The sequence below is a fragment of the Callospermophilus lateralis genome, unplaced genomic scaffold, assembly GCF_048772815.1.
Source record: "Callospermophilus lateralis isolate mCalLat2 unplaced genomic scaffold, mCalLat2.hap1 Scaffold_112, whole genome shotgun sequence".
In the NCBI taxonomy this organism is placed as follows: domain Eukaryota; kingdom Metazoa; phylum Chordata; class Mammalia; order Rodentia; family Sciuridae; genus Callospermophilus; species Callospermophilus lateralis.
In genome coordinates, this window is record NW_027511460.1 from 106597 (window position 1) to 250775 (window position 144179).

The following is a 144179-nucleotide window of genomic DNA, read 5'->3' on the forward strand; positions in this document are numbered from 1 at the left end:
TCACTATATTAGCTTCTGTTCTGTGGAAAGCATAAAGCATTTCAACCAAGGGTTTTAATGTAGACTTTTTTGTGTGTGTGGGCCCATGCTGTTGAATGCTAACTGTAAGAGTCTGATTATGATGCTGAATAAACGTGTCCTTTAAAAAAATACACACCACCAGGAGACTGAGGCAGGAGGATTGCAAGTTCAAGGTCAACCTTAGTTCCTTAGTGAGACACTACCTCAAAATAAAAAATAAAAAGGGCTGGGGATGTAGTTCAGTAGTAAAGCACCCATGGGTTCAATCCCCAGTACCAAAAAAAAAAAATCTACAAAATTGATTTGGTGAATCATCATTATGATTTTACTATTTCAATATGTAAGCCTACTACATCAAGGCCACAATTTTAAAATATTGGCTTCAGGGGGCTTGGACTTATGTCCAGTTTAATTCTAAGTCTTATAACTAAAGAAAATTGAGGTTACTAAAATGCAGTAGGCTGGAAGGGTGTGGTTGGGTGTTGTCGGGAATGCAGAGCCAGCAGAGGGAAGATTCCTTCATTACTCAAAGGTCCTGCTCCATTCACTCCTCTCTGATGTTGCCCTCATTTACAACTTAAAAGGCACCTTAACTGTAGGTTGCTACACCTTCTCAGAGCATACATTAGAAGTTTAAAATAATGGTGATGATGATGAAGGTAATGTAGTATAAGAAAAGAAGTTCAGAGTAAGGGCCTTCTGAAATCAAGATAAGGACAAAACCTAATCACAGAGTAAGCAATGTTTCTCAAGGTAAGTCAGAATCAATTGGCAGGAGACCCAGAAATCTGTATTTTAACAGCCCTGTAGGTGATTCATATTCATATTCATTCATTCTCTCCCTCCCCATTTTTTATTTTTTTGCAGGTGATTCATGTGCACCTTGAAGGACTGTACCTAAAAGAAATGTACATAAAAGAGATGAAATTAATCCTGAATGTTCTATTTTGGAATTCAGACAGAGTTGGCTAATGACATTTAGAGGACTCCCTAACTCTAAAATGAAACTTGTAAATAATAGAGGGTGTTCAGTTAGATAAACCCAAATTTCTTTATGACAAATTTCACAGAATGCTTGTTTTTATGGTCAACAACCTTGTGAGGGCAGTCTAGAGTTTAAGTGACTACACATAGGTTCCACAGTGGGTCCAGGATTTCTGATTACCACGCTAGTTAGTGTTCCTTTCCATTATGGTATCCAAAAAAATAAAAAAAAAAAAAGAAAGAAAGAAAAGGAAGGAAGGAAGGAAGGAAGAAATTTGTGTTTAAGATGGAATTTTGATGAACAAAAGAAGAAAATCAAAACATAAATATCTGAAACACTGAGATACTCTCTGTGACCCATCATTGGCAAAAGTTAGAAAGTCTGACTATGAATTCTCACTGAAGATGTGTAGCTTTGGGAAGTGTCATAAGCCTGCTGGAGAGTATATAAATTGGAGGCATCATTTGAGAGCAATTTGGCAGTACCCAATAACATTGAAGATGCATAGACTCTATGCTTTGATCCAGGGAAAGCTTTGAAATGTATCCAACATGCTTATTGCCATGTTCTGTGATCAAAGGGAAATCCATTTCCATGGAATGTGAGCTTTCTTAAATTTGAAAGATTCTAAGAAAAAATATACGACTTTATAAATGTTAAAGTAAAAATTTATTTAGAAACAAAAGAACAAATTACAGTAAATTTATCAAGTAAGTTAAAATGAAACCTATCGTGCATAAGCTGATTAAAACATTCCCAGAGCTGATGAATAACACTGATACTATTTGTTGCATACCCCCCAAAGTATCAAAGAATAACATGGAAAAATAACAATAAGGACATTTCACTTCTATTCCTCACCCAGGACCCTTCACAGAGCTCCACGGATCAGAGAGATACATGGGGAGAGGCTGGTAGGGCTTCTATAGATGGCAAGTTTTCTTCATGTTACAGGGGGAGCAATTCAAGGGTTGTTTAATCACTGAACAAAATGGACCAGTGTATTGACTCTGTAACCAGACTGCTAGTGTAACTTGCTGCAAGCTATGAAATCTCCCTGAACTTTATTTTCTCCTACCCCTGGGAGTGGTGCTTCTAACCCTACTTGAGAGAGCTATTGTGATGATTAAATATGATAATTCATAAAGAGTTCCTGCCACATAGTAGGCATTCTATTTTTTAATATTTATTTTTAGTTATACCTTTTTAAAATATTTTATTAATTATTGCTGGACCTTTATTTATTTATTTGTTTATATGTGGTGCTGAGGATCAAACCCAGGACCTCACACGTGCTAAGCGAGCACTCTACCGCTGAGCCACAACCCCAGCCCTGTAATAGGTATTCTTTAGCACACTAGTCGTCATTATTGCTAATAGGGCAAGATATTCATTTTAGAAACGTCATTCTGGCTACTGTCTAGAGTGTGATAAATCTAAACACAAAGATGCAAATCTAATATTGAAAACTAAACAAGAAGATACAATTTGATATAGTACAAGATAGTAGTTTGAACTCAGCACCAGAAGCATGAATGCTATAGTCAACTTTCTATATGCATATGTATTTTTTTAATTAACATTGCTGATTTTCAGATTCACCCACTGATTTCCCTTTTCTTTACCATATTACTAGGCTGTAGTTCCTGCTTACAAAATAACCCTTTGGCTTAAACAAGTGGGGAAAAAGAAGTCAGGATTCCCACTGAGACTTAAACCCCAGTTCTTTAAATGCACATCATCCTGTGGGGTGGGAGAGAGAGGGGAGAATGAAGGCAAGACAGAAAAATGTCCCGAGAAAAAAGTGAACCAATTCTTTGCTATGTTTGAACATTTGGAAAGGGTAGGTGTAGTTAAAAACGAGGTTTGCAATGGGATGCACATCAATGTGGGGAACATGCCTTGTTTTCCAGGTTTTTAAATCAACCCACCAAAGGCATACTTATTTTGTTAAAGCCCATCACTCCAAAGGCAGTAAGTTTCCAACCTTTTCTTTTTTCAAGGTTCAAGAAGTGTTCAAGATATTTTCTAGTCTGTCTTGAGAACAGTTGTACAATACTTTATTTATTTTTATTTATTTTGTGGGACTGGAGATTAAACCCCGGGGAACTCTATCACTGAGCTATATACCATCCTTCCTATTTTTATTTTGAGACAGGATTTCTCTAAGTTGCCAATGCTGGCCTTGAAGTTAAGATCCTCCTACCTCAGCCTCCTGGGTTGCTGGGATTATAGATATGTACCATCACAACCTGCTGTACAATCCTTTTAAGCTATTTGTCCCCTTGACAACTTTAAATTTTTTTTTTTAGTTGTAGATGGACACAATACCTTTGTTTTATTTATTATTTTTATGTGGTGCAGAGAGTTGAACCCAGTGCCTCACATGTGCTAGGCAAGCCCCATCTCTTCATAGCTTTTCCAGTTTATCTTTGGGCAAGAAATTTTCTTACTATCCATCTGGTAAAATTCTGATCCTTCTCAAAAATTCAGCTCAATTACCTCCTTCCATAGACTACCACTTCCACTCATTGCATTCATCTACATGTACTGGTTTATTTTGCAGTGATCTTTTTCTGACCAGTCTTCCTTTCTAGACCATAAGCTTTTAATGGGAGGGATCATTGTTTAATTTCCACCTTGAAATGACTTGTAGCATGATAGTTTAGTGCATAGAGTCAGGACTTTTGAGTTTAAATCTTGTATCACTGAACAGGTCATTTATTCTTTCTCTAAATTCTCTTATCTGTAAAATGAATATAACAGTGGCAACTTTGAGTAATTAGCTCTCACTTCTACCTTTTATTGTTTAACAAGATAGAAACATTTTTCACGAGCTTCACTGAGTTATGGGGAAAATTATTATTTTGGTATAAATTTAGAATATAGCAGAATATATTAAAGGGTCATTGTTTTCCGATGAAACAGATGCAGATAACTGTGTTGGAAAAAGGAGAGACTCAAGATTCTGGCAGGCAACGCTTGTTATTTCTCCATTCTCTCTCCATCATCGTTACCCCCTCATGTCTCCTCTGACTCCTGTATTCAAGGTCTCTTTAGTTCCTCTTAGTTACTTCCTTTCATAGGACTACCTTCTTCAGAAAGCCATTTCTGATATCCAGCTTGGGTTCTGTTGGCACCTGATCACCCTTTTTCGTAATTATCTATTTGGATGTCTGATACCACCCAGCTGTGATTTGATCAGGGACAGTGTCTGATTTTCTTCTGAGTTCACAACTCAGGAACGACTGACACTCTTGGGTCACTACTCTCATCAATTAAGTCTTCTGGATGCTTTCCCTCTGCATCAGTCACTCCTTGCCTTTCAAGTGCTCTCAGTTTTCCCTGAAAGCTTTAGGAAAGAGACTCTGAGACTTCACCCCAGCTGCACTCCCTTGCCCAGTCTGTGAAAACGCCTACACCAGGTTCTGCCTTAGCTACGCCCCATCTTGGCTCCTGACCCCGCCCTCACCTCCGCCCCGCCTCCTTAGTCGAGCACACAAGTACGCATGCTCCGTTTTAGTCTTCTTAAAGTGATGACACAGGCGACGTTGACGTGGTAACGTAGGGCCAGTGGAAGCGTAGATTGCAGCGGAGGGGCGTACTTTTGCTAGTAGTGCGCGGCAGTGGGTCGTGTGGTCCGCCCAGGCGCGCGGTTTGGTTTTGGCACTTGCTGAGTGTGCCTGGAAGTGGGGAACAGAGACGGTCATTTTGTAGAGCTGGGGGCTGCAGCGCCTGAGGACAGGGCTGCGACCGTGTATAGGGGAACAGCTGAGAAGGAGGGCCGTTGCCGGCAGGATCCGAACCCGCTGTGGCTGGGGCTGGTCGCGTGGTGACCTGGGGCGGCCGCGAGATGCTCCGGGCCCGGTGTCTGCTTCGAGCCCTGCGCTCCTGCTCCACTGCTCCCTGCCCCAGGCATAGGCCTTTCGCCAGACTGAGCGTACGGGACGCTCTCGGGTCCCAGAACGTGAGTGGGGAGCGCGTTAAAGTTCAGGTGGGTGTAGGGAAAGGGATTTTTTTTTCTTTATTTAGGGACTTATGTGGCACATCCACTCCTAGCGTTACTTTGTGTTGTTGGGTCAGACAGAACGACCAGCAAAGAAAAGTTAGAAAGTATAGGTATAGCGCGAGTTCCTATTTCTCCATTTCCTTGGATACCTGCCGTTACTTTTTGCAAAACTGCTGTAATGACTGTGAACTTGGTTTTCAAGATACCTGTAAACTTGTTATTCATTCAGGAAAGTGTAAGCGAACAAGGCCCCTTTCTCTTTTTACATCTCCTGATATCCGCGGGCATATAGTGGTTGCCTTGCCCTGGCCCCTTGAGGGGAGAAACTTTGTCTTACCTGACTTGATGTTGACGTGACTGGCAGTAAATATTCGTTCTAATAAATCGAGGCTTTGATTCAGCTTTTAGCCACCTTAGTGCCTAAAATTGAGCCTGCGTGTAATTTATGTTTAATAAATTAGGAGAAAGAGTGGAATGTAGCAGTTAGAAAGAGCCCTGGGGTGAAGGTGTGTAAGTTTAAAGCTCTCCCACTAAGTAACTTAATTATGAGCATGTTAAGCGCTTAAAACTTAAGTTTCTTTTTATGAAAACAGATAATGGTCCCTACTTTATGGGACTATAAAGAGTAGCCCACAGTCAATAAATGTTAGCCACTATTATTTCCTTCACTTCTTAAAAGAGCAGTTTAAGCAAGGTAGTTGATTACTTTTCATTAGATTACTAAAACGCATTGATAACAGTGGTTTTGATATCATCATTATCCTTGCTGTTATTATGATCTGCTCCTCCATACATTTATTGGGTTTCATATTCTTTCCATGATCCAATTCAAAAAATTGCATTTATCAGTTAATTTAGAATGTATAAATGACACCTTTTGTGTGCTGGTCAAAAGAGAAATCAAAGATGGAAAGAACAGAATTTAGTGCTTACCATCTAATATGGTAGATATCAACCACTTGTGGCTTCGAGCACTTGAAATGTGATGAGCCTGAATTGAGATATGTTGTAAGTTTAAAATACATAATAATTTTGAAGAACAAAAAAGATTGCAAAAATCTCTATTTTTTTCTCTCTAAACACACATGTGTGCATGTGTGTCTATCTATGTATGTACATCTGTGGGGCTTGTGTTTTTTATTTATTTGTTTGCAGTACTGGGAATTCAATTCAGGGCTTCACACAAGCTATGCAGGCACTCTACCACTGATACACCAACCGTTTTTAAAAAATTAATTTGCCCAGGTTGGCCTTGAACTTGTGATCCTCCTGCATCAGCCTCTTGAGTAGCAGGGATTATAGACAGACATGTGCCACCATGTTTGGCTTCAATATATTTAAATATTGATTTCATGTTGATAGTATTTTGGACATAATTGGTTAATAAAATAAATTATTAACTTCATCTGTTTTTTTTTTTTTTTTTTTACTTTTAATGTGGCCCCTAAAAACTTGAAAATCACTAATGTAGCTCACATTATGTTTCTGCTGGACAGACCTAGTCTTCAGCAGTGTGATTATTATTAATGATCAACATAAGAAGCTATGAGAAAACAGAGATAGAATTCCTCCTATGAGTAGGTAAGGAAGACTTCTTATATGGAGTGACATTTGAAGTATGTCCTGAAGGATGTATTCCCCAGATAGAATAATCTAGGATGGAGTGGAAATTGTACAAGGATGTGTCCCCCAAACAGAGGAACTGGGAATGGGGTAGAAATAGCATTCCAGAAAAGTTCATTGATAAGAACATAAAGTTGAAGTATAACTTGTATTTGAATCCCAGCTGAACTTGTGTTTTAACTTCTCTAAATGTTTCTTCATTTCCAAAAAAAGATAATTATAGGGCTGGGGTTGTAGCTCAGTGGTAGAGTGCCTGCCCAGCACAGTGAGGCACTGGGCTCAATCCTCAACACGACATAAAAATAAGTAAATAAAGGCATTATGTCCATCTACGACTAAAAATAAATTTTAAAAAGATAAATATAACCATGTCATTTACTTCTTGCGATAATTAAATAGCATAATATTTATAAAGAACTTTGCACATTAAAAAGTGCTTAATGAATGTTGAATTTTACTAACTAGTAAAAAAGAAGAGAGCAGTGCTTTGGAAAGTACTGTTGATTGAGCATGCCCCAAATGCAGGTGCCTTTGGTAAAGTGTGACGAGGTGAAGTACCTTGTGCATGAGGCGGTGACAATTTATACTTCATTCTATGGAGCCCTCACAAAGATCAAGGGCTTTCTAATCAAATAGACTTGGGTTCAAGTCTAACCCTTACCAGCAATCTTCAACAAGTTACTTTCTCTGAGTCTCAGTTTTCTTGCTTGTAAAATGGGTATGACAATCCTTAGAGCTATTATGTGAAGGAATGAGACACTATATGGCGGTAGTAAAACATTTGCAGAATTTCAGCTGTGTACTTGGCAATCACTTCAAAATAAGTAAACAGTTTTCTTTCCCTTAAAGCATTATGGATATGCAAGTAAGTGATAGAGAGCTTTAATAAAAGCATCTGTAGGTTATGGCTACAACAGAGAATGGTCAATAGTTTTTTCTGGTTAGAATCAGCTCTTGCTTTTCCTAAGCATGAATGTCAACCTGTATTCATTTACTTTACATTTGTGGGACACTTCACAATTGTTTGGTGTCTACTAGAAAACTAGTTATTCCCTCCTAACTCCTATAGTAGTTAAATTTAATTTTGGCATATCTGAGAGCTGTTTTAATGTTACTGGCCTACTTAAAAGCATCTCTCATACTCTGATGTACCTGTCATTTAAATTAAGACTGTCTTTGAATGTTTGTATATTACTTAATATGTGTTTATAATGAGACATTTGGGGGAGTTTTTTTTGTTTGTTTGTTTGGTACTTTGTGAAAGAATAAAAATCCTATAAAGATATTTCTAGTCTATATTACATAATCTGGGAATTTGATAAAAGGGAAAAGGCACCAAGATGTAAACCTTGTTATTTGTCATTGTCATTAGAAAAGCCAATATTGAAGAGATTGGTTATATAAATTACATACATCAACTTGATGAATATTTGGCAAAAGTTGAAAATGATGAGCTTCATTAACAAAACAGAACAAAAGGTAGAATGGCAAAGGGTGTATTTCCCTATAAGAAAAACCATTTAAAATTATTTGTACATATTGGTAAACTGAAAGCAGTTCATTTTACACAGCTGATAATGTTAAGGCAAGATTGATTTTTTTTCTTTCATTTAGCTTTCTTTGTATGTATAAAGAAAATATAGAATGTTTTAAGTATTTTAAGCTCACATATAGAAATCTTTCTCTTTTTTAGGGATGGGTTCTATCAGTCCGATCCCAGAAGGAAGTCTTGTTCCTACATGTAAATGATGGGTCGTCTTTGGAAAGCCTTCAGGTTGTTGCCGATTCAAACTTTGACAATAGGTAAGTTGTTAAGTTTTGAGTCCTTTGATTTTTTTCTTCTTCTCTACTGTTCCCCGCTTCTCTAATCCAATATTCACATTGCCCCTTTGACCTATCTTCCTAAACACATCTATGAAAAATAGCTTTGAAGAAAGTCCAAATACTTGGAGTCAATATCCTTAGCTCAGGCTTCTCTTTCTCTAACATCTTCACATGCCTGTATCCCCTGCCTCTACTTTCCATCTGTTTTCCTTCTCTTCTTGCAGCTCCTCTAAGCTGTTCTGCTCCTTTTTACATTCAGGCTTCTAGTCTTGTTGCCACTCTGCCTAATAAACCTCTTCTTCCCTGTCTTTCCAATCCAGTTTAGCCATCATCATATGATAGCCATCATCATCCCACCCCTTGACTGTGGTAGGTGACTCTCCTCTTTGGTCCCATACATTCTGTGCCCAGCTCTGTCCTGAAATGTATTTATCAGATGGTAATCAACTGAATTATTATTGGATTGCTTCTTTGACTAAGAACTCCTTGAAATTATGAATGGTATTTCATTTGTTTTTGTGTTCTCAGCTTCTGACACAGTGCTGACAAAGTTACCAATTATTATTTGTTGGATAAATTGAAGAAATTTATATGATTTTGTTGTCAGATGTTAAAACTAACACAATTTTTTTTTTCCTCCTAGTACTGGGGCCCACTACCACTGAGCTGAATCCCTGACCTTTCTTTATTTTTTATTTTATTTTATTTTATTTTATTTTTTGATACTAGGGATTGGACCCAGGGGAGCTTTACCACTGAGCTACATCCCCAGTCCTTTTTATTTTTTATTGTGAGACAGTGAGTTGCTGAGGGTCTCACGAAGTTTCTGAGATTGGCCTTGAACTTGTGATCCTCCTGCCTTAGCCTCCTGAGTCACTGGGATTATAGGCATGTACCACTGCACCTGGCTATTCCAAACCCTTTTTATATATTTATTTTTATTTTGAGGCGAGGTCTAGTTAAGTTGCCTTGGCTGGCCTTGAATTTGCACTCTTCCTGCATCGGCTTCCCCAATAGCTTGGATTACAGGCATGTGTCATGGTGCCCAACAAAACTAACACCATTTTCATGTTAGGGTATAAGTTATGAAGAATAGAATATTATACTAATTTGTTAAAATAAGAGTGCTTTGGTATTCCAAACATGGTTAGGATTAATTCCACATATTGAATAGGCTCATGGGTCTGAGACAATAAAATTGTTCTGATGTGAAAAGTTTGTAATTTTTTTGATAACATATATCAATATGGCAATTAAATGGGTATGTCTAATAGTATCTAAATTTTAGAGATTCTGGAGGATGACTACCCACCTCTTTGAGATATTCTCAGTGGCCCCCAGGAGAAAATTCATCATATCAATTAGTGCATATGTGAAGTCAGAGCGTCTTAAAACACTTTCAGGTTTGGTGAAAGATTTATCAGGTTTTCTCTCCTTGATGTAATGGTGGACAATCTTAGTTATATAAATTACATATGAATACATTTTAAAAGGAAACAGTTATTTTGCTGAGAAAGAAATCGGAAAAACCATTTCATTCACAATGACCTTAAAAGATAAAATACTTGGGAATTGATCTAACCAAGGAGATGGAAAATCTCTACAATGAAAACTATAGAACACTGAAGAAAGAAATTAAAGATGACCTTAGAAGATGGAAAGACCTCTCTAGGTGGAGTAGAAGACCGAGATTGAGAAGGAGGAAGGAGGGATGGGAAAGGGGAGGAAATGCAGAATGATTTAACAAAATCACATATGTGCATATATAAATGTACCACAGGGAATTTGGTCTCTCTATGTGTGGAAAGCACCAGTCAAGGATGGATAATAGATGAGCAAGGGGAAGATTTTAAAAAATAAATTTTAAAATATTAAATATAGCCAGCAAACAAAACTGGGGAATTTCCTGATAAATTTAGTTTGATACAGTTTATTGTATTTATTGTATTATATTTTTATATACAGTTTATTAAGGTTTCAATTTATTTTTAATACAGTTTATCACAGCTTTATAAGCATGCCCAGTCATCCACAATGCAGAGCCATACCAGAGCATTTATCATATTTATTGTAATTATGAAATGTTAGAACTGGAATAGATACATAATCACTTAGTTCACTCTCCTTCTTAATAGATAATTCTTAAAACAAATGAGTGTTCATCACTTTCTCTAAGAGTCATACAATAAATTTGTGGATAAACTTGCACTAGAACATAGACTTACTACCCTGAAGGTGGTCTGTGTGCTCAAGACCATCAGCTGGGTAAATTAAAGTAAATAACTTGATTAATTTTAAAAAATACATTGTAGAAAAAGCACATGTACTTTTAATTGTCTTAGAAATAGTCTCATGTAATTTTTACCTGGCTTTCCCAAGGATAACATGTTGCTATAGTGTGTTCTCAAAACCAGGTAATTATCAACAGAACTACAGATCTGATTTGGATTTCATCAGACCTTACATGTAATCTACAATATGTTAAAAAGCATTTTGACCAACTTACATTTGATACAGATAATAATATAACTTCTTAATTCTAAATAGCTATATGTAAATCCTCAATTTCTTTATTCCCATTTAAAAATGTATGGAATTCATTTTTAAGATTTGGGTATACCACAGAGCATCCATAAACTTTGAAGATTCTTTAACTCACTTGAAGGTAAGTACTCTATCATTAATGTTCTAATAGCAAGATTTATATTAAGACAAAAGTTATACTTAATAGCAAGATTTTTATTAAAAGAAAAGTTATATATAATAATATCTTGATTTCTTTGTTATTATAGAGAATTGACTTTTGGGAGTTCTGTAGAAGTCCTCGGGCAGCTGGTACAAAGCCCTTCCAAAAGGCAAAATGTGGAACTGAAGGCAGAAAAAATTGAAGTTATTGGAAATTGTGATGCCAAGGTATGCTTTTGTTCAGGCTATTTAGGCTTAATTTAAAATATTAACAATCTGTTTTAAGTGGGATTATTGGAAAGATGGTACTTAGAACATTTTTCAGTTATGCTTCCCTGATAATTGAAACAGGGCATAGATCCTGTAGAGATAGTAGTAAAAGTATTACAAAGATGACTTAGTCTTATGAGAGCTGAGCATTAATCTGTGCATCTTTAGTGCCTGTCACAGTTGAACCTCACAGCTTTTATAAGCATGTCTAGTCATCTACAATGCTGGATATAGCCCATACCAGGGATAAGAAGTCCAGTTCTTCAGTGGCATTTTAAAAGGAAACAGTGAATTTGCTGAGAAAGAAATCGGAAAAACCATTTCATTCACAATGACCTTAAAAGATAAAATACTTGGGAATTGATATAACCAAGGAGATGGAAGATCTCTACAATGAAAACTATAGAACACTGAAGAAAGAAATTGAAGATGACCTTAGAAGATGGAAAGACCTCTCTAGGTGGAGTTGAAGACCGAGATTGAAAAGGAGGGAGGAGGGATGGGAAAGGGGAGGAAATGTTCAAATGTTACTATTGTCTACCGTATTGGACAGCATAAGTAGAGAACATTCCCATTTTTCACAGAAAGTTCTACTGATAGTGCTGACCTGGAATGTTGTAGTGCTGAACAGACAAGAAATTCTATATTAATGCATGTTTATACTTGTTTTTGAAGACTGTGTTAGTGCTTTATATATATAAGCCTGGTAGAGAGGTTAGAGGGAATAAAATAAAAAGTCATCAATCCAGTTCTTTAAATTTACAAAGATGGAGAAAATAAGGCCCACCCTAGTAAAATTGGTGGCACATCTGAAATTTATATTCTAGCTATTTGACTCCTCCTGTCTTTGCCATAATTACCTTCAAATGTTCAATATGCAAAAAATGAGAAATTTTAAGAAAATTGCATCATTTAAATTTATTTTGGTATTTTAGAATAATAGGAAAAATTAAATGTAAGGAAGTAAGAAAGAAAATGCACTAATTTTCTTTTAAAATGTCCTTCTGAATTATTTTCCAAGAAATTACAATTGAAAAATTGTGAAATAATTTAGAAATCGAGAGGAATAGAAAAGGTAAATATTTTTGCTTTTGCTTTCTTAGAAGAATCTATGATTATTTAAAATTTACTATGTGTTTTATTGTTCTTGAATTATTCTCCCTTGGCTTCTGTTGCTGTTGTTACCTTCTCCTTGCCTTGTTTTTTTTTTTTTTTCTTTTTTTCAAGTCACCAACTGTTTTATTAAGTAATTATTAGAACCAGAAATCTATAGCCATTAATTACATTACTAAGGCTGTTTCTTAGCTGTTTTTCTTTGCATATGAGAATTTATACTTGAAAAAATATAGGCTTTATTGAATAAGATGTTTCTGAATTGTAAAAGTATTTTTTATGCATGGTATACAAATGAGTTTATTTTAAACATAAATAAAATTGACAATAGTTTATGTTTCTAGTCAGATGCATTTGTGGAAAGGAATTATAATTCATCCAGAAAATTATTTAGGAGTTCTCCATTAGTATCTAGTTTAAATAATGAGATAAGACATTTTATTTATGTATAAATTTAATTTCAGAACCTTATTAAGTACTTTCTATCCCAAAGACACTTTTAAATAAACTTTTATAGGCAAAGAAACTCCATGATATTGTCAGATTTTTCTATGTCAAATTTTTTGCATATGAATACCAAACTTTTATTTTAGCAAAATAAAGTTTAATGATTTAATGGCTTCTCTCAGTCTATAATGTTTACAAAGTAAAACTTTTAGGCAGGGTATGATTTTGTAAACTCTTTACCTGGAAATAACTTAAAATTTTATGTCACTAAGCTAAATTTCTTTCAATAAATAAAGATTAATAACATATTTAACCACTTGGTAACACCTAGTTATCATTACAATTCAGATCTAGATAGGATAGTTTCCTTTGAGGTAATCATATTTCTAAATTTCTGATTTGTTGTTTGCAAATCTCACTATCACAGGTTAAGCAAAGCTTATCAGAATGATGAACACTCACCTATTAGATACAGATATTTCCATGTTAGGGTTTCACTTGCATAACTGTATTTTTTATGTAAACTAAACCAGTGTTTTTAAGGAACTATCTATACAAAATAATCAAGGATATGAAACAACCTCCAAGGAAACAAACTTTGGGTTCTTACAATTGCATGATGGGGAAAAAAAATTGAGAAATGAACATTTTAAAATAACATGGACTACAATTAGTACTTTATGCTTTCCTCTAGGACTTCAAATGGAGATTATTCATAAAATAAAAATCAGACTTTTATAAACACTAAAATCTGTCATAGATTGGTAACAACTAAGCTTTTTTCTTATTCTCTCAATATAAATAATTAATGAATCAATAATTTTCTTCCTATTCTGAAAACCAAGACAATGCAGTTGATTTTAGATTTAGCATTTATGTTTTTTAAGAATCACTCAAACATATACAACACTAATACTTTCAGAGACTCATAGGAATATGTTTAATTATCGCAGTTTTTACCTTTAGAGAGTTCTAAGACTTAAAAAGATGGTTTTCTTTTTCATCAATATAATAATAATAATGTATAGAAAAAAAGATGAGAGATTTTTGTTATGCAAGCAAATAATTGTGCTTCAGACCGGAATCACTTTTGAATATGTTGTTTTTCCTCTAATTACAACCAGCAAGAAGGCAGTTTTGTGAACTAAAATATCATCCCCATACTTTCAGACAATTCTTTTTTGTATGATGAAGCCTAAGCAATCCCCCTATAGACACAGCTCTTTGGAGCAGTTGAAATCTGTCTTTCACCACTCTTCTTCTGGTAGACACAGTGAAATCAGCTGTAGAAGTCTATATCTCACGGGAAGGGACTTCATGAATGGAGAGGCATACATCTCCTCTAAAGGCAGTTGTATCTGTGCAGTTTTCTTCTCAGGGCCAAATTAGCTGGTGTCTGTCTGTTGATAAGGAGACTCATCATAAAAATTTAAAAACACAAAATAATTTGTTGAAATCTCATTTTCCTGCCACACGCAAGTGGAGCAGTTGCTCTTAAAGTAAACAAAGCAATCTGTAAATAGTCTCTGCAATCTGTGTTTCTGTCCTCACATTCTAATGACAAACCTCAGAGAACTGCCAGCTGCATTTTCCAGAAAGGTTAATGATCACAGCAGACACAGTTACGGTACACTGTGCTGTGGTCAGAGGCTCCCTCCTCCTTCCCTTCTTCAGTTCAGTGTCATTTAAAGTATTTAGGCTTTAGGGATTCTGAACCCCCAACAATTCCAGTTATATTCTTGTGGCTACATTTTCTTCTTGGCAAGCATGGTACTTGTTTCTGCGTACTATAAAAATCAGTGTGTGCACCAGACCTAAAAAGACGAGACTAAAGCAGCGTGCATGTGTAGCTCTTATTCAGCTTTTGTATTATCTTTCTTTTGAGTCTTTGGTTTCTGTCTAAAAGGATATGACTTTTTAATCTTGTAATATAAGTGTGGACATGGAGAAATATTTCAGGTTGGAGCCTTAAGTTCCTTTAAACTTTTTTTGTAGATTTTTAGTACTCTGCTAAATGAAAGATAGCTATTGACTGTTCCTCATGTTCTTAGACCCAGTGACATGTTGATAAACAGTAATAAATTGGCGCTAGCTGATATGATTGTGGGTTTTCAAGACATTTGTGTGATTTTAACATTGAACCCCAGCTGTGTGTGTACAATGGTAGAAAACGTAATCTTTAATATCTACAATATTCTTAACTCCTGTGTGTCAAACAGTGAATTGTTTTGCATAATTATATGCTTAACCTCTCTATTTGTAAGAAGTCACAGACAGCTAGTGGATAGAAACTTGGTAAATAATAGATAAGCCTCAGTGATATTAATTAATTTAGCTAATAAATACTAAAATTGGCTTTAAACCCACATCTCTCTGAATCCATCCCACCATTCTTCTACCTGGTAAAAATTATGTGGACTATATAAATCTGTTATATTAAGAAATAAAGGAGGAAATCTTCTTATTTTCTCTGAAGCGCTACTATTTAGGAAATGCTCTGGAAACTGGTTTTATAAAACAGGTTTTTTTGTTTGTTTTTTTAGCTTCTAATTTTTTCCTTATTTATTGGCAGGCATTCCCTACCAAATATAAAGAGAGGCATCCTCTGGAGTACATGAGACAATATCCTCACCTTAGGTGTAGGACTAACACTCTGGGTTCTATATTGAGGGTTCACAGTGAAGCCACAGCTGCTATTCATTCCTTTTTTAAGGTAAGATACCTTACTTCCAGGTATTCTGTCTTGTGAAGAGGTTGGATAATTGTAACACTGGAACATTTTCCTGAAAGTTCTGTTGTTTGTTCCAAGTACCTTTATTTATTTGTTTCAGGATCAAATGTCACAGGTGTACATATATAGTTTAAGAGCTTATTAAGGAATAAATACTGTAAATATTTAAAGTATATAATCTGATAAATTATGAACCTATGAAATCTTCACCACAACTGAGATGATGAGCATATCCATGACCTTGAAAGTTTATGTGTCTGTAACATCTTTATTTTATCTTCATTTTTAAATGATACTTTTTCTGGATACAGAATTCTACATTGACAAGTTTTTTTCTTTAAATACTTCAAGGTTGCCATGATACTGTCTTCTCATTTGCATTACTTCCAATGAGAAATCTGATGTCATACTTATCTTTAATTCTCTATGCACACCTTGTCTTTTTTTCTTTTCCTGACTTTAAGATTTTTTCTTTATCATTGATGTTTTAGTCAGCTTTTTTTGCTACTGTGACTAAAAGACCTTACAAGAAAAATTTTAGAGGAGGAAAAGTTTACTTGGGGTTCACAGTTTCACAGATCTTGGTCCATAGATGGCCAACTCCATTGCTCTTTGCCAGAGGTGAGGCAGAACATCATGGTAGAGGGTGTGGCAGAAGAAGGCAGTTCAAAACAGGACAATCAGGAAGCGAAGAGCTTTACTCGTCAGAGAAAATATATACCCCAAAGCTGTATATGTGACCAGTGACCTGTCTTCTCCAGCCACCACCCTACCTGCCTATAGTTATTACCCCATTAATCCACTTAAATGGGTAATGCACTAATTTAGTTAAGCCTTTCATAGCCCAATCTAAACTTTCTTGCATTGTCTCACATGTGAGTTTTTGGCGAACACCTCATATCTAAACCATAACAACTGTTTTTTTTTTTTTTTTTAATCAATTTGTGATGTGCCTTGATGCAGTTTTCTTTGTTTTTCATTTAGGGTTTATTGAATTTCCTCGATCCTAAGTTTATCATGAAGTTTTTGGTTTTGTTTATGTTTTTTTAGCAGTATTGGTACAAATATTTTTCTGTTACTTTCCTCTTTTGGGAACTGAAATTATCCATATATTAGTGCATTGATGCTATCCATAGCCCACTGATGTACTTTTCTTTTTTTAAAATCCTTTTTTCCATGGGGCTGGGGATGTGGCTCAAGCGGTAGCGCGCTCACCTGGCATGCATGCGGCCCGGGTTTGATCCTCAGCACCACATACAAACAAAGATGTTGTGTCTACTGAAAACTAAAAAAAAAAATAAATATTAAAATTCTCTCTCTCTCTCTCTCAAAAAAAAATCCTTTTTTCCTGTGTTTATTTCTTTTGGATGTTTTCCCTCCCTTTTTGATGGTTTCTATTGGTTTTTCTTTATGCTTACTAATCTTTTTTCCTATCCAGTGTATTTTTTCCTCTGAAACATTATACATTTCATATTTATTTTTATTTATTTATTTTTAAATATTTATTTTTTAATTGTAGTTGGACACAATATCTTTATTTCACTTATTTATTTTTTTGTGGTGCTGAGGATCGAACCCAGGGTCTCACATGTGTGAGGCCAGCGCTCTACCGCTGAGCCACAACCCCAGCCCCTACATTTCATATTTAGAATTCACTTTGGGCTTTTTTATTATTATTATTCCTTTTGTGTCTACTTAACTTTTTGAGCATATGGAATACAGTTTTAATTTGAAAACCGTTTTTATGTCCTTTTAATTTTAACATGTCAACTATGGGTTAGTTTTGATTGATGGATGGATTAGTTTCATGGCTTATATTTTCCTGTCTTTTTGCATATCTGCTGATTAATGCCAGACATAATGAATTTTACTTTGGGTGCTGAATATTTATAAAGCTTCTTGAGCTTTGTTCTGGTATGCAGTTGTTAGTTGAAAACTGTTGATCCTTTTGGGTCTGCTTCTGGTTTTTGTTTAGCAGGTTTGGAACAGTGTTTAGTCTAGTACTAAGTATTTCCTGCTATGAAGTATTATACCTAGTGCCTTATGAACTGAGTTTTTCTAATCTGGCTTGTGAGAACATCCAGCCAGCATGTAAACACCGTGTGCTGTTCCCTCTAAATTTTTCAGTTCCTTCCCCAGTTTTGGATAGTTTCCTCCATGTAGGCACTCATCAGTTCTCTACCTAATACTCCTGGGTGACCCTCTGCAGATCTCTGGAGTTCTCTGTCCAGTTCTCTCTTCATTGATACTATGTCCCATGAATTTCAGCCACATTGGTCTCAACTGTCTCTCCTCAAATTAGGGAGTCTTCTGGGCTTTACCTTATCACTGTCTCCCTATGCTGTGACCTGAAAGAGCTCAGTATCATAAGCTGGCTGACTGGTAGGGCTCAACATTCGCTTCCCATCCCTCAGAGATCAGTATCTTTTTTTTGTAATATTTATTTTTTTAGTTGTACACAATACCTTTATTTTGTTTATTTATTTTTATGTGGTGCTGAGGATAGAACCCAGGGCCTCGCATGTGCTAGGCAAGCGCTCTACCACTGAGCCACAACCCCAACCCCAGATCAGTATCTTTTATTGTCTTATATCCAGTATCGTGAAAATCATTGTTTCATCTGGGTTGCTTTTTATTTTTATTGTTTTTTTTTTTTTTTTTGCTTTATGATTGTTTCAAGTGGGAAAGTGAATTCAATTCCTGTTTCTCCATCTTGATCATAGATCATAGATATGTATTATGTGAATATTAAGCATTAATTTTAGGGTTATTGGTGTTACTCTAGTGGGTTGCTGTAATGAATGAAGACATTTTGTCTCACCTCTGCATTTTAACCATTTCCCTCCACCTGGGAAAGCCAAAGGGGAATGTGGTCAACAAATTGTTGAGTTGAAGGGCCCCTCCTGTCATGTCAGTGGGAAGGCACCAAAAGGCCAGGATGATATCACAGAGAATACTCAGTGTTATTTCATGTGGTTTTGGAACTTGGCCCTTGCTCCTTCTTTGGATTCAACTAATTTCCCCTGGTTGCTTACCAATGTAAGCTTCCCCTGGGCTATATCCAAATTCATGCAGTCCCAGTACATCTGTAGCTCACCAAGAGAGTTCATGCTCTTTAAAAAGCTCCATCAGCTGGGCACAGTGGTAAGTCTTAAGTTTGAAGTCAGCCTCAGCAATTTAACGAGGCCCTAGCAATTTAATGAGACTCTATCTCAAAATCAAGAAATAAAGCTGGCACAGTGGCACATGCCTGTAATCCCAGCAGTTAGGGAGGCTGAGATGGGAGGATCAAGAGTCAGCAAGGGCAAGGCATTAAGCAACTCAGAGAGACCCTGTCTCTTAATAAAATATAAAATAGGGCTGGGGATGTGGCTCAGTGGCTAAGTGCCCCGAGTTCAATTCCTAGTACCAAAAACAAATACATAAAAGTTAAGAATAAGAAGCTCCATCAGAGTTAATTTCTGTTGAAACTGACAAAGAACACCATGCCTTTAAGGCACCTACTTAAAGAAAAATAAATCACATTATACAATGTTATCCCATTGTAATTTGAAAGGGTCTGTTTACATATGCTCTCAGACTTTCTTATGCAACTTCTATATGGCTTTTCAGTAGTGCTTGAACCACACAAACATAAAATCTGTTCAGATCTAAAAATATAGTGTTTCAACAGTTGATAAAGATTTCAACAGTTGATAAAGTGGACCTGCTTTAATACTGAAACAATTTTATGGATGTTTTTGGCCACAAGGTGGTAGTATTGGCAATCCATTAACAAGTTAGACTTCACCTCCTTCGTACATTTCTTTATTACTTGTAGCCTTAATAGATATAAATAAATAAGAGAATAAACTAGAAAATGTAAAGTAAGAAAAGTGCTTGAAAATAATTTGAATTTTAACACTATTGGTGATAGTTATAAAGGTAGATACTTTTTGCGTGCTATAAATGCATTTTTTAATTGTTATGCCCTGAAAAATATAATCCTGATGTGTCATTCTATGTTATCCACTTGTATGTGAGACATTTAGAATTGACTTGTTTAAAGTAGTCACTTGTAGCACTCTAGGACATATAAAATAATAATTACATATCATCTATTTGGTGCAGTTTCTTCTACTTTAAATTCCCTAAAAGATATTAAGCTTTAAAATATAAAATTTTCATACATTTCAAATTTATCAATAAAAATTGAGAAATGTAGGAAGAAATAGAAACTTGAGAGGTACTTTAAGTTAGGATGTTTTGAAAATCTAGAGTTATCTTTTGTTTTAGTATTGAAAATATTTTGTATTTAACTTGGTTTGCTCATGAAATTGACACACATGCCATGTGCTAAAACTTGGCTGTCTATGATCCTCAAAATGAGTCATTTAGAAGAGCCAAATTTTTCAAATAACTGAAGTTTTTCTCTTTGGGCCCATTTTTTTTCTAAGTGTTCCTAGAATGGATTGCATGCTTGCTTATCTTTTTCAAATGAAGCAGTAAAAGACTGCTGTGCCTTTCAGGGCTTGTCTCCTCTGGATGGCAGTCCTTCAGAGCCTGCCATGGAGTGGAGTGGTTTTAAACCCCTGTGTTGGATGGCCTGTGTTTTGGAGTGCCTGTGACTGGTTTTTATGTTTGTTTGTTTTTTTTTTAATGGGTTTTTTTGGACTCCTCTTGCTGTTGATTTTTGTTGCCAGTGGCATGCTAGTGTCTAGCAATTACTGTCACATTTCTGTTGATGGTGATTAAATAATGATATTTATTTAAGTGTAAAGGGAAAATATCCACTAGTTTTCTGAGTGATGTGTATGGGCCTTAGTATACGAATTTTGTATTTTTTGGATACTCAGAACCTTCTAAAATACCTGTTTCTAGAATGTGTATCAAATTGTTTCAATCTGGAGGTGGCAGGTGGAGTCTAACAATTGGGTAAAGCATTTACTTCCACTTTTGGCTCCTTTTCTGGCCTTCATACCTCTATTTAGAAACCTCTTTGCTCTGGAGTGGTATAAGTACCTAATACTGGTAGCCTCTCTGGAGCAGATACTGACAACATTCCTCCTTTCCTTGCTCTTGACTTTCATTTTATCTGTTTTTCCTCCCACTATCTCTTTTTTGGACTTTGTGTACACTGCTTTATTGTTCTTCCTTTGTATTCTCATGCATAGCTCTTTGGTAATGTTAGAGACTTTGATAAGCTTTGCTAGCAGCATTAAAGCTTAAAAAGCTATAGTGACCCATTTTGTAAAGGTTTGACGTTAAGTATTAAAAATGGTTCCTACTCCTGTGTGACTTTTGTTTTGAATCCCATAATTATTGACCTCAGGTTTACAGTGCTGTTCCTGGTGGCATTTGACCAGTTCTAACTTTGATAATTACATTCAGCCATTAAATTTTCTCCTCTCGCTCTACCTCCCCTTCCCCACCCTCATTTCCTTTGAATTTTTCACTTCCTTTCTTTGTTTACTTCATTCATGCTCATAGTTGCTTACATTCATGTGGAATAAATGATTCATGTTCATAATTCTTGGCTACTAGGAGATAAAAATTTTATGAAGTAATGTTATTGATTGTATTTCCATGGTTCTCTATAATGTGCTCTGTGCAGCACTTCTAGGCACATTGCTCTCAGGTTAAGTACATATTTGAATACTTTCTGGGGCTTAATTTATAGCTTGACTATTTAATCAGCCTATATCATAAGTCATTGGCTTAATATAATTATAAAAGTTCATATTTGGGAGATCCCTGACAATGCCTGGAGTTGTTATATTCTACTGGTGATAGGCAGAATCTAGCATAGTTGTGAGTGTATTGTATTGATTTCAAGGCTAGAATTTTGCGTTAAACACATGCTATTCTGGCTTTGTATTACAAATTTATTTTTAGCTACCTTCTACATCTATACTGACTATAACCTTTGCCTTCATACATAGTCACAATGAAAGAAGTGTAGCCTTGAAGTTGATGGGTTATTTCAGTCCTACTAGCAACAGCTTTTGTGGTTTACTAATGGAAATAGTCTCAGTTTTGATGGGAAGAACTGCCGTTGGGCGCCTTGGTGATGGATGGACTTGATGCTGCTCAGAATACTCTTCAGGCCAAGGAAGTACACTGTCTGTGCTACATGCAGTGCATTGTGCCATGGATCGAATGACAGAGACTTCCCACTAGTCATTTCTGCCTCTCTTGTTGTGCATTTCTTTAGTCCCTATTAGCCTTAATTTTTCTTTTGGATGGTTTATCACCGTTGAGGTTTTATTCCCACATAACTGAACTTCATATTGATTGCTTTGTATTCCCTGAATAATACGGGCAGCATTGCTATGCATTAACCTTGATTGAGTGTGTGTGAGTGTGTGTGTGTGTGTGTGTGTGTGTGCGCGTGCGCGTGCACACGCACATGCATGCATGTACATGTGTGTTTGTTGAACCAACACCAGTAACTTAGAGAAGTAGAAAATGAGGGAATAGCAATACAGAGCCTGAGCACGGGGTTACAACCCTGGCTTAGCCACTGACTATTTATGTGGCTTTTGGCAATTTACTAAATCTCTCACGTACTCAGCTTTCTTATCTTTGAAATAAAGATATTGGAGAACTTAATTTCTAAGTCTGTTCCAAATCTAAAAAATTTTGTGCTTCTGTGCATAGTAAAATACTCAACCATCTTTCAATAACCTCATATTTGGAAGGTTGGGGGGATTTGATGTGGCATTCTCAGTTCCATTTTAATAGTATAACAACACAGTGTATATTCTTGGAATTTTTTCATGTGCAGATATATTGAAAAGAGTGTTTTTTCTTTTCCTTCCAGAACAGTGGTTTTGTGCACATTCATACTCCAATAATTACATCCAATGACTGTGAGGGGGCTGGAGAGCTTTTCCAAGTTGAGGTGAGTTCTGTTTCCCATCTTGGAAAAATATTGTTGTTTGATATTTTTCTCCTGAGGGTTTGTTTCAATTTATTTATTTATTTGTTTGTTTACTTATTTATTTATTTATTTTTGTAGTGCTGGGGATTTTGCATTCAAGGGAAGCACTCTACCAACTGAGCTATATTCCTAACCCCTTTTTAAATTCAATAAGAAGACCATAGGTAGCATCTGAAATTGATTGTAGAATTCTTAATACTTATTACAACTGCTCTGACTCCCTATCCCACTAGCCATATTACTAATACTGTGACTAAAAAGAGTGAATTTTTAATTTAGTACTCTACTTGCTTTCCTTAAGCCACTGAAATGGTTAATTAGAGAAATTTAGAGATTAATAAGGATTATAAGATATTCTGCAAATTCAACCATCAGTTGATGCTTGAACATAAATCATGTTTTTAAAAATGGATAAAAGGGCTGGAGTTGTGGCTCAGCAGTAGAATGCTCACCTAGCATATATGAGGCACCAGGTTCCATCCTCAGCACCACATATAAATAAATAAAATGAAGGTATTGTGTCCACTTACAACTAAAAAAAGTATTTAAAAAGATAAATAAAATAGAAAAGTATACATACAAATATCATTTTCTTTTTCAGATTCTTTTTTAAAAATTACATTTCCATAAGAAATGATTTGTGTGTATACCCCATTAAGGTTTTTATTTTAATTCTTTGTTTAACAACCATTTTTGGATTTCCTACTATGTGTCAGGTACTGTCAGCCTGCCCTTCTTGCAGGAAAAAAAATTTTTCCAACTTTTCTTAGTCAGTTGAAAGCCTTTCATTTATTAGTTTTACAGCTGAAAAAGTCATTAGCTAGTCACATACTGATGGACAAAGAGAACTAAATTGATGAGTTGTGCTTTTTGTATGTTTTTTATTTGCTGAATTTTTTAACTCTAGTAAATATCAAGGTGGTTCTTTAAACATTCGGTTGATTTTATTAGCTGACAAGATGTGTATATAACTGCTTTCTCAGTGTTAGGGCTTTCTGGCTCTTGATAACCATGCTTTCTCTTTATATTTTTGAACAAAGTTTTCTTTGGAAACAGTTGTTCTGACGTATTGAAGTCATTATTATTAGGAATAGTAATCAAATGTTGTCTTTCTTCATACTTGAAGAAATCTGGATGGCAGTTAACCTTCTGGAAAAAGCAGAATTAAAAAACCTGTTGAATGTTTAAAGTGGAAGTGTTAGCATCTATATATGAGTTCAAAGAAGTTAGCAAATGACAAAATAATAGTGTATTGTAAAAAACATTATTTTCTAGATGTTTATTTTCTCTTTGTGAATATTGAAGTGAAGAAAAATTACTTAACCTTAAATGCATTTCATGATCCTTTCATCTAAACTATGGAATATTAAAAAACAGAGAAGCAAAAGTATAATTTCAAGGAGTTTTTACAAATAATAAGGGAATTTTAAAAGAGATCCAAATTAAACAAACTTAAATAATGATAAATTGGGAAATAATTTCTATACTACCAGGAAAATCTAAGTAGATCTGAGTGATTACAGTTTGTGTATTTTGGTTGCTAAACAACCAAAGGAAAGTTACTGCATAAATATGAATAGAAAGAGAGAAAAATATATTTCTGAAGCTAAATAAATGAAAAATGAAGTTCATATCATTTCAGGGCCAGAGAGAGGAATTTTACATAATGGGATTAGAGTACTAGAAAGACATGCTCTTGAATTCATTGATCCTACTATAGTCAGGGTCTAGATCAGATTTCAGCATCTGTGACTTTTGTGTTATGTATGGCCTGCCATCTTTGTTGTTTTCAGAAGTTCAGATACCAAGACTCACCTTTTGCTCTGCCTTTGTAAGCAGTATTTTTTTCTTATTCTCACCTCATACACCTTACACACCTGTGTCCTTACAAGATTCATTCTTAATTTCCTCCTGGCTACTAGTAGAGGCATAGGGGTATGAATGTTGGCAACCACTTTTTAGGAAGTAGGTCTGAAAAAGTGGAACTTTTGTATTTAAATTCTTGAATTCTTGCTTCTCTACCAGGTGTGGTGGTGCACAGTTGTAATACCAGCTATTTGGAAGGCTGAGGCAGGTTCAAGGCCAGTTTGGACAATTTAGCAAGAAGTCCCTGTCTCAAAAAGAGCTGGGGACATAGTTCAGTGGTTGAGTGTCCTGGGTTCAATCCCCAGTACCACCCTGCCTCAAAAAAAAAAAAAAGAAGTTGATGAGGAATAGGGGAGACTACATATATTTGAGGTTACAGTGTTACCAATTATAAATGATATGAAATCTATAGCAAAATGTTGTCAGGGAGAATTGAGTTGGTCAGGAAAATCTTCAAAATGAACATGTGATTTAACTATATCTTAGGGAAGGTATTCCCAGTAAGGGGAACAATGTGAGAAGAATTGGAAAGTTAAGTTGAGCTGAAGGGGTTTTATTAGACTCTGAGTGAACAGATTTGAAGGTTCATATTGGCAAATTATAGAAAATAAAGGTGGCTAGCTTTAAGAATGAGGTTATGGAGCAGTTTGGGGTTTTTGTTGTTGTTGTTGTTGGTTGGTTGGTTGGTTGTTGTTGTTTAAGGAAAAAAATGTTTTGAGACATGTTTTACATACTATAACATTTACCCACTTATATCTATACCACTCCCTGGTTTTTAGTATATCCAGAAAGTGGTGCAGCCATTCACCACTTTCTAACTTGAAGGCATTTTCATCACTCCGAAATAAACCAATGTATTTATTAGCAGTCTCTTCTCATTCTTACTCCCAGCTCTGACCACAATGCTACTTTCTATAGATTTGCCTCTTCTGGAACATCTCATATAAATGGATTCATATGACATATGGTCTTTTGTATCTGACATCTCTGATTTAACACAGTTTTTGAGGCTCATCCATGTTGTTTGTGTTTCCTTTCTTCATTCCTTTCTATAGCAAACTGGCATTTCATTATGGGGATGTACTATTTTTTTAATCCATTTATCAGTTAATGGACATTTGTGGTGTACTACATTTTACCTGTTACGAGAGTAATACTGCTGAGAACATTTATGAAAAGATTCTATGGATGGAGATAAACATTATCTCGTTTCTTTTGGAAGAAATTTAGGGGTAATATGGTAACTGTGTTCAACATTTTGAAAAATTTCCAAACTATTTTCCAAGGAGGCTATACCATTTTACATTCCCACCAGCAGCATATGAGAGTTCTAATTTCGTTGTATCATTGCTTATGCTTGTTATCTTTTATGTCTTTGGTTTATAGTCATCCTAATGAATGCAAAGTGGTATCCCACTGTGGTTTTGATTTGCATTTGCCTAATGACTAAGGGTGTTGAGCATCTTTTCACATTGACCATTTATATATCTTCTTTGGAGAAATATCCAAGTACTTTGCGCATTTTTTAAATTGGGTCCTTTGTCTTTTTGTTGTTGATTGAGTCACAGGAATATTTTTATGTATTGAACATACAAGTCTCCCCAACCCTCAGCAGTGTAAAGGCTGTAATGTTGCCCTCAGACACAGGCTTGGTGTGCCCACAATCACCCAGAAATGGCACTTCTTTGGATAGGGTTTCCTTTGGCTGTTTCTTCCCCTGACCACATGTAGTGTGATTGCTCCAATGCTTTAACAGTGTCCTAGAGCATGAAACTTTATCTCAAACTGATCCAGTCAATTTCAAACTCCTTTAAGGGGATAGTTTTCAAAATCAGTGTGTGGGATTTATTGTGACCTTGAAAGCGCTCTTCTAGCTTTTCCAGTATGTCTCTGGCACACCAATAGATCTACAGTTTAACCTTTATCTCCAACGGATCTGCCAATCTCTGATTATCTTTTACCAAATCACCAGTGTTGGAGAGAACCCTTCAGTTAGAGAAGTTTTCCACACTCTTTTGCAAATAAAGTCAGTGCCTTTGAGGAGAGATCCAACCTCTATTTTATGGCCTGATACCCTGCCCAGGCAAAATCTTAGAGCCAGAGCTCTAATGCTAGAAGCATGGACAATGGATGATTCTCTGCGTGACATCTTGATTTAGAAACTGGATACTCAGTGGAGGGGGTGACAGCAGCCCCAGGTCTCTTGGGCTTGCCTCTGCTGACCTGGAAACCATAGCCCATGCATGGTCTGGGGACAGAGCCTTCCACCTGGGATTGGCGTAAACAGAACCTTTGTTCTTGGCTATATCATCCTGGAGTGGAGTTTCTGTAATGCCATGCTGTGAGGGGATTAGGAGGGAATGGGCTCTGGCTCAAACAAAGCAGACACCTTAGTCTTTATCAAGTTTAAAAACTTTTACCAGTTTCACAGAGGAATGGGTCTAAGAAGCTTCCCACACAAACATACCAGAAATTAATGGGTCAAAAAAACTAGTCAGTTTTTGAGCCAGGTGAGGTGGCACATACCTGTTACCCCAGCAACTCTGGAGGCTGAAGCAGGAGGATCACAAGTTCAAAGCCACACACAGTGAAAGCAAGGCTTTAAGACAAGGCCCTCTCTCTAAATAAAATACAAAAACAGGGCTAGGAATATTGCTTAATGGTTGAGTTGAGTGCCCCTGAATTCAATCTCCCACCTCCCCACACATGCACACAAAAAGACTAGTCATTTTTTGACTTATTTTTACTACCAGGATCCTCAATTTCCTCAGTTGCAAAATGTAAATAACACTGTATTTATAGGTTGTAAGGTTTAAGTGGTTGATATGTATGAAAATTTCAAAGAGCTAATTAAAAATAAGGAAAATAGTATACAAGATCAGGCTGATGTAAACACTAGCATTTCTCCTTTCTAAACGAGTGTGCATTCTAGAAATGATAGTAAGAAGTTACCACCCCTCAGGAATTTGGGTTGTTGTAAATTTTATGGAACATATCATGTTTTGGATTCTGCTTGATGTTTTCACTTTTTAATTATTCTAACCCATTTTCTTTTAAACTTCCCCCCACCCCTCCTCTGTACTGGGCCTTACACTCTTAAAAACTTTTTAGATGATATGTAGGCTAACACAAGTCAGACCTCTTCTGAGAAAAACAAAACAAATAAACAACTTTTTTCAGCTAACATTAAACTCTTTATCTCCAACTCCTGTTGTACTCTTGTATTCAGTCACAGTGGCCTGTTTTAAGATTCCATTGTTTTTCAAAATGTTTCTTATTCATTACTTTGTTTCCCCATCTAGATTTTATATATGCTTCTTTGGGGGAAAAGCTGAGTACTTCCTAGAATATATAATATATAAGTACTTACTGATTGATATCTCCCCCACCCCACCCACGTGTCTGGCCTTGAACTTGGAATCCTCCTGCCTCAGCCTCCCAAATCACTGGGATCACACACGTGTGCCACTGTGCTGAGCTAATTAATAATTTCTAAAGACTGTTTTAGTTTTGCAGAACTTTCAACTTTAAGATTAGTCATTTTCAATCCTGTTGAGATGTCTGTTTCTACTAAAGAGGTTCAGATTCTACATGTGAAAAATGCCTAACCCTTGAACATGTTGAGGAAGATAGACTCTCAATTACATTAACCTTGGGGCATGGGGTCTGCTCTTTTATATTCTTTGAATTTTTTATCCTATTCATATATTACTTTTAAAAAAGATTATATATGTATAAGGTACACAATTCAAAAGTGAGGAAAAAAAGCACAAAGTGAAATGTCAGATTCCTCTCTTCCCAATTCCCAGCTGTCCTGTTCCTCCTGTAAGTAATCATTGTTAACCATTTCTTATTTAGTCATCCAGATATATTGTTTGCTTACACAAAGATATACAAATATTTTCATATCTTTATTTATTACATATATGGTAGCTTACTAATTACAACACTCTAGGCCTTCCTTTTTTTATTTATCAGTAATTCCTATTGCTCCTTCCAAGGGTGTGTTTTGTTCCAGTGTATCAAGACATGTGTTTTAATGCATTGACCATATTCTTTTACTCATGGAATTTTGTTTCCATTCTTTTAATATTATCAGTAATGCTGCATTGAATATTATTATATATACTCAATTTGCACATGAGTAAATATAGTTATAGGGTTCTAAAAGTAATTACTCAGAAGAGATATGTATTTTATATTTTGATTGACAATTTGTTCTTAATAGAGGTTGTACTAGTTTTTATTACTGCCAGTAATACATGAAGGGGTTATTTATATGAATCAGCTTTCAGAGTATGTTACCAGTTTTTTAAATTTTTCTCAATTTTAATTTGATACGTTACGTTTTAATTTTATTTATTTATTTATTTTTGTGGTGTTGGGGATTGAACCCAAGGCATTCTGCATGCACCGCAAGTGCTCTACTACCTGAACTATATCCCCAGCCCTATTATTTTTTAATTTTAAAAAATTTAATTAAAACAGGAAAAGAAAATACCACACTGGATTCAGAGAAGCAAGTTTGTTTTCTAGGACACTGAAAAAAGAACTGACTCAAGAAGCTATTGTGCTCCTGACCATGTTGTGTTTTTGCCAGTTCCTCTGTGAAGTGAGAATCTTGTGATTTAACACCGCAGCTAAAAGAGAAAAAAGCCTCAGATTGTGAACTGATAGAGCCTAGGGCTACTTCTTTCCAAAGACTGAACTATTTCTTCCATTCCACATATTCACCAAGTAGAGTACATTCTTAAAATGATTCAGCCACACAACTGGACTAAAATTATAGGATTGATTCATCCTATAAATATTTGTTAAGCCTCCTTTTTTTTGTAAAAAGTACTGTGCTAATGCTCTTTGATTTACAAAGTTATTTCCATTTTCCCTCTCAACAATGTGAATTTATATTTTTAAGAGAAAAACAAGATCCCACTATAGAAAATGTCACCCAAACAATGTGAATGTGAAAGCTAGCCATATTAAAACCAAACTGTGAGCATTACAAGGATATATTTTAAGTCAAATCCTTATAAATATAAAAGATACTATGAAATCTGAATCTATTTATCCTTGGGTTCATAATTTTAAAGTACTTCTTATTTTATTTAGACACCAACATTTAACCTGAGAATAGACCTAAGCTAATAGCAATATCCAACATTGGTATAGTATGTTATTAAGTCAAGTAATACTTGCATATAATTTTGCTATCATTTATGTTGCTTCACTCATGTGTATGTATATTATACATATCATACATAATATGTAATAATATATAATGTGTATGTGTGTGTGTGTGTGTACCACTAAACAGAAGGAGCTTATTAGCTGTCATAACTCAAGGAGAAAAAAGAAAGAAAAGTAACATTTATTAAATACCAAATATATTTTAGGTACCATGTCAAGTTCCTTTATTTTACAGATAGATAGTATGTGATCTCTGCAGCAAGCCTTTGAAGTAGGAATTATTTGTCCTTCTGGGGGAGCAGAAACAATATGTATTCCTTATACATCATACCTAGTATACTGGTAGGTGCTATAGGTGCTCCATAAATATTCATTGATGGATTATCATTGTTGTTTTAGATGAGGAAACAAGGTTCAGAAAAACTTATCAAAAGCCATGCAGTAAAGGGCACAACTGTATTTTAAACAAAGTCTATTGTCTGTAGAGTAAATAGATAATAGACAACTCTGAAGAATGAGTGCCTCACTGAAATAAAGCTTCCTTGCTCTTTCTTTTGGGTCACTCTTTACACATAGCCTTTTATATTCCCAAGGGAGAAAAGATAACATTTACTCAGCCTACTGATGGCAGCCACTATACAGTACTGCTTTTGTTTGGTTTCGTTTTTGTTTTGTTTTGCACAAGTAACCTATTATTAATGCTTAATTCATTTGTATTAAATATTGTAGATCTCTCAAATAATGCAAACTGTGTAGACAGTTTAGAGTGCATACCTATACCAGTATTGAACTTAAGAACAGGGATATTATTAGTACCTTTGATCCCCCCACTTCCCCATTCCATCTCTCTTCTCCCACTATCTTGAATTTTGTGTTTATTTTTCCCATGCTTTTTCTTATTTTAAAAAGTTTTATCACATGAATGTACCCCTAGGCTAAATATTTAGTTTTGCACATTTTTTAGTTCATACAAATGGAATCATAGCTTTTGTGGTGAGGTCCCCCCCCCCTCAGTACTATGTTCTAATTAAATCAGAATCTCTGGAAATAAGACTTAGGCATTAGATTCTGGGTGATTTCAGTATACCTTCCATGGTGTACACAGGGTGGGGGAAGTGCATGTTCTTAACTTCAGCTTTACTAATAAATAAATCCAAATTTTCACAGGAAGGGAAGAAAGAATTTAAACTCCCACCAGTAGGGTATGCTGTTCCACATCCTTCCCAACATCTGCTATTTTCAAAGTCTTTTAAATTTGCTAATCTCATGGGTAGAAAAAGGAACCTTAGTGTGGTTTTAATCTGTTTTTCTTGGATTACTATTGAGATTATGAATCTTTTCTTATAAATATTGGCCATTCATTTCCTCTTCTGTCTGTTGGGTTGTCTTTTCATAGAGATTTGTTTTCATATTCTGGATATTACTAATCTGTTGTTGATGGTGTTATGGCAGATGTCTTCTCTGAGTTTGTGCCTTGCCTTTTTCTCTATACTATCATTTAATGAAAAGAGTTCTAATTTTAAATGTAATCAAGTTTTAGTCTTTTATGGTTTGTACTTTATTTAAGAAAACCTTTCTACATTACTTCCTAAAGTTTTGTAGTTTGTATGAATATGAATACATAGGTCTTCCAGTTTACCTAGAATTGAGTTTTGGATATTATAAGTCTAATTTTTTAAAAATGGATAACTAATTATTCAATTATTTATTGAATAGTTCACTTCTATCTGGTGATTGGAATGGCCAGCTGTATCACAAATCAAAATTCCACTTATAAAATATGTCTATTTCTGTATGCTCTGTTCTGTTCCATTGGCTTATTGGAATATCCCTGTGCCATTAGCTTACTGTCTTAATTGTCATAGCTCTTCGATAAGTCTTGATGAAAGGAAGACAAATCTTCCCTCCTTATTTTAGTAGTTTCTTGCCTATTCTTAATTCTTTCCCCTCCATATAAACTATGGAATTTCTTGTCAAGCTTCGAAAAACCCTATTTGACCTTTAACTGGAATAATATGGATTGTATAGAACAATTTGAAAAATGTGGTGTTTTAATGGTAATGAGTCTTCTATCTCTGGACATGATATATCACTTTGTATACTTAGGTTTTCTTTAGTGGTTTTTCAATAGAGTTTAATAATTTTCTTTATCAAGATTATTAATATCTTTATTATATTTATTTTCAGGTACTTAATATTGTCTTTTGGTATAAATGTTCTGTGTGCCGGGTACAATATTCAATATATGTCTATTAGAAAAAGGGTATTAATTGTATGATCAAATCTACAATGTGCTCACTGATCATTTTTTTAAATATTTTATTTTTTAGTTACAGTTGGAAACCTTTATTTTATTTATAATTATATGGTGCTGAGGATTGAACCCAGGGCCTCACACATGCTAGGCAAGTGCTCTACCACTGAGTCACAACCCCAGCCCTAATTTATTTTTATTTATTTATCTGTCAATTATTGATCTGTTATAATCCTTTGGTATGTTTTTTAGTTTTTTCTCATAGTGTTTGCTCTTTATATTTTTGAGGTTATGTTATTAGGTAATGCAAGTATAGAATTGTTTTTTGATTAATCATCCTTTATCATGTAGTGGCCCTCTTTTTTAGCAATATTTTTTGCCTATGGTTTATTGTCTGATATTCATTTAACCATGCCAACTTGTTTGTTTCTACTGTGCTAGACAGCTGAACCCAGGGCTTCATGCATGCTTAGGCAAGTACTCTACCACTGAGCTATACGCCTAGCCTCCAACTTGTTTTGATCAGTATTTATCTGATAATTTTTCACCATCATTCTTACTTTTCTTGTAAACCTTTCTTTGTCTTATGTTGTAGATATGTCCTGCAAACAGCATATAGCTCAGATGCTTTTCAAAATTAAATCTGAATCTTTGCTTTCTTGTTGGTTTAACTTAGTCCTTATTGTGATTGCTTATGCATTTGTTTTTTTAATTTAGCCATCTTATTTTGTGCCTTTATTTTAAAATAAATGCCCCCTCCTTTTTTTGTCTCCTTTTAAGTAAATTAAAATCTTTTTTTAACTTCACTTCCTCTCCCCCCTCCCCACCTTAGAACACTAATGATGGAGATAAGGGAAAGGGAGAGTTTAAGGCAATGATTCTCAATATTTTTTTGATACTATGGTTTGAACTCAGGGGCACTTAACTACAGAGTTACATCCCCAGCCCTTTTTTTCCCATTTTACTTAGAGACAGGATCTCACTGAGTTGCTGAGGGCCTTGCTATGTTGCTGAGGCTGGCTTTGAACTCGTGATCCTCCTGCCTCAGCCTCCTGAGATTACAGGCATGCATCACCACACCTGCGGTTCTCAATCTTTTTTTCTTCTAATCAGTTATACATAACAGTAGAATGCAGGATAGTAGAATCAACTTGACTGCATATTAAATTTACCTAGGAACTTTAAGAAGTATGAATACCTAGATACCACCCCCCAGAAATTTGTATTTAATTGGTCTCAGATGCAGTGTGAGCATGAAAAATTTAGAAGCATACTAAAATGCTAATAGAAAGTCAATATTGAAAACATTAATGAATTAAATTGAACAATAACTAAATATAGACACAGAATTTATAGGCTAGGTGATTGTGATCAATACCTTTTTTTCTTCTCAAACTTCTAGCTTCTTTGCCTTTACCAATGAAGAGAATTAATTAGCTAGTTAATTTTTTTTTCTATTACATAGTAGTATGCACAAATGAGTATTGGGTCCTCTGTTGAAGTTTATAGTTTTTTTTTGTTGTTGTTGTTTTTTGGTGGTGCAGGGGATTGAACTCAGAGCCTTGTGCATGCAAGGCAAGCACTCTTCCAACTGAGCTATATCCCAGCCTTTGAGAAGTTTATTTTAAAAATTGTTTAATTAAAATAAGCTGGTCCTCAAGAAATGTACAGTTTTTTTTATCCACACAGAATAATTAAATATTTAATTGGGTTTTACCTTTTATAATAGTAATTATACAGAATAATTTATACAGAATAATTAAATGTCAAATCATGATTTGCTTTTTGTAAGTGCTTTAAGAGAGCTTCCTGACAAGGAAAAACTAGGTACTGGGGTGATCAGAGAGATGTCCACAGGACCCTTTTTGATGTTTCCGTCTTTGATTTTTGTCTCAATTTTGTCTTTTACTATCTGTTTCCAGAATTAGCCACATTTACCCCAAATCCCTTTCAGAAAGTTAAATTAGTAGGAGTTTGGATTGTGGTGAGAAGCAAGCAGATAAAGTGAATTATTGATGCATATCTAATTCAATAGTTCTAATTAATATTGAGTATCTAATATGTTGAAAATATAGTACTGAACGAAGTACACAGAAGTTTTTTTCCTTGTGAAATGTACATCCTTGTAGAAGGAAAATAAAAAAATTAAAAACTAAAATAGAGAGTATGATAGATTTTGTGGTCACTATCTTCAAAGATAGCTTCCTAGCTAGCATACTATGCTTCCTAACATTTGTACTCTTCTCTTGTCCCCACCTACACTTAGGTTGGGCTGGTTTTGTATATCCTATAAAACATGGTAGAAATAAAGTTTCCTTGTCTAGGTCATAATCCCCACAGCTTCTTCCTTTGGTCTTCTGCAACATGAGTTCTGGGAGCAAGTCACTATCATATGAGCATTCTGCCTATCGTGAGGCCATCATCCTTTGAGCACACTCAGAATAGTCATGTGGGAGGCTGTGTGGTCACATGCCTGGCTAGCCACCAACTGTTTGAGCTCTACCATCTGAGGTAGTACACTTATGATGGGAGAAGTTACTTTGAATATCTAGCTCATTAGAGGAGCCTCAGATGACTTCATTACCAGAACTCATTTGAGTAACCACATACAGAGAATCCATGCAAGAACCTCCTTGCTAAACCCAGGCAATCCACCGAATTGTAATATTGTTTTAAAGACAGTAATATTGTTTTAAACCACTATTTTAGGAAGATTTTGTTTTACCAGGCGGTAGGTAATCAGAACAGATAAATGAGTAGTACTGTAGAGAAAAGTATACTGGGAAAAAGAGATTGAGTGGGGAGGGCATTCTAGTTTAAATTGGGTGGTCAGGGAAAGCCTTGCTAAGATGTTCAAACAAAAACGTGATGATTTGAGGAAGTAAGTAGTGTTGGTAACTGGGAAAGAACATTCCAGTTAAAAGGAGTAGCAAGGGGCTGGGGTTGTGGCTCAGTAGTAGAGAGCTTGCCTAGCACCCATGAGGCCCTGGGTTCGACCCTCAGCACCACATAAATAAATAAAATAAAAGTATTGTGTCTATCTACAACTAAAAATATATATATTAAAAAACTATTTAAAAAAAAAAAAAGGAACAGCAAGTACAAAGTCTCTGTGCTAGAGCTACCTGAAAGTTTCACGAAATAACCTCAAAGGCAGGTGTAAATGGAACACAGCGAAGGAGGACAAGAACAGTAGGAGCTGACGTCACACAAGTATGGTCATACACCACCTAGTGATGTTTATGTCAGAGACATACTACATATATGATCTCATAAGGTCTCATAAGATTATATTGGAGCTGAAACATTCCTATCACCTGGTGATATCATTTATGTCAAAATGAATCCTACTGTTATGTATAACTAAAAAGAACAATAATAAAGATTTATAAAAATAAATGTAGGGGGCTGGGGATGTGGCTCAAGTGGTAGCGTGCTCGCCTGGCATGTGCGGGGGGGGGGGCACTAGGTTCGATCCTCAGCACCGCATAAAAATAAAAATAAAATAAAGATGTTGTGTCCACTGAAAACTAAAACATAAATATTAAAAAATAAATTTTCTCTCTCTTAAGAAAAATAAAAATAAATAATTGTAGGAAGGCTATAGTTTGGTGATGCACCCTTCTCCGTATTTTTAATCTTGACAGGTCTTATTGCTTACCTGTATGGAAATAGCTGCTACCAGCAAAACTCTTTTTGTGCTTACATTACCCACCTCTTTCTTGCATTCCCTTGGCATCTGGACATCCCTATTCCTTCTTTTTCACTATATAATCCCTATATTGGATTTTTTTCAATGTGCTACTTCTACTGATATCTTCTAATGATGGAGATGCGAAGAGCTATAGAATTTCTCTGAGAACAGATTTCTCTTTTTACCCAAAAGGAATTATTAACTCAGAGAAGTCATTAAACTCTATTGACACAACCATACCATGATCATAATAGCACTGCATTCTGGTTCTTCTAACTTTAAATCAGTTTTCTTTCTCCTTCCTTCATCCCTTGTTGCATAGGCAAAACAAACAGAGTGTCATGTGATCTATTATACAAATATATTCTTAATTATGATGTCATACTCTTTTAAATTGAGAATTGAGTATCTTAATTCCTCCATCTCCCACAAGGCTAGTATAGGATTCATTAAGAAGACATTCATTGAGAAGACACCTCTCTGATACCTATTATTTACCACCATTTAGAAATATTTGTCCTAGAAGAAAAATATCACATTTTATTAAGGATGTTGTCTATTTAGTGACTAGAGCTCAACAAACAAATTTGGTGGCAAAATCAAGTCATAAGCATGCAGTTAACTTCCTGAAAAAAGACAACTTGGAAAGGGGAAATTTTCTCTTAGGACCCAGTTTGTCTTAATAGAAAATACATTATCTCACAAATAGGAGTTTGTTTCATGCTTTCTGCTAAAAAGGGAGCCAATGTTGGAATGAAGGCCTAAAGATTGAAAAAATGAGTGGGACAGTTCTTTGGCAGGCTACCTGAGGGATTTGGCTTCTTAACAGTGAAAATATCCTCAACTATATAAATTATTCAGGTTGGGACAGCCTGAGTCTTAGGCTTCCTTGATGGAGTCATATGGGAAACAATGTCTAGACATCAGAAATCAAGATTTTGCTTTTACAACTCACTGTTTGAAAAACTGCTAAGAGCAATACCTTCAGTGGACTCTAATGTATCATTTTTGTAACATCTGTCAAATGTATGTCAGCAGTCATACCAAGCAGAAATTTTGACCTGTTGGAAAAGAGCAATTGCTATAAATGGCATCACCATTTGGAAAAGTACTACTTCTTGTTTGTTTGGAAAGCATAGACTCTTAAAATAATGCTTAAAATAGGAGAAGAGATTTGTCAGACAATAAGCTCACCTCTGCTATGCCTGAGCTCTACGGTCATAAGCCTTCCCATTGTCCCTCAGGAAAATAGAGCCTCTCTTTAGAGGTTTCTGGTATCCATTAGAAGCATTATGATATGCAATAAACAAAACTATGGGCTAACATCTGCTTAAAGTGACTATTATAGTTAAGAAAAGCAGTGAATATTTTGGATGGAAAAAATTTCTGAAGAGAATTTAAGGTCTGCAATAACAGATCCAAAATATATTCAGTGTAGGAAGAATCAATGCAAAGGCTTGCATTTTTGTTCTAAAAGTCAAAGGCCCAAACACAGCCTGAGAAAGGCTTGCTTCAACAAAAGCACTTCTTAGTTTTTCAGTTTACTACAAGAGCATCAAATGCAATTCCCCATCTAAACCTCAGAACACAGAAAACAATTTCAATGACACTTAAATGGTATACACGTGGTACCACTCCAGATGCATAGGAAAAATGTAAATTCACTGCATAAAGTGAATGCATTTGGGCACTTGGACTTGATTCTTTCCTGGAATTCCAAATGAGAAAGATTGCTAGACTCTGTTGTAGACTAAACTTTGCCCCTACTTCCTCCCTCATTGGCACAATTGAGTACAGTGACCTAAAAAGTTGCTGGGATTTAATAGCATTCTGATTTAAATTCAGGCCTTTAACTAGAAGATGAATCATGACTCTTCACTGTTTCTTCACTGTGTCAATTGAACAAAGGGGTACAGATTCTCAGGAAATATAATGATGTGTTTAATTCGCAAACTAGGAGATACTTCCTGAAGGCAGCACTTTGTAATTGAGTCTTAACTATATGATATTATTTTTATTCAGATGAGAAAGGGCAGGACTGGTAAAAATAATTGAGATGCATCCACACCTGTATTATACTGAAATCAAAGGCTTATCAAGGAAGATCAGTTGTGATAATTTGGCATAGGAGTTAAACAAATCTGAAACATTTGGGAGGCAAAAAAGAAATCATCAGAAATGAGCATTGGAAATTAAACTTTCCAAAATATTGTTGCATTGGGTGAATATACAAGAACATAACACATCCACTATTAGGTATAATTAAAATGCACCAATAAAAATATATAAATGTTTTAAAAACCTCCATCATAAAGAAAATCAAAAGCTAGAAAAAATAAAGAGCATTGGGATGAAATCTCCAAAATTTCTATATCTAATAGATTAAATGACAATGACTTAAGCATCTATGATATCATTCAGATCACAAAAAGCTATCACACACCTGTGACATCCTTGTCAGGGTTATGGCAAGCAAAAGTGGATCCGCTTAGGTCCTTCCTAAGGGAATTGATATACATGGGAAAGCAATAAAGTCTTCTGTCTGAGAGCAATATCTGCAGTCAGATAGTCTTGAGTTCACATCCCTACTTCACTGCTCACTGCTTGTGTAAACTGCTAATTGTGCTCTCGGCCTCAGTTTCTGTTTTAGCAAAATGGGTTTTAAAATACCTGAATTAAAGTTATTTTTAACTTTTAAATTATATAATGTGTGTGTGTCTGTGTGTGAAGCCCAATATATTACAACTTCTTAATAAATGATGATGATGATTAGTCATGGAGAGAAAAGGAAACAGAAATGACAGGCACAGGATTGGGTCATTAATAAACTTGCCATAAGATAAAATGGAGGGGTTAGGAAAACAGGTTGAGAGGGCAGTCTAGCTTAGAACTTTCAAATATATGTAGCTGTGAAAATGAAAGTTCCATTAATAGATTCAAAGCCACTAGTCTATGACATACTCAGATTTGAAATGGAAAAGAAAACAAATTTGGAGACTTTAAGAGGGCATGATATCACCTCTCCAACACACAAAAAAATCAGTGCCATTTAGTCCATCCAGAAGAATTCAAAGTTCTATTACAAATGTAGTTCTCCAGCCTTTGGCAGCTTTGAACTTTCACTGTTCTCCAACGCTCTTTGCTACTCAAATTCAGTCCACAAATGAGAAGCATCTGAGTCCTGTAAGAGCCCCATAAGAACTTGCTAGAAATGCAGAAAGTCTAGCTTCTTTAAAGGCCCTCTCAGTCAGAGTCTGCACTGTTACCAGAGTCCAAAGTGATTAGAGGCTCTGCTTCAGTGAAAAGTTGGAGTAGGAAGAAAAATGTCAGTTAGTTAATTAGATGACTTAACTTTCAACTGTAAACTATTTATACTAATCTGATTAAAGAAACGTTGCTGTGTTTGTTGACTACATGAATGGACTAAAGAAACTTATGACATAGCTTCATTCTGCCATGTTTTTTTCCCCATTTTTAAATTTATGGGTCCTTTACAGGTCTGGAGAATAGACCACAAACAGGAGATGTTTGCATTTTTAGACATCAACTCACTATGGAACTGAAATATTCACAAAGTTAATAAAAGTTATTATAAAGTTATAGCATTTTTCCTCATAAAGCAAAGATGGCTTGGCTCTTAGTATTATGCTCAGCTTTTAAAATAAAAACTCTTCTATTTAATTTATTCAAACCATATGTTAGATTTTATTTAGCACATTTGCCATTTAAACCCCTTAAGTTTTCTTCTGCATGGTTTAGGTGTAATGTATCCTAGAGCTGTATATAAAGCAAATTATTTTTGACAGTGGTGATTTAGAAGAAGTGTTCAAAATTATGCCACATTAAAACATCTGGAATTGCTCAAAGTCATAGAGGAAGTATTTATTTTTATTGTCACAGTAAATTGTCTCTATTACACATTTTGAAATGCATTAATTTTGATTTGAAAAATTATTTCAGAGGTAGTTTAATGCTTCCTCCAAAAAAACCTATAAAGAGAAAAGTTTTAAATATAGACATGAAAAACTTGAATAAGATTTTTGGAAACATAAGAGGTTGACTGATATTTATCTTTTCATACTTTTGTTTCCAACAGAAAGGGTTAAGTTATAGCTCAGTTATAGAGCATTTGCTTATCTTAAATGAAATCCTGGGTTTGAGCCTCAGCATGAAAAACAAAAGAAGTCATAAATTATTACCCATATTCATCTAATGTAACTGAATACTTCTAATTACTCATTAAGGAATATTTATTGAGTACCTATTATGTGTGAAGGTACTTGATCCTGTTTTCTGCACACTTAAAAAATAATACTGGATAGGAAATATTTTCCTTGAGGGAGCTTATAGGAATCACAAATATTGTGCAATTATGAAAACTGTCCATGATGCAGTAAGACTATATGGTATGGACATTTGTAATTTTCTGAAGGAGATATCCTGAGGCAGTTATGAAACTGGTAATGGATGGAAGGAACATATGGCTTTAAATCTAGGTGTTGAGGATGACAGAGAGATTGGCCAGAGAGGAGGAAGCAGTCAATAAGCAATGACTAATGTTGGAGGTTGGAGCCATCCCAAAGGTTAGACCAGCAGGGTATTGTGAACCATGTAAGGGTGTTACTCTTCCAGCTTGAGGATCAGCAAGCTTGACTTAAGCAAAAAGATGTCATTTGTTGTATGTGTACTTATGCAGAAAGAATAAGGAATGAATGAGAAAAGACTCTTTAGGAAGCTAGTGCAATAGGACCCATGAGTACTCTAGAATCTAACCCCCCAAAAAATCAGTGTTATGACAGGTTAACCTGTGACTCCTTCCAGAGATCTTTTTTTAACCTTGTCTTTCTGTTACGTCTGTTACTGATGTCTATCTTAATACAACCATACATCTTATCCTTACCACTCTTCCAAGAATGTCACATCTTCTTTGCATCCCAAGTCTTCACACAGTGCTGCTTCTACCCAGAATGCCACTGCCTTTCTTCAAAGCCCCCTTGACAGTCTCCTCAGGAAAAGCTCATTGTCCCACCTCCCTGCTGGCATTAACTCCTGATTACAACCAGACGATGTAACATTTACTATGTTTTGCAGTGATTATTTTTTTATTTTTCTTCACCAACAGATCAATGGATTTGGAGCTGTTTATTTAAACCATCCAAAATAATCCAATGCATGTGAAAGACCAACATATAACACAGAACTAAAGGGTTATTATTTTTTCAACTCAGAGGCAAGGGGAGTTCTGGTTCCCCTCTAGATTTTCTTGGAGAAGAATAAAAAAAATCCCAAGTTTTCAGCACCTCAAGTCTAAAATAAATGAATAAAACACACATTGTAGCTCTTATATTGGTGAAATTACTTTCCACCACATCTATCCAAAGATGCCAGGAAGCCAGAATCTATTCTTTTTTTTTTTTTTTTAATTTTATTTATTTATTTATTTGTTTTGTTTTTTTTTTTTTTTAATTTTTTTTTTTTTTTTCAGAATCTATTCTTACCTTTACAGATTTCTAGGCATAGGTCTAGCAATCATTTCTCTACCTGACAAACTCCTGGACTAGGTCAAACTCCCTACATGGTTCTTTTGAAACCATTCTTACTTGGCTAGAGATGAAAGGTAAGCTGCACACTCCACCCAACTCTGTTCAGAAGATATGGGGACGGAAAAGAAAAATAGAATTTGAAGTCCAACAAACATCTCCAAGAAGTTATTTACAAAAAGATGCCCTCCCTCTTGGTATCTGCAACTTCTGAAGTATCACTGAGGAATCTGTTGAACTGAGAATTGGAAAACTGATTCTCAATTATTTCCTCTGTTGATCTGCATAGGTGATCATTATCTCAGTGATGTAGGAGTGCTTAGAATTTCTGACTTTATCATTAGTCTTTATAGTGTCAACCAACACTAGAACAAAGAGTGTCATTATACCATTCTGTTGAATATATAAGGCTTATTCTCTGGTAATAAGAAAATGATGTTGTTCATGTTCAGGAACAAAACTGACATGAGGCTTACATTGCATTGCATGTAATTGACAGTCCATAAACAAATAAATATGTGGTGATAAGTGTTCCAAAATTAAAAGAAAATAAAAGAACCCTAACTATTGATTAAAGAACAATATAGGGAGAGAGCTTGCTCTTTAAATTGAGTGGTCCGTCAAAGCCACTTTGAAAATATATTTGAGCATAAATCTTTAATAAAGTGAGGGGGAAAATCTGATGATAACTTGAGGCCTTCCTAGAAGAACAAAATGCATGAGCTGACAGCAGACCTGGTGTGTCCAAGAAGCATCAGGGAAACCAGAAGACTCACTGAGTAGCCTAGAAAAGAAGTTGTAATAAAAGATGATTCAGAGAAAAGGTGGGAGAACAGGTGAAGCAGAGCCTGTAAATCTGGCTCTGAGGAAGACAAGGCCTTAGAATGCTATGAGCAGGAACAGTGGCATGATCTAACATTTTTAAATTGTCATAATATTTTTACATACATATATTTTATGAATAGTTGACCCATGCATAAAATATGTAATAACAAAATCAGGGCAATTAGCACTTCCATATCCTTAAACATTTATTGTTTCTGTGAATTGGGAAAATTCAGACTCCTCTGGTTGTTTTGAAATATATAATAAATTGATATAGACTGCAGTTATTCTTCTGTGCTATAGAATACAGAACTAGCTCTTCTTAGGTGGTTGTACTGTGGTACTCATTATCAAATCTCTCTTGATCCCCTCTCTCCTTTTCTTTATAGCCTCTAGTGATCACTCCACTCTTCTATGAGATTCAACTTTTCAGCTTTCACGAAAGAGTGAGAACTTTCAATGTTTTTCTTTGCCTTGCTAATTGTATATAATATAAGACCCTCCAGTTCCATCCATGTTGCCATGATGACAAGATTTCATCTATTTTATGATTGAATAATATTTCTTTTAAATGACTGCCCTAATTTCTGTCTTAAAAAAATAGCCTCAAAAGGAAAAGTTCTTTAGCAGGAAGATCAATCTAGAAGTGCTGCTATAATCTAGGAAAGAGATGATAGATTTAGAAGCCACTGAAGGAGCCATGGGAAAGGGCTGGATATAATTTAGGAAGTGTTGATATATACTGTAGGAGGCTGAATAACAGTTATCCAAAATATCAGCTCTTAATCCTTGAAACCTGCTATATTATTTGAAAAAAAGGATCTTTTGCAGATCTGGTTGAAAATTTTGAGAAAAAAGGTTATCTTGCTTTATTGGTGTGGGCCCTAAATGCCATCACAGTGTGATGAGAAAGGTACAGGTAGCCTCAACATGAAAACAGAAAAAGAGAAGGCAATGCCACCACCAAAGTAGAGGTTGGTTCTAAGTCAGAAGTCAAGAAATGCAAGGACCCACCTGAAGAGACAAGGAACAGATTCTCCTCCAGATCCTCTGGCACCTTAATTGGTCTGTTAAACTAATTTTGGACTTCTAGACTCCAGAACTGTTAGAGAATAAATTTTAAGGCAGTAATCTTGAGATACTTGGTAACAGCAGGCTCACAAAACTAACAAAGGCTTGATGTCACATGTGAAAGTAAGAGAAGAGCCAGAGACAACTGGAGGCAATTTTGTTTAAGTGAAGATGTGGTGTTTCCAATTCCCAAGATGGAGACATCTGGGACAGGGACAGCTTTAGAGGAGAAAAATAAAATTATAGTTTAGACATGTTTTGTTTGAGATTATTATCGGCATCTAAAGGTAGCAATTCAGAAGACTGTGAGTCTGGAATTGAAAAGACGATTCAGGGCTGGAGGTGGATGTGAGAGTTATTAACAACACCAAAAAAAAAAAAAAAGAGTCATTAGCAGTGTATAAGTGGTAATTAATGTCATGATACAGAATGAGCTCACTTAGGAAGCACTGGAGACAGGGAATGTGTTCAATGACTGAGTTCCAAAAATTCCTCGTTCGGACATCAAGAAAATCAGAAGGACCTAGCAAAAGACACGGAGAGTAAGCTGTGACTAATCTGTGAAAAGAACCAAGAGAAGATGGTGTCCTAGATTCCAAATAAAGAAGATTTATCACAATGCTGGGAGCAATTCTGTCAAATGCTGTGGAAAGAATATAGGTTGGGGAAGTTTAGACAGCTAATAGGAATTTGGGGGGAGTGGAGCTATAAGTGAAGGAAATAGAAAAAATAACAGAGTATCAGGTAGGAGTACGTTTTTAAGATGAAAATTGTCCTAGCAATAACATCATGGTCTTAATAGGGTCAATGATCAGAGGATGATGAGCATATGAGCTGAGTCAAAGAGGATTATGAACATAATGTTGGGAATGTATTCTGCAACAGGGAGAATTTAATCTTTGAAATCTAAGAAGATAAATCAAGTCTGACATGAAAACAAGAATAAATATATATATATATATATATATATATATACACACACACACACACACACACACATGAACACAATATCTTTATATTCTTTATTTATTTTTATGTGGTGCTGAGGATTGAACCCAGTGCCTCACACATGCAATGCAAGCTTTCTACCCCTGAGCCACATCCACAGCCCCTAAAAAGAAGTTTTTAAAGAAAAAACATTTGAGAAGGATGACATGATAACATGTTTAACAACAATAAAAATAAAGAAAATATATGTTTATAATAATTTGTAATTTGTAAGGTCTTTCCTATGCATTATCTTTTTTTCCGTTATTACAACTTAATTGTGATGTTAAGTGGTGTTGTAACCACATTTGATAGAGGAGTGAAATAGTGGAAGTGATTTGGACAAGACCTAGGAAGCTAGTAAGCCAAGACATGAAAATGTTTAAAGAAAAACAGTTTTGAGTTAATGTAGCACATACGTCATTAGGAGAGAATAATAAATAGAAAAAGGAAAAGAGAACGTCATAATCCAAATAGAATATATTAAAGATCCAATAAAGACAGTGGGTGCCAAAATGAGCAGAGTGTGTTTATGCATATATGTGTGCAAGTGCATGCACTTATTTTTTTAGTCTTGGGCCATGGTTTATTACTGGAGTGTGATTTTGCATCATCACCATCACAATAACACACTCCCTTTCATATCTACATTTTGTTCCAAATTCGTTTCATATTTATTACTTCATTTTACAATTGTATCTAAAATGAACTGTAGATCACTGATATAGATACGAGAATCCAATTTTCACAATGTACAACTTGACCAAAATTATGAGACTGGAATATAAATGAAAAGTTACTCAAAATTCAAATTTATAACTCTAGACCCAACCTAATGTGTTTTTTTTTTAATGAGGAAAATAGAAGAATAAGGAAGAGAAGAATTAAAGTAGACTGGAGAGGTCCAGGGGCATTTCACAATAATGAGTCTGGAATCATACCTACCAATTAGGTCAAATATTTATTGGAAATAATATCCTCAAGTAGCAACTACATGTGGGAGACTCAACTGCTCCTAAGTAGATCTATCCCAGAGAACATTCCTGGATTTTAGACCTATATATCCACTCTACGTGAAATGCAGTGTAGCATCTTTAAATCAGCATGCCCTAAATTCCCTTCCCAATCATGCTTATCTTTTTGGATTCCCCATTGGGATAAATGTTAATCCAACAGAAGTCTGACACAGAAATCTTAGAGTTATCTCCAGCTTTCCTTTCTTTACTCTCTGTACCTAATCAATTATGAACACCAATGAAATGTATACCTCCATTTCTCTTGTCTGAATCCTCGTTGCTACTCTTTATTTATAACATCTGTCTTTCTTGCTTCCTTTCTGCAGTTTCCTCCAATTTGTTCTCCTTGATGCTGGTCTTTTTATACTACAGTAAAATCTCTACATTGATATACTTGTAATTCTAAATTGAAAATAATATCATATCACTCTCTCAACTTAAACTTTTCAGAATTTTTTTTTACAATCTATAGTTCAAGCTCAAACCCATCACACAATATACAAAAACTTGTCATCTTACTGCTATCTACACTTCATCTCCTTTCAATTCATGTAAACATTGCATAATGTTCAAATCAGGTTAATATATTATCACCTCATTTATCATTTCTTTATGGTAAAAAAATTCAAAACTCTTTCTTCTAGTTTTTGAAATATACAGTACATTTTTGTTACCTATAGTTGCCCTACTGTGCAAAAACAGCATACTAGAATTTCTTACTCTTAAGTAACTCCAACTTGGTACCCATTGATCAACCTTTCCCAAACTTCTGCTTTCCCCAGCCTCTTACAACCACCATTCTACTCTCAACTTCTATGAGATCAACTTTTTAAAAGTCTGCATATGAGTGAGATTGTGTGGTACTTGGCTTTCTGTGCCTGGCTGATTTCACTTAATATAATCATCTTCAGTTCCACTTGTATTGCTTCAAATGAAAGGATTTCATTCTTTTATGAATACTATTTCACTGTGTATATATATATATATATATATATATATATATATACATCATCTTTTCTTTATCTATTCATCAGATGATGTTTAGATTTTTTCCATTTCTTGGCTATTGCAAACAGTGCTGTAATAATCATGAGATCACAGGTGTCTCTTTAACATGAAGATTTCATTTCATTTGATATACATACCCAGCGGTGGGCTTGTAGTTCTGCTTACAATTTTTTGAGACACCCTAAGCTGTCTTCCATAAGGTTTGGACTAATTTACATTCTCACCAACAATGTTCAAGAGTTCCCTTTTTCTCACCAGTTCTCATCACTACTTGCTATCTTTAGTCTTTTTGATGAAAGCCATTTTTACCAGAGTAAGGTAATATCTTCTTGTGGTTTTTATTTGTAGTTCCCTGATGATTAGTTTTTTTAAAAAAATATATATATACCTTTTGTCCTTTTTTACATCTTCTTCTGAGAAATGTCTATTTAGGTTTATTGCTCACTTAAAATTTTTCTTTTGTGGCATTGAATTTTTGTAATTTCTTTCAACCATTGTCAGATATAATCCCATTTGCTTAAATATAGCAACTTTTTAAATGTTCTGTTGGGTTTGCAGTTATTGTTTTTTCTTCACCATGTTATTAAACTCCTTGAGTATAAAGGTTTTCTTATATGTCTGTCTTTGTATCTCCAGTAGGCTTGGCACACTGTATGTACTAAATAGCTAACTGATAAAGAATGGAAAATGATATATTAATGGAATGCAATGCCTGAAGAACTGAAACTCAGAAGAATGAGATCAACTCACAGCATAAATCTGAATATCTTTCTTTTATTTTCAGACGTTGGTTTTCCTATCTTTAAAATCATGCCTCTTGACTAAATACTCTGAGGCCCCTTCAGCTCTCCAATGTTCCAAGCATGTCTGTTTGAAATTGGGTTATGTTAATGTAGTTCTATTTTTTCTGCAAAGTCCCAAAGCATGCCGAACCCTCTAGCTACCTGAGAAAGTCAATTGTTTTCAAAACAATGAACAATTTATTTCCTAACCATTGGCTGAAACACTGCAATCTTTTATAAAAAGAAATCTTCCAGTAATATAAACATAATAGATTGAACCCAGAGATTGAGGTTTTGGAAAATATGAACAGCTCCCTCATCACCTTTGGAAGATGAATATGATTTTGAGAGATTTCTTCTGAAGTCAGCTTGTACATGAAAATCACACTTTGGATGTAAATGGCACTCAGGCTTGGATTCATTCTACTTAACCTCTAAAGTCCTTTGCTAATTTCAAAAATGTTTAGCAAAATAAGGATTTTTGGCAGAATCTGTGTTTTTCTAATGTCATTTAGAACTAAAAAAAGTCTTCTAGCTAATGCTTATGATACCCTGGGTGCTGTGGCAGTGTGGGGAGCTCCCCCACAAACCCAGGTTAGAGGAGCCTCCCCCCTAGAGGGGGTAGTGCCCCTCTACCCTGGGTGTGGTGGCTGTGTGGGGATCTTCCCCCCAACACACAGGTTAGAGAGGCCTGCGCTCTAGAGGTGGGAGAGCCCCTCTACCCTGGGTGCTTTGGCCATGTGGGGAGCTCCCCCGACACCCAGGTGAGAGGGGCCTCCCCCCTCGAGGGGGGAGTGCCCCTCAACCCTGGGTGTGGTGGGGAACTCCCCATGCCACCCAGGTACAGGGGCCTCCCACTTGAGGGGCGAGTTCCCCTTTGCCCTGGATGCTGAGGTGAGCTTCACCAGACACCCAGGTTCCAAAGGGCCTCCTATTTGGATGGGGGAGTATCCCTCTGCCCTGGGTGTGGTGGGGAGCTCTACAGGACACCCAGGTTTGAGGGGCCCTCCCCCCTCTGGGGAGAGGGCCCCTCTACCCTAAGTGCGTGATGGTGGTGTGGGGAGCTCCACCCGAAAACCAGGTTCAAAGGGTATCCACCCTTGAGGTGGGAGTGCCACTGTGCCCTGGGTGCAGTGGGGAGCTTCACTCAACACCCAGGTTAGAAGGGCCTCACCCCTGTACAGTGGAGTTCCTTTCTGCCCTGGGTGCATTGGGGGGCTCCATTCTACACCCAGGTTAGAGGGGCATCCCCTCTGGAGGGGGGGAGTGCCCCTCTGACCTGCTCACCCCTGGAGGGGGAAGGCCCATAGAACCTGGGTGTTGGGGAGAGATCCCCACACCACCACTGCCCCCAGGGTAGAGAGACACTCCCCCCTCAAAGGGGGAGGCACCTCGAATCTGGGTGTTGGGGGAACTCCCCACTGCACCAAGGGCAGAGGGCACTCCCCCCTTGAGTGGGGAGGCCCCTCTACCTGGGTGTCCGGGGAGATCCACACAACACTTGGCACCCAGGGTGGATGCCACTCCCCACTCCAGGGGGGAGGCCCCTCTAACCTGAGTGTCAGGGGGAAGGTCCCCACACCACTACCGCAACCAGGGTAGAGTATTGTCACTCCAGCAGTAGAGAGGCCCCTCTAACCTGGGTGTCCAGGGGAGTTCCCAACAACACTACTGCTTCCAGGGTAGAGGGCACTCACCATCCAGGGGGGAGGCACCTCTAACCTGGGTGTCAGGGGGATCTCCCCACACCACTAGCGCAACCAGGGTCCAGGGTAGTGCCCTGGAAGTAGAGAGGCCCCACTAACCTGGGTGTCCAGGTGGAGCTCCCCAAACAACTACTGCACCCAGGGCAGAGGCCAATCCCTCCAGGGGGGAGGCCCCTCAAACCTGGGAATCCCAGGGGAATTCCCCACACCACTCCAGCACCCAGAGTAGAGGCCACTCTCCCCTCCAGGGTGGAGGCCCCTCTAACCTGGGTGTCAGGGGGAGCTCCCCACACAACTATGGAAACCAGGGTAGAGGCCACTCCCCCCTCCAGGGGGGAGAAACCTCTAACCTGGGTGTCTGGGGACAACTCCCCACACCACTACCACACCAAAGGTAGAGGCCACTCCCCACTCCAGGGCAGAGGCCCCTCTAACCAGGGTGTCAGATGGGAGTTCCCTGCATGAATACTGCACCCAGGGTAGAGACCAGTCCCACCTCCGGGGGAGAGGCACCTCTAATCTGTTTATCAGTGGGGGAGCTCCCCACCGCACCCAGGGCAGAGGGGCAGTCCCCTCTCCTGGGGGGAGGCTTATCTAACCTGGGTATGTGTGGGAGAGCTCCCCACACCACTATAGCAACCAGGGTACAGGCCACTCTCCCCTCCAGGGGGGAGGCCCCTCTAACCTGGTTGTCAGTGGGGAGCTCGCCACACTACTACCACACACAGGGTATAGGCCACTCTACCCTCTAGTGGGGAGGCCCCTCCAACCACGGTGTTCAGGGGAGTTCCAGCAGGAATAACACACCCAGGGTAGGGACCACTCCCCCCTCTAGGGGGGAGGCCCCTTTAAAGTGGGTGTCAGGGGGACCTCCCCACTGCACCCAGAGCAGAGGGCACTCCCCTCCAGGTGGGAGTCCCCTCTAATCTGGAGCTCCCCACCAACACCCAGGGCAGAGGGGCAGTCCCTCCTCCTTGGGGGAGGCCCCTCCATGGGGAAGCCCCTCTAACCTGGGTGTGGGGGGGCGTTCCCCACATCAATACTTCACCCAGGGAAGAGGCCACTCCCCGGTCTAGTGAGGAGGCCCTCTAACCTGTGTGTGGAGGGGGAGTTCCCCACACCAATACCTCACCCATGGTAGAGACTACTCTTTCCTCGAGGGGGGAGGCCCTACTAACCTGGGTGTGGCGGGGAGCTCCCCACACAACCACTGCACCCAGGATACAGGCCACTCCCCCCATTAGGGGGGAGGCCCCCTAACCTGGGTGTGTGCAGGGGGAGCTCCCTACAAAACTACCGCACCCAGGATAGAGGCCACTCCCCGCTCCATGGGGGGAAGCTCCTCTAACCTGGGTGTCAGGGGGGAGCACACCATCCCACTATGGCACCCCGGGTAGAGGCCACTACCCCATCTAGTGGGGAGGCCCTTCTAACCTGTGTGTGGAGGGGGAGTTCCCCACACCAATACCTCACCATTGATAGAGACTACTCTTTCCTCCAGGGGGGAGGCCCCTCTAACCTGGGTGTGGTGGGGAGCTCCCCACACCACTACCACACCTAGGCTAGAGGCCACTCCAACCTCCAGAGAGTAGGCCCCTTGAACCTGGGTGTCAGGGGGAGCTCCCCACACCACTACCACACCCAGGGTAGAGGCTCCTCCCCCCTGGAGAGGAGAGATCCCTCTAACCTTGGTGTCTGGGGAAGCTCCACACACTACTACTGCACCCAGGGTAGAGGCCACTCCCCTGTCTAGTGGGGAGTTCCCTCTAACTTCTGTGTGTGGGAGGGGAATTCCCCACACTAATACTGCACCCATGGTAGAGACTACTCCTTCCTCCATGGGGGAGGCCCCTCTAACCTAGGTGTGTCTGCGAGCTCCCCACACCACTATGACACAGAAGTTAGAGGCCACTCCCCCCTCCAGAGTGGAGGCCCCTCCAACCTGGGTGTGGGGGTGTGAGCTCCCCACACAACTACTACACCCAGGGTAGAAGCCACTCCCCAATTAGGGGGAGGCCCCTCTAACCTGGGTGTGTGGAGGGGAGCTCCCTACAAAACTATTGCACACAGGATAGAGGCCACTCCCCCCTCCAGGGGGGGAAGCTCCTCTAACCTGGGTGTTGGGGGGAGGTCCCCACACCACTACCGCACTCAGGGTAGAGGCCACTCGCCCCTTCATGGGGGGACACCCCTCTAACCTAGGTGTTGTAGGGGAGCTCCCCATAACACTACTGCACCCAGGGTAGAGAACACTCCCTACTCCAGGAGGGAGGCCCCTCTAACCTGTTGTCAGGGGGGAGCTCCACATATCTCTACTGCACCCAGGGTAGAGGGCACTCCACCCTCCAGGGGGAAGGTCCCTCTAACCTGGGTGTCTGGGGAGAGCTCCCCACACCACTACCACACCAAGGTTAGAGGCCACTCCCCCCTCCAGGGGGGAGGCCCCTCTAATCTGGGCGTCAATGGGGAGCTCCCCACCGCACCCAGGGCAGAGGGGAAGTTTCCACTCCTGTGGGGAGGCTCATCTAACCTTGGTGTCCGGGGGGAGCTCCCCACACCACTACCACAACCAGGGTAGAGGCCACACCCCCTCCATGGGTGAGGCCCCTCTAAACTGGGTGTCACAGGGGAGCTCCCTACATCACTACTGCACCCAGGGTAGAGGACATTTCCCCCCTCCAGGGGGGAAGCCCCTCTAACCTGGGTGTCTGGGAGGAGCTCCTACACCACTACCTCACACAGGGTAGAGGACACTCCCCTCTCCAGGCTTGAGGCCCCTCTAACATGGGTGTTGGTGGGGAGCTCCCCAAACCACTAAAGCATTCATGCTTTAGCTCACTCCCCCCTCCAGGGGAGAGGCCCCTCTAACCTGGATGTGGAGAGGGAGCTCCCCACACCACTGCTGCACCCACAATAGAAACTTCTCCCCCCTACATGTGGGAGGCCCCTCTCCCTGGGTGTCGTGGGGGAGCTCCCCACACCACTACCACAACCAGAGTAGAGGGTAGTCTTCCCACCAGTAAAGAGGCCCCTCTAACCTGGATGTCCAGGGGGAGCTTCCCACACCACTAATGCACCCAGGGTAGAGGGCACTCCCTCCTCCAGGGGGGAGGCCCCCCTAACCTAGGTGTCAAGTGGGAGTTCCCTGCACCAATATACCACACCCAGGGTAGAGACCACTCCCCACTAAAGGGGGGAGACCCCTCTAATCTGGTTGTCAGTGGGGAGCTCCCCACACCACTACCACAACCAGGGTAGAGGGTAGTCTCCCCGCCAGTAGAGAGGCCCCTCTAACATGGGTTTCCAGGGAGAGCTCCCCACACAACTACTGCACCCAAGGTAGACACCACTCCCCCCTCCTGGGGGATGGCCCCTCTAACCTGGGTGTGTGGGGTGAGCTCCCCACACCACCACCACAACCAGGGTAGAGGGTAGTCTCCCCACCAGTAGATAGGCCCCTCTAACCTGGGTGTCCAGGGGAAGCTTCTCACACCACTATTGCACCCATGTTAGAGGGCACTCCCCCCTCCAGGGGGATGGCCCCTCTAAACTGGGTGTGTGTGGGGGGAGCTCCCCTTACCACTATTGCACCCAGGGTAGAGGACACTCTCCCCTCCAGGGGGAGGCCCCTCTAAACTGGGTGTCAGGGTGAGCTCCCCACACCACTATTGCACCCAGGTTAGAGGGCACTCCCCTCTCCAGGGGGAAGGCCTCTCTAATCTGGGTGTTGGGGGAACCTCCCCCCAGCACCCAGAGCAGAGGGCACTCCCCTCTAGTGGGATTCCCCACTAATCTGAGTATTGGTGGGGAGCTCCCCACAACACCCAGGGCAGAGGGGTAGTATCCACTCTAGTGAGGAGGCCCCTCTAACCTGGGTGTTGGTAGGGAGCTCCCCACAGCACCCAGGGCAAAGGGGCACTCCCCACTCTTGGGGGTTGGCTCCTATTACCTGGATGTCTGGGGAGTTCCCCACACCAATACTGAACCCAGGGTAGAGACCACTCCCCGCTCCAGGGGGGAGTCCCCTCTAACCTTCTTGTCAGGGGGGAGTTCCCCAAACCACTACTTCACTCAGGGTAGAGGCCACTCCCCCGTCTATTGGGGACGCCCCTCTAACCTGTGTGTGGAGGTGGAGTTCCCCACACCAATAATGCACCCATGGTAGAGACTACTCCTTTCTCCATGGGGGAGGCCCCTCTAACCTGGGTGTGGCGGGGAGCTACCCACACCAAGTCCGCATCCTTGGTTGATGCCACTCCCCGCTCCAATGGGGAGGCCCCTCTAACCTGGGTGTAGTGGGGGAGTTCCCCACACCACTACCACACCTAGGTTAGAGGCCACTCCCCCCTCCAGAGGGGAGGCCCCTCTAACCTGGGTGTGGGGGGTGGGAGGGAACTCCCCACACCACTACTGCACCCAGGGAAGAGGCCACTGCCCCGTCTAGTGGGGAGGCCCCTCTAACCTGTGTGTGTGTGGGGGGGAGTTCTGCACACCAATACTGCACCCAAGGTAGAGACCACTCCCCTCTCCACGGGGGAGGCCCCTCTAACCTGGCTGTGGGGTGGAACTCCCCACACCACTACTGCACCCAGGGTAGAGGCCACTTCCCCCTCCAGGGGGAAGTGGGAGCTCCCCACCAGCACCCAGGTCAGAGGGGCACTCCCCACTCCAGTTCCTTCTTGCTTCTATCATATTATGCTGCAACATGGCTGAGTTGGTGGATTTCATGTGAGACATTTGGAATACACGAAGATATTTTTAAACTATTATTTAGTCATAGTCAATATATAAGAAAAACTGACAATTCAAGACCCTGAACATGATAACCTTGTGAATTCCACAACTCTAATTACATGTGTCTCTGAGACACAAGCAGCTAAGTCTCAGAATAAAGTCACTGATGATGTATGGCAGAAATTTATCTTGCAGGGGATGTAATTCCAATTGTTGCCTGCTAAACATAACCTTTGGCCACCATAATGTCTGCAGCTGGTGTATAGATGTGGTTCGTGTCATAATTAATACAAAAGCAATTTAAAACTTGCTGTAATCCAGTTATTTCTAAATGATAGTTTTTAAAAGGAAAGTTTAAGTTAAAAACATCCTAATGACCCCAATTTATTAGTGTAAAATTTGTATTTAATTTTTTTAAACAAGGATAGGTTTAAGTACAAGTCCCCTTTATACACACATAAGAAGTTTGGTAGTTGATCAGTCTGTTTTTCTGGTAGGTATCGTTTACACTGGCACAAAGTAATAATTTGGAACAATGTTAAAAGAAGTTGGTTGGTGAGCAGTTTGAACTATAAAAACCCTATGTAATTTAAAGTAATAAATGACTATTTGGATAATTTCTTTCAGTGGTTAAGAAGCAATGTGTAAATTTGGATAAAACAATGCTCATTTTCTCATTTTGGATGCTAACATTTGTTAACATTTCCCTGCCATGTAGTTGAAATGAGTAATTTCAATTATAAAATATTAAGCAGAAAGGATCCGAGCATGAGTGCCATTTACATCTGAATTGGGCTTTTCATGTACAAGTATAAATATGCTTTACCCCGAAGCACTTCTATATATTCCTAAGGAAAATTAATGCACTTACAGCACAGAACTATAAAGGGGTATATATCTTATTTCTAAGAGTGTATTGGCCCATCTTCCAAAGTAAAAACGAGTATTTTCTTCCCCCTTCATTGCACAGTGACTTTGCCAAGGCATTGTGTTTATGAGTATTAGCATGGAGGCAGCTACTGTAACAACAGAGGCCTCCTACCAAATCCAATTCCTTAAGATCTAACAGTGTGGATGATGAGCATGAAAAGAGAAATGTAAATAAGATACAAGTGTTTGGGTTTTTGCTTGTGAAAGAGAGGAAAATCAATGATGTGTTCAGAAAGAGCATGTTTCCCAGGAAGCAAAAATAGAATTGCTCACTGTATAGGTTAACTCTGCAAGAGAAACAGATGAGTTCTTGCAAGCTGAAGGTTCCCAAGTGCCACAATGTGTTCTGCCCAGATGGGAAAATGAGAGGAAACTGTCCAGCCTCTTGAACCTGATTCCTGTTTTCTTTCTCCTTGCAAAATGTTCACTCTTCTTTCTTCCTCAGCTTCTCACTTCTTTCTACTTGCTTTCTCGCTCTTTAATAGTTATTGCTCTTCTGCCCATTTTCCAGTTTCGTCCATACCTATTAGTTTCAGGCACTGTTCTATACAATGCAAAAATAACTAAATTAAAATTTAAAACTCCACAGACTTATATTTTATGATGTCAAAAACTTTTGCTGAAAATGAGAAGGCATGAAATATATCTTCACCAACTACAGCCCACTAGCTTATTACATTCAAACTCAAGATTTTAATCATTTATAAATACACATAAATAAACCATTATTAAGTAATTTCTATCTTACATATTTAAAATTAGAAGTGTTACCTACAAAGGAAATTTCTCCATGTTTGTACTGTTATCAATAAGATAGTTTGCCTGACATTGTAGAATATTTATAAGCACCTGACAGACAAAAATAGCATTGTATGTCAGTGTCTCTGGGTCATTTCCCTGAAAATCCTTGACAACAACCAACATGATACTGAGTTGTATACTTTTCATCAATGTTCTTATAGCTCCTTGTGCATTGCTATCTTGTGACACATAGCACTGATGACAAACTTGGTGTGAAAAATAGTCTCCTTATATTAGTAAATCTAAACATTCCCCTATTATGAATATCTATTATCAATGTGTTGCGCCCATATGCCACATAGCTAATGAAATTCTTTCTCCATCATTTTGGGGCATGCTTACTCTTATAGTTTGAATGTGAAATGATGCCCCCTGAAAAATTCATGTTTTAAAAGCATGATCCTCAATTTGGCAAGGCTCAGAAGTGGGACTTTTATGCAAAAATTGAAGCTTTGACCTCATCAATATATTAATGCATTTTCTGGATTAACCCATTGATAGATGAACTACTGGACAGTAATGATAACTGTGGGCATGCAGTTCATGGCTGAGAACTATATCTGTCCTTGACTCTTTTCTTTCTTTCTCCCTGCTTCCTGGCTGCCATGAGGTGAGCAGCTTTCGTCCATCATGCCTTTCCTCCATGACGTTCTGCTTCACCTTAGGCTCAGAGCAATGAAGTTGGCCAACCATGGATTGTGATCTCTAAAACCATCAGCCAAAATAAACTGTTCGTTCTCTAAGTTGTTCTTGTCACGTTTTTTTCTCACAGTGATGAAACCCTGACTAGAACATCACTATATCTAGAATCCCAAATATCTATGAGTTTTATGGGATGACTTAACATTCCCTCAAATTCATATGTTGAAGTTCTTATCTCCAGTTCTCTTCTCCTCTTATCTCAGCATTGAGGCTGTATTTTGAGATAAGATCTTTAAAGAGGTAATTAAATTGAGACTCTCAATGTGAATTTCAATTCAGTATTATTGGTGTCTTTATAGGAAGTAGAGATTAGTACACATGTACTCACACAAAGAAAAGATCATGTGAAGTCAGCCATCTGAAAGCTGAGGAGACAGACCTGAGAGGACACTAACTCAAGCAGCACTTTGATCTTGGACTTAATCTGTGGAACTGAGAAAATAAACTCCTGACCTACTTGCTCCAAAGTCTGCCTTATTTTTGTGGCAGCAGCACTAGAAAACTAATACAACATGATATGTTTCCCAAAATGCGGGAAGAAGTATTTGACCCTCTAATATGTCATGGTCACAACTACGTCACACCAGGGGTAGATCTTGTGATACTTTCTTTAAATATGAAAACTCCACTACCATGTGGCAGCCCCAAGCCAAAGGTTATCCAGCTCTTTGGCTCTTGAGATTCACAACATCTCTAATCTTCTCAAGTGGAAGCAATATTTTTTATTAGATATGATGTCCTTTAAAGATGATTTTCCTCTCCCTCTCTTATAAACCTTAATTATCTGTTCAGAGGATTTTACTTCTACAAAACTTAGAGGCTTGAATTTTAAATGCTTCTTTTTTCTTCTAAAATACCTGCCAGAATCATGGCATTACCATTATCAATTATCCATATAAGAGTAGAAATATGAGAGGTGAGAAGATTGTAAAAATTATAGAAACAAACACCAATCAATTTATCCCATAATTATTCTATTCAGAAACCAATATGGCAAAAATCTAGAGGCCTAAATAAACTGGATTTATTTAAGAGAGAACAAAAATATCACTGCAGCTAGAGTGAGGCAACAAGAGCAGGAGCAGGGCAATCCACACAGTATTGCTACAGATGCTCAGAGAGATGATGGTGGCTTGAGGTGGATGAGAGGTGAGGCAGGATGATGTGCCCACGGTTCAGAGATACTGTAGGGATCAGGTAGTCATCATCATGAATCTTCACTCTCTTTATTGGATGAAGAATGATAAAGGATAAAAGCCTAGCCCTTCCACTTCTGGATTATACTTCCCAGGAGATAAGATGATGGTAGGATCATTGAAAGAGTGCTACAAATGTCATTAAATCATCTGAATTTAATTATCATCAGAATTTGGGTGATCATTTACCTTCTCACCTGGGTTTCATCTCCTATCATAGCTGTTACATTAAAAGGAGTGCTGTTACATTTAAAAAAGGAGAAGGAGAAACAGAAAGAAAAGGAAAATAAATAAAGACATAGATTTGCAAAACTTCTTTATGTTGGCAGGGTCTTTGATTTTCCTTCATCCTTTAGCCTGATTTGTAGCCATGGTTTTGACAGTTAGACTCTGACTTGGACCATGAACCATATCTGAAGTGCCCTCCTATACTACCTAGATTCCATTTCTGATCCTCCTGTTAAACTTTTGCTAGTTTGTCCTCTAATTACTGTCTTTAAGCATCCTGTGTTCCCAACTCACATTTAATAGTCCACCATGGGGCTGGGGTTGTGGCTCAGTGGTAGAGCACTTCCCTATCATACATGAGGCACTGAGTTTGATTCTCAGAACCACATATAAATAAGTAAATAATATAATGGTCCATCAAAATCTAATAAAAATATTTAAAAAATAGTCCACTATGACTGTTACTTTTTAAATGGTATTGTCCCTAATATAGGACTTCTTTTTCATTTCATAGATAAAATATAAGCATCTTTTCCTTATTCTCCTCTCTTCTATGGCTCACTTTTAGGGATTTTTGCTTTGGAAATTTTCTTCTCAGACATGGTGATGTTCTCTCACCAAAGGGCTGAAGTGGGAGATCATCTTCTTTCTCTTTATACCCATGGTTCTCTGAACCCAGGCCTGCAGATTGGTTGATGACACTTGCTGTGTGAAATTAACAATATAATGAGACTAAAGCATTTATAGAATTAGATGATGATATAAAGATAAATAGAATTATTGTCATTTGTATAGTACTTACATATAATAAAAATACCATATATTTTAGGAATAAACATCTATCTAGAAAAAAGATGTTTAAATCTCAAGGCAGGTATAACCTTCAGCATGGCCCAGGTGTTAAATAAATAAAAATATCAATTAATACTATATTTCAAATCTTGTGAAATTTTGGATTTTTAATTAGAAAAATTATATGTATTTGTAGATCTACATTTAGCTTTTGTGTTGAACATTTATTCATTTATTCATCCATCCATCCATCCATTTAAAATATTTATTGAACACTGATCTTTGTAATGCACTGTCCTGGGCACTAGACAGACACTGCTACATGTGGTAGTTAATTTAAGTGTCAACTTGACTGGGCCATGTAATGTCCAGGTATTAGGTCAAACCTTATTCTAGGTATTTTGAGAGTGGATTCCGATGAGACTCACATTTAAATCAGTAGACTTAATAAAGCAGATTGGCCTCCCCAGTGTGGGCGAACCTCCCCTAGTCAGCTGAAGGTCTGAGAAGTACAAAAGGCTGAGCCTCCCTGAGCAAGAGAGAGTCCTCCGTTAGATGTCTTTGACCAGGGACATCAGCTTTTTCCTGCCTTCAGACTTGAACTCTTGAAGAACACGGGTTCCTCCTGGGTCTTGAGACTGCTAGCCTTCAGAATACAACTTCACTATCAGCTCTTTTGAGTCTTCAGCTTGCCGACTTACCTTCAGGTCTTGATACTTGGCAGATTCCATAATCACATCAGCCACTTCCTTATAATAAATTCTTACAGACATATATAGATGATAGGTAATAGATGGATATTGATATTTATATAAAAGATTTTGTTTTTCTGGAAGATCTGGATTAATATACTATGCTAACCTATCAGTATACACAAAAGTCAGAAGGGCCTAGTTTCTCAAATCTGGTATATAGAACAACTTAGCTATGGTCTTCAGTACCCTACCAGAGTTTTCACAAGATGATATAATGTTGTTCACATAAACATATTGGGCCTAAAGTTTTAAAAAAACTTTGGCAAAACCTAAAAAGTTTTTATTTGAAATTTAAAAAATTACAAATATTAGAATCTTCAGAGTTACTACTCTAAATTTAAAAAGACCACAGAACTAGAGGACACTACAGGACACAGAACTACAATACTTATAGAGCACATGTGTGTTAGTTCATTTTCTGTTTCTATAACAGAAAATACCAGAGGAATTTGTGAAGAAAGGAAGTCTACTTCACAGTTTTAGAAGCTGAAGGTACAAGATTAGAGAGCCTCATCATCAGCCTTTAGTGAGGGTTCCCTCAGCTGTGTCACAATGTGGTGAAGTGGAAAGGCAACTAGCTTCATACAGAAGGAGCAAGCACGTGGAGTGGATTCACACTTTAACCATCTGCTCTTGTGAGAACTCCCTCACTTTGTGAGACCAGCATTAGTCCCTTCCAAGAGCAGTGCCCCTAACAGTCTAACCAATTCTAGCTAGGCCTTACCTCTTCAAGATTCTACCACTTCTCACACTGCTACTCTGGGGACCAAGCTTCCAGCCTGTGAATCCTTAGGGGACACACTCAAACCATATCTAAAGAAGAGCACTAACTCGCTAGCTCAAACTTTTTTTTTGTCCCACGGAGTGAGGTCTGAATGCAGGCAAGACTAACCCCATAAAGAAGGATTGACTAGAATCCACTCAGACATATGCTTTTAAAAAGTGAAATTTTGTAAAACTTATCAACAAGCATCAGTATCTTATTTCTTGTCATATTTCATATTTGCTCAACACATGTATTCTAGGACATTCCAAGTTTAAAACCAACCATAGTGTACACGATGATTTGTGAACATAAAACAAAGAGTTATCCTCTCCTACAGCTACTAGGAATGATCAAACTTAATGTCAATGTCGATGGTCTAAATAACTTTCCAGTTACTTTGTGTCTACAATAACTTAGCAGTTTGCTTCCTGCTTACACATTCTAACTATTGTTCAAGGGTATTCCAGAGCTTTTGGATGTTCCAGTTTTAAACTACAAACATCCTCTACCCACCCACCCCCACTGACCAGCAGTGTCCTATGACCCCTGTTGCTATTTATATGACTCTCCTGACTAAACACAACTTAATTTCCATGTGCCATAATGAAGTTAGTGGTGAATTTTCCTGCCTTTCAAAGTCATCTGCACCTGGATGCATTTCTTTAACAGCACCCTATTAAATTATATTTCTCCAAAAACTACCTGGAGACTCGGCTGTAACCACACCTGTGATTTATAAACAAATACACCATAACACATTTGGGAATTTAATCTCTCCAAGCTTTATTTAATACCTATGTGCAATTTACTCTGAGTAAAATGCTATGTTTGACTGCAATAATGGTTCTTGAGGATCCAGGGTTTTTTAAAGAGGAAGACTTGATTGATGTACAAAATAAACTTTTCTGAAATCTAGAAAATGAAATTGTATAGCTTGAAGCACACAATAGATTTACAAAAATCTCCCCTAAGCATGAAAAAAAGGGTTTCTGATTTGCTTGATTATGTTACTTAAAGATTCTAATATTAGAAAGAAAAATAAATACTTTGCATTACAAGAAGTCCTACTTTTGCCATAATGAAAATCCTACTGGAGCCAAAATTAGCCACTTGTCCACCTGTTTCAGTTTTCCTCTGCCCCCTCCATTTTTTACCTGTGTCTCTTCCTGTTTCTCAAATTGCTCAAGAGGGAAGGAAACCCATTCTGATTTCCATAAAGAAATGGGCACATTTCACACCCACTCACCTTGATCAGGGAGTGGGAAACTTTTCTATTCTGGAATTTGCCTGTGTCCTGGTTTTACCATTAAAAAAGATAGCAGTTCACTTCTTTGGAGAAAATGACTCTATATGTCATAAATCAAGTGGAGAAAAAAGTCCTAAGTGTTTAGATTTGATTGGCTACAAAATGCCTAAAGAATTAAGAAATGAAAATTTCAAACACAATTGGAGGGGGGGTATTATGATGCATCTCTGCAGAGTCATTTCTTTTTTTTTAATTTAAATATTTATTTTTTTTAGTTTTCAATGGACACAACATCTTTGTATGTGGTGCTGAGGATCGAACCCGGGCTGCACGCATGCCAGGCAAGAGCGCTACCGCTTGAGCCACATCCCCAGCCCTGCAGAATCATTTCTTAAAGGTTTTTTTTTTCTTTCTTTCTTTCTTTTCTTTTTTAAAAACAACTTGAAACAGAGGGGTGGTAACACAGACCAATATCCTCACTTTCTGGTACTTTGTATCCTGTCCAACTGTCAAGATTTTGACTGGAATACAGGACACAAGGCCCATTTCCATACTGAGTATCCAACTGTGAGAGACAAGAATTGGTAACTTTGGAAAGAGCAATTGCAAAGAAGATTATTTATTTTGTAATGAATATGCAAATTATTCCCTTGCTGTTTAAAGTCAAGAGTTTAGGCACTTAATGTAAATTAAATATAGAAAATCCCCAAACTTATCTTATGCTTTGGAGTAAGCCTTATTTGTTTGGCTTATTTGTGGGAGTGGTGGCAAAGGGTATGGGAAGTGGCTCAAAATTATCTGAGAAAATGAAATGGAAATTAAAAAGAAACAAAGCATGAAAATAGCTTCTAATACAGAGTGAGCAATAGTACATATCCAAGAATCCTCAACACTGCAACTGAACCTGGTTTTCAGATCATAAAAAATTTAGGGTATAAATCTGAAGTCAGGTAAAGTGTATGTGTGTGTGAGAGCTGATACTAATAATCAAAAATGGTATTTGCCTATGAAAAATCACTCTATTTTCCACTAGTTACTGAATAGTAGATTTTCACAGTAGGCAGGTATTCAGTTAACAGTCAGAAAAGAAATAAATGAAATAATATAAGAGTCTTAAACCTAACTGATAAGCACAATAAACACTTATATGTTAAAAAAGAAGAAGAAGAAATAAACAAGATTTTTTAAATGTAGTTTAAAAAATTGGAGGCTCTAAAATTCAAAATCAGGCTGCACCCTATGAACACCAATAGCCATGGAGAATTTGGAGCTGCACTTTTTCTGGCAACTTCCACCAGCTGTGGAGAGGGGCATTAAGCTCTTGCAGCACTTCTTGATGGCAACTGGCTGTGACTTTTTCCCGTCTGCCTGTCCAGGAACACAATCAGTATTAATTCTACTTGGTTATAATATTGATTTTTGTTAATAAAAATGAATTTATAAGAAAGAAATACCATAAACAATGTTATCAAAAGTTTCTGTTATTTCACTACCAAATAGGAACCATAAAAACCTCTACCATGTATATTCATTAAGAGGCTGTGCAGAGCCATTGTTTCTAAAGAATTAACTAAATCAAAATAAATTCAAAGTGCACATGTGTTTATTCTAAATTAGAAAAATTTGTTACTTGAAATTAGAATCATAGACAATCTTTAATTGTCATTTTTCATCAAACATATTTTAAAACTATTAAGCATTCTCATTTTAATTTTTAATTTAATTGTTGTACACAGAATTCTTTTCACTATTCATTATGTTATGGAATTGTTATTAAGATACAATACTCCTAAAATTGGATCAGAAGAATAAGTAAAATTATCCTCATATAATTTTACTCACACTCATGATTAATTTACCAATAGAATTAAACATATTTTACTAGGAGAAAAGATAAAAGCATTTGACAAGCTAAACATATACAGAGATGCAAATGTATGTGAGCCTATACATATGTATATACATGTGATAAAATATTAATTTAATGTATTTAAAATAAAATTCACTACCTTTTAGTTTTATACCAGGATTTTTTAGAAATATTATGTTTTGTTGAATAGACAGTTTCGTGGTTAAAAAAACTTGACCTATATCTAGGGGTCTTGAGTTAGAATTCCTCTCACACTACTTTCAGCTATGTGTCCTTGGGCATGTCATTTGATCTTTCGGCAATACATTTCCTTCAGCTGCAAATTGAGAAGGTTGTGGTTGAAAAGCTCTAAAGTTCCATCCTGTTCTGTGAGTCTCTGAGAGAGAAAGTTCATAAATATTCCATAATCTTCCTTTTACCAAAATGTTACTTCCAAAATAGATAACCTTTCATGACACAAAGCAACTGTTATGACAAGATACCTTTCAATTAATGCAAATTTTAAAGTTACCATTTAAAACAATTCAAAAATAGAGAAGACTCTATCAAGATGTTGTGATTTCAGATTTTTTAGAACACAACATGGGCATCACATGCCAATCAAAATAAATCTGAATGAAGCAAATTATTAAGTATGAATGTTAGAGTTCTGGAATACTTCCAAATTCCTGCTATCATTTTGAAAATAAGCTTTTCATAAAAAGAAATATAGCCTAAATTAAGCAGAATCCATTAACTATATACAAATTAAACATTATTTCTTGTATTCCAAATTCAGAGCAAATGCTTAAAATGACAACAAAACAAATTTTTTATCAGTCATTTTTCATTCTCTCCTAACTTCCAGACTACGGCCTATCACAGAACCTCAAAATGGAAATTTTAAATTCAGAAAAATATTCACCCAAATTAATGCACAGTCCCTTAATTAAAAATATAATGCCATTCATTAAGTTGTCATAATAGCAAAAGTATCCTAATATGCTTCATACAGATGTGTAATAATCTTTATAAGAAAATAAAATAGGTTTCTGGTTAACCCTACATGACTTAATTAGCCAGGAAATACCACTCTACAATGTTGATTAGTTAGTTGAGAATTCACTATAAAATCCCCCAAAATAGAAATTATAATTAATGGGAAATGAAGAGAATGCATTCATATCCTCTCATGATATGACTTTACTCCTATAGTTTATTCATAAGTTCTCTATCCTGAAATTGTGAATATGAGATTATTAAAAATTTTAATTTCCTGCCAGTAGTCAGTCACCATTAGCAAATATGGGATAGGAAAGTATAATATCTATGTTTTGAGAACCATCTTACTTAGTTTTGTTTTCCTCTCGGTGGGATGGTTTGACCTTACGTATTCATTAGAAAAGGAAAATCATCACCTAGGTCACAAACTTCTAGATATGAAAGAATAAATCAAGTTCTGTAACAGGTAATTGATCAACAGTGAGGAAGCCCACAAAATGAGCTACTTGACTGTTTCTAAGTTTTAGGGCATCTGCCTCTGCTAGTGGCCTCTTGCTTCTGACTTTACAACTGTTAGTGAAAACTCTTTTAAAACATAATGATAAATATGTATCAGCACTTAAAAATCAATTCAGGCTTTTATAATTTTGGTTAAGCATCTCTAATTAAGTCTAATTTCTGTCAAAGATAATATGAGATACTTTTTATAGTTACACAAATGTTGAGTTAACATTACTCTGGACATAAGAAAACTGAAAAAAAATTAAAGGTAAAAATTATGTGCAAGGGGGAAACTAAATCCAGCATTCAAGACATGTACACATCAAAACTAGGCATCCATTAACTAATCCCATGACAAATATTTTTGAGAAAATAAATAATGACAATAACAAAGCTGAAAAGCTCTACAAGTTTGAGAATTAAAAGCAGGCCAAACTAAAATGTACTACTCTCTAGTACATTTATCATAGAAATGTTTTAGAAAAAATCTAGCTTACCACACCACAAAAATCAAAAGCTCATCATTTCAAGGACTTTTGAAATGTAAATAAAAAATAAATAAGTAAATAAATGTAAAGAAATATTTCCCTTATAAAAGAATAACATATTTTCTGAAGCAATGCACCTAAAGTTAAAAAGCAAATCTAGACTTACAACATCTCACATCTAATACCTACAGATATTGTGTTTAAAATCTGGATCTTTGCTGTGATGGTACAGAATATGAGATGGTATGAATATTCAAAATGGAAACTGTCCCATCGGTGATATGATATAAAAGACTCTAGAAACACTATTACCTAGTCACTGAAAATGACAAAGGACTAAACCATAAAGAGCCCAATGTGGGAAACACACGAGGAGAATTGAATAAATGACTTAATAGGTGTGTCACAATATGCATGCTATCATGTTGATACATACTAAAACAATCTTGACTTTACAAGTACAATTCATTTTCCAAATAGTTTAAGAGTTGCAAATAAACATATTAAGGGCTCTTCTTAGTTTATAAAGAAGTCCTTGATAAAGAGGATAGCAGGGGAGGGTGCGCAAAGGCAAAAAATGAAGACGTCAAAAGAAATAAGTTTTCCTTTGAGGGAAGGAGTTAAAGGTTTTTGTGTATTTTAATTAGTGTGCAAAAAAAAAAGGAAGGAAGGAAGGAAGGAAGGAAGGAAGGAAGCTGTGAAAACTATTAATTAACACCTTAGCACCACTATCTAGCCCCCACTAACACCTTGTGCTCTAGCAAAAAAAAAAAAAAAAAAAAAGATAAAAAGAAAAAGGCAGATGGTTGTAAAAGAAAGAAAGAAAAGGAAAAGGCCCTTCTGATTCTTACTCCAGGCCATTAAAAAATTTTAAAAAAAAAGTTCAAGCTTCCTCTAGCATTATTGTAACAACAATGGACAAGATTTATCTTCAAAAAACTTTCTTGTTTACAATACAAATCTCCCCCTCTGTAACAAATTAAGCCCAATTATCTGGCTGAACAGTTTCCATAATAAAACCTGGTAGACATAGGAAGCAGTAACCTTTCCACTTTTTTTCCTCTCCATTTGATAGCCTGCAGATTTCAAGGAGTGAAAACCACTCTTACTTATCCCATTAACACATAGGTGTTGAGAGGGCATGGAAACCCCTGGAAAGATAAATGGCCTCATTTTCTTTGGATCAGGCTTTGGAGACAACTTCCAAAGATCTGAAAAAGTGCTGAAAACTCTCAGTTGCTTATTTGATCCATAAATTTAAAAAGTGCTATGGGAAACATAACATTCCTCAGAAAAGCATCATTAACTCTTTTTTTGATCAATGCACTCTACAGACATTGGTATATCTAGGTATTGCTAAAGGACAGACTAGGAATAGTCAAAGAAACAGATCCATCTGTTAAGATAGGAAGTAGATGAAATGCAATCACATACACTTGGGTCCTGGCCAAATCTAATTCACCCTGACAGACTGGGGCTCAGCTTTTAATCAAATAGCTGTCAAAGACACATTCATGTCCCTCTAACAGTCAAATAAAGAAGCCATCCAAAGAGGAATTTCAGAAAATCAAGTTTATTCTAAGTCTTCAAATCACATGTGTGCAATGTGTGCCTGCCCAATAATATATGCAAATTTTAATGACAAAATTAAAAATTCTAGTTTTTTTTCCTATGACACTATATTTTGCACTCATCAGATGACCTACCCAAGAGTTTTAACTAGCCACTTTCTGTCCATGTGAACCTCACTTTGCAAAAACTCTCTTAAGTCCTTTTTTTTAAAAAGCAAACAAACAACAACAACAACAAGTCAGAACAGAGCAGCCTTTCCCAATTTTCTCAACCTGACCTATAAGGAGTAATATCTAAACAAATAAATACACTTCCCTTTTCTATCCCTACTCTGTAGAATTCCATTTACCTCGCCAGTCAAGAAAGGCAGAATAATGAAAAGTTGTGTCCACTCATACCTCAATGGGCTTTGTTCACATCAGCCGTTAAATAATACTTTGACAGAACAATAGCACCTTCTCCAGTACTAAAAGCATTATGATTAATCTTATTAAACCAGATTCTGAACCATGGCCAGAATAACTAGACAGCTAATGATATAACTACTGTACCTACAAACTCATGCTACTGAAAAAATAAGGAGCAGAAAAGAATATTCATTTTTACGTGCCCAATACAAATTAATGACATTTTCCATAGAAACAAGATACCTGTTGCTACAAAATAAATAAATAGGTAGACTAGCCAGTGACCTAGGTAACTTTTCTCTTTTAAAAAAGAATCCAATACTCTTATGAAAGAAAAAGCACTTTACTAATTTACATACAATTAACAAACAAAAAAGAAATGTCATCATCCTACTTAAAAGTTAGTCCTACTGTAAGTTGGTGGATTTCTATATCCCCACACATTTAGAAGTAAAGTCATGATTTCCTCCTTCTTGCACAGTTCAGGAAGGATTTCGGGAGGAAGATCATCATTAAATATTTTGGAAACTTAAAGCTGAATTCTTTGGCCACATCTCTCTTTAGGTATTATAATAATAAATGAACAGACAATATGAGGAGCTACATATGGAACAACCATACTTATACAACACTTTGAACTGTTATTTTCAAGAACTGAAGAATGATTTATTTTTGCAAATTTCAGTATCGTTCAAGTCAGAGCCAATTATTTGCTTCAAGGTGATTTCACAAATAACTGATGTCAAAAGCTCTTTGATGCTTTCCTAGGCTACTCAAGAATATGAAACTTAAAAACAAAAACAAACAACAAAAAAAGAGACATATCCAGATAATCTGAAGATGAAGAAGAAAGCTTTTCTTACTGTTTATAAAATCATGTATCCTTATTATAACTAAAAGCACATAAATAGTGTCAACACTTCCAAGGGTTGTTACTTCCTCTTTCATATGCCAAAATAGTATTTTCAAAAAGGCTGGTTAACAAATGGTATTCCCTTCACTTTTGGAATGATCAGCCAAGAATTTACATACCATACTTCTGGAGAAAATCATTTTTGACAGAAGGAATTGTCATGGCAAGAGCATACAAATACAGGGCCACATGGTGTCCTTTCTTGAGATAAGAGGCAATAACCTGACACACTTAGGGCTTTATTCCATTTCTGAATGAAGAACTTGGTGCTACCCACGTCAACACCAGAAAGGAAAATACCCTGGCACTGTACTAATCACACACAGGGACCTCTGCTCTTACCTCCCCTGTTAAGCACTGTTCTGTGGATTAATTCTTCTTTGTTTTAGTTGAAGCCAAAAACTAACATCACAAAACAGTGTTTCCCTACATGGGACTCTCTGTAAACCACATTCTTTGACTGCATAAATTTTTTCTTAAGAATTAACCTGGCCCCTTTGTGAGATGCTGAATTAGGGCCAGGAACAGGGAGAAATTTCTGCACCACTTCTGCCAGGAAGTCAGTCAGAATCAAACTTAGGAAAAGGGGACTAATAAGGACAGAACCAAGAAAAGAGTCAGCTGACCAAGACCAAATGCTCACAGCAACAGTCACCAGGGTATTTTCCCATCACAAAAGCTTTGGCCTTTGTCCCTCAAGTCTGAAATAATAAATTTTGTACTGAAAACTAGTGGGCTGATGCACCTAAGCAACAACTATTGTTATCAGGAGACGGCAAAGGAATATTCACGCTCTTGAGGAAGTAGAGTAAGCACACCTTTCTGCCATGAAGAGAAGGAAGGAAAAGAGCATGAAAGAAAGAATAACCTTATTCTAAAGCAAATATGTTATTTACTACAATGAAAGTTCAAAGGAGAAAAGTACCCAGGCCCACAAGGGATGCATTTGAGGACAGAAAGAGGTGGCAAGACTTGGCCAAGGGTCTCCAGCAGAACAGGACAAAGCTGCTCTGGAAACCCAATTTGCCATTTTCTAAATTGTGGGTTCTCTTCACCATGCCCTCCTCTTTCCAAGCAGGACTTAGGGTAAATCAAGCTGAATGAGGTTAACACAGGAGAGAAATGCAAAAGGATTAAAAAAAAAAAGAGGGAACACGCCCACCCAGCAACTGGTCAGTGCAAAGCCACAGAAGGGGAGCATTCTTGCTTACTGTTGCAAGGGACAGAGTTCTTATCATCTTCCAAGGCCGACCTGCAGTGGCTCTCTGGCCTACTTACAGGCCTTGGAAACAGGCAAGACACAAGCTGCCAGGGAAGAAAAGAACAGAGCAGGACTTTTATTATCAAAGCTCAAAAGCTTGACAAGTTGGTCTTAGCCTCCATCTCAGCCTCTCTCTTAGAGCCTGTGTGCTGACCTATATGGAAAGATCTCAGAGCCCATGTTGCACATGTGTGTGCGCACGCACATTCATCCCCACCTCCACCTCCAAGCAGTGGGAATTTCATCTGGATTTTTTAAATGTCCCTTAACATAACCTTAAAATTGAAGTGCCTTTATAAAAGATTGAAAACATATGTATTTGAGGTAATAACACTGCCCGCAGTTGTTTTTTCATTTTTAAAGGAAAGACCTCATGCTATAATTTGTGTGAACAAAAAAAGAATCTTAGAAATCATCTAAGACCTATCATTTTATAAATGAAAACCAACTAGGGATCAGGGAGACAGGTGTTGTTTCTCTGAAATTAAAAGTAGTTAGTTCTTGGATGTTTTGTTCCAAAATCTTTTTGAGTGGAGAAACAAACTCTGACAGAAGGAAAACCTTAAGAGATTCAAACACGGGTTAACTCATGCTATCAGTGTGTTAGCTTCAGAGACTTGAAAGTCACACAACTTCCTTAAACAAAATCACAACCTGTTAAGATTAAGTGCATGGAGCAGATGATCTATAAGGTATTTTCTCCCCAGATGTAAAGTTGTATGATACTGTTCCAGAGCCAAACACTAAACAACAAGAGTAACAAGCAGTTTAACAGTAGTTGAGATGATTACTTTTAATGTACCCAAGATTTAAAAGTGTACACTGTTTTAAAAATAGATTTTCTTTGCTTTCCTCTACCACTAATTTGTATACTTATATATACAAAACTGGAAGGACGGTTTGACCTTAGCCTTAAAGGGTAACAGACAATGATCCCGACAGACAATTAGCTGTTAACAGTTAGATATATTTAGCATTATCAGTGTACTGAAAGTATTTGGAAAGTTCAGTCCTCAGTAGACAGAGCATGAATCATGTCCATGTCACCAGCAGACCACTTATCTAATCACTCCCACTATAAATGCAAGACTCTATGGCTCCAGAGCTGGTTTGTTTCATATTTCAGCTCCACAGTCACAGACAAATTCCCTGAGCCAAAATAAAACCTTTGACTTTCTGCATTCACCATCCCAAAATGGGTGAGTGGCGTCTCAGCCTGTGGAATTCCACATTGTGATCTTAATAAGCAGAAAGGGATTCTGACTGCTCCAGCTGAGATTGTACCAAATGGCTAGCCAAGAGGCTAGGATTCCAAATTCCTTTGAAGGAGGCATGAAGGTGATGGATTCAACAAAAGGCTGTGAATTTCACTTAAAACTTCAATCACGTTTTAAAAAATTAACAAGCTAGTTTTAAAAAAAAATGGTTTCTAGAAACCACATAATAGCATTCTTCTGGTCATCTATGAAAATCCAATAATTGTTAACTCCCAAGAAATAAAAATATGTAGCCTCTTATAAATACATTTTAATTGGTAACTCAAGCTTTATTTTAAAAGAAAAGGAAAAGCAAAAAAAATTTACTGAGGACCCCTGCCCACAAAGTAAATGATTTATAAACTCCAACATGCAGATCAAAGCCCATACTCAAAGCCCCTTATCTACACAGGCTGGCAAGCAAACAAGGCCCAGGGCCAGTGAAAGAGCATACACTAATTCTCTCAAGGAAGAAAGGCAATCACAACAAGAGATGAAATTTGTGGAACAAAAACGTAAAAAGGGTTTTTTTGTGTGTGTGTGTGTTTTTTTTTTTTTTTGCTAAAATTTAAGAAAGGTACAGTAGTGAGAAGCATACACAGAATATGATCATAGCAAATATTCTTTCAATCAAACTGAAATAGGTCTTCAATACTGAATGTGGGTGCTAAGGTGCAAAGAAACTCTGGGAAACAGAGCAAAGTTGCCCAGTGGCAATATTAGGTGAGCTGCATGTGTAATTTCAAATATTCAAGAAATCATACTAAAAAGGTAAAAGATGTATGTGAAACTGATTTTAATGGCATATTTTATTTAACTCAACATAACCAAGATAGTATCATTTCAAGGTAATCAAAATCTAAAAGGAAACAATTTATTTCATGGTACTTGGTATTCAAAATCTGGAATGATCCACATTGCAAATGATCCATAGTTACAAGTAGCTGCTGGATACCCTTTTGGACAGAACATTTAAACATCTATGTAGTTAATTATCCAGAATTCAGATGCATCAAAATACTGTGGTTAGAAAAGGAAATGGAAAAAAAAAGATGAAAAAAGAAAAAAGAGAAAAGAAAAGATATGTTCATCAAAGGTGATCAAAAATTCCCCAAGGCCTGAGAAGAGAAAGTTAAGTTGGATTACACATAAATGAAATAAAAATAATTTAGATTTAGACATCAAAACTTCAGAGCTGATGAGACTAACACAGTTCTACTGTAGGCATCTGTACAGAGTCCTTCTCTTTGAAAAACTGTATAAAATAAGCATGAATTTTAAAAAAAAAATAACATAAAATTACCTCTGGAAAAAATTACAGGGAAAATATAAGATCTCTGCTATATATTCCTTTAAGCTGTTAGTGACAACTCCTCCACAAAAGAATTAGTAATTTATATAAACTCCAAGAAAGCTGAGTGAAGATATACATTTTAACTTTTAAAAACACTGAGGAAGGGTTGTGGCTCAGTGGTAGAGCAGTGGTCTAGCACATGTGAGGCCCTGGGTTTGATTCTCAGCACCACATATAAATAAATAAATAAAAGTCCATTAACAACTAAAAATATTTTTAAAAATACTAAGGAATAATGACAGTATCTGGAAAAAGAGAAAGTAAGAAAACTACAAGACCAGTCATTTGTAAAGAAATTATTTGTCACAGTGTTCAGTAATGTCACCCTCTACATGTGAGATGTTAGGTGGGCAAAAGCACTGAGTCCCTAAACATTTTCAGTTTGTTCCAAGCCTGTATGCACATATGACAAATATTTTTCCATTGGTCCTCATATAATTGATACAGAAACATATTCAATAAGAACATGTTCAATTGGATATTTCATGTCTGGGTTACTAAAAGTTTAATTTTACATTATTCCCAAAATGACCTAATGGCTGAAGAACAATAAGATGGGCTTTAGATTGATTTACAATATGTTGTTCTTTAAATTCTATGCCATAGAGCTGTCAAAGATGGTTTTTCATAACGACTCACATATCAAGCTACACCACTGAGTCGACATTATCTGGATTTGGTGTCGGTAGAATACTTAGGTTATTATGCCATGAGAGATTTTAGGTATCCAGTCTACAAATTCTGAGTCTGTTATTAATATGTCATAATCTTAGGCACATTGTAATGCTTGGCTAGACCTGTTCATCTTCTTAAAAAAAAAACAATGTACCACACTTGATCTGAATTGTAGGTTGGTTTCAGAATGGAAAATAAATTTTAGAAAAATATCTTCTGATGAATAGTATCAAGGGTTAGCTCTGTAGACACCAAATGGTTCTCAACCATTTTCTTGTCTAATCCACCTATGGGATATGACAAATACCTAAGAGTGACAGGGACTCATAAGTGAGGTTTCAGAGACCTCCCAGGGGAAGAAGATCATAGCTGGTCTACTGAAATTCTCTGAGTCAAGAACCATGGGGAGGACTGGGGATTCAGCTCAACGGTACCTCAGTGATCTAAGTGATACCCTGGAAAGACCTAGAGTCACTCACAATGTTGGCTCCTCGGGAGGAAGTTATGGCTGAAGGATTTTATGGGAGACATTTCTGACAAAGATTCCCCTACCCACAAAGTGCCACAGCAATTATTACATGAGAAATGCCTGTGGGAAGGGGCCATGAGTCATATCTTTTTGATTTTTGCCTTGTTCATCAGACCCTTCAACGGGAAGAAGATGCTGGAATGTCCCCAGTATGAATCACCATGCTCCTCTGGACTGACCGTTTCAATGCCCCATCAGTGACTTGGAAGAAGAATCCAACTAGTCACCTTTTAAGGGATGCTCAGTACAGGCCAGGGCAGCTGTTGTCTCCTGGCTGGTGACAAAGTTCCCACTGATTCCTGGTATCTTTCTGAAAGAAATTCCTGATATGAGGGTCCCCAAGTGCACAATCCTGAGGATAAGCAAGGAGATGTCTGCAGACCTCAAGAGAACCACACCAGAACCACTACAACCGATTAATCACAGACCAGCTTTCACATGCACCCAGAATATTCCAGAGTCAGGAACTGATGCTAAAATTATCACCTCCATTTATACAAACATCCCAGATAAATTAGAATTTTTACAACTACTTCTTCTTTTTCTTTTTTTAACAGAACAAGGCAGGGAGCTGAACTCTGCTTTACCTTGTACTATCTGGTCTAGATCTGCCAACATGTATCAAGAAAACAAGTCAATAAATCTCATAAAATTTTAATAATGCATTTTTATTAGGTCAGCCTAACTTTGCCACGGTATCCTATCTATCATTTTTGGTGTTAAACATTGGTAATAATTATTTGTTTTTTAATGCAGTGGTTCTCAACAAGGGGTGATTTTGCCCTCTATGTAACATTTAGTAAATAATGGAGATATTTTTGGTTGTCAAAACTGGAGCACCTAATGGACAGAGGTCAGGGGTGTTGCTAAACACCCAAAATGCACAAGACAAGCCTCACATGTTAAATAATCACCTGTTTAAAATGTCAATAGTGCTGAAGTTGAGAAACACCAATTTATGCCTTAATTAGATATTTGTTTAAAATTTTCTTGTTTGTAATATTCACCTGGCTTGACATGGCTAGGCTAAAAACGACAATTTGTTAGCAGGGAGACCACTAAGTAATAAGGACAGGGCTGAAAAATAAAAAAAAAAAATTTGGACTGGATAACTTAGAAACCAGAGTACATATTAATAGTAAGAATAATAACAGATGCCATATTTCAATAGTGTTTTAAATTTTTCTGAATGCCTTAGCACAATTTATGATCAAACTTTATTATTTTTTGTGCAAGATTTAATAAAAAACAAACAAAAATAGGAATGGTTGCTTCCAACATTTTCCAGGTTGTGAAAGGTTTGCCAGGGTCATCTGGGGCGTGGTTCTAAGCTGCATTGGTGGAACAAATACCAAATGCTGTCCTCCTCCCAGGCCAAAAGGCAGCGCATGCAGGCTGCACAGCCCGCAGGGCCTCTTCCTCCAGCAACCAGGCAGGGGAGGCACCTCTGTAAAACCCGACCATCCAGGTGGCTCCTCTCTGCCCAACAGGACCTGCCCGCCTGGTGGTGCCCGGCTAGTGGGCAGCAGAGCTGGGACAGCAGCCAAGTCCCCATCCTGCACTCTGAGACAGGGCTAGCTTATCAACAGGCCGCTGAGCCTTATACTGACAGTGAGTGCGGTGGGGCTGTGGTGGGCATTCTGCTCCGACGCCATGGGACAGCCCTCCCCGCCCCACTGCTCGAGCTTCACTAATTTCAGATACCATGGAAAAAAAGCTGTGACGGGGACAAGAAACCAGAGTCAGCACGGCAGGGAGTGTGTGGACAACCCAGACACCAGTCTCTCATGCATCCATACCCACAGTTAATGATGACAATGACAACAAACAAAAGTACGGACAAGAAGCTGCTTGGGTCGTGCCGCCGCCAGCTGGGAAGGGTGTGTCAAGTTGCGTGGGACGCAGCTAGTCTTTCTTCAAGTCCCTGGATTCAAAGAGCTTCAGCCGCTCCTGCACTGTCAGGCCTTCCTTCAGACTACGACAGGGGACCTGGAAGCGGGCGCGAGTCAGTTATCCCATGAGACCTGCTCAATTACAGACTTGGACCTAATGCTTCTGAGCTGCCGGGTGACACAGGATCTGTCTTTCTTCAGGAAGTCAGGGTTGCTTTTAGATTTCATTATGTCATATCCTGCCACAGCAGGGCTCTCGGGGGACTTTTCACCCAGGGCTTCTGTAGCTGCTTTCAGCTGCTCTTTCAACTTGCTGATGTCGCAGTCTGCCTTGGCCTTTGCGATGCTGAGCTGTGTAGATATCTTTGTATGTCACTGGCATACTTCTTGTCCCGCAGGGCTGTCTGGAGCTCATCCTTGAGAGAGCTGATCTCCTGTTTCAGGTACTGTATTTCTGATTCCTTTACCCACAACAAGACCTCTAGCTCATAGGCATCCTTGCCCTACGTGAGGGGCGACCCTGAGGCCTCTCCACCACCGTCCCTGGTCAGTAGTGTCCGTAACCGTGTGATTTCTGCAGCCAGGCGGTTATTCAGTTCCTGGTTGTGGGCATTGAGCTCCTGGTTCTCACGCTGGCACTGCCGCAGGGCCTGCCACTCGGCCTCCAGGGCCTGGGCCAGGTGGGCATTCTCCAGGCACTTCTGCGAGTACTGCTCTGAGAGGACCTCCAGCTCCCGCTGCACCGACTGCAGCTCCTCCAGGTACTGTCGCCTCAGGGCTTCGATGTCCGAGTTGATGCTGCTGATTTGAGACCGCTGGCTCTTTTCTAGCTCGCGTTCCATCTCCTCCCGGTGGGCATTCTTCATGGCTTCAATGGCTGAGATGGTGGCGGCGGTCTCCTCAGCCAGGAGGCGGTCTTTCTCTTCCCTCAGCTTCTCCAGCTCCCTCTGGTGCTGCCTCTGCAGATCTTCAATCTTCTTCTGGTGTGTTTCCTCCATTGCAGCAAAGCCCCGCTCACATGTGGCCTGGAGCACATAGCCCTCCGGGGCGCTCTGCTCACGGCCAAGGGCTACTCTCAGCTGATCCTGTAGGAGCCGGTTCTGCTCCAGAAGGTCCGAGGCCTCCTTCTGGCTCTGCTCCAGCTCCTTCTCCAGCAGGGATGTCAGCTCATGAGTGGAGAGTCGGTCACTTCTATCCTCGGAGGACAGGTGCAGGGGGGCAATGGGCACCTGCTTTTCCTCCCGGAGAGGAGTGGTCTCCACCTGATGCCACCGCTGCTCAATCTCCACATGGACATTCTGTGTCTTGAGGTCAGTGGCCACTGGCAACCCTGGGCTCCTATCAACCTCCATTCGCAGAATCATGTCCTCAGCACCTGGTCCATCTGCAGTGTCCAGCATCCCAAATCGCTTGCGGCATTCTTCCCGCCGCCGTACACTTTCCCGCTCCAGCTCCCCTGGCTCTACCTCAAGGTGCCCCGGTTCATGGGCATCAGCAGGCCCCACAGTGCTGGCCCTTTCCTGAGCCAGGGCCTGCTGGATGGGGCGGAACTCAGCCCATTCAAAGGTCTTGGAGCGGCCCTCCCGCCTTCGTTCACGTGCACGGCTCCTCTTCTGCTCAGGATCTGGCTCCCCTGGTTCTGTCTCAAGCTTCTCACTTGGCCTTGAACAGGTCTCAAAAGATGTGCTGCTCTTGTTCTTTTCCTCAGGCAATGAGCTGGTCACATCTGGGGCAGTGGTTGGGTGAACGTGCTTCATGATGGTCTGTATCCAGTTCCTCCGGATTCCAGAAGTCATGGCAGACAGTGTGAACTCGCCCTCCTTTGTGTGTATCTGGAAGCCATAGTTCCTCTGGACTGGATATTCTGTGACGTCATAACATGTGGACAAGTCAATTTCCCCATCCAAGTCAGCTGCCTCCTCAGCTACGGAATCCCTATAGTACCTCAGGCTCTGATCTGCCAGGACAAACCAGTGTTTCTTCCACTGGCTGTCCTCGTACTGCTTGGTCAGCCAGCCTTTCTTGAAATTCAGCAGGTCAGGCGTCATGGAGGACTCCGTGGACCTCCTTTCCAGTGACTTGGCTCTTCCGTGTGGAGACGGGGGAAGCTGAGGTGTCCGATAGAGGCGCTGTGGGGATTTCACTGGTGAAGTCCCGCTTCCTGGGGAATGCCCTCTTCTCGCTGCGGCCCTGGCGAGTGTCGCTTGATGGGGAGGGCACTGCCGAGGCATTGGTCTCCATGTGCTCTGCCTTCTCAATGTCTAAGGCCTCAAATTTCTCAATTACCTGGGATCTCCTGTTGGGGGTGCTGGGGCTGGGGGGCGAGAGTGGCGGGGGCAGCTGCTGCTCCTCAGCCTTCAGGTCCTGCTTGGTCTTCTCCAGGGAGAAGTAGCCACTCTCCACCCACACTTTGCGGCCACAGTCCATGCGATCACTACTCATGCTGCTCTCCTCTTCTTTGCCTTCCAGCCCTGGTTCCCGCAAAGAGCTGGCAGCAGGAGGCTGGCTCTGGCTAGGACTCTGAGTTGGGCTCAGGCTGCTCCCATCGGGCTGGTCCTTGGCCCTCATTTCTTCCTGCCAGAGTGTGGATTTGGTGGTGGGGACTTTTTCTGCACTGAGAATGCTGCTGCTGCTGCTGCTGCTGCTGCTGCTGCTGCTGCTGGTGACAGCCACCTTGGCAGGTCCAGGCTCCTGCGGGGTGGGTGGCTCTACTTTCCTTTTCTTCTTCTGTTTCTGCTTGTTGGTCCTGGGATAAACCATTAGCATTTCTAGCCACCCGTTGATGATTTCCTTGGTTTCTGCCCTGATGAAATGCTCCTTTTCAGGTGTCAGGATGCACAGGGAGAACTTCTGGCCAGTATGGCCCTCCCCATCCACCACATCTGTGCACTGGTTCATGTTGATAGTGCCCTGTGGGAGGGTTGTGGGCATCTCATCCAGGGCGTAACGCAGGAGGCCATGCTCATAGAGGATGAAGAACCGCCGCTGCCATTTCCGAGACGGATGCATTGGGTTGTCAAAATCTGTTCCATCTGGAGCCAGGAGCAGCCAGCCACCATAAATGGGTTTTGCCTGCGTCAGGTCTTCGTCATTGAGCAGATGCGACTCTCGGGGCTTGAAGCAATTCTGACACTTGCTCTTGTTGAAGATGTTGGCCTGGAATTTCCTGCACGGATTCTCCTTGGCCGCCGACATGGTAGTCGCAGCGGCGGCGGCGGCGCCGCAGGCCCGGCCCGCGCGCTCCCGGCGGGGTCGGGGCTCAGCGCAGCCGCCGCCGCATCCCCGGCCAGCCGCCGCCGCAGGCCCGGCCCTGCCTCTCCCGTGGCCCGGCTCGCCACACGCCGAGGCTGCCGCGCTGCCGCCGCCGCCGCTGCCGACGGGCCTCACAGCGCGCGCGCCGCCCCGCGCCCGCCCGCACTGCCTCCGCCCGGCCGCCTCGGGCCCATGGACGCAGCCCCCTGACTCCCGCCGCCGCGGCCGCCTCTCAGGCGCCCGTCACCCCCGGCCCCCGCTTGTCACCTCCGCTGCCGCTGCTTTGGGCGCCCGCGGCCGCTGCAAACGGGAGCCAAACTTTATTATTTTGAATGCTCTTTTATGAACCACTTTGGGTCAAGCTACGTGGATTATAGCTAAGCACAGAGCAGCGCTCCTCAAGGAAATAACTCTTTCAGTAGGAAGTCAGTTATGTATCACTGTAAAATTTTTAAGTGGAGATTGAATATCCATGTACGTGTCTATTTTTGAAACAGCTCCCAGAAGGCCAGAGTAAACCAGAGGATACCAGAGGTCATTGACACTCAAGGTTTTTATATAAAACCAATCAATAACTGCCATTTCCTTGTTTGTCTTTGATCCTGAGCACAGAATCAGTGTGACACAATGATGTTTGAACATTCCAGGTCTTAATGCAGGCACTTTTGACTTGGTGAACTGAACCAGGATTTCTAAAGGCAGCTAGGTTACCTGAAGGAATTAACACTGGTATACTCCAAAGTAACAGCTGCTTGTTTTATGTAATAAGTACCTGTCTTAGGAATGAAGGGAGAAGAATCAGTATTTCATCTTTTTAAAAACGAGATTACTCAAATTTTGTAGGCAGGGTAGGGTTCATTAAGCAGCCTCATCTCCCACAAATCTGCCTGCAATCTGGTTTGCACTCTCCCTCCCTCACAAATCACAACATTTTGAAGGTTGAGAAGAGGCTTGCTTATCATACTCATTTTTTTATCCTGATATTTCATATTCCCTTTGAATTAAAATTGATTACAACTTCCAAAATGGCAAGCAATGGCACACAAAGAGCAATCCATTCACCTACTGGTAAAAACCAAATTACTCTAATTTGGATTACTGGAGACTAGAAACACCAACCTCAAATTAAGTAAACTAATCCATGTGAGCAGGCATGTGATCCAAGGAGAATATGGCTAAGTGAAAAAATATAGGGCTGTGATAAATGTTCACAATCAGCAGGACACAGCCGTCCCTCCTAGGCTGGCCACCTGGCCCTGCACTGGTTGAGGATATTCAACTAGTGGGGCTGCCCACAGTGAGATCACAAGGAAAGCTTTGCATGTGAGCTAGTTCTGAAATTTTTTTAAAAAAAATTCTCCTAGTATATGGTAAAAAGAGCTGCTGAAAATCACTAAGTCACAAAACGTATTCATGAAGAGGCTAAACTATGGAGAAAGTAACACAGGATCAAGGTCATCTGAATTACACAGATGTGTGTATAAACTCTGCATTGAGAACATGGATTTTTTAAAATACCAAGCATTTGTTTTATTTCATGAAAGTGACCAGTAAGTAAATGAGCACCAACAGACCTAAGAGGAATCTTAGTTATCATGTAGAGCAAGTCCTACATTTTACAGATCAGGCAAGAGAGACCCAGAGATGCTACGTGCCATGGTAAGTTTACACTAAAAAAAGTAGCTGAGTTCATAAACCCCAAGTTTCCTGACTCCTATCCTATTATTCTTCCTAGTACATTAGGTTACCATCGTCCAGTATGCACACTCCTGGAGGGAAAAAAGTTAAGAGCTTTCATCTCTCAGAATCAAAGAGCTATCTATTAAAAATAAAAGCAAAAAACAATGATATGAAATATCCATCTATATCTAAATATTCTCTACCTTCCAGCCCAGTTGACAATAAATATACTTTCTGGTTCAGTTTTTCTCTGGAGTTCCCCACAGTATATTATTCAAACCATACCATAAAATGGAATCTTTCCAAAGGTGTCTGTATGGTAGTTAATATCACATATATCTAGGTTCAAGGACAGAGAGTAGTCTGAGATCAAAATGAGAGTAATAATGCAAAAGGAAAAACAGAATTAGAAACAAATGTTGATTCTGCCCCAAATGTATGGTGCAGACACAGGCAAAGTGCTCCACCTTCTATTATGGATGTCTTTTAGTGACATCAATATTGATCTTCATTGTTCTAATGTAATTGAATAATCAAAGAAAATAATCAACTGATTTCAAAAGAAAACTGTTAAAGAAAGACAAATTCTGAAATTCTCATTGAAGAGTGACAAAAAACAAGCAAGATCAAACTAGGTGAACCAAGGGCTTTTTGTTGCTGTGGTTTTACAACACATTTAAGGTTTAATTAGTGTTTGCTTCCCCTATCCCTAGTTTAGTGTGTGTGCGCACACACGTGTGTGTGTGTGTGTGTATGTGTGTGTGTGTTCCCTTTAGGATGAGTAGCAAGGAGCTTAGCCAGAATACCTTAATGATTACTGATGCATTCCATTAGTTTTGTACAAAAACCAGGCATTTATTTCTTAAGATAATAATCTAAAAATCCGTATGTTATAGTCTGATTAAATGGGAAAATTTTAATTCTGAATTGTTTAATGAAAAAGAACATACATATAATTACTAGCTATTTTTATTTTTTACTATTTAAAAAAACTTTCCAAATCCTGGGGGGGTGGGAAAAAAAAACAGTCACAAATCAAGTTGTTTCCCTTTACTTTCTGACATGTTCAATTGACCACAGTAGTGGTGAAGTCATAAACCACTAGCGAATTCTAAACTAAAGAAATAAAATTCAGGAAACATAAAGAACTTGAATGTTCAAAAAAAAAAATTCCCCACAATAGCAACAAGTCCTAAGTTGGTTTTGTTCAGGTCTTATGGCACTAATCAGAATCTGAGTGAAGGAGTAGACAAGTCTTTTCATCAGTTTTCCCTGTGATTTTGACCAGGTACAGACACTGTCATCGAGGCCTGCTCTGCACAGGGATGTAGTACATACAACTATAAAAAGCCTTAATGCTACTGTCTGTGTTTTACTCCATGCAGAGCAGGACAGAGTTGAAATAATTAATGAATCAAGACAATATTCAAGAAACAATCAGAAACAGACCATCCTACCCTGCTAGAAAACAAATGGATCTTCATTAGCAGTCAAGTGCCTTGTACCACACATCAGATTCCTCAACTATTCAAGTTCAGAATCTGAAATCATTGGTTTTCCAAAATAAAGGAGATTTTGTACACATAATTTGTAAAGCATTCAATAATGCCACAATATCGAGTAACATTGAGTGCACATTCTACAAAACAATCAATAAAAATGTAAATATTGACAATGACATGTCTGCTATATATATGTACCAACCCTATTGTGCTCTAGGGCAAAAAGTATAACCCAATATTCATACTCACCTTATTCCATATAGTAAGAGTAATTCTGGCTGGCCATAAGGTCACTCAGAATAAAAAATGCATTTCCCTATCTCCATAATGCACAGCCAATGGAACAAAAGAACATGTGTTATGTGTAACTTTCAGGTTATGCTTTAAAAAGAAGGAACTCTCTTTGGTAGCTTGGACTGACTATGAACTTCCTTGTTGTCAATGATGGATTGTGCGAATGAGGGCAATGCTCTAGAAGGCAAACAAACAACAAAGAAACCTGGATCTCTGGGTGATTTTATGTAACAAATTCATTATCTGATCTTTGGAAGGCTGACCTCCTAATGGCTACATGTAAGAGGAATAAAACTTCCTTGTTGAACTTGGTTTTTCCATTTCTTGTTCCACACAGTCAAATCTAGATTCTACTTTAGTCACAAACCAACTGAACAATAACTACTTAAAAAAATTATTCCCATGTACTTTGGCCAGATCATGATCAGAATTATACACAAATAGATGTGAGCAAGAATCACACATGTGCAGCATAAATCTACATGTGTGCCTGGGTCCTGGTCATTTTCAGATGATGTGTCATGCCAATAACCCCAAGGTATTTCTTAAATCCTCTCTCTCCAGGGCATTCCCCTGGATTGGTTGTTTAAAATTTTGATGAGTTGAGAATTTGAAAAAGAAAAAGAAATTATAGAATATTCAATAATAGAAGTAGATAACACATGTACATATATATTCTATGTGTAAATATCTACATAGAAATAGAAGTATATATGTCACTTAGCTTTCTTCCAAAATTTTGCTGTAATAATATCATATATACAAAACAAATACATGCTTATCTATGACCCAAATCAATATTTCACCCACTGATACTTGGCTGAACAGCCTGTGTGTATTTAGGAAATATGACATGGTGACAATAAATGAAACATATGAGTAGTAATATAAAAGAGATAGACATACAAAAAAGGTACAGTTTATGCCTAAGTCAGAAGCTTATGGTACTTCACCAACTCTATCTATCTTACATTGTACACCTAAGACCAAAAGGACAGTTTTGCAGAAATACTCAGACAAAACACATAGGGGTCACCCTAGACAAAGATATAACCCTTGCTATTAAGTCACTGTTTTGCTATTGTTTTAATTTCCTTTGAAAGTGATTTCCTGATTTGAAAATTAAACTCTGGCAAAGGTTTCAGCGTTCTGAAGACAGAGCCCCACTGGCTACAGGTATAAGCTTTTACTTATGTAAACTGATTCTACCCACGGGAACTGTGATCGCTTAGCATTAACAGGCTTGCTCCAAGTCAAGAACAAATAGAGAAATCCATGGAAACCACAGCAAAACACTAATGTTATTCTGTAAAGTTTCACATAAGAACCCAGTACTTAGAATACACTTTACCCAACAACAAAGTGTATTCCGATCAACTAAAAACAACCACAAGAAATCCTTAGCCTTCTGGTTACCCAGGGGCAAAGGGTCAACAGAAAACACCTAAATAAACTAAATGGTCCAACTTATCATTACAAATGGCATGTGAAAACATGTGAATGTTTTCATAAAGAAACTCATATTTTTATCTTAACCACTTTCCTTCAACTGTTCACCAAGGGCCTTGAAGGCTGCCCTTCACCAGATGCAACCTTTTCATTATGTCTCATTTTCCTTGGCCTCATTGCAGTATTCTAATTCCTTGGTCATCCTTTAATTCTTCAAATTTTCCTTGTCCTTAGTTTGTGTTTACGGAATCCTCCCCTGAGCTTCCTCAGTTCCACATTTGTGTCCCACAATCCAGTCCTCAGCATTCTTTCCATGTCTCTATATTCTGGCTTCACTACACCATCTCTATTGCAATAGATTCTCAAACTTCTTCTCCATCTTTAGACCCAAGCCTAGTTGTTGTATGTCCCCCTTGCTTTTCTTTCCAACAATTTATGTTCATTATCCTCTTTCATTAATCCAACAGAAATCTACGGAGTGTTCACTGAGTCCTAGGGATCAGGGTTGCCAAGAAACATAAGGTCACTCTAGTCCCATAAAATAAAACCACACTCACATTAGTGTGATTTTTTTTTTAATCCTGATTTCAGGGATAGAATTCAGGGGTGCTTAAGCACTGAGCCACATCCCCAGCCCCCTGACCTTTTTTATATTTTATTTTGAGACAGGGTCTCTTTGAGTTGCTTAGGGCCTCAATAATTGCTGAAGCTCGCTTTCAATTCGCAATCCTCCTGCCTCAGCCTCCCAAGCCACTGAGATTACAGACATGCACCACCACAACTGGCACATTAGTAATATTTTAAATCAAAAGTTGACCTGGTGGCATGTAAGCAACTACCCCACATGAGCTGAGCACAAAGTCTGACTAGATCTTGTAAAAATCTCAAGCAGAGAAGTTAGCAGGGCAGAATGGAAAGGCCAGAGTATGAGAATTAAGAGACGGGAACCAGGATGTACAGAGAGAGTAGAAATGGCAAGAGCATATTATGGGGAGCAAGTAGTGAAGGTGCTGGAAAATGAACCCCAAATTTGCTTCTCACACTTTGCGCTTGATCTTGGTGCTTCTTTATGTCAGATAGTGGTACCAGAACTTCCAAATCACTTATACTTCAGCCTTAAAGATCTTACACCCCCTTTTCTTCCTGGGACCCACACTTAACAGATGTCAAGCAGAAAAATCCTAGTTTCATTTCATTTATGTTTTAAGGCTTAATTCTTATGCCATGTCTCCTGGAAACCCTTCCCAACCTCTACTTCCGAGGGACTCAGTCCCGGATTCAAGGATCTCCTAATACTGTGACTGCTTGTATTTGCATCAAATGTCTCCATTACTTGATGAAAAACACATGGGAAAAAATATTTCTGTTCACATTTGCACCTTAGTATCTGTACCCCACCCTAGATGCTCAAAGGGTGCCATCATCTTTTCTCGAGGAAGAGTTTGGTTTTTTGTTTGTTTGTGTACTTGTTTGCTGTGGTACTCATCACTGCACCAGCTCTTGATGTGGAGAATATTACAACCATCTCATTTTACCTATTAGCAAAGTCAACATAAACTAAGCTAAGCTGCATTTTTTATTTATTTTATTAATTATTGGACTCTATGGTAGGAAAGAGGGGTTTGGTAATCTGCAAAATTCCTTCCAAGTCTAGAACTCTACCAGCTTTCAATCATATTAAAAGATGATTGAAGAAAAATTAGGGCTGAGATTTATAATTATACAACGGATAAATAAGTTGTCTTAGATTGATAACCTTATAAGTTGATTTCTCCAAACTTTCATAAACACAACACATATGGCGGACTAGAATGTATTTCATTTTTAATACTTAAGAGTATAAACATTTAATACCTTTTAATTTATTCCCTCACAGCACTTACTAAAATAAAAACTAGAGAATAGAAATTCTCCAATGGGCATCATAGGAATTAATTAAAGGTTTTATATCAAACCAAATAATAACTAGAACAGTGATAATCAAGATAGATTATTTTTTGCCAATAAAGAAAAAAATCCTCAGGATGTCTTCAAGTCATAATGAAAATTTGTAAAACATGCATTCAAATACAGTGGCCAAGAAGTAACACATTGTTTTAACACTTTATGTAAGGGATCAATTTTCAGGCTTCAGTTAGGCCTATCTTGATGGAAGTGTTAGAAAACTGATATATCAAATATTCTAAATTACTACACCAAACGTATGAATACTTTTAAAGCCAAGAACTATTTAAAAGTCCAAGAACAAACCCTGATCAAAACACAAACTAATGTGCCTTTCAGAAGGAAAGGACAAGGTATCGCAATTTGTTTTATTCATGCTGTATTACAAATGCATCTATGTTAAAATTATAGTTGACACATTACCTCTCAGATGTTATGGGCATCACAGGAATTAATTAAAGGTTTTATATCAAAAAACCTTTATATGATTATCAATACCCTTTTTTTTCATAAGCATGGTGCTAACTTGTGGGCATATTTTTATAAAAGGAAGAATTTTATTCAAAACCATTTAGTGGCATTCATCTTAAGGGATTAAGTCATAGATATTAACTGAAGTAGTATTTTGCTAACACTCATTTTTTCTTTCTTGAATTAAAATTATTTTGGTTCACTGGTTCTTCATTATTATAAAGGAAATATCTTTGGATGAACTCAAGAGTGAGCTTGTTTGGAGGGGGCCCATATGTGTTATGCTCTCCAGGGTAATAAGAAAAAAACCTCAAACATAATTTTGATTTTGCTTTAGAACAGAAAAACAGACACCTTCCTACCCCAGCAGTGATGCTTAGAAGGGAATTGGAGCACAGACTTCATTACGCTGTATCCATCTCAATAAATAAAGGGTTCTGAATGTATTGATCAGCTCAGACTAAACCCCTAACTGTTTGCAAGACCATGCATGATGTGGAGCTCAGTTCACTGAGAAAGGAAGAACAGAAAGCACTTTTGTTCCCAGGCAGCCACAGAGTCGCATTTTACACTAAGTAGTAGATTAACATGATTAAAATAATAGACAGCATTCAGTTAGAGAACAAGGGAGGGAGAGAAAACTCGTGTTAAATTCAAAGATTTCTCAGTTTTTAAAATGATGCAATATTCAGTTAAGGGTAAAATGACTTTAAAAAGATGAATATTTTCTTTGCACATTTCTAAGTAGAAGGGCAATGTTTTTCTCCATCAGTTGTTCCTTCAAATCCCAAAATATGTCTGTAGTGTTTTTTAAAAAATTTGTATGCAGTGCTCCTCTGTCTCTCGCCTCCATCCCCCATCACTCTCACTGTAACTGGAAGGATGCATGCAGGGAGGGACAAGTCCAAGATTAATGCTGAGGTTCACTTCGTACATCTGCTGATTTTCATTTTCATTTGGAAGGACATGATTTTCTTTAGTCAAACTCAATTCTCATTCAAAGTAAGCCTGAATAAGCTGTGAATTGATCTTATTACAATAAAATATTGCTGCCAAAATTTACAGTGGGTTTTTCATCTCGGAAAAATGGGAAACCACACCCCATATCCTGGTTTTCAGAACTCAGGCCAACCACATGCTTCCGAATTTCTTTAGTGTTCATCTTTACACTAAGAGTTTTGAATTTTAAACAAAAAGAAAGGCCTACTTGTCTTTCTAAACATCAACCAAGAGAACATTTCCCCAAAGGCTTTCCTCCTTGTTTTCAAATTCAAGGGGTTAATTACTCTGATCTACTATTACTATTCATGTTATTGCTCTAATATTCTGGTATTTAAAAGAGAAGAAGGCAATTTCATATTGAATCAATTCATTAATCTTTTTTGCTGTTTCTTAATTATTTTCAGTCAAAAAGATATAAAGGAATTGGTGCTAGTTCAGAGGAGGAGAACTTCAGTCTGGAAACCAAATTCAAACTTGAACACAGTCCAAGTACTAGTGTGGCCACTAAATAGTTGAACAGCGTAGCACCTTCGGCAAATTGCTCTATCCCCAGTTTCAGTAGTATGGAGCATATCCTGCTCACTCACTGGGTCAGCTATGAAATTTTAAGAGAATTATTTGAAAAAAAGAGCATTAGATTCAAATGAGTTATTCTTAATATCATCTGGGCTTTAGATTCTATCTTTACATCCATTTAATCAGAAAACACTACAGCTGTCACAAAGATATTAGAACTTTTCAGTTGGGAAGGGAAAGGGAGAAGACCTTCTATTTCACAATTTATGTCCCAGTGTTTGAGGTAGGAGAAAAGTCTTTAAGTTCCTTCCTCTCGAGGTCAAGAAGCCAAAAACCCAGTATATCCTTGATGCACTTGACCAATATTTACACAGTGCTGAGAATAAATAAAGGAGCTACTCCTGCTCCATTCACACTTTGAAAGTGGGAACTAGTATTTTCCATAGTGATTCCAAAGAAGATGGGAGAAGGAAAGGAGTTAAACCTAAAGAAAAGACATATCCTAATATATTCATGTAAACATGCACATTTGTAAACATTACATGTAAATTAGCTTAATTTGTGAAAATGCTCCATGTCATAAAGTTATGAAAAAAATAACCTTGACTTATCATAATGAACATTTATTTAGCAATTGCTACATGCTATGGTGGTGCTAAGCATTTCGTAAATATTAAATATTAATCATGTTAAGTTCTGCCTCAAATATTAGTATCCTCAGTTTTCAAAACGTAAACTGAAGGGTTCAATTTCATATCATTTATGACCCAGTGATCACAACTTCTGATTACAAAATACATATTTGCCTTTAAGAAATATTTGACAATATAAAAAATGCACAAGATTTTTTTTCCGAAATTTGGAACTGAAAATAGTATGAAAATTGAGAAAGACAAAATTTGAGTATGGTATTTTCATAGGAAAACAGACAGAAGCTATGGTGAGTGCATTGTCTAATACTATCACATACTCAGACTTGACAGGACAATGGATCCCACTTAAAAAAAAACAAGTAAATATTTAATTAGAAATGAGATTACTGAAATTCACAATAAGGTGGGGGGGCACTAGAGAAGAATAGTGTTACCTTAGATTAGGTAGAGGGAAATGATGGGAGGGGAGGGAAGGGAATGTGGGGATAGGAAAGATAGTAGAACGAAACAGACATTATTACTTTATGTAAATATATATGACTGCATGACCAATATGATTCTGCAACATGTACACTCAGAAAAATTAGAAATTATATCCCATCTATGTATGATATATCAAAGTGCATAAATGCATTTTACTGTCATGTATAACTAATTAAAACAAATAAAAAAATAAAAGAGATGTTGAAAGGTCATGTATGGTTTATCCTATAAGAAATAAATACATACATATGCATTAAAACTACAAACTATTTTGAAGAGTACCATCATTCTGAGACAAATTGAGCTTATATACCCATTCCTGTTTGCTCTATATTGTCAAGAGGATATATGAAATGACATTTAAACCTAATAATTGGGAGGGGGTTAATATGGCTGCATTACAAATCAAATCCAAACCAAATCATTTATTTTAAATATGGCACATAGCATACCCCAGCTTAAGAATGGTGGCGTGTGATCTTTCAAAGATATGGGTTCTTCCATTTATTAGCTGGATATGTGTGTAAAATCCCTAGTATTTCTGAATTAGCTTTACTCAATTCATTTAAAACATGCATAAAATATACCCCAAATGGTTATAGTAATTATTAAGTTAATGTATCTAAAGCCCCTAACACAATGTGTGGATTTAAGCAAATTTGGTAAAGTTATATAAATATAAAATAAAGTCAGGAGGCTTCTGATCTCATCTTATTTTTGAAAAGTTATAATTTTGGGTAAATTGTTCTCATTTTCTAACATCTTAAAAAAGGAGGGTGAGTGATATTCATCATTTTATTTCAAACATTTATTGAGAGAATGCAATAGGCACAGGAGATAGAGACGTGAATGAAACTCAGACCATCCTAGCAGAACTGCCAGTCTGGTGGAGAAAAGGCAACTTCCAAGAACTGAATGGTATACACAGACAGCCAGCAGGCTCTGAACAGACCAACACATGCAACCATATGGCAATATGACCACGTGTTATAGGTGGGACCCATCAATGCAAGTTCCATATGATGGGACCCAGAACATCCACAGGGTGATGGGGCACATATGCTACACAGTTGTTCCAAGGCCAGATTCAAAGGTCTTGCATTCTCAGCTCAGGTAACTGGACTTGCAAGGCACTCTGAGGAGACAGGTAGATGCTTAAGTAGGAGATAGACATGGTATCTGCTTTGTATAACGAATTCCAGCAGCAGTATGGAAAGTAGCTTCCAATAATACAATGAAGAATTGGATTACGAAGTTTTTAAAGGTAAGTATTATGTTACTCATGAAATTATCTTCTTTGGTAGGAAAAAAAAATAACTGTTAAGTCATCCTATCTGCCAGCCTAAAATAGTGAGGGAAATTCTAAAATCTACTGGGCTTTCCTTCTAGTTCCCATAGGAGCAGTTATGGATTTAGTTGATGGATTCAATGCCTGAGTGGTTTGGGAATTTATAAGCTTCCCTCTAATAACAGCAAATTGAAATTCCGGTAGCCATAGTGACAGGTTATTCTAGCCCTATCTGAAATTTAAGAGGCAGTCATCAGCCCAAAGGCCCTGAGGCAAAGGGAAAATGACTTCTTCCCAGTGAGCAATGGTCAAACCAATTTACTTATTCAAAAATACACTTCAGATTTAACATTATTAAAATAATGCCCTTTCCACTTTTTTAAGAAGGCAAATAACCTATTCACAGAACACCAAGGCTGACTACAATATAGCAATTTGAATCAGATCAAAAAAAATAACATGAATAGAACTAGATAGGGGAAAATTTGGGTTTATTTTTGTGGGAGGCAGAGGTGTTCCAATGTATACAAGTCCATCAAGGCTATTTCAGTACAAATGCTATAAGAAAATGATTCTCCCATAAGGGAATAAAATTATGTGACATCTCCTCTTTCATGTTAAATACACATACATCTAAATTCTACTAAATTTCACATATACTGTGAAACTGTATGTGCACAGGCATCAAAGTGTATAGATAATACTGGTCAAGGGTGATCGTGGGCAAATATTTTGCAAAACTAAACTATCAAATATTAATTTGAAATCCTAAAAGAATGTTTAATGACAAATAGTCTAGATAATGAATAAAATGAATAATTGATATAAAATTGGCTGCCATCCTAGGATACCTCACACTTTGCCAGGATAGGTGCCTAAAGGAAACAGTTATATCACCACTAACCAGATGGTCAGTATACCACCAACAGATAAATGGATACCCCCTTGATATTCTTTAAATTTTTTACATTGACATTTCATTCATTTATTCTGTAAATTTTCATCATTCGCTATTCTGCACAAGTTTTATGATAAAGTTTCAAATTTGTTAAAATTTTTGATACTCTCCTGATATTCTTTAACAAATTTTTATCATTATTTTGCTGTTATTTTAAATTTTTGCCTTGAAATTACATGACAGTTGATTGTTTGTTGTTTTCTGCAACTAAATGTAAAGTAAGAGCAAATTAATAGGCTACACCAGGATATGTAATTAAGTTGTGAAAAACTTTTTGAATTGTAACCCTTATAATCTTATCACTTATATAAACTCATAGATAATTCATCAAGAACTCTATGGATACAATATAATGAGTGTATACATGAAATATCAGATGTATATTCATTTCTCACACTGTGCTTACCTCCCAAGAAGTTTGGCTGCTTGGCTATAATATCTAAAGTTTTGTTTTAATATGCTTTCATGGTATCTATGAATTAAAAAGTGAAGGCTGCATTCAAAATTAAGCCTATTATTAATGAGGTTACTGTCACACAAAAGGACACACAAACACCATAGGTAGGATGAACTCAGCCACATACTCAGCAGCTACACTATTATCTGGTTCTGGCAGATATGCCAATGGTACAAACCAAAAGCCTATTTGAATTGCTGTTTTGCTTACATTTCAAAGCCAATTTGTAAAGTAATTTTGGACACAAACAACAATGGACAAGCGGCTCCCATAACATCTAATGATATCAGTCCTTCATATATAGGTTTCAGATGTGTCTTAGTCCACTGAAAATAACTAGTATGTAGTATGCAGTATGTTGTTTATGTATTATGTAATTCTTGCCCTTGCAATATGCAAACAGATCTTAGAAATGCCTTCATATAATCTTCTGGTTAATAGTTATTCCACTGAAAATTATCATTTACCTTTCAAAATATCACTGAGTCAAAAGTTGATGCATTGCCAGCACTAAATTATTTTTCTCTGAAAATATTATTACCTCAGTTTAATAAGTTTAAATCACACTTGTAAAAATTTTAAACTTGCAAATAAATACAACCATTTACATGTAGAAATCTGTTTGCAACTTAAAAATATTTTAATTGTGAGAGTTATCAAAAAATATTTCAAACAAGTCTACTTGATATATTTGTCAAATAAAACAGAAATAAAATATAAAAAACTATATTTTACTTGAGAGTCTAGCTTATGATGTGCAAAATTGATGACTATCTGTTAGACTTTAGGCTTGGGTATAACTTGGAAAATACAAATTATTATAAAAACTGAATGTGTTTTTCAGCAATCATTATTTATGTCTTTCTTATTACTCATTTTTAGGACATCTAGAACTGCATAAAAATGTTATATTAGGTTAACAAAGTAGAGTCACTGAAACGATGTGACATTAAGCATAGTGTCTCTGCTCTGCTACTGTCTTGGAAGAATAATGAACCTCTTTTGGCCTCAGTTTTCATTTGCACAATAGATAGTCACAGTGCCCACACCTCACAGATGATGATAAGGCCCACAGGAACGAATTCACACAAAACATTTTCACATCCAGTTCATGGTACTCAACAATCATCATGATCATCTTGTCATTGAATTGTTACTAACACAAGGACCATGGGCATAGGGAAGTCCTCAGGGGTCCACACTGCTGCTGGACAGACAGAAAGACTTCTGAGCGACTCTGAGGACAAGTACTCCCTCCACACTAGAAAGCAGGGAGAAGGAAAAGTGCAGATAGCAACACATTGTTAGTATTACTGGAATGAAAGGGGATGGAAAGACAAGGCTGTCACAGTCTGAGGTCTGGGTAACATCTCATGAAACACATATGTAGGTTCAGGGTCATGATGTCAAATGCATTTCCAACAAAACAATGCTGCTCTAAAAGGCACAGGTATACATGCACTCCATATCAGACACCTGCAAAGTAACGACACAGAGCCTAGTGAGGGTAGAGAAGCCAGAATTAATTGGCTCAAGTCCAGAGAAAATGGAGACCTTCCAGATGTGCACATAGCCACTGAGCAGGCCTCTTCCAGGGAGCCCTGCAGGAGAGGATTTGGGCTCTGTCCCCAGTGATTGAAGTCGAAAATTGTGTTACCTCCTCAGGGGCGCAGCGAACTGTAACGTTGCCAAGACTTTCCCAGTGGAGCTGGATTGTGAAAAGAATAACCCTTCCTTTAAAGTGGTCCAGAACAGTAAAAGGATTAAGTGTACATAGGAGGCTGAGCCTTAAGTAATCCTGAATTTTGATGAGCCACCTTTGAAAGATCAAGTTCATTAAAAATTTAGAATCAGATACATAGACAAACACACTCTCATCCATTAATTGGAATCTTAATTTTTCAGAACAGCTTTTTATACCATTTCCTCAGCTAGCCAGACACGCAAACAATAAACAGTTCCAAAAATCTGAGAAAGCATTGAAGATCAATAAATACCACATAATTTCTTGATAAAACAGCCTACGTGAAAAAGCTCAAAAAGATAACCTAAGTTCTACAGAGTTTGAAATGATTTTCTTAAAGTTTATTTTGTCTATTTGATGAGTTACTTCAACTTTATTTTGTCTATTTTTCTTTATTTTGTCTTTTTCCCAAATTTAAGATCATTTAATACATCATGTATTTTTTTTAATCAAAAAAAGTCTCAGGTAGTAAATTTTCTGTCTGTTTTTAGGAATCTAACACTCTGAATCACTTTTGCACCCTTATTTTGTGAGAAAAGAAGTCACAGGAATAAAGGCAGTGGCAGCAAAGTCTCTGCATAAACACACAGTGGACTCTTAATGACACTACCTACCCTCCATCTGGGCAAGTTACAAGGGAACACTTGATAGAACCTTCACACAGCACATCAATCACTCTCATGTTGGTTTTATATTAAGATTTGACTTAGAAAAAGCCCTTGATTTTTTCCTGTACACTCTATCTTAAAATATAATTTTATAAAAAAATCCAATTATTTTGGAAGACATTTATGCAAAAAAAACAATTGATCCATTTAGAGAGAGCGAGAAACTAAAGAATAAAGTGGAGAAGAAATTGGACCCAAAGCATTTTCTATGGCCTGAAACAGTGTGCCCCTACGGCTCAGTTAAAATTAACTTTTACCCAAATACTTGCCACCAATTTAGAAAGTAGCATCACATTTCCAAATTTCTAAATTACTAACTACCTCACTTTAAAGTTTTTATTCAATATCATTCCGTGCAAAAAAAAAAACCCTCTCCTTGACCTCATTTTTCTGCTTTTCAGCCCATCTCCAAACTTTCATTTGATTCCCTTAATCAATCAAATAATATTAAAAGGCTAGGATTTGTCAGGCACTGTGCTAGGTACTAGGGGTACTGGGTAATTAGGTGACACAGTCCCCATTGCAGACTGCTGACCACTATCTCAGGCCCAGAGCAGAAAAGCATAGTAATGCAAAACCCCCAGAAAACAGCAACACCTTTTATATATCCAACAGGATGCCTCCCCTCTCTGACTCTCCCACATACCCCAGTCCCTCATTCCCCTGAAGGTACAAAGCCTGTGCCCACACCCTCTTTGAGGCCTTCAGTGGCACCCAACGTCCATCAGGATGCAATTCATTGCATGTAACAGAAAACTCATCTCACACCGCCTTACACAATTGATGGAGCTTATCAGCTAACATGACTGGAGGCCCAGAGACAGGAAAAGCTTCTGGATTATATTAATTCAGCCAGTTCAGTAATTTCACTTAGGGACAGATTTCTTTCCACTCTGTCTGGAAGTGGATGGCTGACAAGAACTCCTGAGATTATTTGTTCCTTGTCTCTATCAAAGGAGGGAAATACAGAGAGGGAAAGGGAAGAAGGTGAGGGGGCAAAAGACAAAGGTGGACAGTAAAAGAAGGAGCAATATTCCCTAACCTTGAGCTCACTGATTCAAAGGGTTCCACTGTGGTGAGAGGAACAGGATTACAGTACCTCATCTCGTCCCTAGGTTTCAGACATAGACCTGGCTTCTAAAGGTATGCATGGCTGCAAACAGCAGGGAGAAACACCCAAGCACTAACCCGAGGAGTAGATCTCTGGGAAGACCATGGAAATGTCCCCTATACAATGCATTGCACATACAACCTGTTCACCTACTTGGAGTCTTTAATGTCGGCTACATCCATACTGCTCACCTCCAAAATCCATGATCCTCTTTCCCATCTCTAGATGACCCCACCACACTAGCCAACTTGGGTCCCTCATCTAGCACCAAGCACCTTCAGGACTCGGTCCTTGTTTGGGGAAGAAGTCTTCAATAAGATTGGTTCTTATTGAAGTTCCAGGTACGAGGCATGATGTCATGGGTGGTGCCAGGCGGTGGTTCAGCGAGCTCCTGACGTGGGCCTGGCCAGAAACAGTGCAACAGAAGGCCCCGCCCCGCTCTGCCTGGCGCGAGCCGGGTAGTTGCGCCTCCAAACCGGTCAGCTGGGCCCAAAGATGCTAGCGCGCTCAGGCTAGCTCCGCCCCTCAAGCCCGCCCCACCCCTCAGGGTCCCCAGGTCGCTCCTGAAGTGACTTAGCTGGGCGTGGTGCCAGGCGGGCGCTGCTGCCCTGTGGCGACGACAACGATGGACCGGGAGCCGGTGGGCAGTGTGGAAGGAGAAACCGTCGCTGTATCTGGAGCTGTGGCTTTCGGAGACTTGGCGCCGCAGATGAGTAATGAAAGAGGCTTTGAAAATGTAGAACTGGGAGTCATAGGAAAAGAGAAGAAAGTTCCAAGAAGGGTCATCCACTTTGTTAGTGGTGAAACAATGGAAGAATATAGTACAGATGAAGATGAAGTTGATGGACTAGAGAAGAAAGATGTTTTGCCTTCTATTGATCCGGCAAAACTTACCTGGGGCCCCTACTTATGGTTTTACATGCTTCGGGCTGCCACATCAACCCTTTCAGTGTGCGACTTTCTTGGAGAGAAGATTGCATCTGTTTTGGGTATTAGCACCCCAAAATACCAATATGCCATTCATGAGTATTACCGGATGAAGAAAGAGGAAGAAGAAGAAGAGGAGGAGGAGGAGGAGGAGGAGGAGGAGGAGGAGGAGGAGGAAGAGGAAGCGGAAGCGGAAGAGGAAGAGGAAGAAGAAGAAGAAGAAGAAGAAGAAGAAGAAGAAGAAGAAGAAAATAGGATGTCTGAAGAAGCAGAAAGACAATACCAACAGAGCAACCTTCAGGATAATTCCATTGTTCAGACAGATCAACCAGAAACAGTGGTGTCCAGTTCATTTGTGAATCTTAATTTCGAAATGGAGGAAGACTGTGAAGTAATTATGGAAAGCAAGCAAAATTCAGTCTCTGTCCCACAATAGAATGAAATGACTATCAAACTTCAAGTCCTAAGGCTTTCTTTTTTTAATACCAGGAACTTTCATATTTTCTATTTAGTGAAACTTTAATCAATTTATATTTTAAATTATTGTTATCTGGAAAGAAGAAATGTTTCTCCATTATTAGGCTTTAACTATCAAAAATCAGATCTGAAATTTATATGCACTATGCTTTTGCTGTATGTTGAAATTAGTGCTTTGGTTTTTTTTCCTTTTGCAGTGCTGGGCATTGAACCCAAGGCCTTGTGCCTTCTAGACAAGCACTCTACCACTGAACTACACCCTCAGCACAGTGCTTTGGTTTTATTATCTTTAAAAAAGGTTAAGGACATTCTAGATTCCTGATCAATTAAGAAGAGTTAATTTTCTATTGTTTTAAAAAAAGGTAAGTTATTGATTTAGGGTAACTGGAGCTGATAATCCTACAGTCTCAGATTAAAATGAGTATTGACTTTTCCCAGATTTTCTCATGTTATGCCTTGCATTTTATGCTTTGCATTTAATTTATTTAACCATTAATTTCACACAAAGCATGATTCACTAAGTGTGTAATAAAAGGAACAAGATGGAAGCACCCTGAATTATCCTTTTATCAAGAATAACTTTTATGGAAAAGTATCTGAATTTACTACACCAAATATTAAAATATGTGGTAGGGATTGAATTCAGGGCATTCTAGGCAAGCACTCTGAGCAATATCCCTAGCCCTGAATTTCCATTTTTAATGAAAGTTGTTATTCAAATTAAATAATCAGCTTTGTTTATAATGTTGACATTATTTAAAGAATGAATTTATTAATATATTTGTATTCAAATGGTAAAACCTAGTGATTATCCACATAGCATCCTGGTTATATCACTCATTCAGCCCTTAATGCCTCAGACAGGCAGAGCAGTTGGGTGGGAATTGGTGTACAGCATAGGTTGAAGCCATCAGAAGTTGTTAAATGTGGATCAAGGTACATAGTAATAATGAAATTAGTTCCTTATTTCATTCATATTTTGAAGTAGCAACCTGGTTAATTAACCTGAGTTAATTTGCAAACTTCACAAAGTTATATGATATGAAGCTAATTTTGAAAATATTTCTGAACATGTGCAGAACCCCTGAGATGTGTGCATGACTTGATTTACAACTAAATGTGGATAAAGATGAATGCAAGGGAGTGTTTGGAAATGTTGACCTTAAAAGCTTTTTCAAGCTGAGTGAGTTAGTAATCCCAGCGATATGATAGGCTAAGGCAGAAGGAAGTTTGAAGCCAGCTTCAGCAATTTAGCAAGATGAGTTAAAAAAAATAAAAAAGGACTGGTGATGTTGCTCAGTGGTAAAGCTCCCCAGTACCCAAAAAAAAGGGCCTTTTCACAAACTTAATACTCAGTGGTTATATTAACAGCCATCTAAATAGCATTAAGCTTTCAATCTTAAATTTTATCTAAGATATATAGTTTTAAAAATATAACAAAATATCATAGAAATCTATGTATTGTCAGTGTGTGTGAATTCAGTTCAACTGGAAGTTGAAACATCAAGTGAAAGCTGAAGTTCTTTAAATTCTTCAACTGATAATTGAATTTAGGAAGGATAAACTCTTAGGAATTTTCAGTTATGTAGATTTCAAGGCATACTATGTGATGGTAATAATTTTATTCATGGTTGTAAACTATATAACTTAGTGCTTAAAGTATTCTCATCATTGTGTATAATGTCACCATAAATTAGTTTATTAACAGCTCTTAAATATGCCAGGGCGACGTCACTCCTCCTTCCAATATGTTTTAAACTGAGAATAATACCTATCAAGTGAAGGCAGGTGTGTTCTAAACATGATCTTCTGAATATTCTCCTTACAGGTTCTAATGTCTAATATCTAGTTTACCTAGAAACTTTTGTGACTATAATAGAAGGAAGATAGTGACTTTGAAAGGTTTATGTTTCTTGAATTTTACTTTCACTACATGCCCCAAAGTAGCCAGTTTGTAATGTTTATAGTTATTCACTGTGCCCTACATTTTTATACTTTTTTGTTTATGCAAACTATAAAATTTCCCATAAGTGCAAAAAAAAAAAAAAAGATTGGTTCTTCTATGTCAATCTGACCTTAGGAAGTTTACTTCTTATCTCTCCTTCTCATCTATCCAAATTGCCCTTTTTTAAACTGAAGTTCTTCACCAAAAAGTTACCCCTGCCTGATCTGATCCCTCACTTATGTGACTTTTTAGGCCCACCCTATATGGAGGAAGTAATGCTCATCAGAAAGACCACAGGAGGGGAAGTCCCACATGCCTGGGACCAAATCCTACTACCACTATTTACTAATGGTATGCCTTTGGTCAATAACTTGCAAACTCTTTATATCTGAGTTTCCTTACCAGCAACACAGGATTAGCACTTTTGCAAGACCATTTTAAAGAGTAAAGATTATTCCTAGTAAGAACTTGGCATGTATAAATAATTTAATAAGTAAAATCTATAATCATCATCACTGCACTGTGCTGTGCAATCTCTTGCTTGTTGGTATGCAATTTCTGTATATTTGTACTACTCTCATATACTAAATCTTCACTTGAGAAGTATTTGGGGGCGAACAAAAGAATATATGTCCTTATCTGTGCCCAGTTTACTGCAGTGTATTCTACAAAGTTGTGATGCTGTTTCATGAAGGGTGCATGTGTCTTCTATCACCTTTTGTAGAAATGGATTTCTATTTAAGTAGAAAGCATTCATGGCTTCAATGCTGGGTAGAGGGGTAATGATGTAAACTACTTACTTCTCTCCTTCACTCTCCCTGCAAAAGAACTAAGAGTTGCTAAGAACCTATCAGGGCTCAAAAAGACAGAATAACAGGACCAAAAACCTGAGAAGAACCGTGAGTGCACTCATTGACATTTCAAGGAAATGGAGCAGGGTTTTGTGATCATTCTTGGAAAATGGATGGGAAAATTAACGTGCACCTTGAGTGGCAACGTGAAGTTTAAAAACCCAGGCCAGCAAGTGAGTACTGGCATGTGGGCCCGGAAAAAATGGAAGGTGCTCAAAATTCTCTACCAGTCTTCGTGAGAAACACTGACGTCACTGGATGGAGGGAAAGCACTCCATACAGCCAACAGAAATCAGAACACAGTGCCTTGTTCAGCCACTTACTCATCTTATGATTCCACTGAATCCCTGCAGATCTGTGGACTGAGCATCAAGTGAAAATAGAAATACCCCCTGTTCTACCTGACTCACAGAGACTGGGACAGCTAAAATAAAAAAAGTATGACATTGTTCAAGAAGTATAAAATGCCATGCAACTATAGTATGTTTATAAATAATCAATCCCAATGCAGAAGGCAGGCATTTCTTAGAAAATTAAAGGTTGAATTGCTGAAATGTGCATGTGTGATCAGCAGACATCAGCTATCAATAAAATTAAGCCAAGGATGCATCTGTTCTTATTAATTCCTTAATGCTTTTAAAAATGGGTGCTTGGAAAATAATAAATCATAATTATCATTTAAGAAGACTTAAAAATGAGAACATTTAAATATAAAACTACCAAAATTTGGAGAAGACACTAATATAGATTGAGAATTCATGGTGTCTATTAATTTCTTGATCTATTTTGCCCTACCATCTTAGATGTGGAAAACTTTTAAAAATTAAATGTAAATCAAGGCACAGTGGTACACACTTTTAATCCCAGTCAATGAGGATGCTGAAATAAGAGGCCAGTCTCAGCAACATAGTGAGATCCTGTCCCCCAAATTAAAAAGGGTTAAGAATGTAGTTCAATGAGAGAGCACCCCGGGTGTTCACTCCCCAGTACCACAAAGAATAAAAAACTTAAATAATATAATATAATATAATAATTATATAATGTATAATATGATAACTGTACATAGTAATAATAAAATTATAACATAATCATTTATAATATTAATTAATGTAATCATATGTAAGCTCCAGGTTATAATTTCTAAGCTATTTTAATGTACCTGTGTCAAATTCATTGAAATAGTCACAGGATTGAAAGCTTGAGAGCTAATGGGTTAATGTTTAGCAGACTGAGGAAACCATTCAGGGGCTTCATCAGTTTGCGTAGTTAGTGTGCGATTACCCCAAAAGGGACATTTTTCCTACAATATAAATGCAATGAGATGTTTTAATAAATCTGTCTTTTGCACTGTTAGAATAGATGACAAGTCAACAAAAGATGCCACTGCAGATCTAAGTGATTGAACTGAAGGAATAATTACATATATGCATAATGCGAAAATTGGCAGGATTTAATTTCACAAAGAAATTAGGAGAACAAATATTCAGCTCTGTGGAGACTTCTCTCTAATCATTTAATTCTGGTGGTCCATTATTTTTTGGCCTTTAAAACCATGCGGAAACTCTACAAAGCAACATTTGTAATATAAATGAATACCACAAATTATGACTCTCTTCCCCTGCTACCATAACTAATTAGCCTTCGCTGGGCACTGACATTTTCCAGCACAATGTATACTGTCTCCCTTACAAACAACAGAAAACAAATATTTGCTGAAGGAATGTACAGAACACAGAGTTCCCAGGTCCTAAAACTTCCTTATCAACGCTGTCATAAATTCATGATACTTAATTTAAAGGTAACTTCAGTGAAAGACAAAGGGATAATGAACAGGCCCCAATTAGTAGGATTTGGAAATATAATCCAACAAACTATCAAGTAAAGTCAAGTACGAGAGGAGAGCAGCAGAAAGGCCAGCTGATGCCACAAGAAAGTCAAAGGCAACTAACTTCTCAGCTGCTTCTCCTCTGCCAGGGAAACCCTGGCTCAAGCCTCAGTAACAGCAGGCAAATGAGGGGCCAGGAAGGAGGCGTTTCCAGCCCTGGAATTAGAGAAATAGAATGGAAGGGCCATTTCCTTTGCTGTAATTTTTTTTAATCAGGTAAGTGAAGAACCTTAGCCTCAATTCACTTAGCATTTGTATTAGAACATCCAAGTCTCCTTATTTGAGCATCTGTTGAAATAAATGCTCAGATGCTTAAAAACAAACAAAAATGTAATAATAATGAATAAAAGATATGCTCCAATCCATGGTTAACATGAACTAAGGTGTTTTCAACAGCTGTTTAGATGCTGATAATGTCTTTCCAAACAAAGACAGAAATTAGGCTTGTGTATAAAAAGGCAGGAAAGAAGTGTTCATCTACAACTTCCAATAACACCTCCGAAAATCCGTCTGGACTGGTACAGTCTGTCTAAACACAGAGCAGATGTAAATGAATGTGATCTGGAGATCTGTCATGGAAAAATACACTCAGGCCAAATATATTCTGATAATGGTGTAACCACCTTCATCAGGATCACTTGAAAATCACTCCAATACACAGTATGGGTACCCGACCTCAGAATCAGGGAAGCTACACTTTAACAAGCTCCCAGGGAAACTCTAGCACTCTGATATCCAAAAGGCAATGCAAGAGGATTTAAAAAAAAAAGTTAAAACAAGAACAAAAGTTGAACTGGAGAGAACAAAATCACTAGAACATGGCAGAATCACGTAACCGTCAATTTAAAAAGGTACTACAATTAAAAGCTGATGGGTACATCTGTTATAGGAACACTTCCTGATCCTAATGAAAATTGTTAACCCAGGTAAAATTAGGCATTGTCAGAAAGCATGAGTAGCCCCTAAAGGGAAGCGTGGAGAGGTATGCCCAGGGTTTAACACACATGTCTTCAAAAGAGTTTGGCACTCTTGATATCAATCTGGATACAACACAGAGAATGAATATCAGCATCAAAGACGACTCCATTTGGAAAGATGCCTGAAAGACATTTGTTTCGAAATAACAACAAAGTGAAGCAGAAATCAGGAAAAGCTTCTCCACACTGTGAGAGTGACTCTCCCCTTACAAGTGAGCAAAGTCCACTTTTCACAAGAGGAATAGAGAAAAGATTTAGCAATGAACAATGCAAGAAGCAAACTTTAGACTCCAGTAGAGACATAGTTAACACTCAAAGTGACACTGCAGGCCAAACAGAAAAAAAAATGTGTTCACATCAACAAACACCATAAGGTCATCTTTGTCTCATGTTCTGTCAGTTTAGTGGATAACTATCTATTGACCTAAAAAGTCCACAAGGTGAAATGAAGACCTTTTGGTCTCTATGGATACGCTTTGATAAGATATAGACATTCTTGAAAATAATTTTTAATTTTTGTTAGCAAAATGAAGTTCATTTTTCCTCTGGGATCTGAAATAGTTAGAACTGGGATGATCTAAATCCCCTGTTATTTATGCCTTCATGTATCTGCAATAGGCACTTCCTCCATTGCCTGACATTAAGAAATTCTATTTTAAGAAAATCATAGGCCAGGAATTGAAATGTAGTCTTAACATGGGTCTTGAAGTAGCAGTAGGATGAAATTCACCAACCTCTTCTTGATCATTTGAGGATTTCAAGAGTGAGTTTGTGTGTGAGAGAGACAAGACACAGAGACAGAGAGAAGGTTTTACTCCATCAGTTTGACAGCTTATGACACCTAAAACTTACAGGTTTTATTCCATAGCCCTCTGTTCAAATGAGGATTAAATTAAGTACTAGTGCTGTTTCCTAGGATTACTATGCTTTTGGATTGTCAGTGTGGTCTCCAGATAGTGTTGGAGTTAAGAGATTTTTTGTTTGTTTGTTTTGGTTTGCTTTTTTTTTTTTTAACAAAATCAACCTAGAGGTTTAACGTTTGGGTACAAAAAGTAATTTCACAAGTGCAAGACGGTAGGCAGTTTGTCTGAAAAAACACCCAGGAATTTTCATTAGCTACAGGAGCCAACTGAATGATATGGCCGTAAATAATGCCAATTCCACCTTGGGCTGCCCTGGCAGCACGACATCCACATCAAAGGCAAGAAGAATGACTTCTGTCACATGCATCAGGACACACATGGTATTAAGTTCATTTGTGGAGGGAACCTCAGTTTCCTCTGTCTGGAAGAGTGAACTAGAATGCTCAAATACCACAAAAGAACTTGTTTGATGTTCTGCCGGGATGGGGGCCAAGCAGATTTAAGGAGGCCAGGAGATGAAGTTCAGAGATCTGAAGGCTGCCTAGCATGTAGGTTCCTACTACAGGGATTCTGCCTGTCTGTGGACCACCACTTAATTCCTTGAAAAGGGCCTGGCACATGACAAATGTCCCACAACAACGCTTGCTGGAATGAGCAAAGGATGAAAGGAATGGCCTTAGAGCAGAAGAGACTAGACTCGCTTTGTGTGGTGCCAAAGGCATCCGTGGGTAAAAATGTTAGGAACATATGCTTTGGTTAAACTTTTGAAGAAATCACTTTTTAACAGAATTCTCCAGAGATGGAGCAGACTCTGTAAGGGAGTGAACTCCTCTCCTTTTGGGAGAAGCAAGTGGCAATAGTATTCTTGCAGAAACTGGATAACCATCTGTCAAGGATGCTAGAGCAATGAAAATACTATTTACATCATCGAACACCACAAGGGTTTCATTTTTATCCTCTCTGCCATTTCTATAGAAAAAAAAAAAAAAAACCTTCTGCTGACATAAAACCAGCAAGCCAAAATGAAGGACTATTAACCATTTGAGGAGAGACTGAATAGCATGTGTTATAGTGGGTCCCCAATGTAGGTACATAAAAACATCTGTTGCAATGTCACAAGTAGAGTTCTGAGTCCCACTTGATCTCCTTTCTCTAGCCTACTTGGTATTGTCTGAGCAATTGCCTCCTCTCTTCTGTATCATCACCTTTTCCCTCCTCATTGGGCTCTTTGTCCTCATTGCACAAACATATTAGCTCCCATCTTTTAAAAAAAAAGAAAGAAAATATCCTCAGTTGACCTCCCTTCCCTCTCCAACTACCACTCAATTTCTCTTCCTTTTAATGGAAAATTCAATCAGTGTCCAACTTCCCTTCTCCACCTGACTGCTGAACTCACACAAATCAAGCTTTTGATCCTTGTTCCTGAGAGTTCTTATCTAAGACACGAGCAACTTCGCAATACTGACTCCCAGGCAAGGATGCATTCTCAGTCCGCAACTGAGCTGACCTCTGGGCAGCATCTGGCACTGATGGGCACTCCATCCCACTGAAACACTCTTCCACCAAGACGTCATCCCCTACTGGTGTCTCTCCTACCTCACAGGTCTTTTTTGTTCTCCTCCTGCTCTTCATTCTGACTTCTTCACGGTGGAGTCGTCAAAGGCTCCAGATTTAAATTGTCTTTTCTTTCTTGGGTGTTCTCCTCCTTTCGCTAGACCCTTAGTGATTTCTCTACCATGGTTTATCTACTCTTTGTACACACAGGATTCTCCACTCTGCAGCAGCCTGCTCCTCTTCACTGAACCCCAGACCCATATCTGAATGTCTCATTGAGGGCTCGGACCTTCAACAGATTCAAACTGAGCTCCTTATCATCCCTGGCACAGTGAATGATAACCTTCCCAGTGCTGAGACAAAACACCATAGGATCTTCCTTGACTCTTCTTTCTCTCACACCCTACCTCCAACCTATCACGTCCGGTCAGCTCTATCTTCCAATATTCAGAGAAAGAAGGTAGGCCTCTACCTAACATCATTCACAAAAATAAACTAAAAACAGATCAATGACTAAGTATAAAAGTGTTTTAAAACATGAAACTTTTACAAGCAAACACAGGGGCAAATCTGCATGACCTTTGGTTCCACAGTGGATTCTTAGATATAACATTAACAGTAAAATCAACAAAAGAAAAAAAAAAAAGCTTGTTTCACCAAAACTAAACACTTTGGTGCATTAAAATACATCACTGAGAAAGTGAAAAGTCAACTACTGTTGTCTGGATGTTCATGCCCCCAATAAAATTCATGTGCCCCAGTGAGAATGGCAACAACAACAAGAATACAAATAACAACACTTGCCGGTGAGGATGAGGGGAAAAGGTACACTCACACATTGTTGGTCAGACTGAAAACTGGTACAACCACTCTGGAAAGAAGAATGAAAATTTCTCAAAAGACTAAGAATGGAACTGCCACATGACCCAGCTATCCCATTTATCCACAGAACTAAAATCAATATACTACAGAAATACATGCATACCAATGTTTATAGCAGCATAATTCACAATACCTCAATTATAGAACCAGCCTCGGTGCCCATGAACAGATGAGTGGATAAGAAAATGATACACACACACACACACACACACACACACACACACACACACACACACTCACAGAGTGGAATTTTATTCTGCCATAAAGAAGAACAAAATTATGACATTTGCTGGCAAGTGAATGGAACTCGAGAGCACCAAGCTATGTAAAATAAGCCAGATTCATAAAGTCAAGCGTTTTTTTTTTTTAAATCACATGTGAAAGCTAGAGATAAAAAAGAAAGGACATTTTTTAAAAGAGGATCTCATGAAAATAGAAGGGAGACCAACAGAGTAGAGGAAGAGGATCCAGAGGGAGGGAAGGAGGAGGGGAGGGCCTGGGAAAGTACCAGGGAATGAAATCTATGAAATTATGCTACATCAATATATGAAGAGACCACAATTAATCGACGTTATATATAATCATGGTGCACTAATTAAAATAATAATAACAGAAGAGAGATCAGTAGAGTAGAGCAAGAAGATTGGGGGATGAAGAAGGTAAGTGAGAGGGAAGGCACTGGGGAATGAGATTGGTCAAATTATGTTATGTATATGCACATTTGAATATGTCACGATGAATACCACAATAAGGATAATTGTAATCCACCAATAAAAATTTTAAAGAAAACTATATGCTGAAATCCTAACCATCAATGTGATAACATTAGGAGGAGGAGCCTTTGGGAAATCAAGGTCATGAGGTCTTTATCCTTATGCATGGGATTTGTGTCCTCAGAACAGAGGCTCCAGAGAGCTTCCCTGCCCCTTCTGTGATGTGAAGCTGCAAGGAGAAGATGGCTTCAGAGAGGAAGCAGACCCTCACCAGACCCCAAGTCACCAAACCTGTCAGCTCTTCAATCTTGGACTTCCCAATCCTTAAAACTGTGGGAAACAAATTTCTGTAAATTATAAGTCACCCAATCTGTGGTATTTTATTTTGCTATATTAGCTTAAAAAACTAAGGCAACAATTTACAGACAGAAGAAAGTATTTGCAAATCATATAGCCAATAAAGGCCTTGTATTCAGGAGATACACACACACACACACACACACACACACACACACACACACATACATATAAACTTCTCTGGACTCAGAAATAAAAAGATAAGCAATTAAGCTTAAAAACAGAAAATAGATTTGAACAGACATTTCTCAAAAAAACAAAAAAGATTCACAAAAGATACTTAGGAAAAAATACTCAACATCATTAATCATTAGGGAAATGCCAACCAAAACCATAAATGAGGTACCACTTTACACCCACTAGGATGGTTACAGTCAAAGTAAATGTGAAATAGCACATGCTGGCAAATGTGGAGAAACTGGAATTGCTAGGGAGAATACTAAATGGTTCAGGTGCTGTGAAAAGCAATCTGCTAGGTCCTCAAAAAGTTTAATACAGAATTACTATATACCTCTCAATTCAAAAACAGGTACTCAAAAAAAAACCTAAATACATATATTATATGGGCATGTTCATGTCAACACTATTCTAAATAGGCAAAAGGTGAAAAGGCTGCAAATATCCATCAACAGATGAATGGAGAAAACTTATTTATATGGTATCTGAATGACCATTCAGCCATGAAAAGAAGTGAGGTACCCATACAAAGTAGACGACAGATGAACCCCTGAAGCATTACGCTAAGTGAAAGAAGCTGAAAGGACTGTGGAGCTGGAAGGGAGACCAGGGAGAAAGTGCTTAACAGAGGAAGGACGTTCCTTTGATATAAAGGCAATGGATTTGGACACAGTTGGTGGTTGGACGACATTATCAATGTACTAAATGCCACCATATTGCTCACTTTAAAATGGCTAATTATATGTCATGTGAATTTCACTTTAATAAAGTACTTGTTAAAATTCAGCATCGAGCCCCTTCTCCTACCTCCATTGCTACCACCTTGGTCCACATCACGACCTCCTCTCACCTGGATTACTACCAGCCTCCTCATTGTTCTCCCCTTCTTCTCTTGTCTCTTTAGTCTTTTTTCAACACAACAGCAAGAAAGATCCTGTTTGGAAACTAAGATCATGTTCCTCCTCTGCTGAAAGCCCTCCACAACTCTTTACCTCTTTCTTGTCAAAGTCAAAGTCCTTGGAAACCAAAGGAAGGCACCAGGTGCTCTGAACTCAACCTTGTCCTCTTCCTTTCTCCAACCTGATCAACCAGGCTCACTGATGCTCTGGACTACTCTTCAACATTCTTGAAGTATAAGAATACTGTACCTTTTTATTTTGCCTCAGGGCCCTTGCACTTGCTGTTTGTTCTGTTTCTAATGCTTCTCCCCAGATAGCTACAGCTCTTGGACCAACACCAACATCATTACCCCTAATACAACACTGTCTCATCTGACCATCCTATTGAAATTGCAGAAGAATACATTTTCCTTATTTCCTTTCTTAGCTTTATTTATTACCCTCCAACACACAGTGAATTATATTTATTTTTCATATTTATTTTCGACTCCCCTTAGGTTTTGATCAGAGAACCTAAAAGGACAGAGAGTAAGGATCTTTTAAGGACAGTCTTTAAAGCACGTGGGTACCTGCTTGCCAGTGTTTCTAAGTATGGTAGATGTAGAACCATGAATAGCTCTCTTTTAACACATGTTTCCTGGTTGCATGCTTTTAAAGGAGCAAACCACAGCTCCTCCCAGTCCCTGAAAGGTAGGAACAACTTCAAAAAGATCTTAAAAAGAAGTGACCACTCAAACTGGTGTTTGCAGCAGTGCATTAAGAAACCTGGACTCAAAACACATCCAAACAAATAGAAAAACTTTCCCACATTAAATAAAGTTTAAATGATCATAATAAAAATAAGGATGAAAGTCTTTGGTTCTTTTATTGATCTTATTATATAGTTAACTCTTCTTAAAGCAATAACAACAACAACAAAAACCTTTTGCATACGATAAGGTTTTTAAAATGTCAACTGCTGAGAGTATATATACCTGGCTGCATTTCCTTTGTGCCTCCTTTGGAGTTTATCATCAATATCCTAGAGAACAATCTCTCTATTTAGTACCATTTCCCACCATCAATTGGAAATCAGTAAAGTGCAGGGACCTGACTGGCTTTATGATCAAGATGTTTATAAAACCTACATTTCAAATATTGTAAAATATTTACATAGTCAATAACAACAAACACTTATCAAAAAAATATAAACCAAAACCCATGGCTTCATGAAGATTCATACAAGCTTCTTTCCCGATTTAGTAATATATGCCATATAAAAATATTCATATTATTAAGAAATGGGGCAGCTGTACAGTCGTATCATCCTACTAAAGTAATAAAAACTGTTTCAGTACTGTTATCTGAAGATGCTGGGCTGCAGCTCCCACATTAATGCAGTCAAGCCTCAATCAGTAAGCAAACTAATCTAAATCAAATTCCCTCTAGTTGTAAATAATCATCATGTGCTGCCCAGAGGTGGTGAGTATGAATGGATGACTGAAAATATTCATGGTAATTGCCAGTTGCTATTTATGCTGAACAGATTTGGAGGAGTTTACTTAGTATCTAAGCATGCAGACCACCAATGCTAAACATGTAGGAGCATCACTCAACCAGCACACTCAAAGCAGCCTGGGATCTTCTCTGCAGTGTCACAGTGTGGTGGTTTTTTCTCAGTGTCAGATACGCTGATGGTGACGGAATGGAAATTTATGATTGCAGTTATTTTATTTCCAAATAACTTGCTACCATATCTAGCCCAGTGGAGTGTAAGTTAAATATTAAGGACTAAGCAATCACTTCCAAAGCCCAAGATTTTTTCTATTTACTAGCAGGCAGGTGCAAAATACTATGAGTGAAAACAACTTAAAGTTATTTTGTTTTGTTTTGTTTTGTTAATTATGGGGTTGTTGTTTACTTGATAGTCCCCAGTTCCCAAATATATGTGGCCCCATGCGAGTCAGGGTGTTAAATGGGTAAGAAGGCCAGCTCTTTCCATGAGACACCTAGGCTTTTAGGCTAACTCCCATCAGCCTTCACCTTTCTCTGTGTTATAGACCATAATGGTTTTTATCATCGCCATCATCAGAACTAGATTAGGTATCAGGAAACCTGAGTTCTAATTCCAGGTCTGTAGCTAACAATCTAAAGAGCTATATAATCATGGGGAAAGCCTATAATCTCTCTGAGCTCTAATTTGCTTGTCTATAAAATGAGGGGGTTGGCAATAAATGCTTTAAAAACAGAATAGAAAAAGGCAGGGCAAAAATGACTACCTAAGCACAACAGAATTGATCCCAACTTATAAAGGCAAACAGATGAAATGCCATAGGAAAAAAAAGGAATGCCATCTCTCCAAAAGAGAAAGAGAGAAATGAAAAAAGCATTATGACATCACATGGTGATGAAGATGCTCAAAAGAACTGACATATTGTAGTCGTATGAACATAGGACTAAAACTGTCAACTGTCAACTGTCAACCTCTATATTTCCTTTGACCTAGTAACTCTACTTCTGAACACAAATTCCCAATGAAAATATCCCTAAAGAAAAATCAAAGTTCTCTAAAAAGAATCTCCATAGCAGCACTATACATATGAGGGGAAAATTGGAAACAACCTGTATGTTCAAAAATAGAGACACAGTGAAGCAAAATCTGGTTTTGCTAACAAAATAGAACACGGGCCTGTATGGCCATTTTTTTTTTTTAAAAAAAGGCTGGACTATCTTCAAACAGCAGAAGTATTCATGTGATATAACAGGAGATGAAAAGGTGGGTCACAAAATGCATTCACTGTCTTTGTGATTTTCCCAAAAAACACACAGGTGAAAATCAGAGGAGAACCTAGAGGGATACAACTAATTCTTCCAGTTTGTTGTTTCTATAAAATTCATTACAACAGCAAAAAAATCAAAGGGCACTGGGGAGGACAAATGCCCCCTGAACTAGTGTTCTGATTGTACTTTTCATGCTTCTTCTATGTCATTTTTCTAGCATGACTAACATCACCTTATATCTTCACCTGAAGTTTCATTTTCCAAGTACTTTCTAAAGGATTGCTACTTGCTTGGAAAATGATCAGAATCCATGCATACACATCAAAATAATAAATTTCTGCACAGATGTATCCTGTGAAACTGTACCATATGGATTCGTGGGCCTTTGTCCTCTTCTCCTCCAAATGTTATTAAGAGGAAATGAAAGGAAACAGCAAGAGTTAGGAGGCATATTTACGAAAAAAGAAAAAAGAAAAGAAAAATTCAAGGTAAAAATGACTCTAAAGTCAACCTTAATAGGGCTGAATATGCCACGAAGAGAATGCCTTGAAAAACTATCATGTACCTTTTATTCTTTCCTTAAACACTATAGGTCACTAACCCAGATGTTGAGAGCCACAGCCGAAGGGGCTCCAGCAAACTTTCAGACTGCCAGCTGATGACTGGCTCACAGCGGCCCCAGCAACACCTAGCTGATTGGCTCCTCTGCGGAGATGCTCATTGAGCTGTTTCCCTGCCCTTTCAGACTACCAGCTGATGATTGGCTCACAGCAGCCCCAGCAACAACTAGCTGATTGGCTCCTCTGCGGTGATGCTCATTGGGCTGTTTCCCTGCCCTTTCAGACCACAGAGCTGCTCATTGGGGGACTTTTTTGACTCCGCCCATGCAACCCAGCCAATCGGCCTCAAGAGCAGGAGGATTGTGGGAAGAAGAGGTTGTTGGGGTGTGTGGCTTGTGGGAAGCCGGTGGTGGCAGTTGGGCTCTGAGGGTTTTTTCCTGAGGAGCTATTTTGTTTATCTTGTGTGGTTCTAAAAATAAAGTTAGTTTCTTTTGACAAGTGGCTCCTGAATTGTGCCCAGCCAGACTGCGGCAGGGGCCCAATGCTCCGGGGCCCAAAACCACAAATATACGGAGCACTGGAGGAACCCAGCAACCCCATCAGGGTAGTGCCCAGGACACATTGTCCATCAGATCCCTCATCAGACAAACCAGAGGGAGCGCAGGGTTGGACATCTGCGTCTCCGCCAGATCAGTACTAACTCCAGAGATGGGAGTTCAAATCATTCCCACAGGGGTGAAAGGACCGCTTCCCAAAGGAACAGTAGGCTTATTATTGGGACGCAGCTCTTCTACTCTAAAAGGGCTTATGATAAGTCCTGGGGTAATTGATCCCGATTATGAAGGTGAAATAAAAATTATAGCCAGTTCTCCAAATGGTATATCAGTAATTTCACCAGGAGATAGAATAGCACAGTTACTAATAATACCAAGCCTACATGATAAATTTTCCAGTCGTGCTATAGAAAGAGGTTCCAAGGGATTAGGCTCCACAGGTGTAGATTGGGCTATGCTGTCTTTAAATTTAGATTCTCGCCCCATGCTAAAACTAAATATTCAAGGACATGAATTTAATGGGCTACTGGATACAGGTGCAGACCTTAGCATCATCTCTCGTCAAGAATGGCCAAAACATTGGCCATTACAACAAGCCACTCAAACGCTTCGAGGCCTAGGAGTGGCTACTAATCCCCATAGAAGTGCAATGGTATTAGATTGGAAGGATCCTGAAGGATGTGAAGGAACTATACAGCCATATGTATTGGATCATCTTCCTATAAATTTATGGGGTCGAGATGTCCTAGATCAATTAGGTTTGACATTAACAAATAACATCAACCAAAATGCACCCACTATTATGACTAGACAAGGTTTTAGGAAAGGAAAAAGATTAGGAAAACAAGAACAAGGTATAGCAGCACCAATACAAATAGATCAAGGAACAGACAGACATGGGTTGGATTTTCAGAAAGGGCCACTGAGACAATAAAAATTACTTGGAAATCAGAAAGACCAGTGTGGGTTCCTCAGTGGCCCCTGACTAAAGAAAAGATATTAGTAGCCCATGATCTGGTCAAACAACAATTAGCAGAAGGACATATACAACCTTCTGTATCTCCCCATAATACTCCCATTTTTGTCATCAAAAAGAAATCTGGTAAATGGAGATTATTGCAAGATTTAAGAGCCATTAATAATGAGATGGTTATTATGGGACCTGCTCAATCGGGGATTCCTCAATTGTCTGCTTTGCCAAAAACTTGGTATGTTTTAGTTATAGATATTAAAGATTGTTTTTTTTCAATTCCAATTCATCCTGAGGATAGTCCACGTTTTGCATTTACTATCCCTGCACTGAATCATGAAGGTCCTGATCAGAGATATGAATGGAAAGTACTCCCTCAAGGGATGGCTAACAGCCCAACTATGTGTCAAATTTATGTTAACAAAGCAATCCAGCCACTTAGAAATCAAAATCCTGAACTACAAATATTTCACTATATGGATGATGTATTATTAGCACACAAAGCTAAAAACACATTGCTGAACTGTTATGCCACACTTACAAACTTATTAAAAAATTATAATCTAGAGATAGCAATAGATAAAGTACAATTAAATTTTCCAATTAATTATTTAGGAGTTCTATTATCCTCAACCATGGTCCGTCCACCAAAAATTCAAATACGAGTAGATCAACTCAAATCACTTAATGACTTTCAAAAGTTATTAGGAGACATAAATTGGATAAGGCCTTATCTAGGTATACCAACAGGAGAGTTGGGACCTTTATTTGATATCCTAAAAGGTCCATCAGATCCAAATTCACCCCGAATGTTAACGCCTGAAGCAAGAAAGGCATTAAAAATCATTGAAACATATATGGAAAATATGCATTTGGATAGAATTGATATAAGTTTGCCTTTATTATTTATTGTACTACCAACAAAAAATATTCCTACAGGAGTATTTTGGCAAGAAGGCCCATTATTATGGATACATTTATCTTATTCTCCTAACACTATTCTTACTAGGTATCCTGAGGCTGTAGGACAATTAATACTCAAAGGAATAAAAGCAGCAAAGGGAGTGTTTGGAATTTCTCCCAATAAAATTATTACTCCATATACTATGAATCAAATTGATGAGTTAGCTAATGAGTTAAATACTTGGGCAATAATCATGTGCAAATCTAATGTTTCATTTGATAACCACTTACCATCTAATCCTTTATTGTCTTTTTGGTCATCGCATCCTGTAATTTTTCCAAAAATGACAAGAAAAACACCTATCGGGAATGCTCCAAATATATTCACTGATGGATCAAATAATGGTACAGCAGCAATAGTTACACCTGATCGAACTTTTACATTTTTAGTACCCAAACAATCAGCTCAAAAGGTAGAGCTTAAGGCAGTATTACAGGCTTTTGTGATGTTTAAAAATTCTGTATTTAATTTATTTTCCGATAGTCAGTATATAGTTAATGCTATAGTATCCCTTGAAGATGCTGGTAGGATTTCCCCTTCCTCTACTATTTTCTCTTTGTTTTCCACTATACAAAGTCTAATCTGGGACAGAAAAGATCCATTCTTTATAGGACATATCAGGGCACATACAGGATTGCCTGGAGCCCTTAGTTTGGGCAACGATTTAGCAGATAAAACTACACATGACATACATATTTTCTCTACACTAGAAGAAGCTATAAATTTTCATAAAAAGTTCCATGTCAATGCTAATACTTTACAAAAGCATTTTAAAATAACTAAGGAACAAGCTAGACAAATAATAAAACAATGTCAAAATTGTGTGACCTTTTTACCACAAGTTAATCTTGGAGTCAATCCTAAAGGATTGATACCTAACCATATTTGGCAGATGGACGTCACACATTTGCCAGAATTTGGAAAATTAAAATATTTGCATGTTACAGTTGATACTTCTTCTGGATTTTTGATGGGCTCCCTTCATGCCGGAGAAAAAACTAAAGATGTTATAGCTCATTGCTTACAAAATTTTGCCACTGTGGGCGTTCCAAAACAGTTAAAAACAGATAATGCCCCTGGTTATACTTCTACCTCTTTTAAACAATTTTGCTCATCATTTGGCATTACTCATATAACAGGAATCCCATACAATCCACAGGGACAAGGCATAGTTGAAAGAGCTCATCAAACTATTAAAATGTACTTATTAAAGCAAAAAGAAGGAATTGGGAAGGGGTATATATTCCCCAAAGATAAACTTAAAATAACCCTTTTTACTCTAAACTTTTTAAATTTGGATTCATCAGGGCTTAGTGCTGCGGAAAGGCATATGTGTCCAAAAAATGTATATAAGCCCAAGGTACTTTGGAAGGATATTCTAACAGGACAATGGAAAGGTCCTGACCCAGTAATTGTCTGGAGTCGGGGGTCTGTTTGTGTGTTTCCACAGGGAGAACAGCAGCCAATTTGGATTCCAGAGAGATTAACTAAGGTCCTGACCCAGTGATTGCCTGGAGTCGGGGGTCTGTTTATGTATTTCCACAGGGAAAACAGCAGCTGATTTGGATTCCAGACAGATTAACTAAAGCGATTTCTACAGACCAAAAAGAAGATGTGATATCCAGAACTCCAGTTTGGTTATTCTTACATCTGCGACAGAACCAGAATGCTTTTTTCAATATCTATTTTATTATTGCCCTTTCCCATATTTTTTTTTTTTTTGAGCTCATACAGACCTAGGTTAATGTTTTGCTGATCAGTTCTATTTTTTGACTATAGAGTTTTTAAACATTGCTATGGAGATTTCACCTGTAAAAAGTTATAAGGCCTTTACTATTATGTTATGTGTCATATGTATTATGTGTGCACACTTGTGTTTTGTGTTTGAATGTACGTATGTCCATATGTCATATATGATGAGCGCTCATGAAAAAATGGATCCAAATAATTTTTTTTTTTTATTTTTTTATTCACGTGATTTAAATGGTTTAATTTAAATTGGGTAAACAGCTGTTGAAGATTGTTTTAAAATGTGAACAAAAAAGGAAGTTAACAGATCTGTTTGTTTACTTTCACCTTTCCTTTTCATTATATTTAATAATTCTCTTAAAGATAATGTAAATTGTTAAGAAAATTGTTTTCTTTTAATGCCTTCTGGAACGTTGTTCACATGTATATGTAATGCCCTTGTTCATTAATGTCTCTGGCATCTAAAGCCTGTTTTACTGCAGCTGCCACAATTTTCCCTTGTTCATTAATGTCTCTGGCATCTAAAGCCTGTTTTACTGCAGCTGCCATGACTTGCTCTTGTTCATTAATGTCTCTACATAGTTTAATATATGTGTTTAAATCTTCATGTTTCCATGGTCTAATGATATCTCTGCACCAACGATTCGCTTGGTCATAAGCCAGTTGCTTTATTAATGGCATTGCTTGTTCTGTATTCCCAAAAACTCTGGTAGCTGTTTGAATAAGCCTATCTACAAATTCAGCATAAGATTCATTAGTTCCTTGTATTATCTTAGATAATTGACCTTGTAAACCTCCATGTCCTTGTAAAGTCTTCCATGCCTTAACTGCATCTACAGCGATTTGTAAGTATACACCAGGATCATATGCAATTTGTTGCTGCTGATCCTCATAAGGTCCCTTTCCTAACAACATATCTAGATTTCTCTGAGGATAACCAGCTGCTGCATTTCGCCTAGCCGTCTCCTTGCAAAATTCCTCATTGGCAACCTTCCATAACAGGTATTGTCCTCCATTTAGCACAGCTTTACACATATTAGCCCAATCTGCTGGCGTCATGTTCAAGTTGGTAATGGATTCGACCAAGCTTACAGTGAAGGGTGCTTGAGGACCATAGGTTGTTACAGCCTCTTTTAGCTGCTTCACTGTTTTGAAATTTAAAGTATGGTAAACTCGCTGCCCTCCTACCTCAAATACAGGGCATGTTAATACTTGAGATCCTGTCTCAGGATCTGAACTATCCACTGCAGGGGTTGGGGGCCTCTCAGCATATGGACGTGGCCTTGTCAGTTGGACACTTACGTCCTCTGGTGATAGAAAGGTGTTAGTAGCAGTCTCCTGTAGAGGTGGCGCTGTTGGTTGGACACTTAAGCCCTCTGGTGATAGAAAGGTTTTAGTAGCAGTCTCCTTTTGTAACTTTCCCCCTGATGGCTTTTTCTGCTCTAAACTTTCTTCCTCTGTCTGATTAGCTTGAAAGACCTTCTCTTTTACTTGAATCTTTTCCTCTTTCTGACTAACTTGAGAGACCTCCTCTTTTACTTGAATCAATATGTCTTCTCCTTCCTCTATCTTTGTCTGAATTGAAGGCTTTGGACTAAGCAAACCAGATACCAACGCCCACAATGCCAATGTGCCAGCTGGCAGAGTTCCTGGGCTGTTCTTTTCTATTCTTTTTAAATCTTCACCATGATGGTTCCATTGTGATATATTTAATAACTCCTCCTTAAAAAGCCATGGGCTACATTTTTGTATTGTATCAACGTATGCCCTGACTGCTCTTGATTTTACTGGAATGCCTTCTTCCTCTAACAATTTACTTAACACTCTTTCAGTTTGTTTTTTACTAGTTTCTGATCCCGTATTTCTACTATAATACAACCCAACAAGATGACGCCAAACAAAACCGAGACAGAATGAAATAAAAATGGAACCACACAAAATCATTATAGCCTTTCTATCCTCCTGACATGTGCATCCGTCCTTTCTCCCTATCTGTTCCTCAGACGTAAATAGTTTTTCCTCAGAAGTGAGCGGTTTTTCTTCCGTCTCACTCATCTCCAGGGACAGGCAACTTAAAACAAAAATGAAGCAAAACAAAAGAGGAATCTTAAAATGGCTCCCCATCCTCTCACCCTGCCCTCAGGGGCGAGCGGTTTACTTACCCTCAGTCACTCCCCGTGCGAGCCACCAAATGCCGCAGTCTGGCTGGGCACAATTCAGGAGCCACTTGTCAAAAGAAACTAACTTTATTTTTAGAACCACACAAGATAAACAAAATAGCTCCTCAGGAAAAAACCCTCAGAGCCCAACTGCCACCACCGGCTTCCCACAAGCCACACACCCCAACAACCTCTTCTTCCCACAATCCTCCTGCTCTTGAGGCCGATTGGCTGGGTTGCATGGGCGGAGTCAAAAAAGTCCCCCAGTGAGCAGCTCTGTGGTCTGAAAGGGCAGGGAAACAGCCCAATGAGCATCACCGCAGAGGAGCCAATCAGCTAGTTGTTGCTGGGGCTGCTGTGAGCCAATCATCAGCTGGTAGTCTGAAAGGGCAGGGAAACAGCTCAATGAGCATCTCCACAGAGGAGCCAATCAGCTAGGTGTTGCTGGGGCCGCTGTGAGCCAGTCATCAGCTGGCAGTCTGAAAGTTTGCTGGAGCCCCTTCGGCTGTGGCTCTCAACACCCAAGTACAAAAGCAGTCACTGTGGTTGACTTGGCAATATATCTTTCTGCTATAGTGTATTTAGGTAAATGGACTTACAGAATTCATAGATATAATTATAGCATGATATTCAGCTTTAAGGTACAGAGACAGCTTTGGATTATCATCCCTCTGAAAACTTCAAAAAAAAAATACAAAACTTTAATAAAACCGAAAATCATTTTTAACTCACAGTTCTCCAAAAGAAGCATTAATTGGTGACAACAGTCTTGGAAAGAGAAATGGTGATGTTCCCCAGAGCTGAAGTAAATTCTCTTCCTTTCAAAGTTTCTTTTTTCCTACTAATCAATATTTTTAAACAGAATGTTTTAAGTTTTAAGACACTGGTGTCCTCTAACATCTTCTGAGAATGATTAAAAAAAGTAATGGTGTGTCATCTGGAAATGCTACCATACAATCATACACACGTCTTACAGTGATGGCTAGAGCTCAAGTCAAAAATATTTTTAATCCATCACATTTACAACTTCAGCAAACCTCTGAAGTTTCTAGGTTATACTAAATAGATACTGGCAAGAAGCTATGCCTGCTTTCTACTGTTACAAGCATCGTCTAAAACTTAGAATGTAAGCTATCACGTTCAAAACTCTTCAAAAGTCAAAGTCAATCTAAGTCAATGGTTTCTAGTGATAGACCATATGTTTATTTGTAATCAACAAATTATAAGCTTTTAGAAAATGGAATTACCCTCTTAAAAATTATTCCCATATGTATATTGCAAAATGCGAAAGATCCCACTGAATTTTTTTTATCTGCCTGAATTATTCCATAGAATCATACTAATATATTTTGCAATTCAAACACTATTTACACATCCTATAGGTTTTAGGAGGCCTCCTTATAATTTACAAATTTAAAGAAAATGACAAGCAGGCAGAACATCAAGATTCACATTGAATTAAACAAACTTTACACACTGTGATTTGAATTAAACCACCATCAAGTGGATCGTTACCCAAGAGATAAGATAGCAATTCCATGTTTAGACAGACTAACTCAAACATTCACTCATTAAAATACCATGTAATGAGGCAATGACAGGAGGCAGGCTTTAAGAAAATTAAAAACCAACTTCAGAGAGATCAAATAGGTGTGAGCCCACCATGATGTAAACAGAAATTAAAATAAAATGTAAGTTCCTCCAAAGAACTTCAGTGGCTAAGAGGCCATTTGCATTGCAAAGTCCTCTGTCTACTGCATTCTTAATAATTGTACCACTAAGATTTGTCAGTGCTATGGAGACACTTCAATTAAGGCTATGTGGTAGAGCTCTGTGTAAATTAATTAGTTGAGGTTACACAGACTTTCTAAATGAGGCTCTCTAAAACAGCCTCAGAGATATGCAAGATTTGCAAGGAATTAAAATTTAAATAGAACTTACTAATCAATTCTTCTTGCTTTCACATTTCAATGACATTTGGTGTAATGATAAATAAGTCCATGAAAATACTACTAACCAAAATTTTATTTGCTTCCAATTGGAGCTAAAGGAAGGGACTTTCAATTTTACTTCTGATACTCAAGTTTTATTCCAGATTTTATCTAGACTTGTTGGCAAGAGTTTTCATATGATAACTATAATGAACTGGATCCATATTTACACGGAAAATGAGTCTACATTTGAAATTCACATATGCTACAACTAAATTAGCTATCTAGTAATTTCTATAAACAATGTCATAACAAAAATACAGATTTCATGCTCCTGCACTGAGACATTACTTTTTAAATTTGTTTATTACAATTCAGCTGAATAATAAAGTTTGACATGTTTTATTAAAGATAATATTATAATAACTTCCTTTCTTTAATTCAAAATACTAAGAAGATGTTTGCTGCAAATAATTTTGAAAACTATCAGAACCAAATGTCTGATAAATATTTTTCTTCAAAATAAGCAAAATGCATGCAGAAAAATTGCAAGAAGGTTGCATAATGGATCTTACTGTAAACTGAAAAAGGAAGAAATCTGAAATTTTCAAAATACCAGGAGCCTTCTAATTATGTACATAAGAGATACATGAGCTCTTCTGTAATCCTAAAATAAAGTCCCTACAGTCTCATTATAGTGATTGTGAAAAAATTCATACTTGTTATACAGTGGAGATGATTCAGACATTTTTTAATGGCTAATTTGTTTCAAGAGCATGGACAGTGTATGTACAAATATATCTTTTGAGATTGTACCATTGAGAAGAGGCTGTCCTTCATGCACATCCTTCGATAAGATGGCACTGTAAACATCTTCAGGAAATCCAGTCTTGCATAATGCGATTTTACCAGAAACCTCTATAGAAGCCTGCAACAGAAGAAGAAAAAAAAATGTTGCTACCTCCTTCAACTGAGAAACAGTTCACTTGGCATCCAGCCTCATTTTTTCAACTATCTTGTACAAACAGCCCCTTTGTTTCTGAAGGGTTACAATTAGAATGTAGAGGGCAAAGGGTTAATCTTTTTGATAACTGGAGTAGATGAAACAAATCCCACTTGTCAGTCCAGTCAAATCTAAATAATACACATTCCAGGTTCTTCTAAGGACTGACTATTTCCATTAAAATGGCCATTGTGACTGAAGAACTAGCAAGTGGGAGTGGAGTTGGGGGAGAGCCAAACAGCCTGGGGGCCCCATATATCCCCACTACTAACTGAAATTCTCATAAAAAAGTGTATACATTCAAGAATGCAAGTTTTTATATCCTCACCTGATTCTCAATGAAGTCTGTTTCAACATGCCCCCTTCATTAAAGAATGAAATTATACTAGACTTACTGCAGGATATAGGTTATTATACATACCAAGTCAAGCCAAACAATCAAAAGTTTATGTTCTTCTAATTTGAAGGACAAGGTTCTATCAAGCAATATCTATTATAAATAAAGATCAGTACACTGGTGTTTTTTCTCTTTTCACACTTGAAATTAGAAAGTAACCAAGAATCTCCTGCTGCCATATACAATCTCCCTGCACTTAAAACTGCCTTACACTAAGTGCTATTGTGCTAACCCTCCAAGTCACTATTTCTGGCCCTACTAACTGGAGCACAGGACAATTTGCTTCAGCAGAACTCCAGATTCATTTACATTAATTACAGGAAGGACTCCCCCTGCAATGATGGAGTTCCAAACACAGGAGGAGAAGGGCCCATGAAGGCCCTCCCCAGGAGTCATTTCAGTGGCCTCATAGGCAGCACTACAAATAGTGCACTGAATTGAAAATTGAGAAAAAGAAAAGGAAGCTTCAGAAACAGAGATAACTCAGAACAGGTGTGTGGATGAAGCCATACAGTACAGCTTCATAATTAAAGGAACTCCCAGATTATACATGTGAAGTTTTGCAAATATGTCACAAAAACATCCAGACTATTCTCATAGTTAAATTGTTCTTTTCCAACCTGAGAAAATAAAGAAAATCAATTTCAACTTTATTAAAGATCATACAATAGTGGCAGTGAGGCACTAGATCAGATCCATCAAATTTGTGGGCAGTTTTTAGTCAGTTAAATGTGCAAGAGCAGATTATAAAAAGTGAAGGATACAGAGAAATCAACCCCCATACACAGGGGTGAGCAGAAAGTGGTATAGCCCCTTCAGTACAATTTGGCAAATTTCAGTGACAATGAGCGTGGGTGTGTCCTACATGGTAGGCAAACTCCTGGGGAAACTCTCTGGTGAGCGCTCCAGGAGACACGTGCAGGATGTTCAACAGAACATGATTGTAACACCAGGAACCTAAATGTCCATCACCGGGAGAGTGTGCTAATACATTTTCACAAAGACATAAACATGGAATATCCAAAAACATTCAAATTGAAGAATTGGGGCTACATTTATCCACAGGGCTACCTCTCAAAAACAAAACAAATCTAAACAAACAAAAAAGTTCCTTTAAAAGTTCTGTGTAAAACTGAAAGAGCAATTTAATTTTAAACCAACCTAGGAATGCCTATTGTTTTTAGTAAGTTCAAAAGCCTATTTCTGTGACATTCCAAATTCAAACTGAAAACAAAGTACACAGCATAGGAATCTTGCCAAAAAATAAAAAGTATGATTAATGATTCCGTTTATATAAAATTTAAACACGAAAGGTAATAAAATGTTATGGACACATACACATGTAGAAAGAATATAAACACACACAACACAGTGATCATAGCTACCCCTGGGAAGGGAAAAATAGAGAAAACATCAGAAGGATTCTACAAAGAGCTTTAAATTTATCTGTAATAATTCATTTCTTTTCAAAAAAGAATCTGAAGCAAACAAAGTAAAGTGTGAAGGTCTACATAGGCACAGGGTTATAAATCATATTACTCTGTACATGTCTTATTTGTTCTCTATATTTCATCATGAAAAAAGAAAGTATTAGGAAACAATTGAGGAGTAACAAGTAAGGCTTCCCATGCCATCAAGTTGGGGACATGACCAGATGTCATGATACTTGGCACCTGCAATTACCCAGGCATGACCACCAGCCTGGCACAGAGCAGGCACTCAGTAAGGGAAAGTTTTGCACTTAGCTGACCAACACAAATCCAATAACGGGAAGGCCCCCAGTTTGCCATATTACATTCACAGATGGATCGTAAAACTGTGTTCTACTGCCATATTAGGGGGTCTGCCTCTTCTCTAGCAGGGGACTCCCAAAGAGGAAAGCTATGCCAAGGCCTAGCCTAAGGAAGTAGGTGACAGCAGAGCTGGGCAGGGCAGACTGCCAGAAGCAAACAATGGCAGGCAAACTGCAAAGAGGGGTCACATTTCAACCTGGGCATGATATTGGGGCAGCCTGCTGTTTTATAGGGAGGCACTGAGATCAATGAAACGTAAAGACTGAAGGAAGACCTGAGGCTTCCCTTCAACCACAGGACTGGCATCTATCTGGCTTCCCAGCAGATCTGCCCTGAGGAAGGAATTAGCAGCAAGGGGACTCTGGTCCAAACCCACAGGAAGGGGATTTCCAGGCCACAGAAAGACCATCAGGAATAAGGTGGATGTTCACTTCTGATGCTCAATATCCCCCTACTTTCATAAAAAGGAATTTCTATCAACATGTTACCTGTTACCTATCCTCCCTGTGCTCATTTTCCTCACAATACAAAAGGATACCTACCTGCCTAGGTTGACCATGAGAACTATCAAAACAATATTTGTAGAATACATCTCTAACAAATCTTATCTACTCACCATAAAGACGCATGGAGGCTCTGTATTACTTTGAGATTTTGATAATCATTTTATGTAGCCAAAGACTTTTCTTAATTCTTCTTCCTCAAAACAAAAATGGATCCACAAGATAATATGCTATTATTCGTCTATAACGTGTTTTCAGTCTCCACTGAAGCATTAAAATATTTACTTCTCTCCACTAATTTTTTTATAGTATCTCTTCTTAGTTTCCAAAGTAACAAAACTAATAAGTTCAACAAACAGGAAGAACTCAAATAAATGAACTCTTAAGAGTAGAGGTACTGAAAAAAAAAAACTGGAGATAACGGAAAGCTCACTTTATGACAACCACTGTGCTAGTAAGTCCATATCTCATTTAATTCTCCCAGCCTGAGGCTGGTACTGGTACTAGGTCTGAGATTGGCAAGGAATCACAGAGCTGGTAAGCAGAATCTATGCAGGAATGTTAAATCCCCTCTCAAAGCTTCTGATGGTAATTGGCTTTGGAACATAGAAAAGTTCTTGAGGCAAACCAATAGCTACAGTTCAAATACTCTACAATAGTAGTTCTCAACTAGGAGGGGCAGTCAACCCCAGGGAACATCTGGCAGTATCTAAACACATTCTTGGGTATGTTGGTGAAGGCGATCCCCCACTCACTGTCTTGACAGGGTCACAGTGAGAAAAAGTGTTGGCAAAGCCGCTCTCCCACTGTCTTGACAGGGTCACAGTGAGGATGAATGCTGGCAAAGCCACGCTGGTTGGTGGGTAACCGAAACCATGAGACCCTTTTTTATGTAATTGGGACTTTGCATTTTCATGCTTATGTTTCTCACAGGATGCATGAGTTTGTTAAATGCCAAACAAATTAAATTTCAGATGGCTAGAACAGAACAGGTAGTTCATGCCTTGGAGGCTGTTCTACTACCCCTCAGCATATCTAGGACAAAGTAAAAGGCTTCTCTTTTATCTCAGTACATTGTGGACAAACCTAATTACGGACAACAATCATCCTCTGATAGGTCATGAGAACTAGTGCACCTTGACTGAGAAACAAACTCTTTGAGAACTAGTGTACCTTGACTGAGAAACAAAGAAACTCTTTGAGAAAGCAGCTCAACCAGTTTTATGAGAATAAATTTAGGAATTAATTAAAATAGCTTTATAAGACACAGTTTTAGAGTAATGTTAGAAATATTATTTTATTTAGATTCTTAAGTTTAGAAATTCTTAAGTCTTTAGTTGTATAGGTTTCTAATATGTTTTAAGGATGATTCATAAATTTTAGGATATTTTAAGTATAAGATTTAAAGGGACTTTTTTAGATGGGAAATTTAAATTAGAAATAAAGTACAAGTGTACTTTAGGTTAATGATTGGTTAGGAGACTTAGAGTCTGGTTATGTAGTTTGGCATTAGTTAATAAGAAAATAGTAAATCTTGGGAAAATCTGAAAAATGTAAATTAGTGACATATTTTATTAGTGATTTTGTACTTTTAATAATTATATAACTGAAGGTCACATCCTGGAAATATGTAAATTAATATACCCTCAATCATGGTTAAGGAAATGTCATGTCTTGGCAAAGTTTTAAATTATATAATTAATGACGTATTGTGAATCTATAATGATGAGAAAAATTGTAATAAAAGGGGACCCAGAGAAAGCTGCTTTAGCTCTCTCTCTGGAGATTGCTCGAACAGAACGACTCCTGTCTCATCCTTTCGCCGACGCCACTCATCCTTCAGGACTCCCTGGACCCCGCTAGGGCTGGACCCCGGCAGTATGTGCTTTGGAGTGGGGTGCTAACTGATTTCTAGTGGGTGGAAAACAAGGATGCCGCTGACCTTTATACCATTCCCAAGACAAGATCCACAACAAAGAAGAATCCAGCCTAACATATCAATACAGCCAAGGTTAAGGAATAATGTATACAGTGACTTAAGGAAAAAGAGCATCCATCTCACCGTTTAACAACCTGCATAGGTGAGAAGCGCACTATTTTTTCAAATAGCCCATAAAATTCTTGCTGGGACAGCTTCCTTTCCCAAAAGCCAAAACTCAGCCCCTGTGGTTTATTCCAACATTAACTGATCACTCTGCCAGGCCCAGGATGCAGCTCTAGAAATTGAAAAAAGAGGAAATCTCTCCCCTCAGCAAGTTCACAGTGGACATAAAGAAGAGGTTGTAAATAACACACATTTCCCTATATCCAAACAGCTGGTCACCTAGCTTTTGCTGTAAACATAATAAATAGTATCTCCTATTTTCTATAAAGTAGTAAATATTTTAGGCTTTGCAGGCCATGGGGATCCCTATTGAAAGTGCCCAGCTTTACTACTGAAATGCAAAAGCAGCATTAGACAACCAGAAAACACGTGAACATGGCCATGTTCGCTCCAATGAAATTTTATTTAAGAGCACTGGAACTTGAATTTCACTTAATTGTGAAGTGTCAAAAATATTATTTTCCTTTTAAAAAAAATTTGAACATTTAAAAATGTGAAAATCATTCTGGACCAAACCAAAACAGGCCATAGAACTAGAGGTTACAGATTCTTGGAATAGTATAAATTTTATATAACGTTGCAATCTCACTTAATTCTTACAAGAGTCCCCAAGGAGAGAAAAATTATCAGCATTTTAGAAATGAGTCAATAGGTTCTCTCACACAATGAGATACCGTCACATCCAAGGAGAGGAAGAGGAAAGACTCCGTAGTCTTTCCAAGTACAACAAATAATTACGATTCTCTCCAGAAACATGTACTAAATGTCCATGGTACTGCAAAAAGAATAAGACCCAGCCCCTGCCCTTATGGAGATCAGGCTGAATGATGCAGAGGTTATAAGAAGGGCCCAGGGAAGAGGGTCAGAGCACCCCAAGCAGATGCCTGGTGTAGCAAGGTGGGGGAGGAGGTGGGGGCAGGAAAGCCATACCAGGCACCCACTGCTTAAGTTAAAATGAGGCAGCAAGAAACAGGATAGCGCCCGGGAATTATAATGAGCACAATGTCGCTCGAGTCCAAGAAGCAAGGCAGGAAGTCAAGAGTTGAAGCTGGAGAGTTAGTTGGGGTTAGATGGTAGATGGCTGGGAGCTTGGGGCTATTCCTCTGGTTATGGGGCGAGGAAAAGAAACCAGGAGAATACAGACAGATTGTATTCAAGAGAGAATCCTCTGACTGCTTTGTGGGAAATAGGGTGGGTGACAAGTGACAGCTAGGAGACAGCTTAGGACACAGACTTAAATCAGGGCAGGGGCTGCAGGGATGGAGAAGGGGCAGATTTTTTATTAATATGCAGACAATGAACATCAATAGGGCTTAGAGCAGGGAGTCACAGTGGGAGAGAGGAAGGAAATGATGTTCTCCCCCCTATTTCCAGCTGAGTGACTGTGAACACGAGTGCCACAAACTAGAAAAGATAATCGCAAAATATTAATGCCAGGAACAAAGTGCTAAAGAAGCAGAAAGAAGGGGATGATAAATCTGCCCGTGGAAGTCAAAGGAGACTCCATAGCTAAAGTGACATTTAGGCCCTGACTTTAGAGATGATTAAAAATTTGCCAAGAGAAAGAAGAGGAAGTTGAAAAGAGCATCCCAGGCAAAAAGGTACAGCAGAACAAAGCCCCTGTTGATTTACGTGGAGCTTGCTGTTCACCAGAACAACGCCCATGTCGCCACTTCATTCGCTGCCGATTTGGGGTCTCTAGGAACAATGATTTTCATTTTAACCCTTGGAAATTTGACCTCAATAATTAGTAATTCTAGCTTTTTTTTTTTTTTTTTTTTTTTTTTTTAGTTTTTCCTCCCAGCTTTCTGCATCGTGAAACTCTAATGAGACAATCCAGTGTCTTCATAAAACTGCAACTCAGATACTGAAGACTGGGTATACCATGTGCCAGATGTGACACTTCCAACAGACTCAGAGCTGTATGCTGAGCGCCTGCCTGAGAAGGGACAGTGGAGTGTTTGGCGCTTGGACTTCTAATATTTCCCACTGCCTGATGCTGAATGCCAGCCATCAGTACTGTCCATGAGACTCTGGAAAAGCCATGGTTCCCCCAACTGTACAAGAAAGATAGCACGTAGGCATAGGGCAGCTCCAAGGATTCATGAGTTAACATGTGTAAAGCTCTCAGAAGAGTGCCTGGCGCCAGGTCTTTCAATGTATCAGCTATGAGTCACAGTGGTCCCAATACCATTAGGTCACCAAGGATCTGGCTTGTGGTATGTCTGTCACGTACCCTAGCACACCACTGGGGACATTTGTTTAAGATACAGATTCTTGAAACCCAAGACTCACTACCAAAGAATCTCAAGGAATGTGGTAGATAAGCCTGGACATTTAACAAGTGTCCTTGTGCATGTGGGAACACACATCCAGCTCTCATCTCCACCTCCAGAAAACTATCTAAACTCCAAAGACAGCGCTCCAACATTTCAGCCCCAGTCAAGTCTTAATAACTTGGCAACAAAATGGAATAAAGAAAACATGACTTACTGGGCACAGTGGCACATACTTGTAATCCCAGCAAGTAGGGAGGCTGAGGCAGAAGGATTGCAAGTTCAAGGCCAGTCTCAGCAACTTAGCAAGACCTTGTCTCATGATTAAAAAACAAACAAAAAAACAACAAAAAAGGTCTGGGAATGCAATTCAGTCATTAAGAGTCCCTGGATTCACTCCCTACTACTCATTCTGTCCATTCTGTTACTGGAAAACGATGCCTTTTGATTGTGTGGTTTTGTTCTTAACGGGGACATCACCCCATCATTGCCCATCCTTAAAGTGATTCATCCTTAAAATGACAAGCAGTGGGTAAGTCCTTGCAGACTACCAGGGCAAAATTCCTGCTGGTCAGAGGATCTGAACTCATTTAGTGCCGCTCCCTGCTCTTACACAATCAGCTCACCTATCTTGAGTTTCAATTTCCTCTTACAAGTATTTGCTCTACTCTTCCCGGGCTGAAGACTGACCTCCTTGTCTAAAAAGGCAGGAGTGTAACAGGAGTTGAGGAGTTCTGCTTGCCTGTTGGTATTAGTCTCTCTAGTTCTGAACTTGGTGGTGACATGGTTTTTTGTTCTTGTTAAATTTTTTTTTCATACTCGATCCTGTGAGCTTTCAAGCCCTGAGTCCATGACTTTTTTAGGTTCCTGTTATGAGTATTCTTTTTTATACTCCTCCTTGGTCACTGGATCTTGCTTTCCAATTTCCTCCAAGTCACTCCTAAATCCAACCTCTTAAATACTCCATGTGAAGCCCACAATGGACTGGCTCTTCAGTCCACTTGCCTCTCCACTTTCTTCTTGATCAAGATCGTTTATGACTATTGGCTAAAAAAATGTCAGCGCACACCCAAAGAGAATCATTATCTTTTCTTTCTAGTCGAGATGACTGCTTAACTAAAGCCTAAACTATGTTATCACACCTCTTCATCCATCACAGGTTTTCCAAAAAGCATCCTTCTCTTCCTTTTTCCCTATCAGATATTCTATGGGCATAATCTAATAATAAGTAGATTATCCTGCAGCAGATGATCAAATGCAGGCAACAAAGCTGAAGCCAATTTCAATGTGTTTGCTGTCCTTCCTCTTTATGAAAAGAAAGGCAGTTCTATGGGCACAGAGTTAAGACTGAGGGGGGTGTGGCAAACCTGCTTAGGTTTAAATTCAGCCCCCTGCCCATGACCTGTATGACCTTGACAAGCTATATAACATTATCTATGCCTGGGCTTATTCCTCTACAATAAGAATAATAACAAATAATAGTTAAAAGTGCAAACTTTGCACAAAGTCCTGAGTTCAATCCCCAACACCACACAAACACACACAAAAAAAGGTGCAGGCTTTGTAGGATTATTGTAAAGAGTATAAAGGGCTTAAAAATAATTCCTGATTCACTGCAAAACAAGTATAACTATTATCATGTTTTTGCTGTTTTTGTTATGGAGACCTTATCTTTTTGCTTTGTAAGTGCCTGAGAAATATTTTAAAAGAAAAAAGGTAGGGGGACTGGGACTGTATTCGCTTAGTGGTAGAGCAATGCTTAGCATGAAAAAGCCCTGGGTTCAATCCCTAATAGCCCAAACAAACAAAACAAAAAGTAGGAAGATTATAAAGAAATCAAGTTTCACAGGAAAGTAAAAAAATCAGTTCACACACCTGAATTAAAAAAGCACAAGTGGGATTCTTTTGATAATATGTGATTTGTGGGTTACAGTTAGGGGGCAGCAAAGGGAGGGGAAATGACCATGGCAGTACTTTTATTGTGCAGGGATATCTTCCAGATGATGTAGGCAAATGTAAACAATTAATGAAGGCACTGTTGAAGTGGTTAGTTGGGTGCATGGCAACAGAATAATGGAACTTTTCAAAACCGATTCCGCATGACTAATTTTTTTTATTTTTTAATCCAATTTATCATCATAAAATTGCATTTGCCAAATTCTCTAAATTTCACAGGATTCCATCCATGATGGAGGTTGTGCTAAGAAGATTATTCAAGAGCTCCTGTCACTCTTTAAAGATTTCCTCTGTGTCAGTAATGCCATTGATGACACTTTGAATTTCATATCCCTGAAAACACACTTAAAATGTGCAGCTTAACCCTGAAGGACTTCAATATTTTTGTTTTGTCATGTACGATTCTGGGGGGAGAGCACAGCATTTTGCACAGGTTCTTTGACACTGTGCCTTCCTGATGCACTCTAGACAAGTTTAGGTGCAAAGAATACCTATAAAAAACCTACCTAGTGATTTCTTATTTTGCTTCCACTGTATGACTTGGATGTATACACAGATATCTCAAGTATTCACTTTTTATTTTTAAAGTTGCCATTGCTTTTATTCAAGTAGGGACAAAGAAACTAGTCAAATCATAGCGTTGGTGCTGGCACAGGAACCTGACAACTCTGCAGAAATTAACTCTCAGTCAATAGACAGCACTACAACACCTCAATGGACAGAAGTCTGAATCCAACATATAAAATGTGGTTTAGAGTGGAGATTACTAAAGCTTAGAATGATATGTAAACCTACATTAAATGCGGGTCGGGTCTGGGAGATCTGTGAAATGCTATACCTAATCTGTCTACATAAAAGGAGGCTTCCCAGGCTTCCAGGCTTCATGGAGAGGCCTCAAAAGACAGAAGTTTAACATGAAGAGTAGTATACGATTAATGGAACGGGTAGCAACAATGCACCTACAGATTCAGCTGGCTTCAATGAAAGTTTGACACAATCATTAGATAGTGGTGCAGACGGCTGTGCTATTAAACTTCCATTAAAAGTTCCAGAAGTGCCTATGGCAATTCCAGAAGAGATGGTCAAACCCTACTTAGATTGATTCTGTCCCATCAACTCATTACACTGCCAGAGACTGCAACATGCTTATATGTAATACTCAAAATGTCATCAAATAGTACTTGGCATTAGACTGCACTTACGATCAACTTGGGAATTCTTACAACTAAATACAATAAATATCAATATGTGCCAATATTCATTGAGTATTTATGATGGCATGAAGGTATCTACAATGCTTTCCATGCATGATAACCTAAACAAAGCCCCTAACAACCCCATGAGGTAGGTACAATTAGTAGAGCCATTTTTCAGGCAAGGAAACAAATGGAGGAAATTGCCCTTAGTCATTTTAGCTAGTCAACATGGGGATGGTATTCAACCCACCACCAAAGGACTCTATCACCTTTAACTCTGCTTAGCCACCAAAAAATGTCACCAGGGAAGCATCCATGAATAATGACACCTAATACCTAATTGGCTGAGGGCTAGTCATCATCCTTTGTGAAATCAGACCAAGTGAAAAATCTGCCTTCTTCCATGATTAGCTGTTCCCCGAATACAATGATCACATACAATGTGTCATGTCACATAACACAGGATATATGACAATAAAATACTTTCAATATTCGTGATGGAAAGAACTGAAGTGAAAAGGTGATCTGAACCAAAACTTCTAAAACAGCATCATTTTTAAGTGATCCAAATCAAAGCCCAAAGCCCAAGTCTCCTTACACTGAGATTCCTCTAAAAGTACACATAGAAAATTATAAGTATCTGTCATGACTAGTGTATTAATTTCCAGTGGCAATTCAGATGAGGGAATAATTACAGTCTGTGATAAACTCCTTGTACACTTTCTGTACTCTGGAGTTCCTCACATTCATGTAATTAGGCCTGATTCACAAAACCTGGAGCATGGTTTCACTTTTTTAAAAACAGTTGCAGATGTTTATAGTCCCCAAAACTCTGATTTAATTTGAATAGCTAGCCATAGTGATGATTTACTTAATTCTGGGTCCTTGATAAGATAAGCACAACACAATTATAACATTATTCTTATGAGAAAATATCTTTTATGGCACAGCTTCCAAAAATGCACTTCAGTGAAAGGAGGGCAGTGTCAGTAACTTGGAGTTCAAAACCATTCCTTAACTTGCTCCAGAAGCAACATCCTGTCTAGTGGAGTTCTAATAGATCAAGCCATAAGAAACAAATGCACAAGCCCTGCATGCTAACTGAGGGGCTGCGGGGCTCAGAGCTTAACCTCCAGTTTCAACAAAATGGCCAAGGACTAGCAGTTTCCATCCATGGATATTGTGAATGACTTAAGTCTGGCATTTCTGAATGGCAGTTCTCAAAATATAGGTATGTACCTCCAGGAGTCCCCAAATCCTTCCAGGGGATCTGCAAAGGCCAAACTACTTCCATAATATCCTAATGTTACTTTAGTTTTCCACTCTCATTCTCTCGGAAAGATAAAGTAGACTTTTCCAGAGGCTATGTAACGTGTGATACCTTAACACAGTAAATGCAGAAGCAGATAAGTTCTGCCTTAACATTTAGCCAGACAATAAATAAACTGAAAAATGTAGAAGCACAACATTACTCCTCTTCCTCCTAATTTTATATTTCTGGACAGTGTAGTCATTTTTTTTTCATAAAAATTAGTACTTACATAATGCAGGCAATGGGTTTAATATTTTTAAATGAATTAATAAGCACCATAATTTCTCTATAGAAATTGATATTGATAGACATTACCCACATTATAAAAATTCACTGGAGAATTCAATAATTTTTAAGAGTGTAAAAGAGTCCTGAGACTAAACAGTTTGTGAACTCCTGCGCTAGAGAACACAGGGATGGACTGAATTTGCCTGAAGGCTGCATCTGAAAGAACAATCTGGACAGCTGGTGCCCAAACTGTCCCCTATACCTCCCACTTGGGAGTCACAGACCCTCTGAAAATAAGTGTGGTGATCTCATTTTCCATGCTGGGAGTTGGCAGATCCCCTATAGTGTTTTGGAGGAAGGGCACATTTGGGATTCTGGGATTCAGTTTCAGCAAGATGTGCCCACAGGGCAGTGACCATGCCCTCCAGCCTTGCACTTATCCAAACCATGGTGGTATCTGCCTGTCCTGTCTCCTGACTCTTCTGACTTATTTTCACTTGCTTCAAAACTCAGGCAGGGAGGAGAGGTCCTATTCAGTGGGCCCCTTCAAAAAGACTCCAGCATTTGGTGAACTATCTGGGGATAGAATTGAGAAGAAAAGAGGAAGTCCAGTAGTGGAGGAAAGACTGGAACTTCTGGCAGAGGAAAACGGGTGCATGACTCAGGCCCTACATGTTTTTCAACTTGGTGGTTTGCAGCCTTGATTGTTTGCACTGCGGCTGGTTTTTATAGTTGGGCAGGTGGCTTTTAACATCAAGAGACTTTAATTAGTAAACCACAGGGTGTTTTGATCTTTATGTGTGACCACAACTTAGGGTGGTTTATTCTTCATAAAAGTGGCTGTTAGAGAAGTAGGACCTAGAACAAAAATAGTGGACTTTGGGATAGGCCACAGGGTCTCAGAAAAAGAGTCAGGATGCACAGTAACCTTAGCCAATGGTACACACATTCGGACAAGAGCTGCTGCAGCCTGGCCTTGACAAGGATCTGAGGGAGTTCAGACTTCTGGAGTTGCCCCCAACCACATTAAGCAGGGGTCAATGAGGTACAGAAAAACAAGGTAACTTCAATATCTACTGCCTAAAGACAAGTGAGCAATACAGTATTTACAATATTTTAAATGATAACGAGCTCAAGAACCCTAGCAAGAATCTCACTGTAAATTATTTCTTTTTTGAATTTTATTTTTTAAATTTACTTATTTATTTATTCTAATTAGGTATATATGACAGCAGAATGCATTTTGATTCATTGTACACAACTGCAACACAACATTTCATTTCTCTGGTAGTATAGGATGTAGCGTCGCATCATACGTGCAGTCATACATGAACCCAGGGTAATGATGTCCATCTCATTCCACCATCTTTCCTGCCCCCTTTGCCCAATCAAAGTTCCTACATTTTTTTCATGTAAATTATTTCTGACAAGTCTATGAGAGCTGCAAAGCATTGGCCTGCCTCAGCTTCAAATGTCACTCTGCATTCAGGAAAAGGAGCTCACATCTTGAATTGTCATGGCTTGACCACAGGCTTAAGGTCCAGCACCCACCAAGTGGTCTGGATGGCCTTTATAAATGAAAGAGAAATCTAGTCTTGCAGACGGCCTGCTTTTGGCCAAAACAAGCCCATGAATGGCATGGAAAGGGCCAGTATGGCAAGAAATTGAAAACACCCTGCTCCAGAGAGAGCTTATCACTAGTCACCCACAGATGGAGCCCACACTGGTGCCAGCACTGCTGTCAGACTCAAGCGGCTTGAAGGCAAAGGAGGTCGGAATGGGCTGGTTGTGAACTGAAACTCAACTGGGAGAGACATCCAGTGGGAGGTCAAGTTTAGCACCTGGGTTGGGTGAGAGGAAGGGGGAATCCACATGTTCACACCATTCTCTTTCAGAAAGGTGACATTTGGGTTACTTTTACCATAGTTCAAGGTTCAGAAATGACTGATGGTACCCATCTTCTCAGATGCTTAGACCTTCCAGCATCCAAGAAAGGCTGAAACAGAGAACATTTTCTCAGCCCATTCTCAGCCCTTCCTCCAGATGGCATAGCCTCTCTTTCTACTAAGATCTTTGAAACATGTAGCATAGGCTCCAGAAACCAGTTTTGTGTGTGCTAACTGTTCCAAGAGCAGGTACTGGTTTGCCTTCTAACTCTATAGGCTGTCAAGATGATTGCTGTGATCATGTGACATGCCCCATCAGGATCTGGGACTCAAGTGAAGCTATAGCTCTTTTAAGACATCAAGAAGTTGAGAGTAAGACAATCTTGACAGACATCTCTACCTTTGGAAGAGTCATCTTGCTTTGGCATGAGCCCACAGGTTAAAAATCATGGGCTCAATGGCTATTTCAAAATCTGGGTTCAATGGCATAGAACCCTTATTCTCTACTTCCTTGTAATAGAAATTACACTAGCAACAATACTTGTGAGCTCTATCTACCTCATTGGTGAGTTTGTATAAAACAATCAGCATACAGAATAAAGTTTCTTCATCAGATTTTGCTGCCGGGAGCAGCCTACAGCCAATCAGTTCAAGTATTATTAAGTTGCAGTTCTTAAAGGGCAACACACCCGGTAGAAATGGTCCAAATCCTGCACTGTCAAAACTTGAAGATAATGGGTAACTGGAAACATCTACCCCACATTCCCCAGCCTTGTCCTTATCAGAAAAAAAGTTATATTTTTGTTCTCATTTGAATTCAGATGGATGAGAAGTACTATTTTTATATCCTTTCAAAGACAACAAAATTATTTTAAAAAATCACAGTCTTACTTAGTGCTCCAAGGCTCAGGCTAAACGATCAAAAGGAAGTCATGCCAAATAGCATGGCTGTGCCACCAGCAAGGCCATGGCCATGAGCCCTTTAGGCTGGCTTGATGTTCTGGGTCTGAGAGCAAACAACCAGGACTTTATAAGAGCCTGGGGAAGCCAAGAGCTGAGAACAGAAAGTTACATGTACTCCTGAATTACTGAGTGAGTACAGTTCTGGGACAAACTACTGTAAGATCAGGAGGGACAGTAATTTATAGAAGGAACCACAAACCACTCATTAGATACTTGCATCTATTTAAGTCAGCACCAAAGAGCTATATGGCCATTCACAAGAATCACTTGCTTCCATGGTAATCTATCTTGCACTGAACTCAATCTGTTAGATCTTCCCATTCATTAGGTTAAAGTTTTCTCCCAGAAACTGAGATCCTTTCAGTCTTCATTCTAAAGTTCAAATTCAGTGCTGAGGGAGTGGTGGGGGATCAATCTAGCATGCATGAGGTCCTAGCTTCCATTCCCAGCACCACAAAAACTAAAAAAGCCCAAATCCTTTTGTTTCCATTGGGTTTAGTGTTTGCAGATTTCCAAGGAACTTCTTGGAAGGTGTAACTCAGTTCAAGCCCTCTGCCACCTCTTTGCTAGCAGTGTGTTTTGATGTGAGTGGTTTTAACCTGGCTCCGGTTCAGATGTTTGTGAAGCAGATAATGGTAACAATGACCATCTATAACAATGCCTACCTATCTGCAGGGAAAATAGGTGAGGTTAGATTACGTAAAACAATGCAGGTGAAGGGCTTATTCTGGCACACAGTAAACACAGTGAGCAAATACTAGATTCAATCAGCTTTCAAGAAGATTGGTAATCCTTGGAAACACCTTCATACAAGCCATGAAGGAAGATGCTAGGCAAAGGGAATGGCCAGCAAGGCCAAGCTACAGGGAAGCTATGAATTTTATCCAAGAGGCGAGTGTTCACTCGACTGAAGGAAAAAAAGCCAAAACAAACATAAACCCATCTTCAAACTCAATAACCAGGAAAATTCAAATTAAACATACAAACAAACAAACAAACAAAAAGAGCTACTACTATACAGTCCATTAAAAAAATTATTTTGATTATAATGAGTATCTAAAATTATGGGGAAAAGGTATGCATGAAGTGCTGGTGGACCAATTCAGAAAACACTCTTTCACTGGCTAGGAAAGATAAACATGGGGCTGGGACTGTAGCTTAGTAATAGAGCATTTGCCTAGCATGTGTAAGGCACTGGGTCTGATCCTCAGCACCAATAAAAATAAATAAATACATCTACAACTAAAAATACAAAAAAAGAGATGAATATGTGCATGGCTTACCATCCAGCAATTCTACTCATAGATACAGGTACAGAGTAGAACAGTGCTCTCACACTGGGGCTAGACACAGGAATGCTCAGAATACTGTGGACTTACTGAATCAGAAGCTCAAGGAGAAAGGTTTGTTTTAGAAAGTTTTCTGATGATTGTAACATAAGCTAAAGTTTGAAAAACACAGCCCCAGAGTATTCAGGGCATTCTTGGTATACCAGGTGACATGAATAGGAATGTTGATAGCAGCAAAAATCTGAAATTACACACCCAGGTCCAGCGACAATAAACCAAATAAGCAAGCTGTACCATATCTATAGCAAGCAATGCTCACTCTGCATTAAGGAAATGAACAAATTATAGCTTCAGGACTCAACTGAATGAATCTTACTGGCATAATGCTGAACAGAAAGAGCAAATCACAGAAAAATACATGACTTTATGTACATATATATACACACACACACATATGAGTTTGACACATTTATACATCTATGCAGGAGATATATACATACATAAAACATTTCTCTATATGTACATATTCAAAGAATTATATAAATAGATGACTAAGCTATAAAAAAAATAATAAATATTAGAAAAATCAGGATCATAGTTATCTCTGGGAGGAAGAAGGAAAATGGGAGCAGTATTCTGGGTACTTCCAAGGTAGGGGAAATATTCTATTTCTTAACCTGACTGGTAGTTAATATGAATATATTTGTATAATTTATTCTCAAGTGTATATGTGTGCCTTATATATTTTTACTGTACAACATTTCAAATCAAAGTTTTCAAAAAGGGTTATCGTAGAACATACAAAAATGAATAGAAATAGGAATCAAGTTATTTTAGTTTTTTTTTCACTTGAATTCAAATACATATTAAACCTGGGAAGACAAGCTCTGACATCTGTCTACTTGCATGTGAATTCCAGCACTGTCACTGAACAAAAGAAACATGGACACATGAGCTAACCCATCCATGTTTGGTGTCCTCATATATAAAAATGGGTATAATGCTTTAGAAAATTAAATAAATTAATACATGTTTGCATGCTTAGAGCAGTACCTAGAACATAGCAATATGGCAAAAATAATAGCTATTATTAGGGTGGAATTATACAAAGCTAAAAGCAACATCTCCTTTATTTAATTACCAATAAATCAGCATCTATGAGAAGAATGACTCCACCTTCACTTTTTGCAAATGCTGTGCTGATACCATCTACTCAACCCTCTCCTCTATGGGGTCCTCAATGTTATGTTAAATGTATTCAGAGATTGCATAACTCCGGTTCCAGTCTAGCCTCAATACAAACATACATATACATGTGTACATGCATACATGAGTCCATGCCAGGATATTCAAGAATTAATTCAAAAAAGGAAGAGATCTAGAAGAAGACACCAGAACAGTTCCTGCCCAATTGCCTACTACTTCCAAATCAAATCACTAGCAGTATAACACTCTATATACATTAATGCTTTTACCTAATTATATAGGTAGTGGCATGTATCAACCTAGGTAACATCTGTTAGAATTTAAGGAGGGTTATTAAAATATGTTCCTTTCAATTATGGTTTCCAAGGGTGGTCCAAGGAACACTGGTGGTAGATCATCCGTGTAGAGCTTAAGTCAGCTTAAGTCAGATATAATATTGAGTATAGAACAAAGCCTTCACACATTAAGTCCTTAAATTTACCCAAATAATTACATTTCCCTTGACTATGTTTGTGTAAAACAAATGGTACTGACCAGGTCCCCAAATTTTCAAAGATCTAACATGTCACTCACTGCATTAAAGTACTTTTCTATCACACATAGACCCATTTACTTACATTGTAACCCCATGGTAATACTGATTATCACCACTTCATAAATGGGCATACTAAGTGACAGAAATGTCTTATATGTTGACAACATTCACAAGACAAACAGATGTCAGAGCCAGGGAACCAATGCAGGAACTCTAGCTCTAGAGTGCTCTTTCTTTACCACTAAACCACACTGCCTCTCTAGACTCTCACATCAGGTTAACTGAATAGAGAACAAACGCAGTGATCCCAAAAGACATAGAAATCTTATGCTTCATAAAGAAAGTTTTCAGTTAAAAAAAATAGAAATTTTATTTGATAAATGAGAAAAATGTGTTGTTGTGTGTATGTATGTTATAGATATATAAAATCTTAGGGAAAAAAAATAAAGCAAGACTCCCTACTTCACACCACATGCAAAAATAAATTTCAGGGAAGTAAAATATCTAAATGTGAAAATATAAATAAAGTAAAATTTGATATAGCATGAAGTTTCAGAAAGCTGCCAGTTTATATCTTGGCTCTCCCACTAGAGTAGTATTTCAGAAAAACATTATATATATATTTTAATGATGAAGAATCAACATTAAATAACATATCAAATTGAAATCTTGACAATCCATTACACATGCAAATACAGTAATAAAAACCATAACCAATTTTCAAAAACTATTTTAATTTCATCCTAAAATATTGTAAATAATCTGCAGAGTAATCCATTATTATCTACATTTAAATATACCACAATTTCCCTTTAAAACAAAGCCCCATTAAGAAGGTTTCAAATAAAGGGAAAGACCATAAACCAAACCATGCATTTAACTCAGTTTCATTTACAAGGTACTGAAATCAATTTATAAATTAAATCAATAGTTATGACATTTGTCCCCAAAGGTTTTTATTTACCTGTCAGAGAAGATAGAACTGTAAATAAAATTTTATACTGAAAACATACACGCTGTATATAAACAATTATTTCTATGGTTAAAAGAACATAAATAATATGTACAGGCTAAAGCAAGCTTAAATAAAAACTATATATCAATAAGCTAAGTCCACAAAAGAGTACAATCTTCTTAAATATAGTAAAATAAAGTTCACGCATGTAAGAAAAAAATAAATTAGAGCTGTCTTAAAGCAAACAAACCTCTGGTGGGCAATTAACTGTAGAATTTAATTTCTTCATCATTGGGCACAGACTCCTCCATCTACCCTCTAGATCTAACAAAGACCCATTATAAACAAAGAGAAAGGCCTCAAGAAAGAAGGATCTCTGCCAGTCGTGGTGGTACACATCTGTAATCCCAGCAGCTCAGGAGGCTGAAGCAGGAGGATTGCAAGTTCAAAGCCAGTCTCAGAAATTTATGGAAGTCCTGAGCAACTTGGGAAGATCCTGTCCCTATAAAGGGCAGGGGGTGTGGCTCCACAGTTAATGCCCCTGGGTTCAATCCACAATATCAAAACAAAAAGAAAAAGAAAAGAAAAAAAAAAGAGATAGATCTCTGGACAAGGATGAGCACTTTGCAACCCTCCCAGCTTCTCAAATCTTTTTTTGCTACCCTCCTCATGCCCCACAGTTCTTCTGGGGATTAAACCTTGGAGTGCTTAACCACTAATGTACATCACCAGCCTTTTTAAATTTTCTATTTTGAAACAGGGTGGCACTATGTTGCTGAGGATGGCCTGGAATTTGTGATCCTCCTGCCTCAGCCTCCCATGTCTCTGGATTATAGGTGTGCACCATTTCGCTCTGCTAACTCAGATCTTAAAAATAAAAAAAAGCTACACAAATGCAAAAGAGGGTCAACTGTACCCAAATGTATGCTGAAAAAGCCAGAAAACTAACAGTGTGGGCATTATAAGCCCCTTCGTGGAAGCTTTATGAAATTAAAAGCCTGAATAAAACACTGGGTAGGCCTTTGCTCAGTCTGACTATTCAACCTTCTTTTACATCAAATATTGGACTTTGATTTTATTATTTGTACTAAGGGTTGTAAGGATTGCCATTTAGTTTTTCCCCCACATCTGCAATTTTACTGCATTTCACAATATATTTTGTATTTAGTAGTTGACAGTAGGTCATTTGGGTAATTCAGAAGAACACACATATCAGAAAACTGTTAAAAGTTTAGATATTTGCTGCCACTTCAGAACGTTTTAAAAAACTACTGTTAGTATTAAAGCTTAAAAATTAAATATATTTAATTTCATGTTATTTCAGTTTATCATTTCTATAACCCTGTGAGATAGATGGTTCTATTTCTGTCTTAGAGATGGTGAAACTGGAAATTAGACAATTTGGAAATCCAAACTGTCATAGTAAAGTTGAACTCAACTCCAGAGCACAGAATTCTTCCCCTTCGTCATGCTACAGCCCTTTTTATCTACTACTTAGGGAATGGATATTACATGAACAGATTCAATTCCTTTCTTCTGAGTTAGATGTTTTATTTTCTATAGGTAATTCTTGAGTTACACTCTCTATTTAATCTTGACCTTAAATATTTTGCTTTCTTTTGGTGTTTGAAGCCAAAACATAATGCTTAAGTAACTGAAGTTAATTTAACTTCAGAGTGCTCTAATGATAGTTTAGGTCATCATGAGCTTATTTATATTCTTCTTCATTTTTCTATTCTTCAGTTACATCCAGTTTGTTGGCATTCAGAAGCCTGAAACCTCACTGATTATTTTGGCTGGCCTCCTATGTTGTCTTTCTAGGTACACAGCTATTCTCCAAACATGGGATGATTTAATGAGCAATTTTTTTGAAGGCAAAGTAGGAAGTCTAAATGTGCCATTCAGTAGGAATTCTCAAATCTGGATGGACATTACACCATATTTTATCAAATCATTTCTAACTGATGGACATTCAGAAATCAACTAATCCAATCTTGTGATCAGAAATAATGCCTCAATAAATATTTCCTATAGGAATACCTGTAGAAAAGTAACTAGAGAAGGACTAGGACAAAGGGTGATAGTTTTATGGCTGAGCCATATCACTCAATTCATTAGGCTCGACGGAGGCTATCTTCTCCCAAACATAGAGCCTAAAAGCAATAAAATGTGTAATTTTTATTCTCAGTAACACTACTTTCTTTAAATCTACCTCCCTTACCCAAAATAGTTTAACTTTTACTGATAAAAGCAGCCCAGTTAATAAAGAAAATTTTAATTAAAAAAATAAAAATACAGATGATTTTTAATCCATTGTGTATGATAAACCATTGTTAATTATTAACAAGCCTTCAAAAAATCACTTTCTATTTCTCCAAGTTTCTGAAAATTCACATATTTTGGGTGCAAATTAGTCATTCCAAAATCTTTGAAGAGATATTTGAGATATTTTCAAACAACACCAAAATCACATAACTGGAAAATCCATTAAGGACCAACTAATCTTACCAGGACCAAGATTTTACTGTTGAGGAAAATTAGGTCACAGGAGTTTAAGAGATCACATCTGCACCAGATTAGAAATCCAGGATTCCTACCCTTAACACTAGCTCCTGCCCTTGAGGAGCAGCTCATTTGCACTAGTTATATTCATAATGCCCAAAATATTTGTCATTACACACACAAAATAATCAATCAAGTACTGACACATGCCAACTGTACTGGATGTTGCAGGAGACACATTTGTAGATACAATCCCTCAATATATGTGTACATATATATAGAAAGGGGGGGGGGAGAAACATACCTACATACACATGCAAACCAAGAGCTCTATTCTCATGGTGCCTGTGTATTCTGAAGTGGACCACACATAAGAAGTAGGATGAGTACTAAAGAGTAACAAAAAAAATACACTGAGCAAGACTACTTATGTGTAAACTAAATTCTTTTGAAAAACAAACTTTAACATGATCTTTAAATCCATCTTTCAAAAGGTCCCATTAATCTTCTGAATTTGCTTTATTTTGCCTGCTCTATCATTTTACATATATAGAAGATATGACTCTTAATAAAATATTAATTGGCATATGCCTCTTTTCCAGCATAAACAGTGTTGTTTAATTAAAATGTTTCCTGATATCTCACTAAACATAAAATTAGTAGTTGCTTAAATAGATATAATTTCTCAAAAATATTAAAAATAAAATTTTATTAGGAAAAACACAAATACATGGGACATAAATAGTGACTTGTTGCTACAAATTATGTTTTAATTTGTAGTTTTTTACCCAATCTGAATATATTTGTATATTTGATTTCTAAAAGGTGGACTAATGACAGATATAAAATACTTATTCAAATAACAAAATCCAAATTTCCAATTCCTCATACTTTTAAATGATTGATAAAATTCACTGCCAAGTCTAAGAAGTGCTTAAACTTGATTACTTTTTGTATTTGAGCCAAAAGAACAAATTTGAATAATGTTAACTTGGGCAAAAATGGTAGCATGTATACACAAACACTACACTTCTCAAATAACAGCTCTGATTTTCCCTGAAAAAAAATCCACTCTTCTAACTTGAAAATATCCCCTTGAAAACAGGATGGAGATCTGAGTCACTTAGGATTTAAAAAGAAAAAAGAAGCAGCAGCATTTTACAGCAAGATTAACTGTTGCTTTAAATCTTGACATTTTCCGATTAATAACCCTAAAGCTTAATGGGGCACAACAGATTTAAGAATTGAAAATTTTTTAATGAAAAAGAAAATTAAAAATACTTTGGTACAGTATACTGTCACCAAAATAATCTTCCAGGAAGACTTATCTATATGCAAAAATTGAAAATTTAAAAAAGAATTTCCTCTTATAAAGTCTCATTTTGAGTTTCTGGAAGAAGTCAGGGCAGACTTCCATGCAGGTACAAAAATGAAAAGGTATACTCTATAAATTCTGAACTTGTTTTTGGAGAGTGTGTGTGTATATATTCAACTACTAAACATCTGCCCATAATACATTTTAGGGTATGCTAATTATTATTTTTCAAATCACATCTAGTGAATTTGTACTGGACCACCTGTTAGGAATAAAGACATGCACCAAGATATGAAAGCATCAAGATATACATAACTACGTTCTATAAGTAAAATAAACTATGACTACAAACTAAGTTAATTCTTCTTAAGTTAAAAGACAGATGGAAAAACAAACAAACACTGAGAATGAATAAATGTTTTATACTTCAAATGATTACTGAATTCCATATTTTCACATCCTAAAATAAAGCTTCTTTCTTTTTAATGTGTTCCCTGTGTTAATATAGCAATCACTTTATAGTCTGCACATAACAGGTGAAAAATAGGTATGATTTATGCATCTTCTTTTTTATGGTACTCAAAAGAATCAAAACCAAGGTTTATATAAGACTAAGAATCTAAAATTTCTATGAATATTGTATTGTCCTAGTTGTCTCACACTCCATTCAAGTGTGTTTAGATTAGAACAATGGGCTAAGCAATTAAGATGTGAACTAGAAAAACAAAACAAGTTTCTAATATATTAATTACTGGGTTGGTAGTAGAAATAAAACTGATTTTTTTCTCTAATGATAAGCCGATGTAAGTATTTGAAAGTCATTTGTATAACTTAAAAAGAAAGCTAAGCATAACTTTGTCAGATAAAGTTTTATCATGTAACCAGTTAAGTTTAACATTCAAAAAAAATTAATGTAAAGGACAATGGTAACATCTTAAGTTAAAATGAGGAAGAACATAGGAAATATTGAAGCTGAATATCAAATGTAAAACTGACTAGAATTATGTAAATCTAGATTAACAATAAACTAATAAAGAATCTCTCAAAGTGAATCAAGGATCATGGACACTTCCATTAGAATTAAAAGCACAGAGGTCTCTGAACATTCAAGTATGTTTAACTTGTCTGAGACAAAAAAAAAAGGTTGTTTTTTATCTACACTAATAACCTGCCCATTCTCTTTTCTAAAATATTTGGCTGCTTAGTCTGGACTGAAGAAAGGTAGACTTTAATAGCAGATGACTGCAGAGGAGCCACGTTCACCTTGCAGATAGATCTGCATAGTGCTCGGTTATAAAGCAGACTGTTCACTTAAAGTCATTTCTAATCTGAGTTTTACAAACCACATGGTGCACTTAACCCCCAAACTCACCTTACATAAACTCTCTTGCCTCCATTCTTAATGACCTTTCAAGCTATTCAATGTTACTGCTCACCCTGCACTCATGATAGAAGACTGACAAGAGACTTGATGACCAAGTTAGAATGTCCTCCCTTGTGAAGGTTTATAAAAGTCAACAGCAGTACAGAAGAAACCAAGAAAGAATATACATGGGAATATACTGTTTTCTAATGTTTATATATAACATTTTTAAAATACTTAAAGAATTATGTCCAAAATTCACTCCTGACTTCAAGGCAAATACATAAAGAGGAATTGAGATTGTTTTACATTTTTACTTTCCACAGTATTAACGACCAACAAATACCTCCTCCTACCCTAACTTCACGGCACAGTATTCAATTAGAACCTACACTTTTGATGAAACTTTTGGGAAAATAACTATGTACTGCTGGACTCACACTCAAGGTCTGTCGTTTGTAAATAAGTAAGACCACTCGAGGTATGAAAAATCGTTTCTTGATTTATTACATGTCCTTTGTTAAAAGAGAAATATGATCTACATAGAATTCTTAACTTTGTCTTGCCTTCCCTTTAACTTAAAACATTCTGAAGTAGCACTTCTTTCTTTCTTCGTCCAGAGTGTGGGTGCTGAGCCACCGGCCCGCAAACACTCCGTGGGGGTAGGGGGCGAAGCTTTCTTTCCAGGTGGACCAACACATTGAATTGTGAGGGCAAAAGAAGAAAAAGAATAAGAGGCAACTCTGGGTTGGAGTAAAGACAATAGGACAACAGAGCCCTTGGGCACCAGGCTACGCACGGGTGCCAGGGTGCGGTGGGGTGGAAGCAGGTCCCGTAACTAAGACACCAGAGTGAGAATTCCTATTGCAAACGCGCGAGCCGTCCCTTAAGGGGAAAGATTTGGAGCAAAGTGCAATGCGAGGGGCGAGAAACACAGAAGACTGCAAAACCTGGGAGTTATCCTGCCTCTTGCTTGGGCTGCCTGGGGACATCCCGCACGAGCTCACCGGCCCCGAAGGAGAAGCAAAGGGGGCCAGCGATCGACCCCGCCAGCCCTGCCTGAGAAGGCGCGTGAGAACAGCTGGCCCTGGCAGCTCTGCCCCTGCACCCGGCCAGAGCCTCGTGCCTGCGCAGTTCCCGGCAGCGCGGTGTGGCACCTCCCTTCCCGGGTGCGCAGCCCAGCCCAGCAGAGGCGCGGGGAACAAAGGGACCCGGCGCCGCCCTCCCCACCCCGCCTGCAGCCCGACCCGCGAGGACCGCCGTGTACCTGAAGCAGGGCCGCCAGCAGCGGCAGCAGGGTCCGCGGCGCTCCAGCTATCCGGCACATGGAGGCGTCGGAGGAGTCGGAGTGAGGAG

At 38.1% G+C, this 144179-nt stretch overlaps 2 protein-coding genes and 2 pseudogenes across 2 annotated transcripts; 2 read left to right on the forward strand and 2 right to left on the reverse strand.

Annotated features, from left to right (window-relative positions):
- The first annotated feature begins 4859 nt into the window (after positions 1-4859).
- Positions 4860-74217, forward strand: LOC143388796 (asparaginyl-tRNA synthetase-like). Its single transcript, XM_076842318.1, has 6 exons — positions 4860-5000; positions 8332-8441; positions 11255-11375; positions 15550-15690; positions 22511-22591; positions 74014-74217. Exons 1-6 carry the CDS (start codon positions 4860-4862, stop codon positions 74215-74217), a joined length of 798 nt encoding a protein of 265 aa, XP_076698433.1.
- Positions 14278-14439, reverse strand: LOC143388800 (apelin receptor early endogenous ligand pseudogene; annotated as a pseudogene).
- A 107-nt stretch (positions 74218-74324) lies between the features above and the next one.
- Positions 74325-77619, reverse strand: LOC143388788 (myosin phosphatase Rho-interacting protein-like; annotated as a pseudogene).
- A 16893-nt stretch (positions 77620-94512) lies between these two features.
- LOC143387782 (protein FAM177A1-like) lies at positions 94513-95250 on the forward strand. The gene is made up of 2 exons (XM_076841955.2): positions 94513-94930; positions 95039-95250. The coding sequence occupies exons 1-2, from the start codon at positions 94513-94515 to the stop codon at positions 95248-95250; spliced, it is 630 nt and encodes a 209-aa protein (XP_076698070.2).
- The last annotated feature ends 48929 nt before the right edge of the window (positions 95251-144179 follow it).

Coding starts and splice junctions, on each gene's coding strand:
- LOC143388796 (XM_076842318.1), top strand. CDS start 4,860: ATGCTCCGGGCCCGGTGTCTGCTTCGAGCCCTGCGCTCCTGCTCCACT. Junction 15,691..22,510: donor CTATTCATTCCTTTTTTAAG/GTAAGATACCTT, acceptor TTTTCCTTCCAG/AACAGTGGTTTTGTGCACAT. Junction 22,592..74,013: donor GAGAGCTTTTCCAAGTTGAG/GTGAGTTCTGTT, acceptor TCTGCCCAACAG/GACCTGCCCGCCTGGTGGTG.
- LOC143387782 (XM_076841955.2), top strand. CDS start 94,513: ATGGACCGGGAGCCGGTGGGCAGTGTGGAAGGAGAAACCGTCGCTGTA. Junction 94,931..95,038: donor TGAGTATTACCGGATGAAGA/AAGAGGAAGAAG, acceptor AAGAAGAAGAAG/AAGAAGAAGAAGAAGAAGAA.